General features: G+C 34.4%; 1 pseudogene; it reads left to right on the top strand.

Annotated features, from left to right (window-relative positions):
* The first annotated feature begins 64,810 nt into the window (after positions 1-64,810).
* Positions 64,811-128,512, top strand: LOC143647682 (cellular tumor antigen p53-like; annotated as a pseudogene).
* The last annotated feature ends 15,667 nt before the right edge of the window (positions 128,513-144,179 follow it).

Below are 144,179 nucleotides of genomic sequence, written 5' to 3'. Positions count from 1 at the left end.
TTGTTGAATTCTATGATAAATATATTTTTAACTTTATAAGAAACTGCCAAACTTGATTCCAAAGTAACTGTAACATTTTACATTTACCCCAGTAGCGCATACATTTCAGTTGCTATACATTTTTGTTATTGCTACTTGAATTCTTAGCAATTCTAGTGAGTATGCAGAGTTACCTCACTGTGGTCCTTCCTGACTTTTAAAAATCTACTTCATTATATCATTAAGCCAATAATTTGAGCACATATAAAATACAATTATCTTGGGATAAAAATCAAAATTCTTGGGTTAGAATATGAGACCTTCCATCATCTAGGGTTTAATTATATATTATAACCTTCTCTTTTTCTATGTGTGTTCCAGATACACCAAATTAGTGACCACATAATACAATCCAAGTCCTTCTATAAAACTGATTTTGCATGTTTCTCCTTCATAAGTACTTTTGCATCCTTTGTATTTTATATAAGGAACTATAATGCTATAATGCTATTGTTTGAAAAGGATAAATATTTAACAAATATTTACCTAACTGAAAGATTAAATTCATAATTATATTCTTATAAAGTTCTGGCAGCCTTGTAAATACATCATATAATATTCTTCAAGAGAGAACATGCTACAGGGTAAGCAGTTAACGGAAAGCCTCTTGCTGTTGCACTTTTGTCACCCACCACAGCATTCAAGGTTAAGATACAGTTCCTTAATAATTCTTGCCCAGTGATTAGACACAGCAGAGACAATAGTGACTGGACATTTCTGCCCAGCAAGGACACCCATGGTTGATACTTGCATTGAGCTCACTGCTGTATGGTGAGGGATTCTCAGAGTTGCACTGAAATCTGAAACTCTGCCTACCCAAGCTCCCTTCGTCTTCTTTCACAGGTGTCAGATCAGTATTGCAGTCTGAAGACTCTCTCTGATGTGTTTGCTTCCTCAACCCTTTTTCTTCACAAGATTTATTACTGATATATCTCCTCCATCTTGGTATTTGTTTTATTAAAGTCCCAGACTGACATAAATGCCTTTATTGATTTCTAAAGCTGAGTTCTCATAGAATTTTATATAACACTATTATATGTTTGTCCAAATTACATCTTAAATAGTTGTGTTGTTCTTTTCTATTCATTAGAATATGAAACTACATCATTAGCAGGAAAAAAACAATGTTATCAATGTTTGGTAAAAGAATTTATTTATTCATAGTTTTATGAGTTATTTCCATCCATAGATTATATGGATTATACACACACACACTTAAAAATTATGGTTAACATCACATTGAAATTTTCATTCATAGAAATTATCTGAAACAAAGGTAATTTTTATATTCCCAAAATAAAAACTATCACAAAAATTGTGATTTGAACATTCCGTTCTATTTTCTGCAATTCAGTAGTTTGCACTTAAATAACTCTCCCATCTCTTTCTTTTTGAGGCAGAGGATAAAAAACCATGGATATTTCTTTAAACCATCTGTTCTACTTTGCTAGCTGCCAGAATGCAACACACCAGAGATGAATTGGCTTTTAATAAAAGGGGATTTATTTAATTAAAAACATATAGTTCTTCAGAGGAAAGGCAATCAACTTTCAACTGAAATTCTTTCTTAAGCAGGAAGGCACAGGATGATCTCTGCTGGCCTTCTCTCCAGGCCTCTGGGTTCCAACAACTTTCCCCCGGGTGATTCCTTTCTACATCTCCAAAGGCCTAGACTGAGCTGCAAGTGCTGAGTTGAGATATGCTGAGCAACTTGGCCCATGCTACGTTGAGCTCTCTCATTTAAGCACCAGCCAATTAAATCAAACATCATTCATTGCAGCAGGCACGCCTTCTAGCTAAGTGCATATATAATCAGCAACAGATGAAAATGTGAATGCCATTGGTGCATGTCCACAGCAATAGAACTAGACACCTTCACCTGCCAAGTTGATACCTGAACTAACAACCACACCATCCAAAAAAATAGTGCAAAATGACCTCAAGAGATGTTAAAATATAGAGAAAAGCACTAGCATAGCTTACTATTATTGAGCAATTTTAGATTGTTGGTACTAACTTGGACAATAACTAGAGAAATTTAATGAAAAATTATGAATCAAACTGAGACATAGTTAGTCTAAGAACATATATACTGCAAAGTGAAAGACCTTCAATAAAGTTGTATCAATAAGATATTAGCTTGTACTAGTTGTATTTATAAGATATTAGTTCCTTCAGAGCATAATACTTTACAGACATCAAATTCTAAACTGAAATGCATATATTAAATGTTTGCTGTTTTTTTTTTATAATTTCTAAGATAGGTCTTTATGGAATTTAATTAATTCCAAATTAAAATGAAATCAATTAAATATTACAATATTCACTTCAAAAGACCACCTACCTTTGAAAATGTATAATTCATTTGCATTTAAATTTCTCAGCTTGGTAAGTGTTATTCGAATTTGGTCTCAACTGTGTATTATTTACATAATCATTACAGATGCAAAGATATCACACCACACAGTTTCTGTGTGAGTTGTTACTTTTTCTGATGATAAATGTAGGATATGTCACCACATTTTGGCTAAGAAATTCTGTGAATCTGATAATATTTTCATTTAGGAACACAATTTTTATGTGACCGTTATTTTATCAATTAGCAAAGAGAATAAAAACAAATAGAAAATCCAACACATGCATAATGAACTGACAAACTAAAAGAATATCACTATGGTTGTATTAGAAATAAAATTTACAAAAATTGAAATAATGTATTTTCAAAATAGATATGGCCTATACATATGCAAATTCTTTCTTTGTTTGATAAGCTGCTATGGAGTACTGCACAATGTGTTGGCTTAAACAACAAGCATTTATTGTTTCACTTTATCAGAGGATAGAAGTCCAAAGTCAGGGTATCCACAAGGTCATATTTTCTTTTCAAAGCCTGTAGCCTTCCAGTGCCACAGTCCTTGGGTTTCGGTGTCTTGAATCACTGCCTCCTGTCACATAGTGGCATCCCAGGTTTCCTCCCATGTGGTTATCTCTGACAATCATTTTTTTATAAGGCCTCCGGTAATGTGATTAGGGCCTGCTCAGATTCAGTTGAGCCTTACTTAAATAAGATCTTAGAAGACTGTATTCACAAGTAAGTTCACTGATAATACATATTTACATAATCATGTATATAATACATTAACTGATAATACACTTTCAAAGGGATAATAATAAATCTAGAAATTGTTTTACACCCACAGAATGCAAATTAAGAATCAGAACATGCATTTTGTTTGTGTTTATAATTCAATTTACCATATTTTTCCCTTTGTACTCCCAAAAGACATGTTCCCCCCACATGTAAAACACATTCACTCCATCCTGACATCCTGGCAGCCTTAACAAATTTCATCAACAACTCTAAGTACAAAATCTCATCAAAACCAGTAATAGGTATTTTCAACCTGCAACAAAATTCCTTTCCACCTGTTGACCTGTGAAACCTAGCAAACAAATGATCTGCTTTTAAAATAAAACAGAGAGACAGTCATAGAATAGATAACTCCATTCCAGAAGGGGGGAATTGGAAGGAAAATAGTTTTCACAGGTCCCAGGTAAGTCTGAAACCCAGCAAGGCAAACTCTACTATATCTGAAGTTCTAAGAGTCATTGTGAATGAATATTTTTTTCTCTGGGCCCTCTTACCAAGTGCTACAACAGTTTCCTCTGCCCAACTGTCAGATGTAAGCCCCACTCTCCAAACGTTGGGGTGACAGCAGCATTTATCCCAAACCCAAGGACATTGGGCCCCTCCCAAACACTTGGGTGGTGACCAGGCTATACCTGAATGCTGGCACTTAGACCCCACCTTCTCTAAGCATTGACAATGGCAGCCAAACTCTCCTCAAACATTACAAGTTGGGGGAAAGTCTACCCTCCTTCAGCACTGGAATTTAAATCCCACTTTATCCAAAGGCAAGGGCAGAAACACTTCTCTTTTGACCTAAGGAAATATCTTCAGGCCAGACCTCTGTTTCCATAGTTCTGTCCTTGAAGCTATTTTTCCTTCATTTCATCCCATTTCTGACCCTTTCAGTCCAGGCTGGCAGTGCTTTGGCACATATAAAATTCTCAAAAAATGTGTTGGTTTTTCATAAAGTTCAAGAAGGTCCAGGCATTTGAACAAAAGGATTTTCCATAGCTCCCTCCTAGGCAAATAGATTTCCAATCCTAACTTTCTCTGAGATGACTGACTAGATCCATGGGTCTGGGAATTCACCTCCCAGCAGCAAGGGAAGGTCCTGATCAAACCCTAGTCTAAGGACACATTAGTTCGATAGACTGAGAGTTTTCCAAATCATCAATTGCTGGATCTTTTGTGCTTTGTAGCTTAGTTTTCATTTCTCCTTTTCCACTTACATTTTACTATAAGCAGCAAGGAACATCAGAGTGCTTTCCTACCCTTAGCTTGAAAATCTCCTCTGCTAAATATCCAAGTTCATCACTTTAAGTTCTTTCTTCCATTCAACATCCAAACACAGTTTTAACACATTCTCTGCCACTTTATAACAAGGATCACCTTTTTTTTTTTTCAGTTTCCTATAACACTATCATCATTTACTACTAGAACTACCTTTAATGTCCATTTCTACCAAAATTCTGTTCAAGATGAATTATATTCCTCTAAGACGATAAAAACTGTCTCTACATGTCTCACTTTTTTGTAGCCCCTTATCAGAAATACTTTTAATATCCATATCTCTATCAGCAGTATCTTCAAAGCAATCTAGGTTTTTTTTTTTCTGTCAAACACCTCAAAATTCTTCCAGCATCTACACATCACCCAATTTAAAAACTGCTTCCTTATTTTGATACCTGTGCAGTAGCAGCACTCCACTTTTCATTTCCAAAACTGTTTTAGCTTGCCAAGCTGCTACAATAAATACAATACAGTGGGTTGTGTGCTGGTTTGAAACTGTTAGGTACCCCAAATAAGCCATGTTCTTTTCATCTAATTTTGTGGGGGCAGACCTATTGTTGGGTGGGACATTTTGATTAAGTTGTTTCTATGGATATGTGAGCCCACCCATTCAAGGTGGGTCTTAATCCACTTACTGGAGTCCTTTAAGAGAGAAAGAGAGATTTTGTAGAAAGCTCAGAAAAGAAAATGCCCCAGGAAATGCTAAGCTAAGAGAAGAAATCCAGAATTTTCCCTGGAGAAGCTAAGAGAGGTCCCAGAGACATTTCAAAAGAGAAACATCCCAGAGATACTAAGAGAAGATTGCAGAACACACAGAAAACGCCAGTGGAATCAGAAGCTGAAAGCAACAAACAAGGAGCAAGGACTAGCAGATGCCAGCCACACGCCTTCCCAGCAGACAGGGGTGTTCTAAATGCCAGTGGTCTTTCCTCAGAGTATCCTTTTGTTGGTGTCTCAATTTGGACATTTTCACGGCCTAGAACTGTAAATTTATAACCTAATAAATCCCCTTTGTAAAAACCGATCCATTTCTGGTATATTGCATTCCAGCAGCTTTAGCAAACCAGAACAGTTGGCTTAAAAGACATATTGTCTCACAGATTTGGAACCTGGAAATCCAAAATGACAGCATCAGAAAGGCCATTCTTTCTCCTTAAAATCTGTAGCACTTTGGCACTGGCTTGCCACAATCCTTGGGTTCCTAGGCTTGGATTTTTGCCTCTAATGACATGGCAACATCCTTGATCTCCTCTTGTACAAATTAATTAGAAGGATAAAATGTATGAAGTATAAGAATTTTTTTTATTGAAACAATATATTCTCAGAGTGACTATGGTCTACACATGTACAAATCTTTAAGCGATAAGGAAAGCAGCTAATTTTTCTCATTCTTGAGATAGGTTTTTATGCAATTAAAACAATTTTAAATTAAAATGAAATCAATTAAGTAACAAAATATTCACTTTGAAAGACCACCTACCTTTGAAAATGTATAATTCATTTGCATTTAAATTTCTCAGCTTAAAAAATGTTATTTGAATTTAGTTTCACTGTGTATTAATTACATAATAACTACAGACAGAAATATCACATCACATAGTTTCTGTGATATTTGGCATTGTTTCTGATGGTAGATGTGGGCTATGGCATCATATTTTGGCTAAGAAATTCTGTTAATCTGATAACACTTGTGAATTGTGAACATGTTTTTTATGTGACCATTATTTTATCAATTAGCAGAAAGAATAAAAACAAAATAGAAGATCCAGCTATGTCTTCAATGAACTAGAAAAGTAACTGAAAAGAGAATACACTTGTACATGTAACACAAAGAAAATTTTCAAAAGTTAAGGTAATATATTCTCAAAATGAATATGTCCAATAAATATAAAAATGCTTCATCTTAAAAAGAAAGCATGGTTTGCCCTCTTTGGAAAACATGTGATGAGTATTTTGTCTGAATAAAGAGCTTATTAATAGAAATTAGTTGAATTAATAGAAGTTAGAGGAGAATGATAAATAAGAGGAAAATAAGAATTTTGTGATATTATGTGTGGGAATAAAGGGACAGTAAAGAAAAGTAATCAGAACATACTGGGGTATCAGAGCAAAGGGGAGTTTTGTCAGAATAAAATTGGACATAATTCAAAGGGAAAATGAAAAACTTGGAGTTAAAGATATATGACCATTACCATATTTAAAATGTAAATGAATACTTGCAAATCAACAAGAAAATATACGAAATCTCTAATAAAACATAAAATGTAGGAATAAATCATCAAAAGGAAAAAAAGTAAATTCTCAAGTATACTGAATGATTAGCTTTAATAGTTGTAGAAAAAGAACAATGCTGTTGTCCGGGTTTTTGGATTTTTTTGGTCTCTGTTTTAGAACAAAGTTATCCTTGTCCTACTCCCCAGAACCTGTCAATATGTTGTACTATATGATAGTGGGAAATTAAGTTTACAGATACAATTAAAGTTTCTAATTTACTGGGATTAAAATAGGGAGATTCTTCTGAATTATTTAGATAGGCACAATGTAATCACAAGGGTCCTTATAAGTGAAAGACGGAGGCAGAAGAGTCTGAACTGGGCACTGTGAGCCTATAAGTTGGAAGGAGACATGAGGCCAGTCATGTGGACAGTTTTTAGGAGCTGTAAAATGCAAGCAAACATTCTCCACCACTTATAATTTCCAGATAGTTCTAAGTGACAGCTCTGGTGACACCTTAATTTTAGCCCACTGAGACCTGTTTTGAATTTCTAACTTCCAGAAGTATAAAACAATACATTGCTGCTGTTCTAAGCCACCAAATTTATTAAAGCCATAATAGGAAATAAATACACCAGTAACCAAATACATTAAATGAAAATATTGATCAAGTAAATTCCCACCCTACCCCACCCCCACTCATTATTGGCAAGGATAAAATCAATTATAGCCACAGAATGGACATATATGCATTGAAAAGGCTATATTCTCATATGTTACAATTGGGTGTATAAGGATTTTTAGTACAAATATTCTGGAAGAATATTTTTGATTATACATAAAAGATACAAGAATAATTTCCTCTTTTAATTATTGACACTAATTCCAGTGTAAGCCATTTTTATATAAGAAAAGAAACAAAACAGAACATTAATATTTTCACAACTAATTATTCATCTTTCAAAAACAAAATTAAGTACTAGTTTTATAAGTTAACATATTATCAAATATTGAAATACTATGCATTCATCAAGAATGCTTTTTTTAATGACTATATAGTAGCAACATAGCAGACACTAATGCCTCACTCATTCATTTGGGCTTCACCACTTTTCCACAAACAAGTAGGTGTCTCTAAAACTGGGGAGGGTCACTATCTCTGACTGTGAGTTAGGCCAGAAGCTGTAAATTAACAACATCTGGGAGCCGCCTTTAATCAGCAGCTCATTGGAGGTGGCCTATAAATACCCCAGCTCTGTTTCACCTGTGGGATAACAGAGGCGCGTGTTCTACATTCTTTCCCAGAATTTCCGCAAGGGTTTCAGAAGTAGCAGGTGGATTTATAATGTATCCTTTATTTGCTGCCTTCTTTCCTGTCTGCCTTTTCCATACCCCATCAGCACGTCCTTGACCTCCTGCCAAAACTGCTTATCACAAGGGTTTTTAAAGCACCTACATGTGGAATTATTTCAATTTGTATTGAAAATGTAAATATAAGAATAGAAAAATATCTGGGGTATACTGAGATCAAGTATAATAACATTGGTGGGTTTAGTTTGTAAAAAAAATTCCTCAGAGTAGTAGTAAAGAATTCTCTACCCAAAGGGGATTTAATGGCTAATATCTGGGCTCTCCTTGAGTGTGCTGAGGAGATGTGGCTCATCCCATAGTCAAGTGTTTCACATCAACCTCTAGGCAGAGACCCCAGTGAATCCCAGTGAACTTATTCTCAGATCTGGGAGAAGAGCTTCACCTCTTCTGATACGCAAATACATTTTATTTATTCATGTCGCACTTTTAAAATTCTATCCTATGCCCATCTCAGCAAACTAGAGTCCACCTTTTAATGGATTCTGCCATTTAGATGCTTTATGGATTATTAATAGAAAATTAGTAGCATATGAGGCCATTAAAACATTTCTTTCCTACCCTTCATAATTGGAAAGATATCTGTCATACAAACAAAACATGCATCTTTTTTTTTTTTTTTTTACTGTTTAACAATTCATATTGGCACATATAAGCATGGTTTATTTATAGGACTTGTGTGGGAAGAATTTCACTTGAAATAACATTGCCTTAGTGAGTCAGAAGAATACTTAAAATGAAGATACAGAAACACCACTTCTTCGTCCTCAGGTCCCCCAGATCTAGAGGAAGATACCAGAGCACAATGAAAAAAGTGGGAGTTTTGACTTATCGAAGTTTGTATTTTGTGGAAAGTTGACATTGTTCTTAGATCATTGAACCACCAATTTATATGGATAGAGTTCCAGCTCCTTTTATCTCGGAGAAACACGGGAATTCTATGTAGATGTCACTGGATCCTAAATCACATTTGTAGTTTGTTTTATAGTTCCCTAAAATTGTAACCAATTTCTATTGCAGAAAAATGTGATGAATATATATGTGAAAAAAATATATCTATTTTTTACCTTTTGTAAGGCTTCATTTTTCTCCTAGTTAAAAGATTAGTCCCTTGAAGCAGAAAAAATCATAAAATGACAATATTAACTGAATTACATTAATTCAGTAATTTAACAAAAAATTATTACTATGTATCAGTTATTGTTCAACAGATTGCAGATGCAATAGTACACAAAACATGTACAATTTTTTGTCCTATGGAGTTTTCTTGCTAGCATAAAATAAATATGCATCATAAAATTGAATTATTTGTTATATGGAACATTTCAAAATCTATGATTTATACTTTGGGGGTATGTATTTACTAACCAGGGAGAAGTACTTTGTAGAGCTGCAATTCTTAAATACATTGATAATATCTATAGGTATTAATTACAATAGTAAAATTTTTACAATGGTCTGGGTCATTATACAGAAGTTAGCAAGTACACTGTAATATTTGTCCTTCCTTCTCATCTTTATTCTCTTTTATAAATGATGAGTTTGTGCTATGTATATTCAATGGATTAACAGGAATGATAAATGTGTGACCTATAGTTCTTAGCTATAATAAACCATCTTTTGTTGTTGTTCTTCTTTCATAAAGTGCATTGGTTGAAAAGAATTTTGGTTATGGTATTTATGTGTGATTTCAATTGCTTCAATGAGAGAGTTGAAATAAATCTTAATCCAAGATATACCTCTGTTAGAATAACATATTTCAAACTAATTAGAACTAGGCTACATTTTGTATATGGATAAACGTAACCAAAAAAACTGGTAAGGGTTTCTATAGCAGTCATTTGTTCACTTGGGTAGGAGAGAAAAGCTGGAAATTTAAGCAGATCAAAAATCTCTAAAAGAGAAAATATAATTTTGCTGGGAAATGAAAATCACTTCCAAATATCAAGCAAAAGGTAGTAAGTATGACAGAAGAATGCTAGATGACTATAATAAGTCAAAGGCGTTTTCAACAAATATTTTTGTGGATTATTGACCAGATACATTGCTTTGTGCTAGGTCTTAGCATGAAGTAAGGGACAAAACTTTTCAAACTTGTTTTCTTTCTGTGTTACATTAGTTGAGAATACACACACACACACACGATATTACACATCATTTCATGTACACTGAAGCAAGAATAGGATATTATGAGAAAAATTAATGGAGTAAATTAGTCTGTTTAGGGCAATAAAAGAAAGTGTCCCTCGTTCGCTGGAATTTAAGCTGAGAGCTGAGACGTAAAAGAAAAGAAAAGTCCAAAGAGTGAAAAGAGCTTAGTTCATTCTGGGACAATGTATGGACTGTGTTCCTGGACCAGTAGGAGAGGATGTGTGAGGAGACAGAATAGACAGTGTTCAGATTCAGGGCCCTGTAGACCATTCTAATCATTTTGTATTTTGTCCTAGGAGCAATGAGATGTAGTCGAGAGTTTTATGCAAATGGAAGAGAAACGTTCCACTTAAATTTTAAATTGGCACTGTGTAGAACAATCAGGCAATGGGAGAACACAGTGAATGTATAAGCACAGGCAAATGACAGTTACACATAACTGATAGCAGTGGAAATGAGTAGTGATAGAAAATATATGTATGTACATACACACACATGTATATATCCATATATATGTTGTAGAATCAACACTTGATGTGGAGGATGAAGTAAATGAAAGTGTCAAAATTATTTTCATTTCCCCTTTCAAATCCCAAAGAATCTGGCAGAACTCAAAAAGTGAAATAATGATAGACTGTAGATTCAATATTGTGCACAATAGTAACTAAAATTTTGCCAGCTGCATGATTAGTAATTTTGACTGAGAATTTTAAACTACAATCAACTCCTTTACCATGTGTTACTAAGTAGTTGCACTAATAAATTATTAAATGGCACAGATTTAAGATATCTATGCAAACACACACAAGGGTCCATATAACAAATATATTTAAGGAGCTATAAAAATATCACTGCTTATTCACTGATGATAATCAGTCCTTTCAACCACAGGTAAGCAACTTTTTCTGTAAGGGACTAGTTGGGAAGTGTATTCAACTTTGTAGGTATTGGGGCAACTACTCAACTCTGCTTTTATAATGCAAAAGAAGTCATAGTCAATAATTAAAGAAATGATTGTGGGAAGATTTGGTGTAGATGTAGATTATCTTCCTCGGAAATTTTAAAATAAATGTAGGAAGGGCCAGGGGAAGAAACATTATATAGTGGGGTTCAATACGCTCTTTAATTAAAAAATAAAGGATGGAAAGAATGAGAAAAAGAAAGTATAATAATTAGATGACATGAAATGTATGGTTTTGAAATATTCCTAGTCCACTATTATAAAGTAACTTATCTGTGATGTGAGTTTTGACGATTTTGATACTGAGCTTTTTCATATTTTTCTACGGCATTAGTTATTGGTATGTGTTGTGGAATATGCTTGTCAAAATACCAAACAAATGAACAGGTATGAAAAGTTGAAATAAGATTGTTGAGTAGCTTTAACATGGCGATGTACAGAAATCTAGGGGTTGAGCTACACTGTAAATCTTTATATAGTGAAGTTAAATTAATATCAGACAGTGACCAATGTGTCTGACTGCACAATATGCCTAGCATTCAACACTAAAATCCTTCCAGTGCAAATAAGGAAAGGATCAATGTGTCTCTCAGAGACAAAAAGATAATGGAAAATCAGTTACAGACTGACTCTCAGAACAGTACAAAATGTACACTCCCAAACAAAAATATTACCTATGTTGGACATTTTTACCTATCATGGCTTTATAATGAAACTGAATCATCTGGAAACATCCAATACTTTTATTTGAGCAACTTGGTGCCTACACATAAACAATTACACATATGCATATGTGTGCATGTGAGCATACACACACACACACACACACACACACATATTTTCAGTTTGTTTTCATATGTGTGAGGGTAACTATACTTCCCCTAAAGATGTCCACATATTGCTCCTCAGAACAGGTCACTGTGTTACATTGTATAGTAAAAGGGATTTTGCAGATGTGATTAAGTTAAGGAACTTGGGATGGAGAGAATATCCTGTGGGTCCCACGCAATCATAACAGTCCCTACAAGAGGGAAATGGCAGGTTCAGAGTCAGCAGTAGGAGACGTAGTTCAATAGACTGCCACAAAGGAATTGTGATCCCAGGAACTCAGGCAGCCTCTCCAAGCTGAAAAAGACAAGTTAACAAGATTCTCCTCTGAAGATTCCAGAATTATTGCAGCCCTATGGACATCTTGATTTTAGGCTTTCAACTCCCACAATGTAAGATAATGAATTTGTGTTCTTTTAATCTATTAAATTTGAGATAATATGGTTAGCACTAATACTAAACTAATATTATGCAAATTTATCTTAGAAGTTATTTTTCTTAGGAGTGATATAAATACGTTGGCTGTGACTGTAATTTTGTGGATGATTAATTATGAAACTCATTGGTCACATAGTATCTGATATTGCTGAACTTTCAATCTGAATTCAAGTAAAGTTTTAACCCTTTAGTGATATTTTAACATGCTGCATGTATATGCTATTTTATTTTTCCCATTCATGTGTAAAACTCAGTGATATAATTCAGTTCCAATGATGCAATCTTATTTGAAATATTTAAAACATTTTAGTTGGATAAAAAGAATTCTGATTTGATATTATAAAAGCATAAGGTTATAATATGGTGATACTAGCAAAATATTTTGCTGCTTTTGACAGTTTAAGAACTTAATTTTCAGGAAAAGCACATTCCCCAATTTCACTTTTGTTTGTAATAAAATCCCAATTTCAGGAGATATTGAAAAATTAACAGGAAATAGGTGTTTTTCTCAGATTGGAACTACAACACACAGCACACTTATTTACATCAAATATTTCACAATTGTTATCTTTAAACTAAATAACCATTTCTCTGATTTCTTGTTGACATAGCTTTCATATATGCAAAATTTTCATATTTCCTTTTAAGGATGATAAATATAAGTGAAGAGACACATGTCAAAAGTTGAAAATAATCTCAGGAAGAAAATAGCATAAGGAAATTGAAATGTTTGAAAGATAGGTTATATTGGATGAACAGAAAAAAAAGAAGATAATGGTATTTTAGTCAGTTACCTTCAGTACTTCCCATCAATATTTTCTTTTTTTTTTGTTTTGTTTTGTTTTTCAGGGAACAAAACAAGCAAGAACTAAAACAACAGCAACAAAAAACAGAAAAAAACACTTAGATATAAAAAAGTATTGCAAAACAGCTTTTATATTATTAAGTTATTAGGATTTGAAATTATAGAGCATAATTGTTACAGAGGAGATTATCTGGATTGAGTTGTAAGAAGAGACAGAAGCCATGAAAAGATAAGGCAAAAGCATGAAAGTTATCTATAGAGAAGTTTAAATCAGAACTATGAAGAAAATAGCCATCTGATCAGACTATATAATTTCGGGCATGAAAACTGCATGAAGCAGTTTAATATATAAAGTGATCTACATTGATGCCTATTTTTAAGAACTTTGCTTTATTCATTTAATAAGTATTTGTTGACTGTCAAATATGTGCCAGAACTTATCTAAACACTAGGAATATAGTATTGAGTGAAATAAACTTCATCCCTGTTCTCATGCAAGTTATGTTTGATCATATGAAAAGAGTCCACAAATATGTAAACGAGTAAATATATGTGTTACTGAGCAAGGCTCACTGCCTGACAAGCACAGAATTCAATGCTAGCACATCAGAATTTTGAGAAAAGAAAAAAACTTTAAGACAAGGCCAACCAGCATGGAGACAGAAGCCACCACTCAGATCCATCTCAGAACTGTTTTAAATGCAAGCCTCAAGTTCCAGGGCTTGGAACTTATGATGCAGGGCTCACATAGTCAAGATTTAATTTTCATAGGTCTCCCTGTAATAAGTTCAAATGGGATAATCTGTTTTCCAAAAGGAGTTGAACTTAGATTTAGACCTTGCAAAGTTCCTTGATTACAGTTTCAGAAAGTTGGGATCTGAATTGCTCAGATAGAGAAGTTTAATAATTCCATGCTTTCCTTCCCTAGTCCCTCAAAGGACTTCCCAAAAACTTTTTTTTTTCATTTTATGCCCAAAACACTCTGAAATGCATGAGCATCACCTCAACCTATACAGAATACCAAGATCTCATCTCCTATTCTGTTTTCACATCAAATTAAGCTGAGTTAGGTTGTTCAAATAAACTGACCAGACATATTAAATCAGATAGTATGCCACAGAAAATTTGAATTTTGGCCAGATAAATCTCTCCTCTGTTGGTCTCACACAGAAATATACCCCAAAATAGACAATATTATCTTCCACCCTGTATTCTGATTCACCTTAGTCCTAACCAAATTTATTTCCCAAATTAAGCTCCATTTGCCTTCCAAATTAAGTCTGATCCCATCTTATCCCACCTTAAGCCTCTTCAACAGTTGCTATTTGGAGCTATCTTTTAGAATTAATCCAGCTCCTTCAGTACCTCCAGAGCTGGAGAACTTCAACTCTGAGTCTTAGGTGTCACACCAACACCCAAAGTTCCAGTGAGCTATCATGTCACACACAAAGAGGAAAAAAACTCAAAACTTAGAAATAACAACCAAAGCCCATAAACAAATGTGACTGCTACAAAAGCTTGCAATTTATGGCCTAATTTCCTTATGAGCCTTTTTCAAATGAAGTTATTTCCAGAAACAAATCATCTGACACAACTTATATCGAAGTCACCAACCACAGATCATAGCAGAAGTTTTTCCTATCTCACCTTTATCCTCTTACCAGTGTTATGTTAACTAACAGGGAAAATTTTAATTTATATTCTTGCCTTGCTTCTCTCTTGAAGTCCTTTTTTTGCTGAAGAGGAAACTCTGACCTGCAGCTGACTGCATGATCTTTTAGAGAATCTTCAGTTTAAAACAATGTAACTGACAAGGAAATGTGCTTGTTTCCATTACATGTAACATTTCTTAAAAAATAAGTAAAACCATGACCAACTTCACTACACTGTTGTCTAATACCATGCAGACCAGTATCAGGACATAACATGGATAGTGAAAACATCATCAAATATCAAGAATTATATGCAATCTCTAAATATTTATATGACTAACTTTTCACCTGGACAGGTTCAACCACCAGAAGAATAGCAAATCCCCTTAAATTTTTAAAACAGCTCCTATACAACACATAGCATATCAATGAACCTAATATTTTTAGCACCGCATTTTTAACTAAACAAGAACACATCCTTTGCAAGTTTTAAATGAAGAAATAACCTTTAGGGTTTGATTTGTGGAAGGGAAAATGTCAAAAGTTGTCAGGTTTGAACATTCAAAAAAAACAGGAAAGTGAGTCACTTTGAAATAACATTTAATTCCTTATTTAACCAGAGTGACAATAAAAGAATAAAATACTTAATATGATTATAAGAAAAAGACTCGGTTCTTTCAAAATTGAGAAGTCTTGTCTTCTAAAACAATAGAGAATAAGGTCAACATAAGCATCAATAGGAGTATTTTTCTGATATGACATAAAATCTTCGTCTTCAAGGAAGAATACTCAGATAGTTAAAAAGAGCAGACCAAGAGTCCTCCAAAAACAGACCAATAATCTGGGAAAACTTTATCATTTTTAACAGAGCTAACTAAATTTTAGTTTTTCATATTAAACACAGTTTAACATGAAAGCTCTTTAAAAAAATTATAATTGTGCTTATCGCATCTTAGTTAGTATTAACCACAACAAATAAAATTCATTTCCACAAACTGTCCACAATGTTCCATATTAATCAAGGCTTTGTGTCCTACCCATTCTTGTTTTTCATTCTGTAAAAAACAGCAAACTTACTTTAGGACAAAATTGCACTCTTTTCCTTAACAAAATACATCCTGCATACTTTATATACCTGAGATAACTTAGGTTACCAAAAAGATCTTTTAAAATGTCTTCAGACATGCTACAAAGCATAATTATTCTTAAAATGAAGTTTGTCAAAATAACTCAGTTTTTTGTAATGAAAAATTTAAATTTAAATTTTTCATTATTATAAAGATCTAATAGATATAATTCAAGCTTATGTTTAATCAGTAAACCTGCAGAAATTTAGCAAGAACATACCCAAGTAGAATGAAGTCATATGTTTATTTACTTTTTGATAACTCAGGTGACACAGTTATTTTAGGGAATGTTTTCCAGAAATATTGCTTTCCTCAGTTTACTATTCATCAGTATTCCAGTGAGATGTCTTATGAATATTTTCTGAAATAGCTTTATCAAGGCAAATACGGATACTGGTTTAAAGCCATGATTTAATTGCAGGCTTACAAAAGCAGTTAACATTTTTCCTTTCTTTTTTTCTTAGTATTTCCAATGTAGTTTGGTTCAAAATGCATCACAGAAACAGAAATAGGACCCGGATTTGTCACTACATTTTTTTTTTTTTGGTCTCATGGTTACCAGTGTTTTCCTCTGTATTTGCCTAAGAATGACCAGGAATTTTAATTATAGCCAAAACCTTTGATAGCAGTATAATAGCAGTAACTTCTGAATGCAAGAAATGTTTTGGTTTTTTTTCCCCATGGGAAGTAAAAAACACTGTTTCTATAACATTCTAAAATTATGAAATACTCAAAAAGTATACAGAATATCTGGTTCTGGAAAATATACTACAGTTGCTTAGTTTTTTCCCAAGCATTATCCAAGAACACATTTTCTGACACTGAAAGACATTTTCCTCTTATCCACTGGATCTTTTGAAATTTGGCAGTTGCATTTTATTCAATTACTCCCATCACAAGGCTATTAAAATGTTTTAATAATAGTTTTTCTACTGCTGCTACCACCACAAAGGTATTATTAGAAAAATAATTTTAAGTTGAGAAATTCTCTTCAGAACAAACATCACCTATTTTGTGACATTTATTCTGTGCCCACCATGTGTAATCTCCAAGCCCAGTAGAAAGAATTCTAAAACAAAGCCACTTCTTCCCCCATGTTTCTGTACCCAACCCTTCCCTCAAAGGCATCCCAACTAGTTTGTACCTCCTCAGAGGAACCTTAGTCAGTTCCATTATTCAGCCAAGGTTTAGGGGTCCTGGGGCAAGGATAGATGAGACAGAAAGAGGGTGGCCTGAGCTGTTGAATCTGGTTTTGAAGGTTCCAAAAGAGGGGAGTGGAATTTAAGACAGAGAAGATGGCCCTGGTATTGATTAGAGCAAGTATGCCCTCTTTCCAATTATCACATGTATTTTGCCCAAAAATGTGACACCAAAAACTGAAAAAACCTCTGCCATTAGCAGTTATATTGAAAGGGACTTTGCCTTTTTACAGGGCAAAGAGCACTGGGGGAGACGGGTAGGTGCTTCTGCCTTTGGGAATTTCCAGGCAGTTTCTTTCCAATACCCAGACTATTTACAGAAATTGTAAATAGTAGTGGCCTGCACCCTAGTGCCCAGAAGGTTTATTGAGACTTGGCTTGGGATGATTTGTTTTTTCTCAGTTTATTTATTTTTTTCCTATTCAGATTTCTGCATGACCTTTGCCATTGATAAAGGTCTAAGTCTGAAATGATAGGATTGAACTATTTGCAAAACCCACTGAATCTTCAGTAGGGTCTGTGAAATCCTACTACTATGAAAGGGGAGCTAGGCTAAGCCAGGGCACAAAGGGAACACAGGAGGAGTTCAAAGAGCACTAGAAGCTTGGTTTCCCCAATTTCTGCAACTCCAGGAGTACTCATTCATATATAAGTGTCTATTTATTTTTAAGCAATTTAATAGAGCTCTCCTAAGAATTTTTATGTGTTCATATATTATTACCATCCAGAGATAGGAAAATATACATCAAACAGATAAGGTACACTTAAAAAGCCTGTAGCTTCAATTAAAAGTTTTTTACCCATTTGCAAGACACAAAGTCACAGAAACAAAAATCTACTGGTTAAAACCATATCTTTTACCTTCTTTTTAAATTCTTATTTTGATATAAAGACATAAAAGATTGATCCTGTAGGATTCAATTCTATTTCTCTTCTCTGTCACAATATAAACACAATTGAAATACAGTCCTGTGGTTAAAAGATCCATTTTCTGGCTACTGCTCCCCAGATTCTAGTCTATACTGGGACCAGGCCATGTTTCAAAAGAAAGCCATCTTAATTTTTTCTCATTGATTCATAACTATATATAAAGTATTTATCCAAAATACATTTCAAAGGACAGTCAGATATATTATCATTTCCCATGGCTACAATTATCCAACAACAGATTTCCTGGGGCTAGATCTGCCTAGCAGGGCTCAAACCTGACTTCTAAACCTTATAAGCTTACCCAGAACCAGAACTAGTAACTGTGAGTGCTTTCCATGACAAAATTCTCATAAGTCTTGGGGTTCCTTACCAATAACAGATTCTGGGGTGGGACTCAAATCCGTAATCCTAGCAAACAAGCTTTGTCAAGAGAATAGGTGCTCATACTAAATTAGTCACCCAGAAAACATCTGTTCCCAGAACTGTTTCTTTCTTCAAAATAGGATGCATCAAAGGGCCTGGAGTGCTGGCTGGAGTGGAAGAAACACTGATCATCAAGCCTCTAGACTAAACCGATATGGATGGACACTTAGAGTTGGCGATGGAAGAGGTTTGCATCTTGCCAGGCTGCAGAAGCTTGGACAAATAAACTGAGACCAGAATATCCCTTTGTGGTCACCAAATTGTTATCAAGCAAGTGCTCATTGCCCATCATGCATGGAAGTCAATGCGATGACATTGGGATTTTGAGAAAAGATAAAGCTTTAATACAAGGTTGACTGGTATGGAGACAGAAACCACTGTGCAAATCTCTCTCCCTGTTCTGAGAATTAAGGGAAATTTTATGTGAATAGAAGTGGAGACAGCAGTGGAGAGGTCAGACTTGGTATAATTCAATTGGCCAATTACAGGGCTGTACATTTGTAGTAGCGTGGATTTTAGGCCACATCTTCCTTTTTGAAGGACCTGTTACCTTTGATGGGTTCCCGGTGTCTCCCTGTCCTTGAAATCTTTTTTCCAAGGGAGATGGCCTCTACTCCTGGTTTCTCAAAAGTTATCTAAAGGAAAAATGTCTTTTTGTCTAGGCATTCTCAACTTATATGCCCTGCAGTTAACAAGTTCAAAAGAAAAGGTTATAGAAACACAGGATATCTCCACAACCAGTTTTTCCTGCCCAAACTTTTATATGTTCCATGAAGAAAATAAAGCAGAAAAGGAGAATATAAAATGAAAAAGTGGGAGGAAGGGAATTGTTAGTTTGAAGGAGACTGCCAGGAATTTGATAAGCTTATATTTGAACAAAAAATGAAAAAAGCTCAAGATGCAGGGCATGGAAAATTATACGGAAAGAGTTCAATGAAGATAGAACCATATAGTGTACAAAGTCCATGAGGCAGGAGCATGTTCTGTGTGTTAAAAGAACTGTAGGGAATCTAGAGTGGCTAGAGTGACTACAGGAAAGGGAGCATGGAAGGATCTGAGGTCAAAGAAACAGCTGTGAGCAAGATCACAAAACCCAGCATGTCAAAGGAATAGACTGTAAGTTTGTTTTGAGTGAGATGGGATATAATTGGAAGCTTTTTGAGCAGAAATGTCATGCAGTAAAACTTGCTTGAAAGAATAGTTTTAGATATTGTGTGGCAAATAGAGTAGAAGGAAAAAGATCAGATAACGTTGCCACAATCTGATTGGGAAACAATGGTGCATAGCCTCAGCTGGTAGTGTTGGAGATGAATAGTGAGATTCAGGATGAATGGACGGAGGGAATACAAGATTTTTTATGAATATGGTACTAATGTCAAAGATGTATTTAAAGGTTTTGATCTCAATAACTAAAAAATGTAGTTACTAGGAACTAGAATGTGGAAGAATAAAAGAGAATATTTGCAGCTTGGTAGGAATATCAGTTAACAATTGATCAATTTATCTGTTAAGATGTAATATGTGAAATGCCTTTTAGATATCCAACCAGATGATAACTATGCAACTAGATATCTAAGAGGCCTTGGAAGAGTCCTGGCTATGGAGTATGTAATGCCATGAACACATTGGTGATGAGAACTCAGCTTGGGAGTAAGTATTCATTGCAAGTAGAGTACGGAGTCAGTCCTAGTGACGAAAAATTCATGGTGTACATGAGCAGGTTTTACTCCCTAGAGCCTAATAAAGCCATCTATTTTGGCCTCATTTTCCTGAAAAGATGATGTGTTGCCCAAATAAATTAAGAAAAAAAGCCACTACTTTCAACAGTGACATTTTTAAGAGGCAGAGGCAGGAATATCATTTCAGGATCAATTTTCTCACTGATAAGAGCTAATGGTCTCAAATTTTATTAATTTTTTCCCAAATGTTCTATACTGTTATTTACCTTACTTTGAAATATAACTTGCCATCTTTCACTTATTCATTTAACCCCTTACCAATAAATAATTTATTATGCACCTTCTATATATTAGACATTCTTCCTTACAAACCTCAGCAGAGCTAAGGGTGCAGACACCATATGAATGCTGATTTTTTTGAAATTGTTGATATTGACCCAACTAACATGTAGTAAGGACAAAAAGGCTGATGTATTACACTCCATACATAGCAAGCCATACAAAGCACAGGAACCAATACATACTTATGTTAAAAAACAAATATCTGCAGTGTATTAAAATATAAAAGATATTTAGAACTCTCAGGCTTGGAGGGTGTTCTAGTTTGCTAGCTGCTGGAATGCGATATACCCGAAATGGAATGGCTTTTAAAAAGGGGAATTTAATAAGTTGCTAGTTTACAGTTCTAAGGCCAAGAAAATGTCCAATTAAAACAAGTCTATAGAAATGTCCAATTAAAGGTATCCATCCAGAGTAAGAGACCTTGGTTCAAGAAGGCTGATGAAGTTCAGGGTTTCTCACTCAGCTGGAAGGGCACATGGCAAACATGGCGTCATTTGTTAGCTTACTCTCCTGGCTTCTGGTTTCATGAAGCTCCCTGGGAGGCGTTTTCCCTCTTCATCTCCAAAGGTTGCTGGCTCATGGACTCTCTGCTCCATGGTGCTGCAGTATTCTCTGCTCTCTCTGAATCTCTCATTCTCCAAAATACTTCCCCTTTTATAGGACTCCAATAAACCAATCAAGACCCACCCAAATGAGTGGAGACATGTTGTCCCTTAATCCAGTTTAACAATCACTCTTGATTAAATAACATCATCCAGAGAGATGATCTGATTACAGTTTCAAACACACAGTATTGAATAGAGATTATTCTACCTTTATGGAATGATATTTTGATTAAAACATGGCTTTTCTAGGGGGCATGCTTCCTTTCAAACCAGCACAGAGGGGATTAAATTATTTTAACTAAAACTTTGGCAAGGCAGTATTATGAAGTGAGAATTGAATAAAAATTATTTTTAAAGATAGAAAGGACATATACTATTAAAAGATAGGTTCTGATTTGGGAAAATCCTAATCATTAATTCTTTTCTCTCCTGTGGTCAGTATCTGTTTGACCACAACAAATTTAAATTTTTAATTATAATTCCAATTAAAATGTTTTCTTTTCAAACTCAAAGCCTCAGGAAGTTCAGTTAAGTAATTTGAAAATATTTCTAAGGGAAAAAAAATCATTGAGAAAGGCTAATTGTTCACAACGGTATCCAAACAATTAATCTTACAATGTCAGTTTTTAAAAATAAATTGAAGGCTTTAAAAGCTTATCTTTTCACTTACAGTATAATTTCAAATGTAATTGAGACAACTACACTGAATAAAGCACATTAGAACTCTGAAGATCATTCAAGTGGTAAATTTGAATGTTTCTGAATTTCAGTCATAGAATAAATCCATTGTAACTCTTTCATGTGGCTTAAGCAAGGAAGCGTAATAAACCTCAACCTCAATGAAATATTACCCTTTAAGGATGAAGGGGCATTCAAACATGAAACATATCTGAATAATTCAAATGCAGATAATCATTTCAGCACTGATGTCTACTTTAATAAAAATTACATGTGAGATTCAAAATAGATTTAGAAAAATTGTAATGTGATTATTATGAAATTTGATTAGGTTATTTCCTAACAATGTCTAACATTAAAATAATGTTTACTTTAGTAATAATTTCTGTATTGTTGTCAATCAGAATTATGTATACAGAACATCTGGCACCAGTAAGTAAAAATGGATATCACTTTTAACATCTAAATGTTGATTTTTTCCAAGTTTCATATATGCATAGAAAACCATAAATTAATAATAGAGATGGATATAGTAAACAAATACCAACCCATATATTCATGAAGAGTGAGACATAGAGAGAAGGATGTTTAACATTAATGCTAAGGAAGAAAAAAAACAAAAACAAAACAACTTGCCCTTAATTCTAAATTATTAGAATAAATGAATAACTTAAATATGGAAATCTAAGAATACCAGTACAAAAATGCATAACAAAATGCTCTTTAAACAGGAGTAGTTAAGTAAACATCGGTGATAATTGGTAAACTACAGCAAATTTCCAAATCTATTCTAAGGCCTGGTTTTGTAAGGCAATTAGCTAAGAATGCTTTTTCCATATTTAAACTATGGGGGGGGAATACATTTATTTTCCTTTTTATAATTGCTTCTACATAATAGCTTTGATTTTGCCTCTTGGCTTGCAAAACTGAAAGTATTTACTAACTGTTACCTTACAGTAAAAATTTTCAGATTCCTGGTTACAGTTTTCCAATATTTCTATATAACGTGACAAAATGGTTATTTATTCAGTTTTCTCCAGACAAAATAAATGGACCTTCCAACTATCCATGAAAATATTCAAAAATTTTGGAACAGCTTAACTTTGATGATTTGGGACAAAACACCATCAATTTTAGCATGCAATTTTCCTACATAAAACAGAAAATATCAGTTAATAATACTTTGGGAGCAAAATATGAATTGACCTTATAAATAGATTTTTCACATATAATCTAACATTTCCTAATATTGATTTATAAAACTGTAGGATTAAATCATTTAATTAGCTGAGTTACAGCTGTCACACGTTACAGGATCTATTCTGTTAAAGGCTGAGGGAAAATCAAGCATGTCCTAGAACTGTCAACAGCAAAAGATTCCCCCCTACAGAGTTTTTTGATTTTTAGTTTGTTTTACGTAGAAAAGTGGATACTTTGATTTTTTCTTAGGCAAGGAATCAATGAATTGAAAATTGTTCTGAACATTGTAATTAGGGGATATTAGTGTGACTCCTAGGGTATTTCAAACCACTTAGTGTCAAAAGATGCCACTCAGTAGCGTTTATAAATGTTTGTGCAAGAGATCTTTTAACACATGTACATAAACATTTTCTTTGTTCACTTATATTCTGTGCATCTTATCATTCAATTACCTAATTAATAAAGCATCTATAACATTTAGCAGATACAAACTACATACTTTACATTTTCTTAAGACATATACTTTCAATTTTCTTAAGATGCATCACTCGTTGTATAAAGCCATTCACGGTTTTTCTTGTTTGTGCTTAGCAAACTCAATCTTTTAGATGCTTCTAGGTCTTAGTTCAAACACTTGTTTTGTTCCTTGAAAATGAAGTTTCTCCTTTAATGTTAAAATTTTAAATCCTCATCTTTATTTTCATTTTAAACTTTCAAAGTGAACATACACTGTGCCTTGAATTGTGATTGGGAACGTATAACATCCCAAAGGCTATAGTTGATTGTATTCATTCTTATTTACTTTTCACCTTTGGTATTTATGGTGCTCAGAAAACATCACTGGGTCTCAGTGGAGACTATTCTATGAAAGAACACTAAACTTGTGCTGTCTTTATGGTTCTATATGTACCATAAGTACCTTTGATTTCCTTTTTCCCATTTCCCAACTTTCAACCATTTATACTTTCTCTACTTAGTAAACCTAATGCCTGTAATATCCACTTTTATGCTAGTGTATGTCATCAAGCAGCTTTTTCTGTTACCTGGTTCACCTGTTAAAGCCACTTTTCTACTCATAATAGATCACTGGAATTTAGGAGAGTTATACATTTTGTGCTATTACTAAAGAAAAAAGAAACTCAAACTTCTCAGATTAGTTTTATGCATGCTAGCAGACTGTCACTTTTATATTATACTGTCAAACATATACTAAAGTCTAAGGTATCTCTGATGCCAGGTAAAGGTTGTCAGGTCTTGCACTCAGGAGAACAAGACATGCATATAGAAAACACATATACACTCACACAATATGGAATTGTGTATGACTTCAGTTCTGAAAACAATTTTGGTATTTGGAATTTTATGTAACTTAAAAATCATTCCAATCTTTATCAGGCTTTTCATAAAGTTTTCTTCCTTTTCTCTCTGCAGCAAACAAAAGTCAAATAGAACACACAAAACAGATAATCTGCATTTGATTTCCCCTTCCATTTGTACTGTGCTTTTTTACTCTATGATGTTATAGACTATCCAGTCATTAGACTTCATTTATATGACACCATACATTTGTCAAATTAACTAAATGATTTTTTTAAATATTGAAGTCAGGTAAACTGATTATTTGACTAGAGAAATATATCAAACTATTCATTTAAATGAATCAGATAGCCTATTGTAAAGTTTTTATTTACATTATAGTCTACATATTTTAATCCTGATTTTATTCTAAGCTTTGTGAACTTTCACATAAGCATTAAAACAATTTTTATCTTTTTCTTATTTTCTGTATTTTGATAATTTTCCCTAAGCATGTCTCACCCTAGGATAGACATAAAGAGTGAAAGCATTTCAAAAGTCATATGTATCATGTATAGCTGTATATGGAGAAACTAGATGAATAAGCAATGCCTATCCTAGAAGTTATATTGTGTAAATTAGTGGAATATTGTTGAAAAGAGGAAAAGAAACTTTAATCTAGGCCCAAGGATACATTTATGAGAAAAAGGACATTAAGTAAAAGCTATAATCTGCCAATTGAGTGTTCAACATGATTAATAATAATGAATAATTTTTATTTATTTGGCAAAAAAATATATTTATTTATATCTTTTCAAGAGGTTTTCAAGCACCGATTATTTTGATGCCTTTCTGAAAAGAGTAATATAAATAAATCAATGTGAAAGAGAAGTGAAGTAAAGTAGCATGGAAAAAGCCCAACTCTTCTCACTGGGATATGAATTTTCCCTGGCAATTTTAATAAGGTAGAAACCTCCAGAAAGACTTGGACACAGGATCACATGGGTAGTAGTAGTTAATTAAAGTTTATAAGGCTAAATTCTTGTATTTTGACTCAGTTATATGTCCAGGTATAAGTGTGCTGAAAATATAGTGGGAAACACTGGATGTAAAACTTGGTTGCAGCAAGAAAAGTCTATATATAAGATTAAGAATCTGAAGGGAACTTGAGTGATTCATAGAATCTACATTCTCCCTTTTTACTTTCAAAAAAAGGAAAAATAAATGAGCCAGAAACTGAAAATGAAGAGTGAGGAAAAACAGAAGTCAACAAAAAAATATCAATGGACATTAAATAGAAAATCTCAGTGGAAAGCTTTACCTAATTGTTTGCACACACACATGAACACACATACTCTCCATACAATCCCCACAGGAAAGTTGTGAGACTTAATATTAGATTTTGCTTAATATCTATCTAGTCATACTTAGGGAAAAGTTGTATTAAATTTGTGAAATAGTACATCAAAGGAAAGGGGTTGCAAAAATGCAAAACCAAAAATATCATCAAGAGAAAATGTGGATATAGTTCACACAGATGAAAAGTATTGCTCTATAATCATCAAGCATTTTAGTTTTCTTTGAAATGTCAAGTTAGTGAGAGAAAGAGAGTGTAACAAAGAGCAGAAAGTGCTAAAAATCTTTCAGAAATCTTATTTCACTTCTCTCAGCCACTTAAGTCTGGCAAGTTAAGTAGGTTCTATTATATAAATGTATATAAGAAAGAGGAAAAGATGGTACAGTCTTGTAGAATATATCTTTGTGTTTCTGTTAAGACATCTACAGTCACTTTCAAATACAATATTTTCTAATGTTTGTTTTGCAAAATCAATATGTCACTGATCTTGTTTCCTTGGTTTCTTCTTTATAATATTTGTTTTTATATGCTTACTCTGTCCTTCAAATACTTCATTTAAATAATGCATGGCATGATTAATAAGCTCTCTTTTAAGCAACTTAATCTGAATGAAATATTAAATACACACACACACATATATATATATATATATATTAATACTGGATAAATTAGGAAATTAGGAGCTTCATTCACCATATTGTTGGCTCCAGAGGTATTGTAAGTTTTCATTTTGACTATTGTCAGGAAAGCATCTGTCACCCAGAACATGTGGTAGGAAGAAGCCTTTAGTTTTTAATCCCTATAATTTTAGAAGATGCTGAATCTTATATTTCCAGAATTACTTTATATCTAGCATATATTTAGTTAGTATTGCAGAATACATAACATAATTCTTCTGACTGATGTATGAGTAATATGAGACAAATATAGTCCCCAAGCTCAGACAATGGTGTAATACAGTGCAGCAAACAAGTATGCACAAAATGAAATAGTCATTTGATTGAAAGGGAGAAAGGAGGGAGTATGGGTGTGGAGAGAACGTAGGAATAATCAGACAAATTGATTGCAAACTGGCTATGAAGCATAAGAAAATATTCAGGTGTATGCATTTTTCCAAATTTCTTTGGCCAAATAAAGACAAAAACATTTGATGGGAAAGTATTTTTCAGTATCACTGTTTTCCTGAAATAATTTTGGAAATGATAGGAGCAAGATTTTTTTTTCTTTTCTAATTTTCTTTAAAGTCCTCTAAGGTTTGGTAAAACCATGTAAAGGCTTTGAACACTTGGGTGCATAAGGAATCATTCCCCATTATTTGAAAAAATGACATATTTAGAGAAAGCTCTAGACACTTTTCTTATAAATCAAAATCTGGGCTGTATGCTTTTGAAAGCACTTTAATTTGACAAACAAGATGCCTAAGATCTGAGTATCTTTAAATATGAACGCAAAACTATTCTGACTTTTAAATTATAGTTCAGTATTGCAAACTAGAGATAATCAGCTTAAGAAGAAAAGATGCATAGAAGTCCATTACAAAATAACAGATAACACAGAAGTAGAATATAAATATAGCATTTACAAGAACGTTCAGGTTCAATGAAAATTTGCCATAGCTACACTATCTTTCCATATATGTGTGGTGGATTGAAATGTGTACTACAGTTGGAACATGTTCCTGATTTTGGTCCACATTCTGGTGAGCATTAACTTGTAAATGAGATTCCATTCAATATGTTACTACAGTTAAGATATGACTTTACTGGATCAAGTTGGGCTTTGATCCAGATTACTGGAGTCCTTTATAGTCAGAGTGAAAATCAGACGGAGAGAGAAGCCAAGAGAGGCCACCAGGATTGCTATGTGGCAGAAAAGTCAAAGACCAAGGCTCACAGGCAGCCAGCCCCAGAATGCTACCATCTTTGGGATAAAAGCATCACCTTGCTAAGTCTGGATTTGGGACTCTGCCTAGGCTCAAAAACAAAAGCCTTTATGCTTCCATTGTTTAAGCTAATCCATCCCAGCTAGGAAACTAAAATGACATATTGTCCAGAATCTCTACAGTTTCAAAGGACTATGTGTCTTTTTATGACAATGGCTTCAGATAGAACTAGTAAGGCTATGTAAGACACACTTTTTAATTTTGTGGAGATATTCTGATTACCATCCTTTTATTGAGCTAGTGTCTTGCAATGATCATAGCAGTCTACTGTAACAAAGGGATCATTCCACATTTTACATGTCGCCAGATAATCAAGTATGTGAAAATATCACTTAGTAAGAGTAGAACGTCACTACATTTCACATATTAGCATCAAGAATTTTTGAAAAATGTTAATACAAATGGAAATTTCCAAGAATATAACTACAATCAAAAGTAGCTTATATTTGTTATTGTACTTTGCTTTACACTATTTTGCAGACTAATTTCATCAACAACAATGTTAATGAAACAGTTTGAATCATCAAAATATTTTACCTTTCTGAACTGGTAGCTGCAGAATTAGGGGCAAACCTTTTATTATTTCATCAGGTTTTCCATAACATTTTTGCATATTTACGTATTGGAGTTTATATTGTTTTACTTTCAACTACTTCTGTGTCTCCTTTATTTTATATTATGGCATTACATCAATGTAGAATTTCTTGAAAATTCTACATTTCTTGAAAACTATATAAAAACTAGCTATGACATCTTTGAATTTTACCTCAAGATAGAAAAGAGGTGCAATAAAATATATGTGAAAGAAAGGGGGTGAAATGTATTACAGGGTTGAGCATTCCTACTAATGGAAGATCAAGGGTTCTTAGCACTATTCACTTCCAAAGATGTCAAAGAATGGTAGACAGAATAAGTAAGAGTCACTTGTTACATCTGTTCACTCCACCCACCCAATTTCACAGAATAGTATGCTTAGTCCCAAACATATTGAATTCCTTGCTGACAATGACAGAAAATTAGAATGGTTATTGGACTAGAAACTATGTCTTAACAATTGAGAGTTTTCAATGACAAAAATAAATGTACCAGTCATGTAGATCAGCAACTTGTTTCACAGGTGAGAAATGGGGGTCCAGATAATCTTAAATGATGAGGTTATATATAATTTATAATCCTGTCCTTGCTTCTATAGCCAGATGTCTCATTACAGTTGGTCTCTATGAAATTGTATGCATTTTTGCTTTCTATTATGTGGTGGTAATGCCAAAAACACCAATGATTACTGTGATAAGTCAAAAGCATAATAATTGTTATTATGGTTATTAGCTTTAAAGACTTACACCAGGTTCACAAGTATATAATAAACTCTACACATTAAAAAATGGTAATGATTTTCAAATGTATGATCAAGTAAAATACATATTTCTGTGTTCTGATCAAAGAACTGAAGTATTAAATGAATAACAAACAAAATGTAAATCATGTATTCACACATAAAGAGAAAACCAGTTTTTCAAATATTATAGTTTCATTTGGATTTGATTTCTAATACTTCAATTTACCTTTCAATGCTGCTATAAAGGTTGTTATAAATTAAACCACATTATATGCCCCTGTTATTTATATCACATTGCTGAGTTAAAGCAATACTAAAAATTTTTGTTAGTGTGGAAGTGTTTTCCATATTTCTTATATTAAAAGGTGAAAGTCACTACACTTACAATTGGATATTGGTGCAGAGAGTAGTAAGATTTATGTTCTCTCAGACACATAGAAACAATGAAAAGAAAAATCTGGCTCAGTTCCAACATAGATTTCCAATTTCTTACCTGGAAAATTTACTAATTTACTTATTAGTTGTAAGGTAACTCCAAATGAAGTGATTAATGCTTCACCATCTAAAATAGACCAAATATACTAATGATGAAATTCTTTATTCTCATTGCCAGTATCAATACAGTAAGAAAAAAAGGTATTTTTTTTCTCTCATGAGAAATGCATAAAGCTAACGAAATCTTTTTGAAGTTATATAAATCAGGAAAAATGCTTATAAAATGTCAGTTTTAGTTGAATTCATTTTGAAGCAAGCATGAAGACTTTGGGAATTTAAATATTTATGAAATGAGACAACTTTTCATTTCCAAAGAATTAATCTATAAAAGTATTAAATTTAAAAACAAGTGCATTGTTTAATAGTGTGGCTTAAATAAAATGCCATTTAGTGACTCTCACTTCTAAGAAGATGGAGTGGAACAGATATATTGTTCCTTTTTCTGTATACTTTGCATGAATAAAAACCCTGAACATTATATATAAAACATAGAAAACTCTGAAGAGAAGAGAGGAGTAAACAAATGAGCTAAGGACCTTAGAACAAGAAACAACAGTGGTGAGTGGCAAATTTCCTGATTTTTTTTTTTTTTTTTTTTTTTTTTGCCTTATATATTTCAGACCTGGAGCTAAAGAAGCTAACAATGCAAACAAGCTAACGGACACAGGCAAACAAAACAAAATAAAAACATGCTCCTCCTAGCCAAAAAAAAAAAAAAAACAGATAAGAAGTCAATTAACATGGTAGGAAATTTTAGATAATAGTTATAATCACGGAAGAAGTTATGGCTACCCCCCCCCATTTTGATCCAGAAAATACCAAGTGGGAGCTTAAATATATCATTTCAAAGATGGAATGGGACATCCCAGTCTCCAACCCTGATGATGTCAGAGAAAGTCAAGTAGGAAGCTATAACTTTCAATGCTGCCAAGAAGTAATAAAAGCCCTCTTTCCAAAAATGCCTGTTAACTTGGATTTTCATCCAGCCACACAGTGGTGATGAGTCCCTACTCCCTTTACCGGCTAGAGTGGTGTTGCAAGGGGGCCTAGTGGAGAATGAGGACCTTCATCACTTCCTAGTGGTAATTAGGCCATACATCCTTACTCCATGCTATCAAAGGAAGTCACACGAGGAGTGGTAAATTTAAATTTCTTTGGCTCTTCAAGCAAATACCATGCAGTGAGTTGACTTAAAAAATGGTAATTATTAGCTCATGGTCGTAAGGCTTGGGAAAAAGTCCAAGTCAAGTCATCTTCAAGGCTATGCTTTCTTCTCAAGGGTTCGTGTTATGAGGCTGTCTGCTGACGAGCTTTGGCCCTGGGTTCCTCTGTCATATGGCGATCCTACATAATAGACTCTCCTGGCCTTTCCCTTCTCTTTCAGGTTCTGTTGAATGATAAAAAAATAAATTTTAGAACAGCAGAACGGATGGGAGAATGGAAAGAGAAAAAACACAGTAAAGAAAAGACATGTTGATAACTCTCTTGAGCTTCCAAAATTAATTTCCTAAATCACAACAATACTTGATAAGCTTTCTAAATATATTTGGAGGAAATATCTAGGACAACTGTGTTACAGATGGGAAGGATAATGGACTGTAAATTGAGGAAAGGTTCTCCTCTTTGCTCAAACTGATAAAATAGACACAGTTTTATTTTCATATGACATGATTGTCTATGTAGAAAATCTCAAAGAATCTATAGAAATACTCCTGTAGCTAATAGTTGACTCCAGAAATGATCAGAACACATAATAAAACTACAAATATCATTTGTATTTCTATATATCAGCAATGTTATGAATACAGGGGTACTGAAATAGTAATACAATATTATTCAAAAACACTGAAAAAATTAAAAAAATACATCTAACAAAACATGTGCATGACTTCTATGCTGAAAACCATAATCTATGTTAAAATAAATAATCTTATTTAGATTATTATGAAAAGACCCTCCAAATTCATGGATTGGAAGACTCAACATAGTAAAGATGTCAATTCTTCCCAAATTGATATACAGTAAACACATTTCCTATAAAAACCCAGAAAGATGTTTTGTGGGTTTTATTTTTGTTGTTTTTGAGATATAGACTCCTGTTTCTCAGTTCTATTTGAAAAGGGAAAAGGAAATAGCTAATAGATTTGAAAATTGAGAATAAAATGGAAGGGGGTGTAATCTATCTACCTGATTTCAAAACATAGTATAAAGCTACAATAATCAAGATTGTGTGATTTTGGTACAGATAGACACATAGAAAAATGGGACAGAACAGAGAACCCAGAGAATATACCCACACAAATGTGTCGAGTGGATTTTTGACATAGGTACAAAAGCAATTCAATGGAGGAAGATAGACTTTATAACAAATATTTCTGGAACAAATTAAAATCCATAGGCAAAATATGAATCTTGATATAATACTCAAACATTATTTTAAAATGACTAGAAATTGATAGTAGATTTAAATGTTAAAAAAAAAATCAGGAAATAAGAAGAGAATAATTATCCAGAAGCAGGGCTAGGCAAAGAGACTTGAAAACAGAAGCACAATCTATAAAATTAAAAAAAAAAAATCAATAAATTGAGCCCCATCGATATTAAAAATTTATTTCACATTGAATGACCTTTTTAAAAGGATGTAAAAGAAAGCTATAGAGCTGTTGGAGGTATTTGCAAAAAACATACCCATAAAGACCTATTTTCTCTAATATAGGAAGAATTCTGAAAACTTAACAGTTAAAAAAAAACTGTTCAATTAGAAAATGAGCACAACATAAAAAGGATATTTCATTGAAGAGTATACAAAGATAGGAAAGAGGCACATGAAAAGATGTTAAACCTCATTAACCATTAGAAAAATGCAAATTAAAACTGCAGCGAGATATTAATACAACACCTATTAGAGTGGCTCACATTAGAAAATAGTGTCACGACCAAATGTGGGCAACAATGTGGAGCAACTGGATGGCTCATACATTGCTGGTGAAAATATAAAATGGAACAGCCACTGTGGAAAACAGTTTGGCAGGTTTTTCAAGTCTAAACATGCAATAACATATGACCGAGCAGCTCAACTCCTGGGCATTGATCCCAGAGATATAAAAATTCACATTAGAGAAGAAGTTGTCCACAAATGTTTATGGCTGCTTTATTTGTAATAGTCCCACATTGTAAATAACCGTGATGTCCTTGAAAGGTTGACTGAGTGGTTAAACAACCCCTGGTTATGTCTATACTGTGTGCCATTATTCAGCAATACAAAGGGAAAAACCTATTTATACCTGTCAAAACCTGGATGAATCTCTACAAAATTAAGTTTAGTGATAGAGGACAATCCTGAAAGTTTCCATACAATATGATTTCATTCATATAACGCACTTGAAAGAGAAAAATTATAGAGATGGATACCGCTTTAGTAGGTTCCAGGTTTAAGGAAAGGGTGGGACTTGCAGAGAGTAAATGAGGCTACACAAGGACAAGACAGATTCTTCTGAAGAAGGAACCATTCTGTTTCTTAGTGCTAATGTCAGCATCCTGGCTGTGATAGTTTTGCAAGCTGTGACTGTTGGGGGAAATTGGGTAAAGTGCACATGGGATCTCTGTGTTATTTCTTACAACCGCATGTGAAGTACAATTATCTCAACATAAAAATGTTAATTTATAAAAATAGTACCTGGTTATTTTTAATAAAGATTCTCATTTTATGTCCCTGAAAATTTTAGTATCAGTCTCAAAATTTGATTTTGAGAAATTTTAACTTTTTCATTGTTTAAATTTTCAACTATTTTTCCTTGTGGCTATTGTTAAATATTCTATTTTTACAGTTTTCTTATTTTTTTAATTCCTTATTCCCTCTTACTGTTCTTTTTTACATAATGTTGAATCATTACCATTTTCAGATATGCAACATATACAAATATATTATAAATTATTTCCTCTTGAACATCTGAGTGTTTTGGACCTCAGAATAAATTCTATCTCTAACTCCTACGTAGGGTGTTAATAATAATAATCACAGTGGAAATCTTCACACTGGTTTTGGCTACAAACATGCATATTGTGACTCAGATGATTTCTTTTTTCCCCTAAGGAAACATTAACTAAGCAGAAATGCATTTTCTTGTAGTTGAAAACCCTTCAAATAATCCTTATATTCTGACTGCTGTTTTGAATACTATAAAAGGACAAAAAGCAGAAAATGTCACACATATGGTATCTCAATGTGGGATTCAGATTGCATATCAGATAATGTGGAGCACATGTCAATGAAAAGATTTTATTTTCTTTCTGTTGCTTGGTTTCTGAATTATGACAGATGATGCTCTAATAGGATCAGCTCAGTGTTTCATGCAGAAAGCGTAGGATCAATTTCTAGTTTTGCTTTTAATTCTTCAATAAATATCAGGAAACCCATTTATGGTATCATTGGCTGAAAAGCACAGTTTAGAATTATTTCAAGTCTGTACACGAATGTCCCCACCAATTTTATTTGCAGAAGCCAAAACTAGAGGCAACTCAAATGCCCATCAAGAAATGAAAAAAAAAAAAATTGATTTAACTGTATACCATAGTAGTATGCAGTAAAGAAAAATAATGCACTACTGATACATGCAACATGAACAAATCTCAAATTAACTTTAGGAGTAAGGGAAGTCAGACAAAAACATACATTTTGCATGATTCCATTTATGTAAATCTCTAAAAATGCAAACTAATCTATAGTGACAGAAAGTGAATCAGTAGTTGCCTGGGGTGAGGGAAGGGGAAGGTATTAGCAAGTACTAAGGGTGTGAGGAAATGTCTGTGATGGATATGTTCATTATATTGATAGTGGTGAAGGTTTAATCAAATAGGTCAAAACTTATCAAACTCTACGTTTTAAATATAATGCATTTTATTATATGTTAGTTATACCTCAATAAAGCTGATAAAAAATACTATTTAATAAATACAACATGTGTTTGTGGAAAGACCCAAGACTGACTTTTCCCAACAACTTTATGTATTAAATTCCTTTGTCTTATACAAATCATTTGCATGCATGTTAATATTTATAATCCTTTCTATAGTTTAAGATTGTTTTAACAGCTCACCAAAATATTGAAATAACATAATTTGACCCGTAAGCTCCATTAATATACCCCTTAACATAGTCAAAAAAATAAAATAATAGTGATTTTGAATGGTATTTCCTTCTAAAAGTGACTAGAAATTCTCATAGGAATTAAGTTGGAGTCTTGAGTGTGAACTTCTTAGGGGAAGCTGGCAGTTTGGAAATTCCAGTAAGAGTTGATATTGAAGTTGTGAGTTTAAAGCCAAGAGACAGGAAACTCAGAAAAGAGTAGAGGGTCTAGTCATGAGGCAGATTTTCTTCCTCTTCCTGGAAGCCTCAGTTGTTTGTACTTCAGGTCCCCAACTGACGGAATGAGAAACACCCACATTATTCAGTGTAATCTCCTTTACATGAAGTTAAACGACTGTAAATGCTGATTCCATCTACAAAATACCTGCATAGCAGCATCAAGGGCAGTGTTTGACCAACAACTGGATGCCATGACCTAGACATGTCATCCATATAAACATTCATGCAAAATGCAGTCCTAATGCCATTTTCTACGTATTCCTTTGGATTTACTACCTGGATGACTATGTCAACTGTTAATAAAGAACAGTTTTAAGTCTCTCTTTCAAATGGGTATCTTTTATTTTTCTTGTCTGACTGGACTGACAAGTACCTCCAGTAAAAGATTGCACCTAAGTGGTGAGAACAATGTTATTTTTTTACTGATGAAAAAAAAAAAGAACCTTCAAACATTCACCTTTAAATACATGGTATCTGTGTTTTGTATGTATTTTTTTAGCTTAAAGGTGTACCTTCTATCCTGGTAGTCAGTTATTTTTTTAAATAAGAATTATACAGGATTTTGCCACGTTTTTCTGCATTTTTTGGTAATTACCCGGTGTGTTTATCTTCGTGACTTTTTTTTTTAGTACAGTTATTTATACATTGATTGATGTTCAAATCTTAAGCCAGTATTGCAAACTGGTATAAACCCCTCTCGGACATTCCATCTCTTCTTTTTTGTATATTGTGGGACTTTTAAATATTGTTGGGTTAAATTTGCAAACTGTTTACAATGTTTGCATGTAACTGCATGAGGAAAATTGGTGAATAGTTTTCTTTTCTGGTATTGTATTTTCTGAATTTTGTTTATCAGGGTAATGCTGATAAAGAATGAGGTAAGCATTCCCTGGCCTTCAATTTTCTGTAATTGGTTGGGTAGAATTATTGTTTACCTTCATTAAATGCCTAGTAGAATTATACAATAAAACCATCTGACCCTGGGCTTTTCTTTGTAAGAAGATTTTTAACTCAAAATTTAATTTCTTTAATATGTATATAGTGCTATTCAGTTGATCTAATTCTCCTTGTGTTTGTAGTTTACCTCTTTCAAGGAATTTGTCTGTTTTATGCAATTGCTGATAATGAGTTGCTCATAATATTTTATTTTTTCAATACTTGCAGAATCTGCATGGATGTCAAAACTGTCAGTCCTGATACTGGTTATTTATTTCTACAATACAATGTTCCATTGTTGTTCACTATTTTTCCCTATTTTTTTTTTTCATTTTCTATTTCATTTTTTTCCTTCTGATTGTTTGCATTTTAATTTGCTTTTTTAATGTAAGATGAAAATATTTAAAACCTTCCTTATTTTCTAAAATTGGTGTTTAGTACTATGCTTTTGTCAATAATGCTGCTTCAATGGCATCATAAAAATGTTATGCTGCTTCAACTTCATTCAGTTCAAGTACCTAAATTATTTACCATTTTTTAACCAGAAGTTATTTAGAAATGTGTTATTTAGTTGAAAAATATTTGCGGATGTTTCAGAAATCATTTCCATATGTTTCTATTTTAATTGCATTTTGTTCAGAGAACAAATGTTGCTTGACTTTACTCCTTTCATATTTATGTTGTTTGACTTTAATCCATTTATATTTATAGAGCCTTGTTTTATGGTTTCTCTTGGTAAATATCCCAGGTTGATCAGAAAAAGATGCACATTTTTCTGTTGTTGGGATGTTCTATAGATGTCAGGTAGGTCAAGTTGTCTGCTTGTGTTGTAGAGATACTTATCCTTAGTGATTTTCTGTCTTCTTCTATCAATCTTTAACACAGAGCTATTAAAATTGTATACTATAATTATGGATTTTTAATTTTGTAGGTCTATCAGTTTTATCTCATGTATTTTACAACTGTATTTTTAGCTACATAATCATCTAGGATTATTGAGTTCTTTTGATGAATTTACCCCTTGATTATTTTGAAATGAAATTTTATATCCTTAATGATATTCCTTGCTCTGAAATCTACCTTGTTAGTTATTAATACAACTACTCCAGAATTTAAAAATTACATTATCTTCATATATCTTTTTCAATACCTTCAATTTTAAACAATTTGCATTTTTAATCTTAAATGGGTTTCTTAAGGAAGCTTATAGTTGGATATTGCTGCTTTTTACTATCTGACAATCTATGCTTATTAATTGGGGTATTTAGACCATTTATATTAATATGAATACTTGATATATTTACTTTTAAGTTGATCATCTCCCTAATTGGTTTCTATTTGTCCAATAGGATCTTTTCCTTTTTCTCCTTTTTTTTTTGCCTTGTTTTCCTTATAGTAACTTTATAATGACATTTGAAGTCTATTATTTTATTGGCTTATTAACTATACGTTTTGGTTTGTCAAAGCTTCTGGAATGCAATATACTAGAAATGGAATGGCTTTTATAAGGGGAAGTTATTAAATTACAAATTTACAGTTCTAAGGTCATAAAAATGTCCAAATTAAGGCACCCAGAAACAAAGATACTTTGGCTCAAGAAAGGTTTATGTCTATCACATGAGAAGCCCATTAACCGGTGTCTGCTGGTCCTTGTTCCCAGCTCCGTTGCTTTCAGCTTCTGAAGCCAGTGGTTTCCTGTGTAAGAGTCAGTGGATCTTCACTTAACTCTTCTGGGACACAACTCTGGGTTCTGTCTTGCTTAGCATCTCACGGGAAGGCACATCTGCTGGGCTCTGCAACTCCAAACATCCATGTCTATGTCTCTGCTCTGTCAGTTCTTACTCCAATCAACTGAGCTTTCTCCGAAATTTCTCTTCTTTTAAAGGACCCTAGTAAACTAATCAAGACCCACCTTGAAAAGTGGAGTCATGTCTCCATCTAATCAAAAAGCCACACCACAATTGGGCACACCACATTTCAATGGAAGTAATCTAATCAAAAGGTCACAACCAAGTTTTCCATCCAATCAAGTTTTCCACCCTAAACAATATTGAATTGTGATTAAAGGACATGGCTTTTCTGGGGTACACAACACTTTCAAATCAGCACAATGTAATTCTTAATTTTATTATTTTCATTGCTGCCTTGAGGCTTATAGCAGTGGTTATTAACCAGAGGTGATTTCTTAACTCCAGGGAATATTTGACTCGATCTTGAGACATTTTTGGTTGTCACAGCAGGGGGAAGAAATATCACTAGCATTTAAAGGGTAGAGTGAAGGATGCTGCTGCAATGTAACAGGACAGTACTCACAACAGAGATTCAGTCTAATATTGCTGAGGTTGAAAAACCTTGGTTTAGAGCATACATCTTTAACTTATCACAGTTTCCCTTGAAGTGATGTTATACCATTTCATGTACACTATATAATCTTACAGTAGTACACTTCCATTTCTCTATTATTTTGTACATTTTTCTTATACATTTTATTTATATCTGTTAAGTTGAAAACAGACTCTGAAAACCAAGGTGCAGAATAAATTTATTGAGCTAAGTGGCATGCATTGGAGAGGAACTAAAAGAAAATTACTGCTCAAAGCAAAATAGTGGGAAAATAGCTTAAATACCTATTTAGCACAAAGACAGGGTATTTGAGAATGGGTGGGGGTGAGAAGGAAGTGAGCTATATGTGTTTTCTGTGGCAAGGCTTTGGGTACCATAAATCTGCAGAAGCTGCTGAGGAGAATGTTTTGTGTTGGAATGGGTCTATCTGGTAAAGATAAGCAGACTTGCTGGTGTCAGCTTGACTTGTTTATCACAGTTCCTCTTATCCCATGGAGGCAAGGCTCTTAATTAGCACGCAAAGGGTTCTTGGTATTCAGATTGCCTAGTTGCTTTTGGTTTCTTCTTTGTAGTTTCCGGAGTAAAAATGGAAGCTTACCCAAGTTAAGATTATTAGTAAAGCTGTTAACCATTCTAACTTCATGTACTTATGTCATAAAAGTCCAGTACACTTTTAGTACTTTTGCTTGAACAATGAGTTATCTTTTAAAGATATTTACATAAGAAAAAAACTATATTATATATTTTCAATACAGTTACCATTTCTGCTGCTCCTTTTCCTTTGTTTAGGGCTAGATATATATCTGTTTTAATTTTTCTTCAAACTGAATGACTCACTGAACTTCTCCAGCAGTGTACTTCTGCTGTTTATAAATTATTTCATAAATTTATGTCCAAAACTGTCTTCATCTATCCTTCATAAATGCGTTGGTTATAATGAGACATCTAATATTATCCTTATATGTGTTCCTCTGTGTCTTGGGTGAGTCATTTTTTTTCCTAGCTTTAAGATTTTTCTCTTTATCACTACTTCTGAGCAATTTAATTATGAAGTGTTTTGATTTTGCTTTCTGCAGGTTTCTTGTCCTTTAAGTTAATAGAGCTTCTTATAGCTGTGGATTTAAATTTTTCATCATATTTAGAATATTTTCATCCATTATATATTCAAGTATTTAGTCTGCTCTCTCCCCTGTCTTTGAAGACCCCGATTATACATATATATAGGCTACTTGAAGTTCTTTCATACCTCACCAGTCTCCTTCTTTTTATTTATTTATTTACTTTTGATTTCCTTTTTCTTTCTCTACTTCACTTTGATTCGTTTCTCATGTTATTTCTTAGATTACACTAATCCTTTCCTCTACCATTTGTAGTTTGTTGTTAATTCTATCTAGTGTATTTGCATCTTGCAAATTGTAAGTTTTCATCTCTACACATTTGATCCCTGTCTATTTTTACTTCCTCCTTTTCTGTACATAACCTTTTGAACGTATAGAATACAAATACCATAATTGTTTCAATGTGGATTGTTAATTTAACAATAGTTTCATTTTTGACTTCATTAATTTGCTTCTGCCTTATGGGTCATATTTTCCTGCATCTCGGTATTCTTGGTAATATCTTATTGCATGCTAGACGTACATTTTACTTTTTAGATGTTGGGTGTCTTTTATACATATAAATATTCTTGAACTTTGTTCTTGGATGTAGTTAAGTTGATTGAAAACAGTTTGGTATTTTGGTTCTTACTTTTAAAAGTTAAGCTCGACCATAATGGAATTTAATCTAGGGATAATTATTTCCTGCTTTTATGTAAGATCCTTGTCAATATTCTTCCCAGTGTATCTGTGAATTATGAGGCCTTCATTTGTGAGTGCCAGGTGCTGCTTCCTTTAATCCTTTTGGAGATTCTCCATATCCTTGAATACTTTCCTCACATGTAAATGGTGATCAACTCTCTATTGAATACTCAAAGGGAAGCCTCTGCAGATCTCTGACACTTTCTCTTATTTATTATATCTTATTACTCTATCTGCCTTGGTTTGCTTTTCTTGCAGCTCTTTCATAACTCACTGTGGCCCCTGGGCTGTTCTTAGTTTCCTTCTCCTTGTGCCACTGCTTAAAACCAAGGCAGAAATCGACAATTGGATTCACTAATCAATAGTTACTTCCCTCATAGTGTCTGTTAAGGGAAACTGTATTTTGCTGTTTGATGTTGATTTTCTTGAAAACTGCTGAGTTATGTATTGTGTATGGGCTTTTCAAATACTTTATTTTCATTTGTTTGTTTTAGCCAGGTGAATAAAACAGTCTCCTGTTAATCCACCTTTGCTGAAAGTAGAAATCTATTTAATAGTAATTTTCTTACTTATAAGAAAAAAAGAAAATTGTAAGGAAGGAAATACAACAACAAAAAAATGTTTTTATTGGCACAGCCATATATCTTCTTATGAATTGGTGGATAAGGAACCGGGCCCCTAAGTAATATGAGAAATATTTTGACTACTATTGAAATGAAGAAAGGCAAAGGCCATAACTTGAACTAATTTGAAGAAAATACAACACTGTTATAAGACTCAATTTCTAAACTTTAAAGATAGTGTAGAGTGTCACAGGGTGAAATCCCAAACAGCACAAAGCAGTGGCTTTAGCCATCTAAGCAGCATGGTATCCTGAAGATTTGTCTTGTCATGCTGGAAGGTCAGGTACAGGGGATGACTAGAGAGGATTCCCCCTACAGAGTAGGAGAAAAACAGAGACAGAAGTGTCCTGCACACTGCAAAGGTGACTTTGTTCTCAGTGGGAGAGTAGGGTGGGCAAAGCTCTCTAGGCTGAACTTGCTGTAAGTCTATAGACAACACTGGTGCCGGGAGCAGACAGGTGAGTCTGGCTGTGGCCTGTTGTTCCCCTTCATGACCTGGTAGGTAACAGGAACTTATTGCTGACCAGAAGAAAGGACAGAAAGGCAAGGAATACCAAAAACTTACGCAGAGTTGGGAGATAATTTTCACATAAGGGAAATAAAACCATGACACAATCTAAGCAATGTCATGAAATGGGAGAAGAAAAAGGACATGAAATAGAGGGCAGCACAAAAGACACATAGGAAAAAGATTGATTATTTTTAAAATGTATCATATTGGAACCAGTTTCTCTGGGTTATTGCCTCTAAAACATGTTAAAGACAAAGGCAACCACCTTGCCTTGTTTTTGTCAGTTTTATAGTGCAGATATTTTAACTATATTACCAAGTGCTATTAGTATACAGATTAATTTTTGTGCAACCCATGTATTTCTTGAATGACATTTACTCACTTTCTTTTGAAAGGATTCTTAGGTATTGAACAATCTTTAAAATGATTCCTGATTATTTTCTTTCCCTTTACCCTGCAGATTTTAAATACATGTATGTATATGATGAAATCTATTTGAAGTATTACCAATCTCACTTTTTCATATTCCAATTATTTCCTACCTTGTTTTAAATTAGTGTGAAATGCTATTGTTTAAATACTTTTGACAATAATCTGGTTTACATACTTCTGACGATAACCTGGCTTTCTTCCTTATTCTGAACTTTGTTTTAAGATTTGATCTTGTTCATAAATCAAAGTTTAACTTTTCTGTCTGTTAAAAATCAACAACAGATCTTGCAGTGGTGCACAACCGCATCTGTGTGTCAGCCAGCCATTTTGGAAGGGTTCTTTTGGGACGACTCATTAAAGTCCTTTAACACTGCTAACCACTTGTGGTATGCTCTAAAGACACACTATGGCTGTAAGATTAATGATAGCCAGTAAGCCTACTAATGCATCTTGTAAGGCTGACACTATGTTTCATTGAGAGCACAATGCAAGCTTAGCCAGGGGTTTTCATAGTTAAGGCCACCTTCATGCAGATGTATCTTTCAGAAACCTTAAAATAAGACTTACTCTTACAAAATTATCATGAAGGCCCTTTATGAAAGAAACACGTGGTAACTGACCAGAATGGATTCCTGGTATATCAAAGATGAAAGATTTCCCAAAATTCTTAGAGTTGTTTCTGGGTAGAAAGCTTGCCAGTGAGTCAGTAGGTTGTACAACCTCCTGACTGCAAGAAGCCCACCAGCAGTGCTGTTTGAATAAACCTGTTTAAGCATCATATAGTGCCTGAGACTCATCTGTGCTGCAGACCCCACCAAAGGGGACATTTGCCATCCATAGTACTCCAAATAGGATAGCATGTCATCTCAAATTTATTTAGTTATTCATTGTCTCCCTGATACTCTGTAGGATTATTTTTTTTATTTTTGGTGCTTGAAAATTATATTCACAGATTTCCTTTATGAAGTTTATTTTCTAATACAATGTGGTATTTGGAACATGTTTCAACGAATGACTTTTATTTAGTCACTACACCTGTATGCCAATATGTCTTTGGTACATAATACACAATTTATATAGCAAGGAGAAATTTCATCTAAATATTGAATTAATGAATTCATACTTAAGAGAATGTTTATTTAGAAAAAATCACAAAATGAATCCAAGAATTCACAGTTTGGCATGTAAAATATTTATTGTGGCTTATGTTTGAAATTATTTAAATTATGTTTATATACATAATGGTTTTCAGTATAGTCTTAAATGTTTGCCCTTTGATGTTCAAAATAAAAATAAAGGATACACACTGTCCTAGTTTGCCAGAGCTGCTATGACAAATACCACACACTGGTTGTGTTGTATAAATCGATGATTATAATCATAATATTCTCTTTGTCTTTTTCTAGCTGACTGCTTCCTTCAGCTCAAACTGCTTTGGAAAGGTTTGGGTTCTCCCTAAGAGGTAAGATAGACAATTTACACTGCCAAGCTACACTTAATGCTGGCGGATCCAAATCATCATGAAACCATAATTTAAAGAAGCTAAACACTTGAGGTATTTCTACAAAGAACGATACATTAAAATTAAACCATTGGTCACAGTATTTTTAAATGACTGAATATGATTATTTTTTGTCAATTGTACTTATCCTTGCTAGTTTAAATCACTGATCAGTTCATTATGATTCTTTGAGAAATGTAGCATAATTGATTAACAAATAAAATTCATGAATGTTAAAAATGTTTCCACAATAACAATTGCAAATGTTATCCATTATATTAGATTGAACCAAGTGAAATCACCATTATTTAATTGGTTTTGATAATTGTCAAATGTAGTAATTTCATGTTGTTCAACTAAACATTTTAAAAGCACTATTTTTTCTACAAAAGGTTAAAACATGATTTACTGCAAAAAAATCAGATTTATATATATGCAAGTTATATATAAGTTCAGAAAGATTATGGAAAATAAACATTTTATTTAACATGCATTTGGAAAAAATACTCTGGCATATGTGGCATATTGAGAATATTTGGCTTTGTTACCTTGCTGCATTAAATCAGTATTATTTAAATATATGTTCAATTTTTTTTTAAACACATTTTCCAGGAAATATCTTGACACTCAATGGCGTAACTTCTCGAAGTTTCAGGCTGTCAGACAGTCACATTGGCACTGTCAGGCAAAAAGCTAATGAGTCTGAGATGGTCCTAAAATAAGGAGTAAAACATTTGGGAGGCCTGGCAGATAGCATTAAATAAATGAGAAATAATCAGCTCTAAAGCAGTTGATTAAGAAAGAGGGCAAATTATACTTGCAAATAAGATGTAGCTGGCAGGTTAACCTGAGAAGGTCTCAGTGCTATTGAAATCTCATAAATGGTGCTTTGCAAATGCTTGCTCTTAAGCTTCGATATTTTATAATTAAGTTACTTGGTGTATTGTTTCTTTTTGGGGGTGATGAGCTGCTTAAGTCGGAAAATCTTTTTAGAACTGCTAAAAAAGTTGCAGTCCATTAATTTAAACAAGTATCATTAGCCTAAAATTATATCAGCAAATATCCTTTTCGTTTTCTCTTTTACAGCCAGCACCACTTCTATCAAATTGCCTATTTTGTTGTTTAACAGTTGTGAAATAGTAGTCTGGAAAAAGAGTACAATCGGACATCCTTATTTAATGCCTCCTAAATTTCAGAGCTTTAATTGAATGGTAATAGGTTGCACTAAAGCATTTTTGTTTTGACCTTATATGTTGAGAACTTAACTGAAAGACAAAGTGATGAATATATTTGCAATCTATCTATCTATCTATCTATCTATCTACCTATGGATCACGAAAATAAAATCTCCTATTCTTATGTCTCATAAAAAAATTGTCATTAAAATCTAAAGAAAATATTTCACAAATATTTTCTTATATATAAATGTATTTCAATTTCTTTCCTATCAAAAATTTTATAGTAAGACAAATATCACAATTTGAAAATAAAAATTTCTTATAACATTGAGATATGGTATTATTTTAGGATTTCTTGTTATATGTTATGAGTAAAGTAAAGTGGAAATAACTTGTGTCAGTTCCACACCTGTAATTATCTGGAATTATGTTAATTTGACTAACTAGGATGTGGTGAATATTAATGATTAATGATAAGAAAGAAAAGATCATAAGGAGTCTAATAGAATTTACAACTGTGCTAAATTAAAAACATTTTATACCAAAATAAAGGAATTATGCCAATAAAAGAACAAATGATTGCTAACAAAAACAACAATGATGATCAAAGTTTAGAAACTTGTAGAAATTTCAAGCCACTCATATCTCTACATCACAGAAATGAAGTAATATTACAAAGTGAAGGTGTTTATTTCCATTGTCTCATTTGTTTCTCATGAGAGCCTTGTGTGGATACTGACAGAATTAGAAATCAAACCTCTAAGATAGGACACCAAACTAACATATTTACAGTTGGTGGAATTAAATGATAGTTAAGATATTCTTCTAAATTAGTAGTAGGGACCCAGTTAATAAAAGGAGACTAACATTGTTGCTATGCAATAATTTTTATATAAATAATTTGATGTTGTAGATATGACTATAATGAAAGATGCAATCCAGATATTTAACCTCTTCCCTTTCAAAGGTCAAATTCCTATTGTCTCTTTGGGAAACAAGGAGGACTCTCAGTTCTAGACAGACACTTCCTTCTGGAATTCTCATTTTCTCTTGAGTTACTACCACATCCTCACGATTCCTTTACATGCCTAAATGCCACCAGATGATTGCTTGTGTATATGCTTAACTTGAGGAAAATTATGCTAATTCACAGGACAGATAGTTACTCAAAATATTGAGGCTCACTCTTGACTATTTTTAAAATCTTAGGAAAATTTTCTGGGAAAAACTTAAGTATTTTTGTTTCCTAGCCCAAATGGAAATACTTTTTCATTATGTTATTTTTTTACTTTATCTCAACCATTGTTATAATTAATTAATAAGTGACAGCTAAGTATTTATTATATGATTTGTATTGTTGTGCAGAACCAGGAACAGGCCTGCAAGCCTCCAGGAATGTTAGATGGAAACAGAACAAACTGGGGTTGAGGCTCCAATGTTTCAGGAAGTAGGTTTTATTCATCTTTGGCCATAGGGCTCAGGCAAGTAGCCTCTGAAAGTCTGAGCCTGAACAGGAGTTGTTACAGGATTTTAAGGGAAGTGTTTGGCTACATGTGAATGTACAGAAGGGGAAGGGTCTTTACAGGATTCTTTTTTTATCCTGTCTATGTGCAGTTTTAAACATTCCTGGGGTTAGGGAGACTTCTCAAAGGGTAAATTTCCTGATAAAACAGGGGCCTACCTGCTGTGAGAGGAAATGGCTTAGCCAAACAGGGGCTGCCTGCTACATTCCCCCATTTGATGCTTGCCCATGCCAGTGGCAATAGCATCACCTATATCACATTCTTTTTGTTGCAGGTGTTGGTATGTTCCAATTTGGGTTGGGTATGGAAAACAAGGCAGTCATGCAGAGTTTAGGCCCCCGCAAAGTTGGGGGGGGTGAGAGTCTGCACCCCACCTCTGTTGGCCCCAAGTTTTCTCCTGATGGCCCCTTTGTGACTGTGCCTGTCTTAGGTTGTTCCTTCCCTGAGAAATCTTACCTGTCTTTGGCTAATCAGCCATCCTTGGAGGCCAACCAGGGTGATATGAGGTGTGCAAGGGAGGAAGGAGCAATGCCCCTGAGAGGGTCCGATCTGTTTCCTAGACAGCGTATGCCCCCTGGCCTCCATGCCCAGCACCTGCTTTGGGATTCCCTCACCTGCTGGTGGGGCCCCGGCTCTGGTCACATGTTTTGGGAAACCCAGGTTTTTTCCCTCCAGTTAGGACCCAGCTCATAGCTTTGGGCAAAAGACAAACTACATGGCACCAGCTCCCAGGAGGCTTCCACTTCAGCACAGCCAAAAGCTCCCCCCGATCTCATAGGCATTGCTCTACCAGGAGGACTGCGCTGGGAAAAGTGTTGGATTCAGTGGGGGGTAAAACTGTACATGTGTTGAAGGTCAGGTGGACTTGGCAACTGTTTGCCTTTCTAGGGGTTATGGCAATAGCCATGCCACCCTAGAGTAGGGAAAAAAGCACTACTGAACCTGGTGAAGTGGGTTTATAGCACACTGGGGGACCTTCCTTTAGGGTGCATACAGACTAATGCAGGTCTCAGAACTGCCCTGGCATGAATACTGGTTATAGTTTTCACCTTTTTCCCAACGTAGGTGGTTCTGAGGCATGCCTGGAATGCGTAATTTCCCTTGGAAGGGTTTATGGCCATGCTGAGCAGAAACAGAGGAGTGAGGCACATGGGGCTGGCTATGGGGAGAGCCACCACATGAACATACAATTAGCCTTGGGGAAGGAATGGAAACACACACTCTGGGCAGTGGCTAGGAAGGGGGAAGTTATCTGGGTAAGAGGGATCCCACCAAATTAGAATAAAGTTGGTTTTCAGGAAGAACTCCAGGAGACTTATTTCCAGGAGGTCTAAAACTGCTAAATGAAAGACAAATGCAAAGAGCAAGAAAAGGCAGTTAGTCCACAGACCTAGCAGCCCAGCATGTCCATGCATCAGTTCCTTAACCTTCAGCCGTGCATAAATCAGTCAGCTTCTGGGGTGACTGAGGCAGGGCTTGGAAGTCTCCTCAGGTTTTGGCCATGCATTGACTAGCTGCTTCCAGCTACAGCAGGGCAATGATGGTCATTTAGGTGTCAGTCGTGGGCTGGTCAGCTGATCTTGGCTGTGATGGGGAAGGGCACAGTGGCTCCCAGAGAAAAATTCGCATCAGGTGTTTAGGATCAGGGGTGCATTCCCAGGGGTCATTTGCGGTGGCCTTCTTGACCCGAGAATGGTGAATTCATGGATGATCTTTGTGACTCTGACAGCTGTGTTACCTAAACCACATGGTAAGGAAGTTGCCATTGAGGCTGGAGGGAGCCCCTTTTTATTTTTTTTCTCTTTCTCTTGTCTTTATCCACATCATGTCCCTTGGCTCAACCTCATGTAAGGGAGGGTAGATGCTAAAGAATTCAGGTACTTCTTTCAACACATTCCCTTTTAGCTCACCTTAAAACTTTTCCTAACTTTGACCATAATTTCCTTTTCCACTAAACCTTCAGCAACTTCTTACTATATTTGTTCAGGCTTTGTCTTACATGTTCCCCATTTTGTAGTAGCCATTTATTTTAGCTTAGCACAAAACTACTTTTTTTTTCCTTTTAGTAAAAACATATCCTTTATATCCTTCATACTTAAGTCATTACTTCAAATAAACACTTCACCACATGCAATTGCTATCAAAATCAAATTTGTCAGAATAATGTTAAATAATTAAAATGCTTTAGTCAATGCATATTTGAAACATCAATATACAATTTTTTAAAATAAGAATTAAAAGCATATGTCAATATTTTTAACCAGCTTCCCCAATTTAAAGGGGACCCACAACTTTGCAGTCAAAGATAATGGATTTGGCCTAATCTCTTTGTCTGGAAGAAAGAGACTAAAAAGGGGTACAGAGGTGCCAAGGAAGCTGGATGCAGAGCTTCTGCCTTGCCAGGAGTAGGAGAACTATTCACTTTATGATTATAACATGGTTTACATTTTTCTTCATACATTCTCTTTATCTCATTATTTAACAAATATTAATACTCTTTTGGTTGACCCCAGCTTCCATCAGGGCTTGGAATATGTCTCTGTGGGAAATCCTGTCACTGGTGTTGGGGAACCATTTCCCATTATAGCTTTTGGCCTTTCCTTCCCCTTTACATTCCAATCTTCCATGTCTCCCAGCTCTGTCATTTTATTTAAGACACTATTAAGTGGATTACCTGTTTCTCCTAATAATAAAGTCATTATCAACTGTTCATATGCTGGAGGTGCTTCCTTAATTATAGCATTTCTCTGTGAAGCATTGACAGGGAGGAGGTGGTATGTGCTGGCCTCTCCCAATACAATTGCTGACTTCATAATTTCCTTTTGTAATTTCTTCATAGCATCTCACAAAGTGTACCAGGGTTGATTATTCTGTGGTCACATAGTGTCAGCAGGGCATTGCTCATTGCACCTTTGTGCAGCCAATGTCAGCAAATTAGAATTTTTTCCAGCCTGCCAACTAAACTCCTGAATAGCAGTTTATATAAAGGAATAGATGCTAATTCTTACAAATTTTATGCAATCAGCATAGTCCAGCCCCAATGCTCCAGCCCTCGCATTAGCAATTCTGACCATCCAGGTACTTGATGGCTCACCAGTTGTCTCAGTAAAACACCTAAGAAAGTCAGTTATGTTTTGTTCTTTTATAGTGGTTTTGAAAGTCACCTGATTGATCTGTTTCTCTTCTTTTTGACTTTGTATTGGGCCAGCTCCTACTTTGAGGGGGCATTTACTATTTTTTTTTTTCTGACAAACTTTCTCATCTAAAATATTCCCTTTTTTTTTTTTCTTTTTTTTGTCATTTGCCTCATCCCACACATCCACTTCTAACTTATCAGGGTCCCAATTAGCAGTGGCAGTGGCTAGTACCATATGTACTTTCCCTTTGTTTACTTTACCTCATCTCTTTCTATATTTATATTGTGCCGCATGGACTGTGGCTTTCTCAGCTACTGATTGATAATTACAAATTTGATTTTCCAAAACAGGGACAGTTTTTCCTGCTATTCTGCCAATTTTTTTTTCACAATTCACTTTTTCAGATTGTTCGATATTTCTGTTCACACATTTTTTTCTATATTCCATTAACAAAGCCCATCCTCTTGTACTCACTCCAATCATTTCTTTACCTTTTTCTAATGGAATGTTTTCTAGACACAGAACAATCTGAACAGGCTTTGCCTGTTTAATGATGTTCCCCTAATCTTCACAGGGTCCTGTGCATTTTGCCCATTCCTTTGCAAGTGAGGAGTAAGGCAAATCATTCTGTCCTGGGGTTTCTTGGTTCTTTACTTTGAGCTTAGAGGAATTTCTGAAAAATGGCACTATCTCCTAATCTATGTCCAAAGCTTATGGCTCACTATTAATCTATTTCAAGTAAATTTTGAAGAGCAATTAGTGTCTTAAAAATTCCCAAATGTTTTATATCATTAGAAAGTACAAACCTGGAAGACAAAATGTTTAAATCCAAAACATTCTGCATACAAAAATGATGAGAAACTGTCAACTGTAAATTTATCAAGAACAGCCCTAATAAAGCATTACAATATTCAGAAGAACACAGTCCATATTTTCTGCACAAATTTTCTAAAGTTTCTCTTACTGACCTTCACCACTATGAAGCCATGTTGAAATATGAATTCTGCTCACAGTGCCAATTTTGTAGCATGAAAGGCAACGTGATATTTGTGGCCATTTAATTTATAGGTTTGGATTCACAGACAACAGACTTCAGTGGTACAAAAACAGATTTTATTAGAAAATAATTAAAGAAAATAATTAAAAGAATCTCCAAAAATAAAGCATATTTACATCACCAGATAAGATGACACCAACACCTGAAGAGAAGTGTTGGAGAGTTTCAGAAGCAGCATTTCAACTCTCATTAGTAAAAATCCACAGCATTCTTGGGGACAGCATTTGGAGACTCCTTAGTTAAGATCCACAGCAGAGGGTAAAATCCTGATGAGGTGCTCTTTCTCTTTCATAAGATTCTTTTCTCTCTTCTCCTAAGTTTCTCCTCTTTCTTTTTCTAACTGCTTGCTTGCAATATTTTTTTTCATCCTTTAATGATATTTTCACATAATAGTGGCCAAATTCCAATTACCTTATGTGTCAGGGCCCAATCTGGTCCTTCGGGAAGTAGCTAAGGCCCAAGAGGAGCTTCCTGGGACCTCGATATTTTTATTAAATTAAAGATAGCCCATTTTTCCAGCTAGAGTGCACATTTCAACTGTTTCTTACCCAGGTCTTGCAATTGCAACCTCAGTTGTACAGAACAGACTTTCTTATGTGATAAATTTTAAAACTCACACACGGGTGTTCTCTTATTCTGAAATGTGGAAATTTTTAATTTATAAGACAGAGTCATTAAAAGCCATAATACAAGAGAATTTCTTTTTATCCTCCCCCAAAGTGGTCCACTTTGTTTCACATGGTTTCCTAAGTTGACCAGGGGTCAGCTTGACTCCCCAGTCATCAGTTAAAGCTTTCTTAAAATTAGATATCATGTACCACAACAGTGTCTTACTGACTTCCCCTCCCATGTTGGTGGTGTCAACTATTAGGGAGAGGTCTTACAGACAAAAAATAAAGGGTTTGAACAAATTGTCACTTCATTCTATCTGGCCTGGGCCTTAGCAGGGTCACAGGAACCGCAGAGTCTGAACACACTGATGGCCTGGTTCATGACTCCTCTGGCTCAGGGCTTCCTTTCACTCACAATGATCACACACACACATTCTAACACCCCTCCTGCACTATCCTTCCCAAAACCAGACCTGAAGACTTCCATCTCCCCCGGTCCTCCAAATGGAGACCAGTACTTGGAAAGTCTCTGGGAGGTGATCAGGCTCCCCTAACCTTTTATGAGTGGGCTGAAATTGATGCAACCAGGTGCTTACCAGTCAGACTAGGCAGTACTCCCAGGACCTGATTCCAGGACCTGTCCCAGATCCATCACCATTCCGGCATTGGTGAGTTCCCCAGCCAGGGAGGTTAGGAATCTGAAAGACAGGGAAGAGCCCCATTGCTGGCACTGAATTCTGTTTGGTCTCCAGTCTAGGTGATGTCAGGCAAGGGAGGTAAGAATATCACTGACCTCTTGATCCCAGATGAGGTCCCAGAAATGTTGAGTGAAACCAAGGACAATGATGCAAGCCACCAGGAAAGCTATGCAGAAACAGAACAAACCAAGGTTGAGGCTCTGAAGTTTCAGGAAGCAGGTTTTATTCATCTATGGCCATAGAGCTCATCTGAGTAGCCTCTGAAAGTCTGAGCCCCAAACAGGGGTTGTTACAGGGTTTTAAGGGAAGTGTTTGGATACATGCTAATGTACAGAAGGGGAGGGGTCTCTACAGGGTTTTTTCTTATCATGCCTATGTGCAGTTTTAAACATTCCCAGGGCTAGGGAGACTTCTCAAAGGGGAAATGGCCTGAGTACACACTGATCTGACTGCTATGAGAGGACCATGCCCACCTACCATATGTCCCCAAAACAAGAAAACTGAATGAGTAAAACTATTAGTCATATAAAATATAAATTACTTGATGGAATTTCTTCATTATTTATGAAATCTCTGTATTCTCAAGAAGTAGGTGATAAAAACGCTAAATATATTAAATTTAAAAGTCTTATTTTTTGTCATTTTCTGTGATGGTGAATGTCTTTACCAACTGCCATTTAAAGTTTAAAAGAAATAAATATGAAATGATGGTCTTTTCCCATTTTTAGAACTTAAATGAGCCTCTTCAACTTGCTCATGTTTATTAATAATTGACCTTTAAATATATTTAATAAATTGATGTAAAGGGATATATGAAAAGAAGAAAAATCTTCGAATAAACTTAGTCACAGTTCTATATATAACTAAGTATTTCTATGTAACACAATGGAAAAAGTACATAATTTAAAGAGAAAATGTTTTTCTACATATAATAATATAATAATTCATTAAATTAAATTTATATGTAAATTAATAAGTGCTCATTTCTAAATGGGAAGATATCAAATAAGTACATAAAATTTTCAAATAAATGAGAAAAATAGATAGCAGAGTTGCCAAATTAAATATAAATCAATCAACTAAAACATTGATTTTTCCTCACTTATATGCAAGTTGTTGCAAATATTACAAACAGCAGCTGATATTATAAAATTAAGAAGGTCTGATTATTTTTCTAACAGTTCTAACAAATCAGTGTGCTCTACCTGAAATAACTTAGAAGTACTTGCAAAGACAATCACAAATAATGCTTTCTTAATAACCGTATTCAGTGGCAAAAATGCACAAATATAGAGAGCACATAGAATAAATTCCCAGTAAAGACAGAGTAATAAGTATGGCTTAATATTATTAGGGAGGAACCTTCTGGGAGCCCTGAGTTTGTAGTTGCTTTTCAAGCCTGTGAGTAGGCTTTGCAGCATAGATTCAGATAAGAAAAATTCTGAGGTAATGACGAGAACATTTTTGAAGAAAGAACATACTTCTTTTTTAAAGGGTGACACACCAAAAAAAAAAAAAAAAGGTTAAAATATACACTATATTTGGGGTATTTTAACATGGCCTAGAAGTTCCATCTAGGCAATTAAATGGTTTCTACCACTTACCACACATTTGCAAAATCAATTATAGGGAAAGATGAAATAAAATTAGAACTTCCAAATACATATCTACTAATATCAATCAACAACTTTTGCCAGAACATGATGAGTTCCAGTTTGCTAGCTGCCAGAATGCAATATACCAGAAATGGAATGGCTTTTGAAAAGAGGAATTTAATGAGTTGCTAGTTTACAACTAACTAAGTTCTAAGGCCAAGAAAATGTCCTAATTAAAACAAGGCTGTAGAAATGTCCAATCAAAGGCATCCGGGGAAAGATACCTTGGTTCAAGAAGGCCGATGGAGTTCAGGGTCTCTCACTCATCTGAGAAGGGCCATGGAGAACACAGTCACAGTTTCTCTCTCAACTGGAAGGCACACGGCAAACACAGCATCATCTGCTAGCTTTCTCTCCTGGCTTCCGGTTTCATGAAGCTCACCGGGAGGCATTTTCCTTCTTCATCTCCAAAGTACTGGCTGATGGACTCTGCTTTGTGGTGCTGCAGCATTCTCTGCTCTTTCTGAATCTCTCATTCTCCAAAATGTTTCCTCTTTTATAAGACTCCAGAAACTTCTTAAGACCCGCCCAAATGGGTGGAGGCACATTGTCACCTAATCCAGTTTAACAACCAGTCTGCATTGGGTTTCATCTCCAGGGAGATGATCCAATTACAGATTTAAACATACAGTGTTGAATAGGGATTATTCTGCCTTTATGAAATGGGATTTAGATTAAAACATGGCTTTTCTAGGGGACATACATCCTTTCAAACCAGCACATGGTGCTTTTAAACAGTACTGAGTCAAAGATTGTTGAAGCATATAGAATTTAACTATGGTGCTACTTAAAATACTAAGATAAACTGACCAAGAAGAAAGGAACAAAAGAAGTACTTCACATAATGATGTGAATTGCTCAGTGACTACTGGCAAGCAAACATTTCAGGGAGAGTTACTTACTTAGAAAAAATAGGTATTGTAAATGAGTACTGAACCTATATCCCTAGCCTTCCTTCTCTCTTTAGCTTCAATTATCTTTCCACAATCTTCAATTGGATATCTAATCAGCTCCACCAACTCATCATCTTTATTGGTTCAGTTTCTCTCTAAACTTTGCTATTTCTTCAGTTTTCCATTTCAAAATTCTGGAAACTTTATCTCCCCAGATACTCAGATGAAAAATTTTAGAGATTTAGTTTTCCCAGATAACATTCAGGGCCACTAGATAAATTTAAATTTCATATAAACAACACATAACATGCTGGTGTAAGTATGCTTCACATATTTCACCGGCCGTACTTATACTAAAAATATTATTTGGCACCCTCAGTTTTTATTTGTTAATTACTGCAATCCTAGTTAGGGTGATGCATTTGCTTCCTCTCCTTCTTTGTTGTTATATCATTGCTTATGTCTCTTTAAGCATTTTTCTGGAATCTCATTGTTCTCATCCATTCCATTGTGAAATAAACCACTTAAAGCTGTGCTTAAAGTTCTTGATTCCTTTTGTGGATTATAACAGCTCTGAACACCTGACAAAGAGTTAAAGTGCCTGACCTGATCCTATCCCTGACTACCCTACTGATCTCATTTCCTATCATGCCTCCTCCTTTGATCCAGCCAAACACTCTGTTTCTGTGCCTTAAATATATTGCATATACTTCTACCTCAGGGCTTTAAGACTTGCAATTCTTTCTGTTAGAAAAATGTTCACAGCTTATTTGTCTTTCTATCATTTAGGTTCTACCCTCTTGTAAAATGAGCTCTAATCCTACAACCTCTAAAGTCGCTATCATATTAATTTATTTCTTTTATGGTGCTTTTGTTAACTGAAATTGTCACATTTTACTTATTGGCTTACATATTCTCCTGTTTTCTTTGTTATCTTGCCAGCAAATTAGCTGCATATGATCATTTCTTTGTTAATTTCATTTCTCCCTTTATCTTTTCCTGCCTAGATAGTCACTGGTAAATATTAAATATGAAACTGATATTTATTAAATAAATGAGTGCTTTCTAAAGGAAGTAGTTTACCTAAGTTCATCTGGTGTCTTAATATCATTTGCAGCAGTAAATACACATTGATACCTGAATTTTAATTGAAATGCCACAAAGTAATATTGAAAATGTCTTATATTAGATTTTATTGGATAAAACAATAATTATGAGAGCCTTATTTAAATTGCTTAATGAATAGGTAAATTATGGGTTCTGCATTTAGACATAGTGAAATAGAAATGATAGCTTTATAGTAAAAATGTCAAAACTAACCATTTTATATAATAAACATAAATCATAATGATTTTTAGAAATATTAGATACCTTATTTTTTATATTAACAATTAGAGAAGTTATATCTCCCTTTTCAGATTCTATTGTTTTATAATAGGAGATATGAAAATATTATAATTATATCCTTATAATTTTAGAAAAGAAAAAAAATCCTGTCAAAAATAAGTGACAAGCAAAACCAAAATTAAAATTATATCACATTAATGAGTCAGATTGGTATATTTCTTGTTGCATTTTAATAAGGTAATGAGTTTTATGATCACCAAAATTTTATGAAACAATGCTTTCTTCAAAAATGAAAATAATTGACATTCTCATGTGGAAGACTTTGCAAGCCTCAATATAAGTGTGTGGATTTTAGCTGACAGCTGTAGTTCAAAGACTTGAAATATTAGGTGGAAAGGTTGAATGTTTCTATTAGCTTCCCAGCTGCTACAACAAATTCCAAACAGGAGATTGCCTTAACAACAGGAATTTATTGGTTCACAATTTCAGAGCTAGATTTGCTTCCTCCAGGGGTTGGTATCTTCTGGCTGGCTGACAAATTCTAGGGCTCCTTGGCTTTTCTATCACAGAGCAATGCACACGGCAACATTTTCTCATTTATTTTCCTATTTTTGTTGATTTCTAGCTTCTGATTACTACCCATGACTTGTTTTTCTGTGTCCATCTTCCTCTGCTTATCAGAATTTCAGCTATATTTGATTAAGGCCCATCCTCATTCAGTTTGGGGACTGTTCTAGTTTGCTGACTGCCAGAATGCAACACACCAGAGATGGATTGGCTTTCATAAAAGGGGATTTATTTTGTTAGTTCTTCAGAGGAAAGGCAGATAACTTTCATCTGAGGGTCTTTCTTATGTGGAAAGGTACAGGATGGTCTCTGCTGGCTTTTTCTCCAGGCCTCTGGGTTCCAACAACTTTTCCTGGGGTGATTTCTTTCTGCATCTCCAAAGGCCTGGGCTGAGCTGTGAGTGCTGAGATGAGATATGCTGAGCTGCTTGGGCTGTGCTATGTTGCGCTCTCTCATTAAAACACCAGCCAATTAAGTCAAATGTCATTCATTAAAGCAGGCCCGCCTCCTAGTCGACTGCAGATGTAAATCAGCAACAGATGAGGTTCACATACCATTGGCTCATGTCCACAGCAACAGAACTAAGTGCCTTCACCTGGCCAAGTTGACAACTGACTCTAACTACCACAGGTACACTATACTCCAAAAGAATTGCATGAGTTTTCTAAATTATATAGACAGAAATCAGGAGAATATGTGTGGGAATGGATATTAAAGATTTTGGATAATGGCAGAAGAAAAATAAAGTTGGAACAAGCTGAATTTATTGATATGGGTCCACTAGGCAGAGATTCTGCATTCAATGTTGTAGTTCAAGAGGTTAGAAAGGACATTAACAGTTTGTTTTGATGGGTGGCTGAAACATGGATCAAAAGGTGGCAAATATTACCTGAAGTAAAAATGCCAGAACTGCCCTGGTATAATTTAGATGAAGGGATCCAGAGGCATAGAGAGATGGGGATGTTAGAGTGGATTTACATGGAAGACCTGATCACACATCCCAGGAATGTTCGGAGGATACATCTTTCAGCATAACCCTGAGAAATAAATTAATGAGACTAGGCCCATCATTCATGAAAAGTTCTGTAGTTTTCCTTCTCTGTAGGTCAGCTATTACTGTGAGAACTTCTGTCACTGAGCTGGAATTCTTAAACACAATGGAAATTATCAGACCCCGAGTTGTCAAAAGCCATGTGGTGACAATTAATCACAATAAGAGATGAAGTTTAAGGTGAACGTTACCTGAGGACTTGCACCCTATTCCTGAGAGGTGTAGTGCATTTCTGGTTGTATGCAGGACAGTTGAGTATTGTAAGACAAAATATATCTGTTATTGTGTTCTATTTGGAAATTACACATTTCAAGGTGATGTGTATAGCTGCTAGGTTGACAAGGGATTGACTGTAGTTGTTAGGTGCTGGGTTCAACTTGGCCAAGTGATTATGTCCAGCTGTCTGGTCAGGCAAGCACTGCCTGACCATTGCTGCAAGGATATTTCATGCCTGTTTGATAAACCATAAGGCTGCTGTACTAAATCATTAGTCGGTTGATTGCATCTGTGGCTAATTACACCTGCAATTAAGTAAGGCACCCCACACACACACACTACATCAGGATAATCCAATCAGTTGAAGGCTTTTAAGGAAGAAAATAGACCTTTCCCTGCTTCTTCAGCCAGTGAGCCTCTCCTGTGAAGTTCATTCAGACCTTCCATCAGAGCTGCCAGCCTCACAGACCACCTTAAAGATTTTGGACTCTTCCATTCCCGTGGTGCATGAGACACCTTTATAAAATCTCATTTCTGCAGATCTCTTCAGTTGGTTCTCCTTCTCTAGAGAACCCTAATACATATATGCACATTCTCTCTCCTTGTTTTCTTCAAGATTTGGTTTGGTCAAATCTTGGTCAAATAAAAGGCACAATTTATTTCATATTGAGCAATGAAACACATGGTATTAGTTGGGGTTCTGTAGAGAAACAGAATCAACAGGGAACACTTGCTAATATAAAATTTATAAAAGTGTCTCACGTGACCGCAGGAATGCCGAGTCCAAAATCCGCAGGGCAGGCTGTGAAGCCAATGATTCCAATGGAGGGTCTGGACGAACTCCACAGGAGAGGTTCACCAGCAGAAACAAGAAGAGCCTGTCTCTTCTGAATCCTCTTAATCTAATCCTCAGTGATTAGATTAAGCATCACTTATTGCAGAAGACAAGCCCATTTGGCTGATTACAAATCGAATCAACTGTGGATGAAGCTGACATGATCATGATTTAATTCTATGAAATGTCTTCATCACAACAGACAAGCCAGCACTTGCCCAACCACCACTTGGCCAAGTTTACACGTGAACCTGACCATGACACCCATGTAAAGACTAGATCTGATCAGCAAATATTGCTTTGAGGAAGCTATATGCTTGGGAAGCCTTTGTGTATGTACACCAGAAATGAGTAGCTCATTTTATTTTTACACATTACACTTCAAAAAAATTATTAGTACATTTAAAACAATAACATTCTTCATGGGAAGGCATTAGCGTCATAGAAATTGGTAATCTAATGGACAAGCTCTGAGGCCAAACCAGCAGACTGGACCACAATAGTTGCAATATACTCCTTGAAAAAAAAAACTGTTTTCCGAAAAAGACAACAAGTGTAAACAACAATTCAAAAAGTAAAGATAGTTTCTGAAGAACTATCTTTAAAAAGAAATTTGAGATTCATAGAAGAACATGAATGCATATATGGAAGCTAAATATGGAGTCCAGAAACAAAATTACTAAAAATGTAAAAATAATCATGTTTCAAACATCCTTACAGTATGAGGAACTAGTTGAAGACAGTTAATTATACTGCTGGAACTATCTGTTGTTCAGCTTTTTTGCTAAAAACTAATTTCTGAATATTTTTATTGTGTATGGATTATTTAATATTGCTAAGGACATCCTATAATTTCAAATTCCCATAGAATATTTCTAAAAATATTTTTAATGGTTTAGAAATTATATGATTTGGTGAATGTTCTAGTTTGCTAGCTACTGGAATGCAATAAACCAGAATCAGAATGGCTTTTAAAAGGGGAAATTTAATAAGTTGCTAGTTTACAGTTCTCAGGCCTTGAATATATCCCAAGAAAAAGTCTAGAGCAATGTCCAATCTAAGGCATCCAGGGAAAGATACCTTATTCAAGAAGGCTGATGAAGTTCAGGGTTTCTCTCTGAAGTGGAAGGGCATGTGGCAAACACAGTCAGAATTTCTGTCTCATCTGGAAAGACACATGGTGAACACAGTCAGGATTCCTCTCTCATCTGGAAGGGCACATGGCGAACTTGGCATCATCTGCTAGCTTCTTCTCCTGGCTTCCTGTTTCATGAAACTTCCCGGGAAGCATGTTCCTTCTTCATTTCCAAAGGTTGCTGGCTGGTGGACTCTGCTTCTTGTGGCTATGTCATTCTGCTCTGCTCTCTCTCTAATCGCTTTCATTCTCCAAAATGTTTCCTCTTCTATAGGACTCCAGAAACTTAGTCAAGACCCACCCAAATGTGTGGAGACATGTCTCCTAATCCAGTTTAACCATCACTCTTGATTAAATCACATTTCCAGGGAGCTGATCTGATTTTCAAACATACAGTATTGAATAGGGATTATTCTACCTTTTTGAAATGGGATTTAGATTAAAACATGGCTTTTTTAGGGGGCATACATCCTTTCAAACCAGCACAGTGAACATGCATAGAGCCATTTAAAAAGCAATTATAATCAGTGAAGTCATATTTAGTATTTTTTCCCCTCTAGACTGATGGCAAAACTGGTGTGAATTTAGATCCTATGCACGAAATTTAATTTGTTTTGTACCATAGGAAAGACACAGAGTAACAGTATATTAGTTTACCCAAATATATGTTTTGAAGTCCTTCAATGGATTTAGTTGTCTAAATAAGCTCTTGAAGTAAAGAGATTTTTAAAAATAAACTTTAAAAATAAAGTTCCTCCTTATTTTACTTACCTTAATACAAAGAAATGTGAAATAATTTACCTGGAAATATCTAGCATTGCTTCTCTAGGTTTGTAATCAGAATCTCTTATTGAAATCACAAAACAAATGTCTACCCTCAGTATAATAGATTCACTTAATATACTCAAAGAAAATTGTGACATAAATATTAATTAAATATTGATTATTGTATATATGTGATTTGAAATAAAAATATAATATCAAATGGTCTAAGTGTCTACAATTAGGAAATGGGTAAATACATTAAAATATAGATATAAAATGGAACACTATTTTCTTATTAAAACAAAAAGCTGTTACACAAAATATTATTAAATTTTTAAAAGCCTATAAAATTGCATATATAATAATATATGTACATGTACACATAAATTATTTATGAAATTACATTTAACAATATTCAGCACTTTGATGAAATGAACACACATGCACACATTCTCACATAATCACAAGCCCGTGTACATATATATGTACAAAATTTAGGACAAAAACGTTAAACATTATGTCAAAAATTAAAGAAACTTGAAACAGATTCCAGCAACAAGACAATGTTTTCTACTTTACAATCTTTTCAGAATATATATAAAATTATTAGGTATATGAGATATGTAGAGTTACCTTTGTAAGATTAATATGGTTCTATTTTTTCTAATTTTTTCTTTAAAAGTATTTCAGGATTCCCTTTGTTTAAGTACCAGATACCATATCTTGATAACATATAAAATATTTAAAAAATTAAATAAAAACAGAAAAAAATTCTAGGAAATTTAAGAAGTGACTCATAGAATTAAAAAACAAACAAACAAAAACCTTTTGTTCAATGAGGCACAGGAAAGGGGCTACTAGTAACCTGAAAAATAGGCAAATAGGAACCTCCCATATAAATAAAGTAAATACATCATTTTCCAACCTTGTGTCTCTTAGCTCATGATCCAAATTCCCAGAATCAAGAGACTATGATTGCTCTTGTCTGAGTCTTGGGCCCATCCCTTTGCCTGAGGGGGCTGGACACCTTGATGAAAGTCTAGAGACACCTGTAGGTAGTGGAGCACGCATGTAATGGAACCTCGAGGAAAATCAGAGTGCAATTAATAACAGAATAAAAATATGCTGAGCACCCCAAATAACATATCCACCACTTGGAGGGCAAGTGTGTACAGCCACTCTGATGAATAAACACTCTGATTTCTCAGTTTCACTTAACTAGCCTATCTGCAAAGTTGAATTTCTTTGCTCTTTTAAATAAGGCTACCCTTTTTAACTTTGGAAGGTGGAATGCTTTCATTCAAGGCACAGAGAGGCAGTTCAGTTTCCCAGTAAGCAACTGACAAAATCAGAGGCCACAAAACATAGATTGAAAATTAAATGTGGGGTGCATAGGTGGCTCAATGGTAGAATGCTCACCTTCCATGCAGGAGAACTGGACCATGCACACACCCCCAAAAATTAAATGTAGACTTACACAGAAAAAGCTGGGGACATTTCCTCTGAATGGTAATAAATATTATGTAAAAATGGAGGAAATTTAGCTTTATTTGCACATTATGCCACCTTATATGCAGAAAATAAAAAATAATCTAATGAAACTTTAATGTGATTAATAAATAAATCATTAATAATTTTAAATATGGAACAAAAAATGTTTAGGTATGTGCCATTATCGGTGAGAAAATATTATGTCAGCATTAATTTCAAGATAGCAATAGACTATATAATTCAGTGTATGGCAGAATAGCAAAGGCATGTTACTTATCTTTATTCAGCTAGACTATTTACTGACACCATGTACTTAAATACATTTCACATGCATTTAATAAACATTTAAAAATCAACTTACCACAAAACTAAGGGAAACTACAATTGAAGGGAGTAAAATTTCAAGAATTAAAAGTGATAGGAAATATAAGAAAAATATTAAAATTTTGAGTTTAAAAATGGACATTTTAGTACATTAAGTAAGGCAAGAAAAACATTTGTAGTATATAAAACAAAACTGCAATAAAAAGTAAATGACACTTATGGAAATCTATAGTAATGTGGAAACATGCTGATACATTTAATGTGAGATATACCCACTTATATATCATTGCTGCAGCTATATTAAAATCAAATAAATAGTAAACTGTACACAGGTAAAAAGGAGCAGAAAGAAAACAAATGTGATGCATCTATGGATTTTTCTATTTTATTCTTGCATTCCATGGTGAATAAATATTCTGTAATACAACTTTAAAGTCACACATAAGTTATCTATTTCTTTGTAAAGCATTTTTCCTTTCACTATGAGGTCACTGTTTTAGTATTTTCAATAAAATAATTCTCAAATCATTCAACGAAGAGCTTCCTGAGGTGGAATCATTGTAAAAACATTAAACACAAATGTCAATATTTAAGTCAGTGTCCATAAATAGTGCTAAAATGATATTGATGATAAGAAACAAGTCTTCTAGTACACATATCTACAGAAATGGTCATGTACAAGATGGATTTATCCCAGACATTTGGGAAAGAACAGCTCTAAATATCAAGGTGCATAGATGTTCTAAAGTGAATTCATATTTTCTGAGAAATTATGACTCATCATTCATGCTGGTCTTTCTTGAAACTGTGAAACTTTTGACTCATATTTTTCAATCAAAAGAAATTATCATCTCAGTATTTTATAGGTAAAATTCATATTCAAGTACATGGTGAAGCCATTAGACCATGCCCAAGGGAATCAGCTAACCAATGAGCATATCTGGTGAGTAGCTATAAGTATAATAGAATAATGAGTTAAAAGATCAGAAAAACATCTTCCAACATGTATTGGCTCATAATAGTATCTCCCAGGTGATGGAAAAACAATTCAGTTAAAAGCTGAGACGATGATCCATATACCATCACAAAGCCAGAAAAATTATATGTATCATTGGCAATATATTTCCCTTGGCTTAATTAATGTTTTTATTTGAGCCCTCTAAGGACTGATTTCAATAACTCAACATATATTCAAAGGATGAGGTCCAGGTGATTTTGCTAGTTGTTTGCTTGCCACTTTGTTTTCAAGAATTCTTAAAAATATGTTAGAGAGCCATTCATATATAAAATTGTATGGGAACAGTGATTTTAACTTTATTTTAAAAAGATCAGAGATAACACAACTTTTTAGAGAGTACCCATGTTCTTGCTACTAAAAGATCTAGTTGAAGGTCATAAATTAATCATTTTTCACTTAGGTTTAAAAGTAATGTACCTTTGTAAATAGAAAGAATGAAAATATTACTAAGAACTTCACACAAAGCAATGACTTATACGGTCTTTTAAAAGTGTTGCTCCTGAGTATTAATTCATTTATTGTCTTTCACTCAGCAATCATTAAGTACTTACTATATGTCAAATCTGTATGGGACCCTCACAAGCAAAAGTTAAACAAAATGTTAGATTTTTACCCTATACACTTGAAAAAAACTTGGTCAGTCCTTTTTCAGTTAGTTCCAGACTCTTACACTTATCCATATTCATTATTCTCACATAATTTACCTTTTGATTTCTCGTTCCCAAATCCATATTTGTTATGTAAATTATTTATTTGAAAGTTTGAATAAACCCTGATTCTAAATTATACACTCTGTATTAAATAAACATGCTATAAAAGCATACCTCTATGAAGGGTGAATTATTTTGACACACCTAACAAATACTAATGGCTTACATCTACAAAGTAGTACTCATTTATTCAACCCAGTAATCCTGTTTGACGTGATATGCATGTAGATATTTTGAAGTAATCTGGTAAGCTCATAAACGGAGTCATTCTGGCTTTTGAGGACCACTGGAGTGTTATCTGCCATGGAAAGTAGACATTCATATTACTACACATCCAGAATTACCTGACTGTCCATGGCCATGAGTCCAATGTTTGGGATGCTTTAGGATTGAATTCTGCTTAGTGAATGATGGCTGACGTCCATGTTTACTTCTAACATCTGAATTGCTGGTTGCATTTGTATGCCAGACTGTGTTATGTTTTCCTGAAAATTATAGTAACTCCAAACAGGAGAAAGCTTATATTTTCAAACACCATTTTTTACAAATACATTAATTGATTTCAGTACCTCAGTGTTAAAGATATAAATAGAGACTGTACATTTTAATTACAGGAAACCATTTTTTCATTTTACCTATACACAAAGAAGAGTTTATCATTTTTATATGGCTCCTTTCTTAAATAAAAAATAATACAGATTTTTTTCTTGACTCCTCTAAATTGTTGAACTCAGTTATTTTATTTCCTATTGCCCATAAGTTATAATCTCTTTAAACATTTTGGAAAAGGACAAGAAAGGTGTATGCCAGTCCATTTGTCTCCATGATGTAGGAAGATGATACTTTTTTCCATATATACACTGAACAAGCCAGGAATAATAATAATAAAGTGGGGACGGCTATTTGGCATTACTTACATTACTGCCAATACTCGTGAGAAGCTTTATTTTCAGTAAGCCATGGAAATAAAAGAGGTGGGAAGACAATATTGATATGGCAAATTGCCCTTTATTTAAAGATGATTTTTAATATGAATATGACTTTATAATCTGTCAAATAAAGAGGGAGCACAGAGATAAAAATAAAATGTCAGAACAAAAATGTTCTTTTCTTTCCTATGAATAAATTTACACGTCAGTCAAGTATCTGTCAGTGCAATTGCTGAATGAGTGGCATGTCGTAAGTAAGTAAAAGCATAAGGACAGTAACTAACAAGAATAACTAAAAGGAGAAATGGCAAAATGACAGCCTTGATGAGTGAAGATTCTTCTCTACCCACAGAGTGTATTCAGTTAGAATAATGCTTCCAAGCAACTAAGGAAATAATGACAAACTACCAATTATCATGGAGAGAAATGTAAACAGAAGTGCTAATGCTGATGTTTGGGTCCTTCTCATGAAGAAGTCAAGAGCGTGTGTTAGGATTATTTTTCCAACCATGGACTAGTGAATCATGAACACTTCATTAATATCCATTGATATTACTATTTTTGTGACAATACTTTTCTTGTGTTAGGATGAGAGAGTACCTTAATTGACCTTTGTTAAATAAAATTTAGGAAAACAGTTTCTGAGATGGCTAATATGATGCTCATGCGGAAACAATGGGCTTCCTGGAGGTGATCATTGATGAAGAGAGTTCTTTTGTGCAGGCATATTCGGAACCCTATGATCTTGAAGTTCTCCCAACTTCATGTAATAATACAATATGTCACCCTAATTTAAGATGTGGCACGCTTTTAATACAGTGCTTAAGTTAAAAATGGCTTTTTTTTGTCCTAAGTGAAGTTCAAGGTGACAGTCTTTGTCATTCACAGGTAATATTGGATTTGAAATTTTAAAGGCTAAACACTTGATGACAGCTTTACATATAATTTCATCAAATTGAAAAGAATTTCCTCATTGTGATGCAGAATATGTACTTGTTATACTATTATTCTAGTAAATTTTCATTTAAAATATTTCTATTGATAGTTAACTCTTAGTGCTTTCCATATGCCAACTTCTGTCTAGAATCTTGCAGGATTATTATTTTTTAATCCCATTTATAGCTAGTTAATACAATGTGAAGTTAATGTTATGTTTCTTTGTTGAAATTAAAGAAACTTCAAAATATTGAAGTTTTCTTTAACTTTTGATGCTTAACTCCTCATTTCCATTCAAACATTTTGGCTTTAACTTTCAATTGCCACAAAAATTACCTGATAGCTTGAGTGATATCTTGATCCATTTGCATCCTTAGCATCCAGCACTGCACTTTGTATACAGGGTAGATACTCCAAACACTTTTGGATGAATTAATGTTATTCATTTCTTTACTTTCTCTTCAAAGCTCCTGAAATAGATATTATGCTTTTGGCTAAAAATACTAACAAAAAGTGGCTTCATCGATAAGGCTATTTCTCATTTCACATTTTAAAAAAGTCTGCAATTCCAGGATTGGGTAATTAAGCAGTTTTAAAATGTTACCTAGCACCAAGATTTTCTGTTTTTCCTCAATCTTTTTTTCCTATCATCATCAGTGTGTGGATTTTGTGCTTGTTCCCTCATGGTCACAAAAATGAAGGTAACCTATATAAGGGTCAGAATCAAACACTATAACTTTTATCTCTTTTCCAGAAGACCCCTAGCGGATGTCCACTGATGACATTTTAGGCAGAATTATGCTACTATTCATTTCAATTTTTTTTTTTTTTTTGCAGGTGTAGGTGAGTAGGGGTGAAAGGTAGAACAACCATAATACCAAACTAATCCATATCCAACCTACATTCAACTAAATCTCCTAAGGCTTTTGTTCTGATTCATTTTGTTTGATTTTATACATGATCCGCTAAACTATGCTTTCTGAGCATAGCGTAAGTAAGACACTGGGATTGGATCAGAGACAGCCAGATCCTCCTCTCTGGGGGTTGTTAGCGATTGACAAGGGTATTTTCTGTTTGACCATTATTACTGTTTCAATTCCACATTCTTATTTCTAATTTATCCATTTTTGTTTAAAATAATCAAAATTTATTACCTGGGACTTGGGAAGTTTTCTTGAAGTTCATGGCTTATGGAAAGAAGAGTTTATTTTTGTTAGTAAAGAATAAGTAAAATGGCTAAAGAAGGATGCTTCAAATGTAACAAACAGGGTCTGCTACAGAACACAACTGAATAAGCATTGAAAAATGCACCCTAGTTCCAACATTTTGACAAACTGTAAAATAACTTTTTTCTGACTGTAACTCAACTGAGATAGCATTTTGATTTAAAAGAATTCTATAAGAAAGACACTTGTAATAATTATACATTTCATCTTTAAATAAATCATCTAATTTAGAACAAAATAGAGTCTACAACATAAGCTAAATACAATGAAATCAATTACAGTATTTCCTACACAGTAATAAATGGGTATATTGAATTTTCCTATTTAACTTCATATTTTACAAATGGTTTCTTGACAACTTGACATATACACTTATTTATACCATCTAACATGCACATGTACTATATATATATATACTATATGTACTATATATATATATATACATATGTACTAAAATAGAGCACACTGGCATATTATTCCACTTTGTTATTCTGGGTTGCTAAACTATTATTTTTGAAATAATGCTTATAATTTGAAAATATTTTTATAATAGCTGATAAGAATATTTTAAAAATTGTGTACAAACTCTCTTTTTTTATGAAATGCCAATTTGAAAATTAGACAAAAAGTATTGGAGTTGCCAGTCTTTCATGACAGGAATTTATCTGCCTTAAGTGTTTGACAATATATTAACACTAAGCATGGAAAGAGTTGCATATTTTGGTTTATTTCAACAGGGAGGAAGCAGGAGATGTAAAGAATGTTTTGAGTTGTGGTCATTAGACTTTCCCTAACACACATACACTTTCCCTCAGGACAGCGTAAAGGATGCCACAAGGAATGTGAGCTTTCCCAGATATTAAACTCCCAACTCTCTTTAGAACAGCTGTATAAAAATACAAATTCACAGTAACTTATCCATAATAATTGTTGGCAACAGATCAGACATCACAAATATTTGTAGCTAGCTTGTGACACCCAGCATGGAGCATTTGCTCCTCCCACACTCGAGATATATCTGATTTTTAATGGACAAACAATCACGCAAAGTAGAAAATCTTATCACCATATTTCAGATTAGGAAAGCCAAACCCTGAGAATAATTAACAGAATAAAATTCCAAACACAGTTGCGCCTGAGGCTGGAAGCTGTTCCTTTCCTTCGTCTTTCCCTTATTCACTTTTCCCCTTCCTTCCTTCCTTCCTTCCTCCTCCCTTGTAAGTCATCACATTAAACAGATGTCCAAAGCATATATACAAATTAGACTGGACAGTAAAAGAGTGACAAATATACAAAGGTTCATAGTTCATATACATAGTTCATACATAGTATGAATACTGTACATAGTTCATATTATGTATATATACAAACTATATTATGTATATATACATAGTACATATACTATGTATATATACATAGTTCATACTATGTATTTATACATAGTATATGTTGTATATATACTATGTATATATACAAAAATATACAAAGTTCATATACATAGTTCATACTATGATGAAGTTGATGTTAGCAATTGTTTCGTGTGCTACACATTTTATAAATTTGAAAGGAAATAAAATAATAATGTATAATGTACAAAGGCTTTCAATTTGCAGTTTCACTTCCCTTTGTGTTTGCCATTAAATAATTTGCCATCAGAAAGAAATGTTTACTTTTTAAGAGATAGAAAAATATGTTACTTTACCTAATTCCTTATTTTTTAATTTATTTTTATTATTTCAGATTTATTGAAAAGTGCAGTAAAGACGCAAACCATTTTATTATATTACAAATGCATAATTTGCACACATGGTGCTTCTTTACCTCTAAATATTTCAGTGTGTATTTCCTAAAACCTAGCACATTCTTTTATTAATCACAGCACAGGCATCAATTTCCGGAAATAAAACTCAGTACAGTACTGTGATCTAATATACAGACATTATCTAGATTTCATCAATTGGCCAAATAAGTCTTTAACAGTGAGAGAGACTGCACACTCATTTATTGCAGTCAGGTGTCATATCTCCTTAGTCTTTTAATCTGGAGGTTTCTTAGTTTTTAATTATGCTTCAGGACACTGACATTTTTAATGTGTAAAGGCCACATATTTTGTACAAATCTCATATTGAGTTTATCTAATGTTTCATTGTGATTAGATTCAGATATTTCAGTTTTGGCAGAAATAATAAGAACGATATGGTGCTCTTCTGACTGCATTTATCTCACGAGGAACATGGGGTTGATTTGTTCTACTCCTGATGATGTTACCACCTGTTAAGGTGGTGTTGGTCAGGTTTCTCCATTCTAAATTAAATGTAAATATTTTTGTGCATTGTTGGTTGTGTACTGCCTGCAGCGCTTAAAATGTACAATTCCTCTTTCACCACTCCATCTAATAACTTCTTTCATTGTACTCAAAACCTATGTGAATGTAAGATGCAATAAACATATATCTAGGGATAATAGTGAGATGAAGTATGAGAGAGAGGGAAGGAAAGAGAAAAGTGAAGTATGGGAAAGATGAAGGAAAGAAACAGCGTCAACCTCAGGCAGATCTGTGTTTGAAATTTTTTTCTGCTCTTTATTCTCAGAGTTTGGCTTTCCTAATCTGAGACATGGTGATAAGATTTTTCTACCTTGCATGATGGTTTGTTGATTAAATATATCAGATAAATCAGATATATCTTAGGTGTGGAAAGATTAAGCGCTTTGTGTTGAGTGTCACAAATTAGCTATCACAAATATCTGTGAGGTCTATTCACTTATCACCGATGGTTATGATAAGTGGCTGTAGTTTTGTATTTTTATGCCGCTAGGAGAAAGAGATGGCTGCTTTATCCAAGGAGTCTGACTATGAAATTTTTCATGAAATCATATTGCTTTGCTCCAAGTAATCAGGACTCATTTATGAGTAAGCCAAGGGAATAATGAAGTATTGTGGAGTTATCTCTAAAAATGTGGTTCAATATCCAACCTAAACATCATGCATCCATAAGCTATGCTTCCTTAGATGTATATATATATATTTTTTTTTTCAGAAAAAGTAAGTAGAAACTTTATTGAATATCCATGCATAGGAGGAGCATGTGAGCACTTTCAGAAGACAATAGAGACAAGAGGCCCTTAACGTTGGGGTGACCTGCTTTTATTGTTTTGCTTCACTTCCTTCTTTCCCAGTTCCTTGTTCAGGTCCTTCCTTCTACCCTTCCTTCTCTCCAGAGTGGTGCCTGGTGGCTTGAGAGTGCATTTGAGTGGGTCGGTTGGGTCGGTTGGTTTCATCCTTCTCCATAGATGACCATTCAGGTGGGGTTTGTTTGACTACAGATGGGTCAGCTGCTGCCTGGTGTTTCCCATAAGTAAGCAGCCTCTGGGAAGAGTGTCTTTAGCTGGATATGGGCCCTCCTTACGTTGATTAAGCGTCCTTGTTCAGTGGCTCCTTCAAGGTTCTTTTCCTCTCTGCTCTCTATTCTAGCCTGCCTCACATTTCCCATCAGAGAATTCTCACTCCTTAATCTTAAAGGGTGCTGAGAGATGAGGATTTGTTTTCTGTAGCTGCTTCTGGCTTATTAGTGGGGTGTAGGCTGTGCCTGATGGGGCATAGACCTTTCTATCTTATTTAAGTTGAGAGAGGAAGAGTCCAGAGGGATGGTTGAAACATTTGAAAATTCTTGCATTAACATTGGTTGGTGTGAAAGGCATTTTTAGTTCAGAAGAAATAAATTGTCTGAGAAGTTTAAAATGCAAGGGCTGGTTAATAGCAAGGGGAGGATAGAAGAGAGTGGGCCTAGGAGAGGTGTTAGACAAGAGATACTGGATAAGAGGGAAGGGAATAACTATCCTTCAAGTCTAAGAGTGAATTTCAGCTGAGAGATTCATTCTTGCTTAACTGGGGAATAAGAAGGCTAAGAGGTATAGGAATGAGGCTTAGAAGGGGCTTGAGTGATTGGGCTGCAGCTTTGGTACCATGCCAGACTGGTTATTCCTTTGAGAGATGTTAATATTGTTTTTTTGATGGCCAGTGCAATAAATTACGTTTTAGGTAAGAGCATGGCATTTAAGAAATTCAGTATCTTTTGGTGGTGTTTACTTGGGAGAAAATTTCACTCTTTCTACACAGCTGTATTAGTATGCAGGACTAGGAAGGCACAGCTTTTTCTCTTTTCCTAGTTCTAGAGTTCACTTCTAGAGTTCTAGAGTTCAGTTTTTTTGTTTGTTTGTTGTTTTTTTTTTTGCACTTAAGTCCCATGGGCTAAGGCTTTAGCTTATTAAATTAGGAGTCTTCATTGCTTAAGAGAATAAAAGGGTTTCCCCTAGTGGGGAGGTTTAACAGTTTCACTTTTTCTTTAGTCCTTCAAGGGACTTTGCAAACACTATACAGGTTAAATTAGATAGAGTGCTATTAAAGAATTTACAGCTTTTTAATGGATACTATATGGATTGATGCTGATTTTTACAGCTGGAGAACTTTAATTTTCAGTTTTAGGTGTCACACAGATACTTAAAGTTCTAGGGAACTACTAGGTTATATAAACAGCAAAGCATCTTAGAATTTAGAAATAACAGTTGAAGCTTAGGAGTAAATGCAATTGTGCTGAGTTTACACTTTAAGTGTTAGTTTTTATAAGCAATTGAACTGAATTTACTTTTAGAAATAAAAACATTTGACAGATGTTTTATATTGGGGTCAACAACTATAAACTACAGCAGAAGTTTTGTCAGGTTTTACCTTTACATGCTTACTAGGATTAGCTTAATTATTAGGTTAGAAGATAGTTTCTCCTCTTGCCTCGCTTCTCTTTTGAAGTCCTTTTGCTGAAGTGAAGTTCTGATTTATAGCTGACCACCTATACTTTTAGAGATGGCTTACAGTAAAATGGTGTACCTGACAAGCAAATTTCATTGTTCCCATGATTTTTACTTTTTAACATTATTTGGATCAGTGTTAGGGTAGAAACAATTTCTAAATATATAAATAGCATTTCACCCATGCAAATTTAGCTAACAGAAGTGTAGAAAATATTTTTTTAATCATTGAAATATTTCTTAAACACTTCTTTAGGTAATATGTTAAACTATTTTAGCACTTTACTTTTATAAGATGAGAGAATAAATCTTTTGTAACAGTCTTCCTTTAAGAGTGAAAAGACTTGTCTTCTGAAATAAAGTTTAATAAAGTTAACATAAACATCAATAAAGACATTGTTATTATGATATGATACAAAATTTTTATCTTTTAGACAAAGTACTCAGATGCCTAAGAAAAACATTTTTATAACTTTTCATTAAGAGCAATTTAATAGAGACTAGGACAGGCAAAAGCTATTTTTATAAACTCTCTTAGCTTCTTGTAGTCAGCAGTGACTATCAACAAAACTTACTTCAATTCTCCATAACTTTCCATAGCCATTCAGGATATGTAGCTAGTAATAATTACAAAATTCACTTTTTAAAACTTTTTGTGACATTCTATATCCATTCAGTTAGCAATGATTACAACAAACAAAATTTGTTTATATTAGGAATATGTTAGTTTATAAAGTTAACATATTGCAAGTCTGCAATTTGAGGCAGTTGGAAGCTAGTAAGGTCTGCTGCTAAGGTATTTTTAAAGATGTAGGGATTATTTTGAAACCCTTGAGGCAGCACTGTCTAAGTGAGTAGGGTGGGAATCTTATTCTTAAGTCCGTGCCATTCAATAGAAAATAGGTTTTGAGAACTAGGATGAAGAGGGATACAAAAATGCATTCTTAAGATTTAGGACTGAAAACTTGCATGCAGTCAAGGGCAATTTGTGGGCTCACCTGGGATGATTTCATCCCATACAGGCATTTATTGACTTAAGAATGTTCTTTGGGATGCTACAAAATCCTGAATCTAGTAGCGGCCTTAGGGTAAGCAATGGGTAAATGCTGGCTGGGTATGGTAGTCTTAAAGCGGCCCCCATGGAGTGAAAAAGATCTTTCTAGAAAGGGTAGCACATTTAGATACTACAAGGATGTGATACTGTTCTGCCAATTTGACAAAAGAGCATCTAAGTATAATCCCTAGGTTTAGGCTTTTTATTTATCCATACCATGGCACAAATTTGTGAGGAAAATAGGCCTGACTGACAGGTCAAAACAAAATAAGTGACTCTAGTATTACTTTAAAAAGTTAATTGTCTTGACTGCCATGTCGAAGGTCACCCAGGTCTTGTGGAAATCAATGTTCTTGAGCAATGTCCAGTGAGCCACCAGACACCCCAAGCCTCTTCAGTCTTGATCAAGAGTGATCACGAAGGCCTTCTAGGAGAGCCTTGACTCTGCCTGGGACTCGATGCACTCCTGGGCCCAGTGTCCAGCTTTCCCACATGTAAAGCGAGGTCTGGGAGGGTATTGCCATCTCTGAGGACACTTGAACTTCCAGTGCCCCATTTTTCCACACTTATAACAGATTCTGAGTGGCCCTGAGATAGCTGTTTGCCATTCATGGCAAATGCTATGAACCAAGAATTTTTCCTCTTTCTCCTTACCTTTTTCTCCTCTGCAGCTCTGCTTTGGTTATTAAAAACAGAAAAAACAGTAAAGCAATGTTTTTGAGATCATAATTAGGGGGTTGTGGGCCAGAGGCCAGAGGCCAGTTTCTGAAGTTTCTTCCTTATAACAGGAGCAGACTGACCAAAAAAATAGGTTTTAAGCATCATTTACCCTTCTGGGGAGTCAGGGTTTACTTGGGTATACATTTTCTTATAACCTCCGCCAGCCTTCCCTGAAACAGAGCAGGGTTTTCCTTATCCCCCTGAGTTATGTTCTGTAACATGTTATAATTATCAGCTTGATGGTATACTTTTTCATTTTCTCTCTTAGAAAAGTTATCATATGCTCTCTGGCTTTCAAGTCTGCCTGGCAGTGCCAGTTTGGATCAGCATTTAGAACTGTTATTGCCCTTGCAGCATAGTGTGTGGGCTGCTGGAATGCAAGCTGGACTATATGGCTCTACACTGCAGTCCAAATTTGACACTTTTCCTCAAGAGGGCAACAGAGAAAACAATGACTTGAGCATCCCCTCCCCCATGTAAATTCACAGGTTAACACCAGGTTTTAAAAATTTTCCATAAATTTTGAGAGGTCCTCCTGGGCATAAAATAATTTAAAAGAGCCCTTCATGACATCAAGTCATAAAAAGCTGAACCTAAGGAATTTCTTGCCACTTTCCCCCCTTCTTCCAAATGAGACTTAACTTTAAGATAGGGTAGTAACTGACTGTTCCATTTGTAAGCCATCCTCCAGTGATATTGTGGTTAGACAGTATTGCAATAGAATATAAAGTTTTTCATTTTTAGCTATTTCCGATTTCATAATAGTAAGTCCAATGTACTATCAACTGGGATACTGGAAGCATCATCCATTTCTAAGGAAGAAAGAGAAGAGAAAAAAAAGGCAGATTTCAGTACCAGTGTCTGGCATCCTGGATCATCTGCGTGCTGTTCTGACAAGTGCTGACCCCTTGCTGCCATCATATCAAGCTCTGTATCCCCAGGAGTCCCCAGGGTCCATAAAGACTCAGAAGATGGATTGTCTGGTTCCATCCCAATGCTGCTGAATGACTCACCTGTTATCCTAGAAGTGTTTGCAGTTTTAATTTAATGCCTGACAGTATAGGAGAAAGGAAAGGATTTGCCACAAACAAAGAAACTTTAAGGAGAGAATCTTTTTGGGTATTGCCAGGATTGGGATAGAAGAAAGGAACATGTGGCAAAGCAATTAGGCTTCCCCTAAAGGACAATGTCCTGGGAAAAGCCATTACACAACAAAATCTGACTTAGTATACTTCTTAAGCAATCCTTGGGGTCTGGGTATGTACATATTATAGGACAGGGCCAGGAATGAGGCTTTCCTTGGCCTTTGTAGCACAGGTTTTGGAAAGAGAAAGGAAACTTAACACGAGTAGTTTCCCCAAGAGAAAGGCCCACCAAGGTTTCAACCACACTGGAGAGCAATAGGAAGGAGAAACTGCTGGCCAGGCCATTCCCAGTCAGGTGAGGACTGGAGAGCTGACACCACTAGTGAGCAGAGAGTAAGAGTGATTGTGTGCTCATTTTAAGACAAACAGGTGTGAGGGTCTTATTCTCTCTTACAGTTTAGCTCACTTCAATCAAGATAGCTGGGACTTTCACTTATCCTACCAACCTCACTTCTAGCTTTCGGGGGGAGACATTCCCACTGGAATGCACCTGATTCCCACAGGCCTAAATCAGAGGCGGCTCCTTAAAATGTTAAAGACCACACCTTGTTTGGTACAAGAATCCTTAGCCAAGAATTCTATATTATAAAGGATGGAAGGTTTTAGGAGGCATTGAAAGCTAGGTATAGAAGAAAGAGGGAGAGTCTCATAGAGGCAGAGGAGGGGTCCTCTGTCAAACAGGTGAAAGAGAAACAGATTCAGCAGGAATGGGCTGGCTTCTCAGAGGAGAGGAAAAAAGAAAGTGTGGGGAAATCTTAGAAAGCTGAGGAAAGAGAGAGAGAGGGCTAGAGAGAGGAAGAGAGAAACAGTGACTTTATTTGGCCCCCACTGGTCTCCTTTTTTGACAAAGGGAGAAGTCCCCAGTCAGATCCCAAAAGGCAATATCACCCACCAGCCTGAGCCTCCTTGGATCTGCATGGCATGGAGATAGGGCACCTGGGGGAGCACATCAGAATGCCTAGACTAAACCAAATGAGGAGAAAAGTGAAAACCTGTGGCCAAGCTTTCTGGTACTCACCAGTCCAGACCGTCAGAGAAGAGAAGTGCCTCCTGGCTGGCTCGCCAAAGTCTGTTGTCAGATTTTGGTTCCCAGGTTCTTGGCCATGCTGTGAGAAAGACTTCAAGGGCAAGCACAGATGGAGAAAGTAGGTAGAAAATTTATTGAGTATATATGCAGAGAAGGAGCATACGGGCACTCTTGCAAAAGGTTAGAGGCAAGAAGTTATATGTATTTTTAAAGTTGCATTTTGTAACTGGAAAAACTAACTTTAAAATCATTGCAAGATAAAATATTTATTGTAAATGGCTGAAAAGAAATAATAAAACTCTTTCATGCATGATTTAAGAATATGCCATCCGCTCTTACTACACCAAGTAATTCATGTGAAAAATTAAATTTTAAGCTTAACATATTTTATCTTCCTAACACATACAGTATCTCCATGTAGTTATATATATATATATATATATATATATATATATATATATATATATACACACACTGACTAAATCATACTCCAGTGAAAGTAAAATATACTTACCAAAGGCATAGACTTCTTTATGAATTTTGTAGGAGGAGACCAAGAGGCTTAACTAATTCTTGCCTTACAGGAAGTGTTTCAAGCATATGCATTTTTCTTAGTAGCCTTTGATCACCTATAAAATTTATATTCATGGCAGTCCAACATAGAGAAGAGTGAATAAAATGAAAACATAAAGGACAATAGCCCAGGGGAAGTATAAAGATACAATTGTATTTTAAAATCATTTTTCTACATGACAACAGTAATAATGTCCTAGTTTCAATTTCTTTTCACATTTCAGGGCCTCAAAGAACTTTGTAAAGTCAAAGAAGCCTGCTGGCCCTGTAAGTTAGTCAAGTATTATTGCCTATTTTATAGGAAGGCAAATCAACGTATGGTAAATATTCCAAAGCAAAATAACCTTTACCAGTGACAAGTATTTCAGCTATAAGTTATGTTCAAATGGCAAATGACTAGAGAAATAATACAGTCAGATTTTGGTGGAAGGAGAAATGAAGTCTCTTAGGTTGGAAGAAGGAGTGATTGATATATTTTCTTATTAGATACAATAAGAACAGAGAGGAAAATACTGGGGACACACAATAGATATTTTTTGCTAGACTATTTAAATCCATTTAGAGTGAACTTGTGACAGAGTCTATGCCACGGTGAAAAGAGGAGGGCATAGAGATACCATGATGCAGCTTAGATGGTGAAGAAAGGGAACAGATGGATACTACTTTGTGCCATATATAAAAAAATAATTTACTTAAAATTTACAAAAGAAAATACAAAAGTGATGCAAAAGTTAACAATACATTGCATGCCAGAATGAGAGTTAAGTGTCCAGAGGAAATGTAATGTTACAAGTCAGAATTTAGTTAGAATTGAATTGGTGAACTTGGGACTGAAAAACAGAAGACAGCTCAAAAAAAATAATAAAAGAAAAGAAAAGAAATGACCTTGCTAACCAAATTTATTAAATTCAAATAATTCTGCATATCAAATATAAAGTTTACTTGTACAGAAATTTCCTCAAGCCATAGTAAATGTTCTCCATAAATACAAAAGTAAATTTAAAAAATGACTGCAGTAAAAAAAAAAAGACAGAATCTAAAGTGTATGGAAAATAACAGAGATTTATGATATAAATGAACTTTGCTATATAACATATTTTAAAAGCATAAATGATGTTATATATTAAATTAAAATGTAAATGTTTTGCCAGGTACAGATGAGAAATATATTAGCAATGTAACATCCAACTGTGAACACTCAGATTTCAAAAACATAGCTGCTAATGAGATCAGAGATGGAATTTAGGCTTGGAAGATGTGAATTCTAAGAAATCACTATATTGAGTCTCTTATTTACAATGTAAGTTTTCCCTAACAAATTCTCCTCAATAGCATTTATGTAAAAATAGTTTTTAAAGATCTATATTGATCACCCAACCCACACATATGTACTGATTCCTATTTATTCAGAAGGCTGCTCTCTTCCCCAAATACGGTACTTCAACATTTTAACTTTTATTTCTTAGCATTTCATACTGTTTTATAGATGATGCTTCTTTTAAAAATTAGACAAAATTTAATTTTTATTGTTTTCCTCATAATTTTGATCTTTTATTATAAGCAGAAAATATTATAATCTCGATAAATTTATCTTAAGAAGCCAAAAGGTAAAGAGTGTCGATAAGATGAGATCATTTCAGGTTAATTGCATTATTGATTCTAATCTCAGTTACATCCCAAGAATTCAAAGCTTCCATTAAAGCTGTTACAATTCTCACTGCTGAAGTCTCCACTTCCATGGCCACTGTCTCTCATCTTAGAGTAGGCAACACCTTTTTTACATGTCATTTCTGTGACCACATTTTATAAAGTACTGATTGTGTAACCCCTTCCTCTTTCCTATTGGCAGCTGTCACCCAAGCCTCATCAAGAATTGTCCTTCAACCATTCCTGCTTGACACAGGATAGGGAACATAGTAGCTGTGCAAGGGGACAGTCTGAATATAGCCTGCTACTTTTCTCTGTGACCCCAAACTAAACCCTGTGTCAGGCAGGACCAGTGTGTTGGCTCAGTGCCTAGGTCAGATGATAAGTGTGAGCTGATTCCCTCTTTAGGGTACCTTGTCATAAAACATAACCCTTAGCAGATAGCCTGGACTATCCTTACCTTTTTGTTCTGAGCATGTATACACATTCACAGAGACTGCTTGGCTTTGTGTGGGCATTTTATTGCACTCTGCCAACCCCACTGTGGTATATGTTTATGGTTAGAAGAGAATAGGGTTCTTTACTTGCAGGAGAGAGGTGTGTGCATCCTATCTCCCTGCACTGGCTGCCAATGGAGACCTGTTGGCCCCAGGGAACCAACACCCTCTACAGAAGCTGACTTTGCTCTGTCTTTTCTGTATGTTGAAAGCCTTGTTCCATCCAGTACCTGTGTGAGTTGTGCTTTTGTTCTCAACCTTGGCATCTGCAAAAGGTTGATGTCTTGGACTCCTTTCCTGGGAGTGTTAATAGGTATCTCTTTTTCGCCCAGCAGCCATCTAATAATTGCTTCTTGAATGAGCTAATAAAGAGTGTCTGTACACTTAGGCCAGGAGCCAGGTGATCAGTAATGTCTTATCTATACCCCATTCTAGCTCTAGCATGGCTTTTGGATTGGAACAAATTATTTCGGGGGATTATTTAACCCCCGAAATAATCTTTTGAGTAGTTAAAATACATAAAATACATTGCACTTTATGGATTTGAATATAGAGAGTCTAAGAGAGTATGTGAGGACTTCCCCATTACCATTCTCACACAATGAGAAGGAATCAAATTCAGAAATGATTGCAAAACCTGTGCTTTTTTTCTTCAACAAACATTTCAACCTCGTTATTTTGACTCATTACTTTTTCTGTCTTATGTTGTTAATCTTGATTCATCTCGTTGAGTTACATTAATATCCATTTATTATAATTTCTAAGTTATAGCAATTGATTATATATTTATCATTTCCCTCTCAATTAATTTTTTCTTACTATGCTTAAACACATTTTTTTTTTATACTTTCACTATCTGGCAGGCATACTACTATGAATTTCATTACAATGCATTTTGCTAGATGGAAAATATTTAAAATACTGATGAGGGATTCATTAGAACTGAATTGCATTTAATTCTCCACTTTTATTATTATTATTAATTTATTTATTTATTTAACATGGGCAGGCACCGGGAATCAAACCCGGCTCCTCTGGCATGGCAGGCGAGCATTCTTACCTGCTGAGCCACCGTGGCCCACTCTCTACTTTTATTATTTGAGCGATTGTTGTCAATTATTGTTTGGTTGGTTGATTCTGTTCTGCTTACTGGTATTTTTGCTTTTTGCACTTGCTCCTTCTTTCATGATTGATTAACTTCCTCCATGTTTCACCACTGTCTGCCATCCAAGAAAAGCAAGCTTTTAGGTTAATCAATCTGTTTTTGAAGATTGCAATCACTGGTAGCAGGGGAAACTTACCTATTTTGGGATTCTTTTGCATACCATTTTTTAGTCAATTGTTGCTTTCTATAGGACTAAAAAGGACTAAACAACTCCCTCAAGAATTTATGATTCTTCTTGGATCCTTCTTTTACAACATGCAGTTCTTATAAAGTATGAATTGAGTATCATTAATATTTTCAAAATATTGCTCTTAGAATAGAATGCAGGCTAACTCGAATGAAAGATATTTTACAAGAATGGAGAAAAATGTAAAATACCTGCACTCACCCATACACAGAGTTATAAATTTGGTGGTAGAATTGATAATGGGTAATAAAGAATCGATTCATGAAACATTTTAAAGAAAATATCCACCAAAAACCAAGTGTCAGAAAATAAATTAGGCTTAAAGGAAATAATTGAGAGGACTCATGTTAGAATGTGTACTTACTGATAAGAAGCAACACTATCAGAAAGTGTTGAAAGAAAGAGCATTGGCTGTGTATTATTTATTTGTATTTCATCTTTGTAGAAGTATATCCCCACTCAAATTATATGCTTACCGAAATTTGTGATTATTATTATTTATGTTTTCCAAATTGATTAAAATTATGATTCAAATATTTGGACATTATATGTATATATATATATACACACATAAATATTTTAAATTTATATCCCTCAGTTTATTTAATTTTATTTTTAGTGATATAAGATAAGTATTGTGAACATAGAAAATGAGAAATGAAGATGATTAATGGTGGAAAATAGTGGTTGTGCATATCTATATATTTCAGGTGGAAATTCAAATGGTTCTTATGTGTTTTCATTTTCATAATTTTTATTTACATGATTTTCTCATTATCATGCTCTTCATTATATAGAAAAGATCATCTGAACTGTTCTATATTTTCCATTTCCTCGGGAACTGAAGAATGAATTCTCAACAATATTTTTTCATTGACTTCCATGAGGTAGAGAGAAGCTTCATGCTAAGCTCTAACATCATGTTTACAACTGTCTAGGTAGTAAAATATACATGCATATATTGTATATAATATCATATATCCTATGGACATTTGAACTTCAAAAATTTATATTTAAGCTTACCTCTTAACCATATTATTATGACTATTGATATTCCTTTTATAATCTTGAAGCTACCTTAACAATCCCAGTTCTGCAGGCTTGGCATCTTCAAATACGTATTTAAGCACAATTCTTTTAACACTCAAATCCAATCTACTTCCAAGTCTTACCTACTCCACCTTCAAACTTTCTACATTTAAACCCAAAATATAATATTGTCTCGAAATATTATATTTATTTACACATTAGTGGCCTTTCTGATTTTCTTTCCCTCTACCCATTCCGCTTAATAACACTAACAGCTGATATTTACCATGTGCTTAGCATAGTGCTAAGTGTTTATTTTGTATTCTCTCAATCTTTATAACAACTTCACAAGGGAAGTGCTGTGTTTTATCAGCTTTTAACTGTGTTTCAATGTTAAACCACTTATAAGTTAAAGAGATAAAAGACTTCCCCAATTTCACAAAACAAGCAAATATTGTTGCTAGGATTCAAACCCAGGAATCTCTCAAGTTGACACTCTCAAACAAAATGCAATATATAGTACAAAATGCTCATGTACAGTATTGCTAGATTAATAGTCTTCAAATATTTTTTGACAGGGAAAATGTTCTCCTTAAAAACAATCAGTAATATACTACTGTTTAGTGAATTAAACTGTGCTACTGAGGCACTAGATCTTGGTATTTGTCCCTCCTTTCTTGTACTGAGTCCCTTGATCACTTAAAAACATGTTTTTGCATTTCAATCTCTTTGTCTTTGCACAAGCTATTTATTTAATTTGTTTCATCAAAAATTAGTTGAAGTATCCCATGCCCAATTTCCAGTTCTGCCTCCTTCTCTTAATACCATTGTTATGTATCCTTGCCATTTATGCATGACGTGTGCTCTTTACTCACCCACCTTAATGGAATACTAGCTCTTCCAGGAAGGTAGAGCACCAGTTACCTAAATGCTCAGCATCTAAAAGAGGATCTTTCAGAGAAAAAGCAATCAATAACAATTAATTGAATCAAATCATTAAATAACTTTTTAAATTCACAATAATAGGATATAATTAATATCAATAACAAAACCAAAAGCCAGTATCTATAGAATATTCCTAATCTTGCTAGCTTTTCATCTAAATTAGCAAGTCATGAACCTTCAAGTTCTTAAAGGCAAAAATGTTATGCACTCTAATAGTATCATAATCTCTATGAAATCAAAAGGATTATTTAAATTAATAGTATTTGCTAATTAAAAAGGAAAAAATATCCAGCCTAAATTTAATTTACAATGTTCCCCTAAATACATGGCTTTTTGATATCACCCTTAACCTACTGTGATTTAACTTTAAAACAGCCACACAAATTTAATTAGGTGTTAGCTCTTATGGGATGCACTCATGTATCAGTTTTCATCTCTCATGGACAGATCTTTTGCAGTTAAATTGCAAACCACTGAAAATCAATTTTTAATGGGAATGCTCACATAATCTTAACTGCAAAAGAGCAAAAATGCAGCTATAGTACCAAGTGGCAGGTTATTACTATAACTTCAATTTTATATTATTTTGAAATAAGACTATACCAGCTATAAATAAATTAGTACTTGCCACACAAGTCACACCCATCAGAAAATTATTCCTGGGTCTGCCATTGAACCCATATGGACACTGGATGATATTGTGAGCAGCTTAGCAAGAAGGCACTGAACCAAAACAGTTGTATTGAAATGATGTTAAAGGTCTAAATGAAAAGCCAAGGAAGCAAGGAAATGTGGAGTTAAATCTGAACCTCTATCATTAACCACACTGGCTAAGCTAGAAAGTGTATTAAGTGTAATATATAAAATATATAAAATATCAGTAACATCACTGAGATAATATTTCTGCTGCATAAACATATTTATTCTTGTGCCTGTATTTCTATAAATAAAAATGAAAGATTGTCTGAAAATAGGTGTTTCACACATTTTGAATTCAGTTTTAGTCCTTCACAGTGTACTAGCTTTTTTAACAACACCACACATGCAAATGATAGAACATTTACCAGAGAATTTATTTTTTTCAAACCTTTCTGAACATCCACACATTGGATATTTTTATCTATTGACCCAATCTCTTGGAATATTACTCACTAGCATATAAGATCCATAACAGACTTTTTATTGGTTTTGTTCATTGCTGTATGCCTAGAACATAGTTTTGCTCTTGGCACATGATAATGGATTATTAATGATTATTGAATGAAAGTATATTTTCTGATATCAGTTACCATTCTTCAACAATAATGTTACATTTGAAAATTCAGTATTGGTCATATTACTCTGAGGAAAGCCTGAGCTATTTAATCTGGTTGCCACATTTCTAACTAAAATTTTAATTGCTTGAGGCGCAAGTTGAAATCCTTATATTTCTAGTATAATGTGAGTTTAATCTTTACTACCAATTATATTCCTCCCTGAGCATGAATTATTTTTGTAGCATTTATCATTGGGGAAATTAACTGTTCTATTAAAATATAATATGTACAATTATAAACTGAATATATATTTATTGATTATTTTAGTACATATTTTTGTACTTAAAATTATTTGTCTCAGAGGCGTGTGTTTTTTTTGGTAACTTTTTTCAGTAAGTAATGAAGACATGTTTTCAACCAGAAGCAGGGTCTAAATGTAAAGAAGAAACATACCAATTTGATCTTTAGAAAACAAAAACAATCTTTGAAACAACATTTTCAAGAATTTGAAGATTCACTTTTGGCAATATAACAAGTAAAAAGAAAAGCCAGTACTAAGTAAATTAGCAATATGAACCCTATTGTTCAAAATAAGGTCATTGTCCCAATTCTGAACTTTTTAATTCATTTTATTAAGTCTCTTCTTCTTTAGTCACCAGTACTCTTTTACTCACTGAAGAGTTCTACCTTGTACTTAAGTATAAATCTACACAATGAAGTGAGGTGATTCAATTTCCAGTTCACTTTTTTTCTTAGGGAAAATGAGACTTAAACTATAGTAATTAAACTACAAACTCAAGCACTGATGAGGAGTGGCAAAAATATTGTTAAACGAATGGCTACCCAGAATTATAGAATGACAATTGAGATCAATTGCTAATAGACAATCTACACATATACCTAGCTTCAGACATGAATTCACAGTGACTGCCTCTTTTTTTTTTTGCTTGAATATTGGAGAAATTGTGTGTTTACAGAACAATCATCCATAAAATACAGGATTCTCATATACAACCCTATTATTATTAGATTTCACTGGTGTGGAATATTTGTGACAACTGATGACAGCACATTTTTATCCTTGTACTCTTAACTGTAGTCCCTGGTTTAACTTAGGGTCACTATGTAATGCAGTTCCATGGGTCAAAAAATATATATTCTGTTACTGTATATAAAATCTAACATTTCTCATTTTAATCACATTCAGATATATATTTCAGTGCTGTATGTCCATAGTGCTGTGCTACCATCACCACCATCCATTACCAAAATATTTCCATCATTCCAAATAGGAACTCTGTACATCACAAGCCTTAACACCCATGATTGCTTCTTTGGGGGCTCTTTGTCCATTATGGTATAACAAACAATGGAAAAGAAAAGGCTAGATAGAATGTAGTGGCTTTTAAAAACCAAGTGAGAATTAAACAAAATAAAACAAAATATTTTTCAATCATTCACACTTATAACGCAAATTTCCTTAAGGCATTATTATTATAGTGAAAGTGTCATTGATTTACTTAGTCACTACTTTGTCTTGGAGGAAATATCGCAGTGGAATCATTTTTAACTAGCAATTGCGTTGGGAGAAGAGTATGTCCTCTAGTCTGCTGGAGTGCAGTGTGTGGGTCTACCAGAATCTGAGATGCTGGGGATAACAAGATGTGTACAAATTTAGAGAATCACATCCAACAATACAATTTTATACCTGTATAAAATATAAAATAAAGAAAGTAATCTGAATATAATTTTTTTGTCAGATAAGAGAGTCAGTGTCAAAAATCTCATTTTACCAACTGATTCTTGGACCACATTTGGTATCCCTGTGGGAATTTAAGTACTCTGAGAAGTAGATTCCAAAGCGGGATTAGAGGTACAGATTTATTGAGGAAATGCTTGTGAAGGATAAGGTAAAGGAGCAGAGGTAAGTAGGGAGAGTGATTCAAATCTGGGATCTGTGAAAGGAGAAGGGGTTGCAAGGTGGTTTGGACAAGAAGACGTTCAGTCTACAGCTCCGTTTTAACCTGTGGCCATTCAAAAATGTTACTGGAGTCCCACATCTTACAGGAATGGGCAGGCACATGGTATTCCTACTGTGCTCAATCAATGGCTGGGAATAGTTTGTTGGATAAAATGATTCATCACAAATGCACTTGCGGATCTAGAGAAGTGGTAACCAGGACTGTGGCTCAACCATGCTCCACATAGTATTATGTTCTCTTGAAGGAGATGGGCAGTATCATGGGGAATAAATTGGGAAGGACACATAAGGATTGTTGAGTTGAGGGAAATGTCCTATATCTTGATTGTTATGCTATTTACAAACCAATATAAATTTGTCAAAATGTATCACAATATATACTTAAAAGTGATTTGTCTGCAAACAATATTTAAATAGTCAAAGTTTTTTTTTAAAGATATTAAGTACTTTTTTATGACTTTTTTGACTTTTTTTTGAGTGGAAATGTATTTAGGTTTCACAATATGTTACTAATTTCTTGGCTTATTAGTGCTTTTTTTTAAATCATCTTCTTTTCTGACAATTTCCCCCTTTTTAAGGTATACACCTTAGTAGTTTACTTAGTAAAGGCCTGTGAAAAATAAGTTAATAATCTTTGTCTGAGAAAGACACCTTTGATTCCTCTGATTTTTGAATGGCTGTGAAGATGAGACTCAAATTCTAGATTTGTGGCAGTTTTTAAAATATGTTATTTTGCACTCAGTATTCCACAGTCTTCTAGCATCTATTGTTACAAGTGAGAGATCTGATAGTCTGTCGGTCTTTTTAAAGCCATTCTCACATTATTTTTTTGTTTTTGATGTTTTGCAACTTCACACTGATGAGTCTCAGTATGAAATTGTTTTTGTGTTTCCTGCTCAAATATAATGTGCTTTTAATTTGAGAATTCACGTCTTTTTACAATTCTGGAAAAGGCTTAGCTATTATTTCTATGAATATTTTCTCCTCCCCACACTAAACGTTATGCTTCTGAGACGCCTAACAGTCAGCATTATTAATTGCAAGCGAAACAAATAAACTGCTTGGTTTAAATAGAAAGTGAATCACCAATACGTTGAAGGATGAAAATCAGAAAATGAAGCAGAACTTCAGGAAAGTGAAGAAATCAGAACCTCCGACAACAGTATGCCACATGAAGAGCCTGAGAGGACACCCCTGCCACCACTGCTGAACATTGGACCCAGAAGCTTGCACAGCCAATCCTGGGAATGCTGGCTGCAGGGCACGGGGTTTACAGACATCTCCACTCTATTCTAGGACACTGGATGTTGCTGCTCCCACCTGAAAAGTTGTTTCAAAGTTCTTTCCTTACCGAAACTTTAGTCCCCCATTATTGTTCAAATTGGGTGTGTTTTGGTGGCTTAGTCTAAGGGGTATGTCCAAGTCATTCCTGAAACAAAGAAGAAGGCACTAGGTATCTGTTCTTTTCAGTGTCTGTGGTGGAATTTAGGTTCTATCTTCCTCCAATTCCCATAATGTGGACATTTCTTAATAGAAAGCAGTTTTAGATCTTCAGCTTCCTGAACAATAAAAGAGTCACAATAATTCAGCTCTTCAGACACTCTTCTGCCCCCTCCCAAAATATTCCAACCTAATATTTCTTTTCCTTGTGCAGCAAAACTATACTTTGTCTTTTCTGAAAACTTTTTCCAAAGATTCATCAGTTATTATTGATCCAAATCTCCATTTCCCCTTATGTCATGCCTTTTTATGATTCCATATCTATATACTGCAATATATGAAGTAAAATGTGACTTACCTGTGTCCAAGACTTTATAAAAATAATGGGGAAAATAGAGTAAAAGCAATATAAAATAATTTAAAATGTTGTTATATTTATAACACATCGTGGATAAAAAAATGTGTAGTTGCTATCATTGTACTTAGTACGTCATTTCTCCAGGCAACAGTGAACAGTTATGATTTTTTCCCCATCACTATGTATTACAAGTTTCCTTTGCCTTCATCCAGTATTCTAGCAGGTTAAGGTTCTCTATCCATTAAGGTAAACCAAACTCTCATTATAGAGTATTTTAGCCCCTATTGGCTGTATCTTTATAGGGTTCTATTTATAATATATCATTTCTTGAATTATATAATAAACATCTTTCACTCTAAATTTCAGAATCAATTACCCCAGATAGCCCAGTTTCACCATTTTGTTTTGTGCACCAAGTTTGATGTGGAGAATAAATGACCATATTTTGAGTTCAACTTTCATTTCAGTGGAATAATTTTCTTCAGTCATGCAAAAGCTACTTTCTTGTATCCTACAAGATCATAATCCCAGGGTACTAGGGAAATATTTTTCAATTGAATAATTAGTTGTAAAATGGAAAGGTACTGTTCTCACATCCAAACTTGGTCTTCAAGTGGAGAATTCTGGCTTGATAGAAATTTCTTGACAGAGGAGAGAAACTGTGAGCTACTGTCAGTCATTGCCCTGTGGGGCAGGAATTTAATCTAAGGCATTTTCACCCTGGTGTATCAGTGACTGTCTCTTCACTAGGACAGTAAATAATTTTTTAAATCTTCAAAATTATGCAATAGAACAGTTATTCTTCTAGGTAACAAAATCTGTCTTGTATAGGCCAGGAGCATTGCAAACTAGGTTATTATATCATAATGCATAATGTATATGAAATATTGATTACATTAATGGATTGCAAGATAGGGAAAGCAAATTCAAATCTAGAAGATTATTTATACCAAAGAAATAAAATTGCACACAACTTTAAATTTTGTTCCATCAGATTATATCACCACTAATTTTAGCTATAATCCAATGACCTCTGTTCACTTTATCTCAATTCTCAATGATTTTAACTCTTGGTTTATGTTACCCTCCCCAGTCTGATTCCCATGTTAATTCATAGAAATTTAAACATGCACACAGATGATCTATCCAAAACCTTGGCTTATCAGCCAATTTGAAAACTTTTGTTTAATGACCTCACATTATAATCTCTCCAATCCCTATCAGCCACTCAATGTCATGGTCATATGCTAGATTTAACATTACTAATATCTACTATATGCATCTATTATATGTAGGTATTATATGTATCCTACTCTCTGAAAATAATCTATTATCTCTCCAGCTCATTTCCTTTTTTTTTTTTGGCACGGGCAGGCTCTGTGAATCAAACCCAGGTTTCTGGCATGGCAGGTGGGTATTCTGCCACTGAGCCACCATTGTGCTGCCTGCTTCTTTTGTAACACAAACATCTACCTTTATTATTTTCCTCTTTAGGTTGCTATTAACAATGTTCTTATTAGTAGTTACTCTGGTAAATTGAGTCTCAGAGTAAGAAAAATAAATAAAGCACTCTCCCCACTAGTGACTAACCTGATGTTTAAAGTAACCACATTTTGGGGTGTCTTAGTTTGCAAAAGCTGCTATAACACAGTGCCACAGACTAGATGGTTTAAACAACACAAATTTATTAGATCATGATTCTCAAAGCTAGGAGTCCAAAGTCAATGTTTCAGCAGGTCTATGCTTCCTCCTAAAGGAGGTAATTCATCTATGCCTCTCCCTTGGCTTTTAGTTGGTGAAATCTATGATACCCTTTGGTTTGTAGTATAGCTCAATCTTTATGTTCATCACTTGACAGTTTCTCTCTCTCTCTCTCTCTCTCCATCTCTGTTTTACTAGTTGTATCCAAATTTCCTATGCTTGTAAGGACATGAGTCAGGGCCAACCTTTATCCATTTTGACTTTACTGTAACTAATAACATCTTCAAAGAAATAACACAAAAGTCCTAACAGGGGTCTAGAATTTAAATGTCTTTATGGGGAATACAGTTCAATCAATTAGAGGGGTTTATTTGGGTTACACTGCATAATCTAGCTTATACTGAATTAAAAATAAATTGTTTCCTAGAAGTGCAATGTTGATATAACAATATTTTAACATATGTGACTCTGGCTTAAAGGACTTGTATTGGTCAGTAAAGTTGCTAGAGAGTTTAATGATGGCTATTTATGTTAGGCAGTGGTAACATATTTGATTAAGCAATTGACTATGACAACTGGGAAGAAAGAAAATATACTTAATAGAATGTAGTGCTAGGTAAACATTTTAGAAAGTAGAATGTTAGTAATATATATTGATTATTATTGCCACAGGAAAGAAAGAGACGGCTTCAGAGAGAAATTGCCCAATACATAAATAAGCATAAAGGAGAGAAGCACAACTTTTCCCTCCCTGCTAGTCTACCTACTTCACAACTAGAAAAAATAAAATTGAAAAGTTCTGTCTGCAAAATTCAAATAAAAGTATACTCATTTCTTCCTCCCAAATATAATGAGGTATAAATAAGTACAATACATTGCAGATATTCAGAATGTACATTAATATCAATGTTGACATATGTCAAAGACATTTGATTGACATTTGATCAGAGAAAAAATTGCCACAAACAACATAGGAGACATTTTTATCACCCCTGAAAGTTTCCTTGTTCCTTTCTCAATCCTTCCCTCCATTTGCTCTCATCACTAGGCAACCACTGACCTGCTTTCTGTCACTTTAAAAACAACTGAATGGATTAAAGTGTCTCAGAGCCGAGATCAAGTTAAGGATGTAGAGCCTACTTGAATTGAAATCCCTTCAAATGGACAAAATGCCTCAGGGAAAAGAGAATAGGTATGCCCACTAAAGTATAAAAGGTTCAAGATAGCTGAAATGAAATAGAGAAAAAGACACAGAGGTTAGCAATCAAAGAAATATAGAATGTGAAATTTGTATCTTAAAATAATTTTGTGTATTTTTTTCTGGCACAGAAAACATACTGGAGTTGAATAAGTAGGATACCTGTGGATCTTTGAATTGTATAGCAAAGGAAACTAGGAACCTGGACTGTGTGTGACCTAAAATGACACCATATGCCCATGACCTTCTATGTCTAGAAAGCAGGCTGAGTAATTTGAACAGCTACCAAAGAGAGCTTGGTCTTCTTTAATTTCTTAAATGTGACCCAAGGGAATAATAGAAAGCCATAGGCTTCTCAGAGGCAGAGCCAAAGGCTTTAAAGAAAAGGTGTAGGCAAATGAAAGATCATTCTCCAGCACTAGGATTAAGAATTCTTCAAATTTGTTCTATTCAATTTGAAAATTACCTGTGGTTTAGCTAGGTAGTTTGTTGGTAAATGTTTAACAAATGTCTCGGGGGGGGGGGGGGGACCTGATTTCTTTTCCCTGGTGTAAATATTCTTAGTTTAGCCAGTTTCAATCACCAATGTGATGTCAAATGTGTCACAAGTTACCCAAATGTTTAACAGGTGGTGCTTGCAAGTAAGTACAGCATGGCTCAAAACTGACATTAGCTGTGTTTCCTAGTCTCTTCTATACGAATGGAACTGATTTTTGTGGTTATATTGTGTCTGATTCAACACTAGATTTGAGTGTATGCATGCTATGGATTGAATCATATACCCCATGTTCTTGAGTCATATTGGTTGAACCTACTTGTAAAAAGGATCTTTGAAGATGTCACTAGTTAAGGTGAGGACAAACTGAATCAGGGTGAACCTTAATCCAAGATTACTGGAGTCCTTACAAGCTGAGGAAATTTGGACATAGGAGAAAGACAGATGGACAGAAAGATGGACATGTGATGGAGGCAGAGATTGAGTTATGTTTTGCTATCAAATCATTGCCAGAACAACACAAACTTTGGAGATATCATGATTCTGACTACACCTTGATATTGGATTGCTAACCTCCAATACTGTGAGACAATAAATTCTTACTGTTTAAGCCAACAAATCTGTGTTATCTGTTATAGCAGCTCTGGCAAACTAAGACAAGGAAGGGGGCATATGTCCTCCTTTCAATTTGTAGTCTGGGGAACAAACAGAGCTGCCTCTAGTTGGAATAGAAATATCACACTACATCACACCACACAGAAATCAAAAAGGACTTTGAGATTGAGCATTAACTACTTAGAACACTTAATTTTTTCTTTTGAGAAGAGGTAGGATTATGTAAGTGGAGGGAGAGAGTGAGTCAAGTGTTTGGAGAACAGAGGAGCCCTCCCTCTGGCCTGATGTTTGAAATGTGTTTCTTTTGTAGAAAACCAGGGTGAACTAGGAGAGGCAACTCAGTCAAGAGCAGATGGTCTTTCTGTGCACATGGAGTCCAGTTACCATCTTGGATAGGGCTGGTTTGGACTTCTCTTGTGTTTACTGGCAAACTTGGGCATGTACAGGAGTCTCATGTTTGCACTCGGCACTTCTGCACTGCACCCTTTGCACACGGCATCCCATTGCTATTTGGGGCAGAACTGGGTCAAGCAGATGTTCCTGCAATTACTGACATCCTGTACTTGATTTCTAGAAGCAAGCATAACTTAAACAAGAGATTAGGTGGAATTTCCCTGAAAGCAAGCAAAACTCAAGCCCAACATTAGGTGGAAATTTCCATGAGCAACCAATTTGGTGAGTTTCCATCTGAGTTACTCAGTCATAAATACTGCTTACTTAATATTTCTGGAACCTAATCTTGCAGTCACACAGTAGGATTGAATATTCTTGCCCTTACTCATTTTACCTTTCTGATTTATCTTCCTATTAGTGGCCCCATGTTCTCCCTTCCATCCCACCACCTTCACTTCCTTATTGTCCTGGTGTCAGTTAGGCAAACTCAGTAAGACTATTGAACAGGCTAAGTGCAAGTTTCTTTCTGCTTCAACCATCTTTTCTCAGCTTTCACCTGGCTAACTACTAATCTTTTTAAAATCTTAGTTCAAATATGACCTTCTCAGTGAAGACTACTCAGATGACACAATTTAAAAATATAACTTCTCAACCCTGACACTCTGGATTCTCTTATTACATTTTTATTTTATCTTCTCTATGATATTTGCTAGCTTATAAGCACTGTCTAATTTGCTTTCTTTCTGTGTTTGCCACTTATTCTTAGCTTGCTTTCAATGAAACTGTATATTCTACAAGGGAAGGATTTTTTGGTTGTTTATTTTTTTCCATTAAATGTAGCTCAAGTCCCTAGAACCATCCTTTGCACAAATTAGGAGTTCAGTAAATTCTTACTGAATGAATGAATAAATGAATCAATCAATGAATCATATTTGTGATTTTAAATAAAAGTTCAACTGTATTGATTTCTGACTTAACATCTAGGTTGTTTCCATTTTAGGCATTTGAAGATGAGATAAATTATGAATGCAACAGTGAAGGTCTTGGTGAGGTGAAGTATCTTTTGATCAGCTGCCAAATCTCCTCCATTTATATTGTCTCAGCCATTTTGTTTATGATTCCCTTAGCAAGCACTCAGGTTTTAGGGGAAGGTGAATATTTGACATCTTCAGAACAAGTCATTCTGTTCTCATGAATATGGAGACTCTCCTCTACACTGCAGTCCTTTAATTTCATAAGGTACAAAGCTATTCTCCTTTTGTTTTAAATTTCAAACTGCTAAATTGCTACAGGTACCTTTCCCAAAAAATGTAAGGTTGAAAATTCATTGTTTATACTAGTGATATCTTTGCAGTGTTTTCTTTATCCAGTTCTTCTTTTCCCCTTCATTTGGCTGGCTCTGAGAGTATGAAATGCCTCAGAAAAAAAATTGGGGTAAAAGCACTTGAAAACTTTGGTGCCTCAAGCTGGCCTCTTTAATCATCAGACTCTAGAGTATTCTTTTGGCCATAGAAATTAAAGCAGGAACTTAATAGGATGTCTGTACATTTTAGTCCAAGGGCACAGTGATCAATTCCCTCATGCCCAGCATCCTTAAGAATTAGACAATTCGATCATTATTTTGACCTTGCTGTCTAATATGTTAACTCTGTCACTTAAATGTTCTATCACATTTCTGTCATTTAGGCATCCGGCCATTTCTATTGAAACATATTCCCTATGTCCATTGCCACATCCACCAATGTCCTTAGCAGGTAAGAAACAGCCATGATAACACTTTTTTATTTCTTAATGTCTTGGGGAAAATACAATCTTTTCAGTCTCTTAGGAGAAAAAGGTAGTGGTAGAATAGTTGGACCATATATTTTAATCACTCCAATAGTCTTCGTATTTATTTTTACCACTTCATTCTAAGGATTTTCTGATAACTCAACCTTGTTTCACCTTGTAGTCAGTCAACTAACGCAACGAGCAATTAGAATTAGCTATTCACATTGAAATATCCAATTGAGACACTAATATTTGCATCTATATTAAGGCTTCTCAAGTTCAGTAATATTGATATTTTGGGTTAAATGATTCTTTGCTGTAGGTGGCTAACCTGTGCTTTAGTAGGATATTTAGCAGCATCCAGGGTCTCTAGCTATGAGATACTAGTTGCACTTCCCCCCAGTTTTGACAATTGAAATGTCTGCAGACATTGAAAATATCTCCCTGGGTATCAACATTGCCCTCATTGAGAACTACTGTTCAAAATCAATGCACTCAGCAAAATCCAAAATGTATTTTTCCTTTTTGGCCAAGCACTGTCAGTACACATAAATACATGTATTCTCCAAAATTTTGTTGGTATAAAGTAGTCATGTATTAAAATTTCTTTGGTCATTTGTGTTTCTTCTGGCCTCACTGACTTTTGCTGTGATCTGACTCTGGTTATAGGCCAGGAGAAATAAGGGACAGTAGAAATAAAGCTTGAGATTTAGCTTTTCCTTGAAATGAAACTTCCCTATGCCAGGCTACCCAGCGTCATTAACCAAAGTAGAGACTGTCTTATTGCCTATGACAAGTCAGCAAAGGAAGGTTTATTTTTAACCTAATGACTTTTTAATATCATTGACTACATTTTTAAAAAAATTTTTAATTTTGTTCTTATTCAAATATACTTTTTCAAAAATCAGAAATTATTTTTCATAGGTTCCTATTCAGGACTCATGAATGGTATTTTATCTAAATAATTTGAAAAATTACTCTTTAAAAGTTCTATTATTGCTAATTCTTAAAGTGAAAATCTGTAGTTTTCTTTCTGGAATCACCTGACTGTATATTTTAAGTATTTTACTAGAAATTTCTTTTCAGTATAGGATGTTTACTATCTATCCAAGATCCCTGAATTCACATTTGCATTTATCAGAGTTTAGGAGTTTTACATGTCCGCAATACGTTATCATGTAAATACCTTATCTGAAGTTCCTGCATCCCTTCGATAATATGAATTTATACCCCAATCTCATGCATACTGCAGACTTGAGTCTGATTTGTCACAATGTCTCTTTACTTTCATATGGCCATGAATGGTCAACAGGTTTCTAGGATAGAGGAAGGATTTATGAATCTCATTTTGTTGATACGCCAGGCTTTTATAGTTCTCCTATTTTCACAGCATAGAATCAAGTCTTTGTTTCTTGCCTCTATGCAGCTTTTAACATCCCAAGTTCCTTTTATGTAGTTCATATGTACCTGCAATTTCTCTGATTTTAATTCCTAATCACCAATGTTAACTATGATTTTAATTGTTCTGCCTGGTTTGTTAAAGTTTTCCTTCTTATTTTGAGCTAAGCTTATTTAAAATTTATTATAAATATTTTTTATATATTTTGATGACAGGAGGAGAAGTGAAAGTTCACCCCACAAACTAGTATCTGCTATATTGAATAGAAGTCAACATCAGGCATTTTTCAATTATAATATGTATCTTATTATATTTAAAATTTTATGAGAGACCAGAAGTCAATAATTTGACTCACATCTGAGAGATGACATAGATTTAAAGCAATAATTCAAAATCTTAGACTCCTAATTCTAGTATAAGCTTGTCATCTTTTCTTTTTGGATTCTTCTTTGACTTAAAAGTTATAAAACGAAAAAATGTGGTTTCTCAGGTAGTATTCTGTAACTACAAATCAATGAAGATATATTTCTTCATTCAATAAGAGTGTATGGATCTTATCATGTATCAGGCAATATTTCTGTTAGTGGGGATATGCTGGTGAAAAAGACATAAAAATTTCACACCTTCAATAATTTTATATCCTAATATATAATTGATAAATATTTTATTATACAACATTATATTATATAACTAATACAAGGTAGAGATAGATACAGGCTATAAAAATAATAAAGTTAATGAGATAGAGAGAGGATGAAGTGGTATTTTAGGAAGAATTATCAAAGAATCCCTCTTGAGACATGGAATTTGGATAGAATCTGAATGAAAGGAGAAAACAAACATATGTTTAAGTAGAAAGAATAAGAAATTCAGAGGCCCTGACATAAGAACAAATATGACATGTAAGAGGAAGATCAAGGCCATCAGTGTGAATATGTGGATTAAAAGAGGAGTTGTATTGTAGGATAAGATACTGATGAGACATCCAGGGGCCCATGTGATAAGTCAACAATGTCATTCCAAAGATCCCTGGCACCTGTGAATATGATATGCTACATATGGAAAGCAGGAATTAATGTTGTGGATGGAGTTAAGGTTTCTAGACAGCTGACCTTGAGATGGAGATATTATCCTGGATTATCTTCATGGATCCAGTATCATTACATGGGTGAAGGTGAAGCAAGAGAGTCAGTTTTCAGTCTGAGGCAGTATGATAAAGACTTCACTAACCGTTTTTGGATTTGAAAGTGAAAAGTTACCAGGAGTCAAGGAATGTGGTCAGCCATAAGACACTGGGAAAAGCAAGCAAATAGATTCTCATCTAGAGCTTCCAGAAGGAATGCAGCTCTGTGGACACTTTAATTCTCAATCTTGTGAGACCCTTTTTGAACTTCAGTTCTTCAGAACTGTAAGATAATAAATCTATATTGTTTTAACTCATTGAGTTTGTGGATAAATTTTAATAGTACAACAGGAAACGAATATATGACATATCTTCTAGGGCCTCCTAGACCATGGATATTTTTGTGGATTTTGTTATAAATTTATAACAAGAAAATCATGTTATATGCTTTATTCATTTATAAGAGTATGCTGATTAATTGATGGAGAGTAGACTACACGAAGTTATGCATATATATAAGGATACTGTTTAGAGGATATCGCAGTGGTTTATCTTTTTTTTTTTTTTTTCAGTAGTGCTGTGGTTTAGAGGAAAGGTGATGAAAGCTTTGACAAGGATTATACCTATGGACAAGGTGATGTGTGGTCATACATAAGTTTCATTTTAAATGTAGAGCTGGATGTATTACTGATATGAAGTATTCTTCATAGATGCTGTGGTAGTTAGAGTCAGCTGTCAAGTTGACCAGGTGAAGGCACCTAGTTTTGCTGCTGTAGACATGAGCCAATGTATATGAACCTCATCTGTTGCTGATTACATCTGCAGTTGGCTAGGAGGCATGCCTGCTGCAATGAATGACATTTGACTTAATTGGCTGGTGCTTAAATAAGAGAGCTCAACGTAGCACAGCCCAAGCAGCTCAGCATACCTCACATCAGCACTCGCAGCTCAGCCCAGGCCTTTGGAGATGCAGAAAGAAATCATGCCTGGAAAGTTGTTGGAACCCAGAGGCCTGGAGAGAAGGCCAGCAGAGACCATCCTGTGTCTTCCCACGTAAGAAAGAACCTCAGTTGAAAGCTAGCTGAGTTTCCTCTGAAGGAAGGAAGTTAGCCAGGTGAAAGCTGAGAAAAGATGGTTGAAGCAGAAAGAACCTTGCACTTAGCCTGTTCAATAGTCTTACTGAGTTTGCCTAACAGACACCAGGACAATAAGGAAGTGAAGGTGGTGGGATGGGAGGGAGAACATGGGACCACTAATAGGAAGATAAATCAACAAAATAAATCCCCTTTTATTAAAAGCCAATCCATCTCTGATGTGTTTGCATTCTGGCAGCTCACAAACTAGAACAGATCCTAATATAAACTATCTGGTAGTAACAAGCAAATATGAGTGAGGAAGGACTTGGAAATTAGTGAATGCATACTATTTAAAGTCAGGGGATTCAACATGAACATTTTAGGAGAAAATGGAGAGAAATGTAGTCCAAGGACTAAGCCATGGGATTACCCTTGCTGTTCTAGTTTGCCAAAACTGCTGGAATGTGACTGTTCTAGTTTGCTAGCTGCTGGAATGCAACACACCAGAGACGGATTGGCTTTTAATAATAGGGGATTTATTTTGTTAGTTCTTCAGAGGAAAGGCAGCTAACTTTCCACTGAGGTTCTTTCTTACGTGGAAGGCACAGGATGGTCTCTGCTGCTCTTCTTTCCAGACCCCTGGGTTCCAACAACTTTCCCCGGGGTGACTTCTTTCCGCATCTCCAAAGGCCTGGGCTGAGCTGTGAGTGCTGAGATGAGGAATGCCGAGCTGCTAGGCTGTGCTACATTGCATTCTCTCATTTAAGCACCAACCAATTAAGTCAAACTTCACTCATTGCAGCAGACACGCCTCCTAGCCGACTGCAGATATAATTAACAACAGATGAGGTTCACGTACCATTGGCTTGTGTCCACAGCAACAGAACTAGGTATGCTCACCTGGCCAAGTTGACAACTGAATCTAAGTAACACAGTGACACACAAAAAAATGGACTGACTTTTTTTTTGTGGGGGGGGGGGGTCTGCTCTTCCTATTTCCACTGACTTCTGGTTTCTTTCTCCTTCCCATAGCTCCCTCTGACTCATTGTGTCCAAATTTCTTCGACTTATGAAGGACTTATTATACAAATTAAGTCTGACCCTTATTCCATTGGGCCACAACTTAATTGAAAATGTCATCTTCAAAAAGTCCTTTTTATAAATAGTTTCACACATACCAAAATGTTAATTAAGATTCAGCACACATTCTTGCTTGGAGTATTGTTTAGGTTTGCTAAAACTGATGAAATGCAATATACCAGCAATGGGTTGTCTTTTACAATGGGGATTTATTAACTTACAAGTTGGTATTTCTAAGGCCATGAAAATGCCCAAGTGAAGACATCAATAGAATGATACTTTCTCTAAAGACAGCCTGCTGGCATCCAGGACACCTCTGTCATATGGCACATGGCTGGCATCTGCTGGTCCTTATCTCCCAGGTATTGTTGCTTCCAGCCTCCAGCTTCAGGGGCTTCCTCTCTGTTTTCTGTGTGTGTCTATCAGCCTCTCCAGAGATTTTACTGTAAACATCTCTGGGGATTTTCTCTGTCTTTATCCTCTAATAAAGGATTCCAGTAAGAAGATTAAGATACATCTTGAATGAGGTGGGTCACATTTCAATTGAAATAACCTAATCAAAAGGGTCCCACCCACAATAGTCTACACCTACAGGAATGGATTAAAAGAGCACGATCTTTCTGGGGCCAATAATATCTTCAAATTACTACAGGTACATAATACAATCTACCACATAAGTAAATCCTGAAATTCAATCCAATATTTGATACAAACTCAAGAATATTGGGGGAGTCATTTAAAAATTCTGGGACACAGAAAGTATTAGACTTTAATCTTTCATGCCATTGCTAACTCTTAGTACCAACTTGCCATTCTTCCACATCCCTATAATTTAACTATTACTTCCTGTCATCCCACAAGAAAGAAAATCATTGCTTCGGTTCACAATTAATTCAACTTAACAAAGTGAATTAAATTTAATAGCATTCATAAAGTCCAGACAACATAAAAAATGGTGTTCTGCTTAGCTGAACAATTTTAAGCACCCATTTAGTTAAAAATGCTTCAGGTAGAAATAGATAGTAGAGACACTAGATGTGTTAATTAGAACTTGATTCATTTGAATAATACTTATTTCTGTTTTTAAATGTCAAGTGAATGGCAGTGTACATGAAAGAAGATATTAAAAGCCTTGTGTTTGTATGTTTATTTGACTTAAATATTTACATATCTAGAATATAAAAAGTATCTAATTTTAGAATTTCAAAATATGCTAATATAGATGGAAACAGTAGCATGCAGCATAGTTTGCACATTAATTCAAAGTCTATTTGCATTTCAAGACTGATGTATTAAACCCATACTTATATTTGCCTTTTTTTTCCCTTTTTTATTTTTGCAGCATTTTAAAAGCCACGGAGAGTAAAAGACCTGGAGTATAATCTTTGAAAGAATGATAAAAACATTCAACATTTTCTCTCTTGTGTCTGACAGAGTTATAGCTTGCATACAAGAAGAAATACATGGCTTTGGAAAAATTAAAATGACAATGTTGACCATACTATTTCTTTTTATTGCTAGCATGTTCTCAGAAAAAGTATCTGTGGGACTCATAATATTCTAAGGAAATTTCTAACCTTCTCCTTTGTTTTCTTCCATCCCCTCCAAAAGTATTTTAAATTTCTTTTCTTCATAATTTTTTTAATTTTTATTAATAAAACCAAACAATATACAAACCTGAACATTCTTAACATATGAACATTTCATACTTGGTATGCGATCAATGGCTCACAATATCATCACATAGTTGTATATTCATCACCATAATCATTTCTTAGAACATTTGCATCACTCCAGAAAAAGAAATAAAAAGAAAAAAAAGTAAAATCTCATACATACCATACCCATAATTTCTTTTTTAAGGCAATTTTATTGAGATATATTCACATGCCAAATAATCCATCCAAACTATATGTCCTAGTTTGCCAAAGCTGCCAGAATGCAACACACCAGAGATGGATTGACTTTTAATAAAAGGGGATTAATGTAGTTAAAAATTGTGTAGTTCTTCAGAGGAAAGGCAGCTAACTTTCATCTGAGGTTCTTTCTAACACAGGAAGGCATGGGGTGATCTCTGTTGGCCTTTTCTCCAGGCTTCTGGGTTCCAACAGTTTTCCCCAGGGTGCTTCCTTTCTGCATCTCCAAAGGCCTGGACTGAGCTGTGAGTACTGAGATGAGATATACTGAGCTTTTGTGCTGTGCTGTGTTGAGCTCTCTTATTTAAGCATCCAGTCAATTAAATAAAAAATCATTCATTGCAGCAGATACTCCCCCTAACTGACTGCAGATGTAATCAGCAACAGATGAGTTTCATATGCCACTGGCTCATGTCCACAGCAACATAACTATGCATCTTTACCTGGCCAAGTTGATACCTGAACCTGATTACCTATACCATAAGTGACTCACAGCATCATCATATAGTTCTGCATTCACTACCACAATCAATTTTAGAACATTTTCAATATTCCAAGAAAGAAAATTTCAATATTCCAAGAAAAAAAGTTCAACATTCCAAGAAAAAAAAAAAAACACAAATATTTCAAACACCCCTTACCCCTTATCCCCCCATTATTTATTTATTTTTGACTTTGGATTATTACTCATGTGCCCATACACTGAAAAAAAGAGTGTCAGTCACAAGGTTTTCACAATCACATGGTCATATGATAAAAGGTAATAACTATTACACAATCATATTCAACAGTCCAGTGTACTGGGTTACAGTACAAAAGTTTCAAGTATTTCCTTCTACTTATTTGAATACAGTAGAAACTAAAAAGGAATATCCATGAAGTGCATAAGAACAAAACCCCAGAATGACCTGTCAACTCTATTTCAAATCTCTCAGCCACTGAAACTTTGCTTTGTTTCACATCTTTTCCTCCTTTTGGTCAAGAAGGCAATCTCAATCCCATGATACCAGAGCAAGGCTCACCCTTGGGAGTCATGTCCTATGAAGTGGGGGAGGAATGTGAGTTCATCTGCAGAGTTGGCTTAAAGAGAGAGGCCACAACTAAGCATCAAAATAGGCTATTTTGGAGTGATTCAGTCACAAATATAATTAGAATTACATTCTCCTCTGCAGGAATAAATTTCAAAAGGTCAGGTCCCACAATTTAGGGCTTGACTCATTTTAATTGGGACTCCCCAATGCTTGTGAGAATATTAGGTATTCCCCAGGTGGGGAAGTTTGATATTTCTACATTTTTCCCCAGCCCTTCCAGGGAACTTTGCAAATGCCTTTTTATTTTCAGCCCAAAGTACTCTGGAATATATTGGAGTATTAAATTAAACTGTACAGAATAACAAGGTCTCATTCCTTATTTCAGGTTCCATGCAATTATGTTGTTTAAATTAACTGACTATATATGTTAAATTAGACAGTGTGCTACAGAAAATATACATCTTGTACATAACAAACATCTCTTCCTTTGGTCTCACACAGAAATTGAAATTTTAAACTACAGTCAATATAATCCATTAGCAGTATTCTAATTTACCTTAGTCTTAACAAAGTCCATTTCATACATATCTTTAATAAAAATTTGATCTTTTTCAGCTTCATTATCAGTTGTTGTATGGAGTAATGCTGACTTTCAGAGCTTCAGAACTCTAACTCTGAGTCTTAGGTGTCACGCAGATACTCAAAGTTCCAAGTAACTACCAAGTAATGCACAAAGAGCTTAGCATCTCAGAATTTGGATATAACAGCTAAAACTCAAGAGTAGATGTGACTGCTGTAGGAGTTTACAATCTAGAAACCTTTACAATAAGCCTTATTGAACATTCTGTTCTTCTTAATCATCAATTTTCCAGTCTCTGACCACATTCGGTCCTATGGTAACCTATGCTCATGAATTCAATTCACAGCATTTGCACATTATCATTAGTTTATATTAGTGAGAACTAGCAATAGTTGTCCTTTTGTTTCTGGCTTATTTCATTCAACATGCCCTCAAAGATCATTCATCTAATAACATGCCTCACAACTTCATTCCTTCTTGCAGCCACTCAATATTCCATTGTATGTATATATCACAGTTTGCCCTTCCATTCACCTATCCATGTACTCTTAAGCCATGTCCATCTATTGCAAATCAAGAATACTGCTGCCATACACGCCAGTGAGCAAATCTTTATTCATGTCTCTGCTTTCAGGTCTTCCAAATATATACAAATAACAGGGTTGCAGGATAGTATGGCAACCCTACACTTACCCTCTTGTGGAGCCACAACACTTCCCTACAGAGGGGCCGCACAATTTTACTTCCCTACCATCAATGACTAGCTATATCTCTCTCTCCACATCTCTTCCAGCACTTGTATCTTTCTGTTTATTTTTTAAACAGTTTTATTCACACACCATATAATCCATCCTAAGTCAACAATCAGTGGGTCTTGGTGTAATCAGTAGATATGCATTCACTATCACAGTCTATGTGAGAACATTTCCATTTCTTACACAAAGAAAGAAGAAAAGGAGAAAAATAAAAATAAATAATAATAAAATTTTAAAAGTTAAGAATAAAAATAAAAAGGAGAAACAACAAGAATCCAATACCTCTCCATTATATTTTCATATCATTGACATTTGGCATTGGTATAGTGCCTTTGTGACAATTAATGGAAGAATATTATAATATTACTGTTAACTATAAGCCCTACTTTGCATTGATTTTACTTTTTCCATGTACCATCCCATTTTCAACAGCTTGCAATGTGACATTCATTTGTTCTCCCTTGTGACAGTTAAGTTCAGGTGTCAGCTTGTCCAGGTTGTCTGTGTAGGGAAACTGGATGGTGCCCAGTTGTCTGAGTAGGGAAGCACTGGCCTAATTACTAAAAGGGTATTTCATGGCTGATTAAAAACCAGAAGGCTGGTTTATTAAATCATCAGTTAGTTGATTGCATCTGTGGCTGATTGCACAATCAACTAAGGGCATGTCTTCCTCAATGAGAGAATCCAATCATTCAAAGTTAATCTAATCACTTGAAGACTATTAAGGGAGAAGAGAGAATTTTTATCTTTATTCAGCCACACAGCCTCTCCTTGGGAGTTTGTTAAGGGCCTTCATCAGAGCTGCCAGCTTTGCGGCCAGCCCTATGGATTTTGGATTTTTCCATGCCCAAGGTTGCATGAGAAATTTTCATAAATCTCATATTTACATGTATCTCCTGTTGGTTCTGTTTCTCTAAAGAACCCTGATTAATACATGCCTCATGTAAAATTTTTCTTGTACATGCACATTTAATCCCCACCTTGTCCACTCAAGGGTTCTCTGAGTTATGCCGCCCCAGTTTTTATCCTCTATCTTTCCATCTGTGTCATATATATGCACCTAGCCTTTCTCTTTAGCCATATTCACAGTCAGCTTTGTTCATTATACTTACAATAATGACTACCATGAGATAGTATTGTCCTATACATTTCTGAAACTTTGTAATAAATCTTGCCAAACATTCTGTACTCCTTTAGCATCAAATATCCAATCTCTACTCACTTTCTATCTCCTGATAACCTGTTTTCTTAACTTTAGTTCTTAATGTTTGCTCATTATAATTGGTTCATATTAGTGAGACCATACAGTATTTGTACTTTTTTTTTTTACTAACTTCACTCCACGTAACATCCTCAAGCTTCATTCACGCTACTGCATGCATTATGATATTATTCTGTCTTACCACAGCATAATTAAAGTAGAAATAATAAAATATAGAAAGAAGAAGAATACAGAAAGATTCAGAATGGAAAGTTAGGAACAACAAAGAAGAAATATCCGTGCAATAATTTAGGAAACTTAGTTGGAAATGATGTGCATGTCTCTCAAAATTGAAAGGGCCCTCTGCATGCCTTATGAGTGCCTCTGAGTAAAGATACCATGCCAAAGCACATTGCCATAACATTTCAGAATACCATGGAGATAAAGCCAACATCCTCAAGAGGTGACTGGGGAGAGAGAACCTAACAAGAATAAGAAGGGCAGCAGTAGCAGCAACAGACACAACAAAAATAGGTGTATACAAAGGATAAGAAAGTCTTTCAATGCTTTACACTCAAAACAAAAAGGTAGAAAGATTTCTTAAAATTAGAGCTTGAAAATAGAATAAAGATATTTTCAAATATGCAACATCTCAAATATTTACCTTCCATTCCTGCATTCTGATGATGCTACTGAAGAATGTAAGACATCAAAATGGGAAAGTAAACCAATAAGGAGGAATTATGGATTGCAATGAAGAGGGGTACCAACACAGGAAAAGGGAGAGAAAGTGTGTGAATTCCCAGAATGACGGTGACGGGAGATATCAGTTTTTAATTAAGTCAAGTTAGAAACCTTCAAGACCAACTGTTTCATATAAATGATATGATAGATCATTTGATAAAATTCCTTACTCAGATATAGAGATTTTGGATTTGAAGTTTGATAACTAGATAGAAAAATTAAACCCGTGGGAAGATTGTAGGAAGATGGTAACATAAGGAATTTTAGGATTTAGTCTGTTCTTGAGAAGCTAGTAAATAGCCAGGAGTTGTCTAAAACAAATGTTTGGGACACTTTAAAGATTCACACACATCATACACTAGCCACAAACAAGTGGAAGAGTGAGACTGATAAGTCATTGCAAAGAACTGTAAGTAAATGGGTACACACTACGGAGGCTTGCGCCCTACCCACTGGCATGGCAGACTGACTTGGGCCTCGCTGCCTGGTGGAAAACAGAAACCTTCTCCAGGAGGCAATGGGAGGTGAACTTGGACATGCAACAATTATGAATTTTGATTAACAAATTCATTCTTCTGGAGCTGAGATAAATTTGCAAATCAACCAGAAGAGAAAACAGAAGTTCTGTCTCAGCTCTGCTCCCAGCAGGAAGGAAGCAGGTATGACAAAAAGACAAAAGTTTCTGGAGTTGGGTGAGTTCACTTTTCTGAAGGATGACTCTGATCCAAGAAAAGGGGCAGGCAGTGCCAGATACCACCTCCAGCTCAGAATGATTAATTCTGGGGTGCGGGGGCCACTCTGAGAATAGCTAGATATTATTCTAAGCATCCCATTAAGAGTGTAGCTGGCATGCTATATTTTCAGCCCCATCCCAGGCCTGGGAAGAAGAAGGGTTGACTGAGAGTCACAGTAAGCATTCAGGTGGAGGAGATAGTTCCCTGAAAAGTGGCTTGTTCCCAAGTAAAGGGGGAATCAGGCCCAGTGCAAATGAAAGCTATCATTTAGCGGATTTAGATCCAAGAGACTAGGATATCACCAACAGTTCCAACCTACAAAAAACAGTGCTCAGCCTTTGTCTCAATCATGAACCAGCAGGGGCAGAAGTGGGGCAGCTTGAGAGTCACTGTAACTTTTGGCCTGTCAGAGACAAGGGGCTGAAGAGCAGTTAAAATCCATGAAGAAGAGTGTGCAAGGCCAAATGCAAGCAGTGGCTGTTAATGAGAATTCAGACTCCAGGGGTTGGGAAAACAGAACAATTTCAACCCACTTTCCCTACAACCTCTGTCTCAACCATGCCCCCAGCAGGGATTGGGTCAGCTGAGAGTTAAAGGTACAGTACCACCACAGGCCTGTGGGGAGCAGAGGGCTGAAGACTGCCATCTTCTGGGCAAGACAGGAAAAGAACAGAATTAGGAGACTTCACAGGAAAGACTGGCATCCTGCTAAGTCTTATCTCCAGGAAACCTTGATACTGATCTACATCCATTTTGTGAGTTCTGGACATGTATTGTCTATGAAAAACTGACTGTGATAGTTCCTCTTAAGGGGGACCCTCCCCCCAGAGTGAGCCTTCCTAATAAAAGATGCTAAAGATGGCAAAAGGAGTGTTAGAAATATATAGAGTTAAATAAAAAACAAACAGAACAGATGAGCATCCTTGAGGAGGAAGAGAGGAGAGAAAGATTTTTTCTTGGAGTAAAACAACTGCACAAACAGGGAAATCTCAAATGCTGCTACAAATATGGAGGATAAGTCTCAGATAAATAAAAGCTGAAAAATTCTGATAAATTAAACACAGATCATGCTGAAGGTCTAGAATAAGTTGAAGCAAGTGCCAAAGAAGATTTAAAGCAGAAAGCCAAGCAATAGGAAAACCCTAGGCAAGAGAGAAAATGACATCCAGAATAAAGTAATCAGAAAAATAAGATGCCTAGACATCATTAAAAAATCAGAAGTCACACTAAAAAGCATGGCTCCTCAAACTTCAGATGATATAGAGGAATTGAAACAACTAATTAAAATATTCAAACTAATCTTCTAAATCAATTCCTGCTGAAGGAAAATGTGGCAAAATAGATGAAGGCTAAAAAGACACTTAGTTGACCATAAAGAAAAACTCAGAAGCTTCTAAAAAAAAACAGAATTTAGGGGAATGAAACACACAATAGAATAAATAAAGAATACAATAGAGAAATGAAACAGCAGATTTGAAGAGGCAGAAGAAGGATGAGTGAACTAGAGGATAAGACATCTGAAATCTTAAATACAAAAGAACAGATAAGGAATAAAGTAAAAAAAAGTTGATCACAGCTGCAGAAAATTGAATGATAGCATGAAGTTCATGAATACATGTATCATGGGTGTCCCAGAAGGAGAAGACAAGGGAAAAGAGGCAGAGAGAAAACTTAAGGAACAATAAAAATTTCCCAACTCTTATGAAATACATAAAATTACGTGTCCAAGAAATGCATCATAACCCAAAAAGAATAAATCTGAATAGACCTGCACGAAGACACTAATATTCAGACTGACAAATGTCAAAGGCAAAGAGAGAATTCTGAAAGCAGCAAGAGAAAGTGACCCATCACATACAAGGGAAGCTCCATAAGACTAAGTGAGGATTTCTCAGCAAAAAGCATGGAGGCAAGAAGGCAGTGGTACAATATATTTAAGATACTGAAAGATAAAAAGTGCCAGACAAGAGTGCTATGTTTGGCAAAATTGTTCTTCAAAAGTGAGAGAAAGTTTAAAACAGATAAGTAGCAACTGATAGAGTCTGTGAACGAAAGACCTGCTTTACAAGAAATATTAAAGGAGTGCTACAGGCTGATAAGAAAAGACAGGAAAGGGAAGTTTGGAGGATAGTATAGAAATGAGGATTGTCAATAATCGTAAATAGAAGGTACAAACGGAGAAAAAATGGAAATGAAATAACAATCTAAATTAAAAAAGGGTTGAAGAATTACTGTCTTCATAATAATAACATTGAATGCTAATGGATTAAATTCCCCAATTAAAATACATATACTGGCAGAATAGATTTTTTAAAAAAGGCAGTATGCATGTATATGCTGTCTAAAGAGACTCAATTTAGACTGAAGAACAAAAAATTGGTTGAGAGCAAAGTTAGAAAAGATATTTCATGCAAACAGCCACAAGAAAGAGGGGTATAGCTATGCCAATATCAGCTGAAATTGACTTTAAATGTAAAGAGACACTTAAGAACACTATGTATTAGTAAAAGGTGCAATCTATCAAGAAGACATAGCAATCATAAATACTTATGCACAGACCCAGGGTAGCCCAAAATACATAAAGCAAACACTAGCAGCACTCTAGATAAAAAGACACCTCTACAATAATAGTCGGGGACCTCCATACACAATTCTCATCAATAGATAGAACATACACAGAGAAGATCAATAAGAAAACAGATTTTGAATAACATGATAATAGCACGAGACTTAACACACATTACAGGACATTGCTCCTCACAACAGCAAGATATATATTCCTCCAAGTACTCATGAATCATTCTCCATGATAGACCACATGTTGCATCACAAATCAGGTCTCAATGAATTTTAAAAGATGGAAATGATACAACACGCTTTCTCAGATCGTAATCGAAGGAAGATGAAAATCAATGAAACCTGCAGAACTGGAGAATTCACAAATGCATGGAGGTTAAACAACACATTCTTAAAAACTCAATGGGTCAAAGAAGAAATTACAAGAGAAATCAGTAAATATCTCAAGGCAAATGAAAATGAGAACACAACATATCAAAACTTACGGGACGCAGCATAGGCAGTGATGAGAGGGAGATTTATTGCCCTCAACACCAAACTTGAAAAAGAATAAAGGCTAAAATAAAGGACTTAATTCCACACCTGGAAGAACTAGAGAAAGAACAGCAAACTAATCCCAAAGTGAACAGATGAAAAGAAAAACAAAGATTAGAGTAGATAAAAATGAAATTGAGGACAGAAATGAAGAAAGAATAAATAAAACCAGAAGCTGGTTCTTTGAGAAAATCAATAAAATCAGTGGAACCTTAGCTAGATTGAGAATGAAAAAAAAAAAAAAAAAGAGGATGCAAGTAAATAAAATCGGAAATGGGAGGATGGACATTACTGACCCTGCAGAAATAGAAGAGGATACTATGAGCAACTGTATGCTAACAAACTAGACAACTTAGACAAAATGAACAATTTCCTAGAAACACATGAACAGCCAATAATAACTGAGAAGAAATAGAAAGCCTCAACAAACCAATCACAAATAAAGCAATTGAACAGTCTTCAAAAAACCTTCCATGTAAGAATGGTCCAGGGCCAGATGACTTCATCTGTGAATTCTACCAATCATTCTGGGAAGAATCATCCTAGTACCAGAGCCACATGAAGATACTACAAGAAAAGAAAATCACAGACCAATCTCTCTAATGAATAGAGATGCAAAAATCCTCAAAAAAATTGCAAATTGAATCAAACAACACATCAAAAGAATCATCTGTCATGACCAAGTTAGTTTTATTCCAGGTATGCAAGGCTGGTTCAACATGCAAAAAATCTATTAATGTAATTCACCACATCAATAAACTAAAGAGGAAAAAACACATGATCAGCTTGATTTCTCAAAAGTGGCAATTGATGAAACTGATAAATGGAATATATGAAAACACACAGCTAACATCATACTTGATGGGGAAAGATTCAAACCTTTTCCTCTAAGATCTGGAGCAAGACAAAGATGCCTAGTGTCACCATTGCTATTAATATCATGCTGGAAGTTTTATTTAGAGCAATTAGGCAAGAAAAAGAAATAAAAAGAAACAAATTGGAAAAGAAGTAAAACTTTCACTATTTGCAGGTTTCATGCTCCTACATGTAGAAAGCCCCTAAAAAATCTACAACAAAGCTACCAGAATTAATAAGTGAGTTAAGCAAAACGGCAGCAGTATACAAGATCAATGCACACAAATTGGTAATGTTTCTATTCACTAGCAATGAGCAGTCTCTGAGTAGGAAATCAGGAAAAAAAAACATTTACAATAGCAACCAAAAGAATCAAATATCTAGGAGTAAGTGTAACTGGGGACATAAAGGAGCTAAACATAGAACACTGCAAAACAGTGCTAAAAGAAAACAAGAAAGACCTAAGTAGATGGAAGGACATATATATGCATGGATTGGAAGACTAAATATAGTTAAGATATCAATTCTACCAAAAATGATTTACAAATTCAGTACAATCCCAATCAAAATCCTAACAACTTATATTGCAGAAATAGAAGAAAAAATAATTAAATTTATTTGGAAGGGTAGGTTGCCAAAAATAGCTAAACACATCTTGAGAAGAAAAATGAAGTTGAAAGTTTCACTCTTCTTGACTTTAAAGCATACTATAAAGCACCAGTGGTCAAAACAGCATAGTACCGGTATAAAGGTTGATATACCAACAGATGGAAAAGATTGAGTATTCAGAAATAGATCCTTTCATCTATAGACAATTGATTTTTGTCAAGGCATCCAAGTCCATTGAACTGGAACAAAGCAGCCTCTTCAACAAATGGTGTTGGGAGAATTGTATATTCAAATGCAAAAGAATGAAAAGGGATCTCTATCTCACATCTTACACATAAATTAACTTAACATGGATCAAAGACTTAAGCATTGGAGCACAAGTTATCCAAGGATAGAAAGAGAATATAGATTGGGTAACTGATGCTTAAGATGTACAGAATATTTAATAAGGTTGATTGTAAAGGTTCAGAAATGGATAGCACAATATTGCATAATGATAGCACAATTTTGTAAATATTATGAACAAAGCTGTGTAGGAATATGGTTGAAAGAGGAAAGCTAAAGTCTTGTATGTTACTAGAAGGAAAGCTAGAGGATAAAAACTCAGATTGTATAACTTAATAAAACCTGGAGTGGATGATGATGGTGGTTAATCATACAAATATAAGAAAGCTTTTACATGAACTAGAACAAATTTATGTCACTATTACAAGGTGTTGAAAATGGAATGGCATATGGCAATTACAATTAATGCAAACTAAAGAGTTTCATTGTAATTTTCTTTCATTAATTGTAACAAAGGCAAATTACACCAAAGCTAAGTGTCATTGATACCGAGATATAAGGACGGGGTTCAGGATTTTTTTTTTCTTTTTAGAAGAAATATGAATTTCCTCATATATACATATATATATAGTGGTGGTGAATCTTAACTGTGAGCCATTGATTATACACTTAGGATGGATTGTGTGGTGCGTAATAAAACTTTTTTTTAACTAAACCATGAAAAAATAGAATTATTACTTCTATTGGTGGGAAGTATAGACGCAAGGAAAAATAAATAAAGTACATTAGATATTTCAAGTCTAACAGTATCAGCAAAGTCATATTATATACAATGGCATTTGAAAAGAATGAAATAGAAAGGTGCATAACTGTGCTGAATTATGGGTGGGAGAGGGGAGGTTTCGTGAAAGAGAGCAAATGTTCATTTTCAACAGTGGCATGTCAATAGATAAGGTCTAAAATTGAAAGCACCAATATAGTAAAATATTTAGACAGATAGATGCAAATCCAGAAAGAATTAGCTGAGAGTTGAAAGCAGTGCCTCTGGAGAAGGAGAATAAAGAGAAAGGAATGTAACTGGCTGCTATTTGTCTAGCAAGCCTTTCTTGATTCATTAAACCATTTGCATGTTTGACTTTGATAAAATAAAGACTATAAACAAATAAAAGATAAACAGTAAATAAACTTTATATTAAAAACCAAAACACCTATATAAAAAATAATACAAAAATCCTTTTAAAATCAAACTTTAATTGGCTCTTGCAAAATTTGAAAAAGATATTCCACTAATAATTAGACACTTCTGTCACAACGAAACACCAATTTGTACCTTTAAGTTATGATCTTTTTTTTTTTTTTTTTTTTTGCATGGACAGGCACCAGAAATTGAACCCAGGTCTCCAGCATGGCAGGCGAGAACTTTGCCTACTGAGCCACCATGACCCACCCCATTTTTTTTTATTTTTTTTTTTACCAAAAAAGCACTTGTGAGTATTAGGTTGCCTTTTTTATGCTTATGGGAGATAGGAAAATGTAAACAGATTTTGTGTAGATCTATTTGCCAATGAAATGTTCGTATACTTTTACCCAACAATTTCAATAAAAAGCGGAGAAAAATGATGCTGAGAGCATGTTTCTATTTATTGGCTACAGGTCGGATTTCAAAGTTGTAAGAACAGGTAAGAAGCAGGATAATGAACGAATCAAAAAAAAAAAAAAGAATATCTGTTCAGTTTTTCAAACAGTGTGTTAACTCATCAACCCATGATGGTGCTGATGTCTAGACTGTTCTGCTTCCTCCTTTTAAAGACCTGGTGATGATGTACCCTCAGTTCATATGTCACCTCCCACGTTTAAATGAACAACTCCCTTTCAGTGTGGGGGCTGCAAACATTTTGCTTTAAGCTGTATTTTTGTCAGAGCCAGTCTATTACTTGAGGAGTATGTAGAGTAAGTATACTGACTAAGGGTACGGATTCTGCAGTTTGTTGGCCTGAGTTCAAATCCTCACCCGAGTACTACTAAAAAAGTTGTAGTGATCTCAGCCAAGTTTTGGGAGTCTTTGGACTTCAATTTTCTCACCTATAAAATGAGGTTAAAAAGAAGTGGCAACCAAGACATAGTGGGTGTGAGAGTTAAGTGAGTTATGGCTTGTATCATTCTGAGACTGGAAACACTCTGTAAGTACCCTTGCTACTACTGTTGCTGCTCATACGTATTCTGCTTCCCACATTGAATCATTAATTACTCGAGGACGTTATTTATGTTTTCATTTCTTACGAACATATAATGATATCTCAAAATTCATCAGGTCACCTATATAATTGTTAGAGAGGACAGGGCTGCAAATACAAATATAATCAGGAAGTAAGCATTCTAAATATATATTAAATTGTTAGCTGTTTCCTTGGAAATAAGTCATTCTCAGATAAATGTATTATGTTTGAATGATTAGATGTACCTAATAAAAAGTTAGAGAACAATTTGGAATGGTTCCAAGTTATCATGGCAGTTAATCCTGACTTGATATAAACATAATTTTAAAAAAAATTAAACTAGAAAGCATTTAAATTTGCAAAGTTTCCTACTTGCATTTCTGAAATATCAGATAATATTCCTAATGCTTTTATGTTTTATAAGTACTTTCTAATGGATCCTCAGTTTTTTTAATTCTGCTTGTCTCAGAGGAAAACTGAGATATTTCCACAGCATAAGCCACCTTTGAAAGTAGTTTAATGCTTCAGCAGCTTTTGAATGTTTCTAAATTATTCTCCAAATTTGGCAAGACCTACTAGTCCATCTGTAAATCGATTCTTATGTGCAAATGTGCCCTGCTCACATGTGGACCATAATGTGCACACAAGTACTCAACTTAATTAGATCCTTCAGAATCTTTGGAGTTAGAAAAAGACACTGGGAAAGAATCAGAGTCAAATGAGTTTGATAATATCTGGTGTCAGTTATCTCAAACTGCTTCTGGTGTTGCTGCCACTGCCACATATGCTGCACTAAGTAAGCTAAACTGGAACTACTAAGACTAATGTCACATTAGGATGACTGGGTAATTTTATACTGATTTCTAGACCCCACACTCATAAATTCAAATTTTTCTTGGAAAGGAACCAAGACTGGATAGTATTTAAAGTTCCCAAGGTGATTCTAAATTGCACTCCAGGTTAAGACTACTGGGATGGATTCATTGACACTATTTCAGCCAACAAGCCCAATCCCTACCTTCCTCAAACAGTTTATGGTAGACAAAATTTGTAAATTGGCACTCCAAAACCATCCCACCCTAATCCTCAGAAACTGTGAATATGATGAGAAATCACTGTGGTGCTTGTGTTATGTTATGTTACGTTATGTCATGTTACGTTATGATGTTATTAGAGCACAGTTGATCTTAAGAAAAGAAAATTATCTGTGTGGATCTATCACATTAGCCCTTAATAGCAGAGAGATATACCCCAGCTGGTGATGGAAGGAAGGAGTCAGAGATTTCATACATGAGTTTGACGTGATGTGCTATATTTGGCTTTGAATTTGGAGGTACCTGTGATAAAGAATGCAAGTGGCCTCTAGAAGCTGAAACCAGCCCCCAACAGAGAATCAGTAAGGAAAGAAGCCTTTGTCCTAAAGCCACAGGTAAATCAATTTTACCAGTAACTTGAATGTACTTGGAAGTAGATTCTTCCTCAGATGCTCCGGATAAGAGCCTAGGCTAGCTAAAACCTTGACCTCAGCCTTACGAGACCCTAATCATTGAACACAGTCAAGCCCAACTGAACTTCTAACCTAGAGAACTAAAAGCTGATGAATGGTTTTCAGTCACTAAATTTTTGGTAATCTGTTACCCAGACATATAAAACTAATACAGACCTAAAAGTAACTGTTGAAATCAAATCCTTAGGCCTGGTATCATAAACAAATGATCAAAGCTTTAATTTCCAGGACAAATCTGCACTATATCCCATATTTCAAATACGAACTTTGCTCCTCCACCACTTCCCAAACCATTCTTCTCTGCCTACAGATAAAAAAAGTGTCCTCTACACTGAGAAAGTTCATCATCATTATCTCCTGAAGAAAATTCCTCTTCTTCCTCTCTTAAGTGAAATCCGATTTCCCCTAAGGACATCACTTCTTTTTTAGGCCTCCGAATGATGCTAATGTTGCTTCTAGATTAATCCATCCCTGAGGGGTGGGAAGAAGAATATAGAACCAGTAAACCTTACTATCAGGGAATCCCCAGATACTGTGTCAAACTTTAGGGGCACCCAAATCAATAGGCCATGCTCTTGATTATGAGGCTTACTCTTGTGAAGCATATGTATGTAGCAGAGAAGCTTAAACTACCTATAGGCATGCCTAAGAGTTACTTCTGGAGGACCTCTTTGATTGCTCACATGTGACCTCAGTCTCTCTAAAGTCCAGCTCTGCAAGTAAAATCATTGCCTTCCCCTCTCCAAGGGGCCAGACATCCAGAGATGAAAGTCTCCCTGGCAACATGGGAGATGACTCCCAGGGATGAGTCCATACCTGGCACTGTGGGATCAGCAATTCAATCCTGACCCAAAGGGGGAAAATAAGTGTAATTAATAAAGTATCAGTGGCATAGAGAGTTCAAATAGAGTTGAGAGGGTACTCTGGAGGTTGCTCTTACACAAGTTTCAGTTAGACCTTGCTACCTATCATAACCTGCCAACCCCCAACCAGAACCATTCCAGCCAATCCTAAAGAACACCTACGGCAATATATAAGATTCCACAGGGTTCCAGGCACTAGAATAACTTTCCAGAAACCTAAAACCTCCAGATTCGTCCCTGGTTCAGACAAGTCCTGAAACCTAGCCCAACCTCTCCAAAGCATCAGATAGCTCCATCTCCCTACCCCATATTAATGACAGATCCTTCCAATATGAAAAATTTTAGAATTGCCTTAGCCCAAACACCCCTACAGGAAGAGATGGAAAAATCAAAGGTGATGGGGGAGTTATACAGAGAAGATAGGATTTAACAAATAAATATGAATACCGAATCATTAAATTTATATCTCTTTTAGTCTCCATTATTTTAGAGCCGCTCGAAGTTAAAACCTAAAATTTTGAAATTGTAATTCATGTCAAACTCTTAAATATGTTCTACAACTTACTGTGCTGTTGAACTTTGAAATTTATAGCTTTTTTGTATATATGTTAGTTTTCACAAAAAAAGAAGGAAAAAATGTCCCTTGTGTAATAAAAAAAAAATTTAAGCCCTCTAGCCTCCTATATTCTGGAGCAGCTCGAAGGAAAAATATGAGAGGATCGTACGGTAGCCCATGACAAACTCTGGGATCTGTCCTGTAACTACTTGTTGAACAGTGCTTTGAAAACTATTGCTTTTTTATTTCTTTTCTTTATGTATATGTTATACTATATAATAAAAAGCTAAAAATGAAAGAAAATAAAAATAAAATCAATCAACAAATGCACAGCAATTTTATTTGTTTGTTTGTTCATATTTCTCTCCACCTTTAATAACTGATATCTTCTGATTTTTAGAAACTGTTTCCCTTTCAGAAAAGACATTGGTTAACTATTTGAATGTTTTCCAGCACTTCATAGATATCCCTTCCTCTGATGACTTAGCATCGCAGTTTCTTAACCCCCTGATATACAGTGACTGTTTTTCTGTCTCCACAGCATATAGGAGACTTTTTGATCCTCTGCCCTTATTTTAATCTTCAAAATCACCAATGCAAACATATCATTCTCTGGAAAAAGATCTTCATTTTCTTTATGACACATTTTCTTTTCCTCAGGATATCCAATTTACAGATCTTTTCTTTTTAATCAACACTTTCTTAATATATTTTTGCATCTACCATAAAACTCATAGCCCATCCATTCATTTACAATGTAAAATCCCATGACTTTTCATCTTCTTTGACTGGCACAAACACTAACTATGGAGAATATATAAGTTTACCTTATGCCCTGTTAGATATAATTATATTTAAGGATGTGTTGCAAACATGATCAATTCAAGATCAATAATGTAAAAGTGACCTGAACAGAGCTTGGCACTGTATTTTTATACACAGCTATATGGCTATTGTTCTCTGTACAAGTGCAATGCCCTCATCTGTAAAACAATGATTTTTAAACTTTTCCACTCTTTATAAGTATCTGGTCTTTTCCATTGAGACCTCTGTAAGAGGGGAATTCCTCTACCAAACCTAACAATCTTTCTGTATCTACATCTTTCCTGATATAAAACAGGTGGTGTCATTCCAATTCTGCTAGATTATTGCTTGAAATTCTCTATTGGATTACAGTTCTTATTGCCACTTCAAAAACTTAAATATCAGCTACTTTCTCTTGTACATTCAATGCTTCCATTTTCCCCACAGTGGGTGTATCCTATCTTAAAGAAAAAATACATCTTCCTCCTTCCAGTCTCTTTCACTTCATAGCTGAATTTCTTCTTTCATTAACTTCCCTGTGAGCTCCTCATCTGATTTTAGTCTGATTTATATGCCTACTCAATGTAAGGTTATCAATGACCTCTGTGAATTAACATTTAATGGATATTTTATACATTCTAACTTACTTGGCTTCCTAGCAATATTTGCACTGAAAATCTCTTTTCTGCTGGATTCCCTAACAAATCACTTTTTTTGTTTTGTTTTGTTTTCCTCCTACACTCTGGCTACTCTTTCTCTTTACAATCTCCTTTGTAAATACATTCTTCATTCAGTCATTAATGTGGTATTCCCTGTGAATTTGTCTTGAAATTTCTTCTTCTCAATCTAAAATTTATCTTAGGCAGACTCATATATTACCAATGCTATGTTAAATACTTCTTTTAAGATGACTCCCAAATCCGTATTTCCAGCACTGGTATCTTCTCTAAGTCTTAAACATGCCCTAAGTCAACATAAGGAAGCCACACTCATGGTATCTGATTGCAACTCTGCCCCTCAAAATGACCCTCTCCTAGAGGTCATTACTTCAGTGAAGGGTGTCTTCCAAGAGCTCATCAGTACCAAATACCTGGGACTGACAATTTAACTTCCACTATTCTTCATAGCTCATATTAAACTATTTAATTATAGTACTATTTAATTTTCCTCCTAATGATTTTAATATTTACTCACCTCCTTAAATTCATACTTTTTCTGCCATAATTTTATCTTCCATCATTTTCCTTCTTTTCAACTTATTTTTTTCCTGTGTTAGTGGAACTCCCATTTCTTGATCTAGAAATTGAATTTGATCATATGCCAATTGTTGTTAGTTCCTTTTAAATACTTTGCTCTTTGAACATTCATTGTTCTGTACTGATCAGTGGGCTGCATTATTGTGAGATATTTTAAATCTTCCATCAACTTTTTATGCAGACTAGAATGAATAACATCTCTCAAATTTTAAAATATCAATTCATTAAAACTACAAATTGAGAATCTAGTGTTTTTAAGAATTTTAATTCAACTTTATAAATAATATCATTGAAAGTATACATCTAGTGAAATAATAAAACTACTTATATTTTGCTTTATTCATACTTGATTATTCCAAGTTAAACAGATTACATCCCTTTAAATAATCCTTTTCAATGTGTAACTTGAATGTTCTCAAACAGTTTAAATTTAATTTAAATGATTAATATATTCAATTTCATTTGAAATAGTTTTGTTTCTGCAGCAGTAAGGAAAATTTTGAAACGATTAGCCATCTCTTTCAAATTTAATAAATTAAATTTTAAAAAAGTGGATTAGTTCATCTTAAACAGTTCAATACGGTCTACCAACTTAATCAAATTATGTTATACGTTTCAAATTCAAATCTCAAACTAAATATCAGTTAATCTAATTTTTCAGATCCTCTAATTCAGTGTTACTAATATGTAATTTAACAAAATTATAAAGATTTTTCTTAAATTCAATATAAAATTGCTAACACTATTGGCTTAATTGATTTCATTATCCTAGTACTTAATAAGAAAGTTCTTATATTAATGGACAGTAAAGCTACAAGAATTGCTAATCCTTTCCTCACTCTCAATTTGCTATTGTTTTTCTCTTATGATTCAGTGAGTTAAATTCTCACTTCAATGAAATGTGTAAATCCAAATAAAGTTAGCACACTTATTTGTTATATATCTTAACATTAAAAATATCAATCCAAATAGCCTTTTGTCTGGTTTCATTGTACAGCCTGATATAGAAGTTTAGCTTGGTTTTCTATTTTCTATTTATCAAGTTCCCTTAAGTACTCAGTCTTTTTTGCATTTTGTTAGTTGACATGGATTATAATTTGCTAAATTCTTTGTGGTTAGATCAGTCTTAAAGTTCGTGGAAACAGTGGCAACTCAAAAAGTAGTGAAAGCAATTTCCATTCTTGTGGGGTGGTGTTTATAAATAAAGCATAAAGCTAATCCTCTGCTAACTAATAGAGGAAGATTCCAGTTGTACTAATTCTCTCCCAACTATGTTTTCAAGTATCGGGAGAGCTTTAGATTATATCACATCACTCCCTCCAGAAAAGTACCGATCAGCTTTCTATCACTGCACACTAGTCTAGCTTGTATTTTCTAGAATTGTATAAATACAAAAAAATAGTGTATGTATATATATATATATATACACACACTTGTCTGGCCTCTTTCATTAACAAAGATCTTTAGATTCTTCCATGTTCTAGCTTATATCAATAGTTCAGTACATTTTATGGATGATAATCATGGATTCTTTAGGGGTACACATTTTGTTTATCAAATAATTTGATGAAGCATGTCTGAGTTGTTTCCAGATTTTGACTGTTAAGCCACTATGTACATTTATGTATATGTCTTTGTATAAACAAATGCTTTCATTACCATTGGGTAAACACCTAGGAGTGGGCTGCCTGCATCAATTGACAGATGAATGTATACGTTTTAAGACAGTATTAATTTTCCAAAGAGTTTGAACCCTATTACTTTTTTACCAGGCATGGATGAGAGTTCCAATTTTTCCATATCATTGCTAATAGACATGTACACTCTTTTCAAATTTTAGTGGTTCTAATTTATCTGTAGTGGCATCATATTATCAATTAATTATGCACTTCCCTAATGACTATGGATATTCAGCTTCTGTTTCCATGTTTATTCGCCATCTGTAATCTTCTTTGGTGAAATGACTGTTCAAATTTTCTAAGCCATATTATTATTGGGTTACTTACATAATATTAAATTCAGAGTATATATTCTGGATCGAAGTCCTTCAGCATATAAGTGTTTTTCAAGTATTTTCTCCTACTATGTGTCTTGCTGTTTCACAATTTTAACAATGTCTTTAAAAAGCAAATATTTTCAATTTCATGAGACCTTATTTAATAATTTATCCTTTATGATTATGCTTTTATTGTTATATCTAAGAAATCTCTGCATAAGCCAAGGTCACAAAGGGGTTCTACTCTGTTTCCTTCTGGAGGTTTAACTGTTTTAGTCTTAAATCCAAATTCAAGTTTGTGACATTCTGAGCTAATTTCTGTGTATGTTGTAAGGTATGGACCCAAGTTTATATTTTTTTCATATGGATATCCAGTTCCCACATGATTTGTTGAAGACTGTCACTTTACCACTTAACTGACTTTGCACCTTGTTCTAGTTTGCTAGTTTACAGTTCTAAGGCTGAAAAAATTTCCCAATTAAAACAAGTTCATAGAAATATCCAATCTAAGGCATTCAGGAGAGACACCTTGGTTCAAGAAGGCCAATGAAGTTCAGGGTTTCTCTCTCAAGTGGAAAGGGCACATGGCAAACACAGTCAGAGTTTTTCTCTCATCTGGAAAGGCACATGGTGAACACGGTCAGGGTTTCTCTCTCAGCTGGAAGGGCACATGATGAACACGGCATCATCTGCTAGCTTCTTCTCTTGGTTTCCTGTTTCATGAAGCTCCCCAGGAGGCGTTTTCCTTTTTCACCTCCAAAGGTTGCTGGCTCATGGACTCTTTGCTTTGTGGTGTTGCAGCATTCTCTGCTCTCTCCAAATCTACAATCTCCAAAATGTTTCCTCTTTAATAGGGTTTCAGAAACTAATCAAGACCCACCTAAATGGGTGGAGACATCTCATCACCTAATCCAGTTTAACAACCACTCTCAATTACATCACATCTCCAGGGAGATGATCTAATTACAGTTTCGAACATACAAATTTGAATAGGGATTAGAAGAAATGGCTGCCTTTACAAAATGGGATTAGAATTAAAACATGGCTTTTCTACGGGACACACATTCTTTCAAACCAGCACATACCCTTTAGCATATATGAGTTTTCCATATGTGTGGTTTTATCTCTGAATTCTATAATCTGTTCCATTTTTCTATTGGGTTAGCTTTATAGTGATACCACACTCTATTGACTACTGTAGCTTTATGGTGCATCTTGAAACTATGTAGCTAGTCCTTCATATTTGTTCTTCTATTTCAAAGTTGTTTAGACTTTTAAATTTCCTTATACACTTAAATATGCTTGTCAATTTCTGAAGATGTGCCTACTGAGATTTTAGATAGTTTTGCACTGAATCTGTTTGTGAATTTTGCGAGATTAAATATTTTAAATATAATGAGGCTTCCGACTCTTGACCATATATCTTACTCCATTTATCTTTTTACATTTCTCTCAGTAATGTTTTAATATTTAAAATGTACAAAGTTTTACTATATTTGCATATTTTTCTTTGTATTCCTAAGTTTTGATGCTATTGCAGATTGGATTTTTAAGTTTAATTTTCCAGTTTTTGGTGAGAATATTTAGAAATGCAACTGATTTTTGTATATTGATTTTGTATCAAGGACCCTTTACTATAGTGGCTTTTTTTGTGGATACCATTGGATTCTCTACATAGTTATTCATATCATCTATGCATGAGGACAATTTATTTCTTCTTTTCTAATGTGGATCTCTTTTACTTATTTTAATCTGTCATTACACTTTCTAGAACCTCTAGCATAATTTAAATATAAATTAGCAAAGTGGATATGCTAGTGATGTTCCTGGTATAAGGAAGGATGTATTCTGTTTTTTACCATTAAATGTAATGTTAGCTATAGGTTTTTCATATATTCCCTTCATAAGGCTGAGGAATGTACTTCCATCTTAGTTTGCAGAAAGTTTTTATTAGAGTCAGAAGTTGAATTTTAAATATTTTTTTTCTGTATCTATTGTGGTGCTTTTTATTGTCAACATGGTGAATTGCATTGATTACTTTTTTGATAAAATACTTTACATTTTTTGGATAAACTCTACTGAGTCATGATGTATTAACCATTTTATACATTGATGGACTTGCTCTGTCCATTTTAAAACTATTTTTAAAAGATTTTTTGAAATTCTGTTCATGAAAAACATCTACTTACAGTTTTCTTTTCTTACACTGTTTCTCTCTGGGTTTGGCATCACGCTAATGCTGACTTCCTCAAACCAATCAGGAAGTATTCACTTGACTTCAAGTTTCTGGACAAGGTTTTGTAGAATTGTTATTTGTTTTCTTCAAAAATTTTTGGTAGATTTCAAGAGCAAAACCATACGGACATAAAGTTTTCTTTGTGAGAATATTTTTGCCTACACTTTCAAGCTATTTAATGGATAAATGACTATTCAGGTGAAATGTTTGTTCTTAAATAAGATTTGGTAGTTTGCGCCTTTTAAAGGAATTTATCCACTTCATCTAAATTGGTGAATTTATTGGCATTTATACTATATTGTTCATAATATACACTTATTATCCTTTTTATATCTGTGGAATTGGTCATGACACAAACTGCCTTATTTATGATAATATGACATAGTGATTTTTCTCTTTTTTTTCATTCAGTCTGCCTAGAGATCTATAAATTTTATTTATGTATTTTATTCTGGGTTTAAAAAAATCACTTTTATTCATGTGAAATTTTGAATTGTATAATTTAGTTAAAAAATATTCGAGCATTTCCTTAACATCTTTTTATTATTGATTTCTAATTTAATTTCATTGTTTTCAAAGAGCATTCTTTATATGATTTGACTGATTTTAAATTTAATGCAATTGTTTTCTGGATCAAAATATGGTCTAATTCAGTTAATGTCTCATGCACATTTATTTGTAAAGACTGTGTCCTCTCCTATTCTTGGCTGTAACTTTCTATAAATGTCAGGTCAATTTGAGCAGTAGCATTGTTCAAACTTTCACATCTTCTGTAGTCTTTTTGGTTTATTCTCTATTTGTTATATTAATAGAGAAAAATATTGAAACCCCCAGCTGTAATTTTGGATTTCTGTATTTCTCCTTGCCATTTTATGTTTTTTTTGCTTCATGTATATTGAAGCTCTTATTAGATTCATAGATATTTAGAAATGTTGTTATTGTTACATCCACTTGATGAGTTGACCGCCTTATATTATTAAATGACCTTATTTAACTCTGGTAAAATCCTTTGCTCTGAAACCCACTATTTCTGTTATAATCATTTTAACTTTTTTGATTAGTGTCACTATGATATATGACTCCAACCCTTTTGTTTTCAACTTATTTGTATCTTTCTTTGGACAGCATGTAGCTACACCTTGGTTTTTGAACATTTCAAATCTGTCAGTCTCTGAGATATAATTGAATATTTAGAACTTTTGTATTTAATTTTATTATTCATATGGTTAGATTTGCTTCTATCATTTTGTCTTTGTTTTCCATTTGCCCCATCTGTTCTTTCCTTTTTCTCTTTTTTTTGGCATGGGCAGGCACCAGGAATCAAATCCAGCCATCTGTTCTTTTTATCCCTATCCATATTTTCTGCCTTATTTAACATTAAGTGCATTATTTATAGTTCAGTTTTATACCACAATTTTGGCTTATTAGCTATTCCTTTTATTTTAGTGGTTACTTTAGCGTTTACAGCATACAATATTGACTCATCTTAGTGTACCTTCATGTGGTATTTCAACACCCCTCATCTTGTATAATAAACTTATAACAGTATAATTCTATTTCTACCCTCCTGACCTCTGTGGTGTTTTATCCATTAAAATGTTTTATCCATTTATCCTATCCTATCTTATAGGCCCCCACGTATATTGTTAGTAATTGCATTTAAACTATTATCTTTAAATGAGATTTAAATGGCAAAACAAAAATCTTATAGCTTTTCCTGGGCAGTTAACATTGCCAATGCTTTCCATTCCTTGTATTGATGCTGATTTCCCTCTGTTATCATATTTCTTCTGTTTAACAGGCTTCATTCATATTTCTCCAGGCATGAGTTTTGAATGCTTTGTTTTCTTTTGTTTTGCTTTAGTTATTAGATGTCTGAAAAAATATTATTTTACTTTATTTTTGAAAAATATTTTTGCTGGGTTAACAATTCTAGGTTGACTTTTTATTTTCTTTCAGGATTTAAATTTGTCCATCCATACTCATTATGTTTTTATTTTTTTCCAGTGTGAAATCTGCTGTTATTCTTATCTTTCTTCCTCTTAACAAAATATCTGTTTTTTTCTCTCTGTGCTTATAAGATTTATCTTGTCACTGTTATGATCTTCTCTATGATAGTTTTCTTCATGAATCTACTGCTTTGAGTTCATTGAGATTCTTGCTCTGTGGGTTTGTGATTTTCCTCAAATTTAGAAATCTAGCCATTATTTCTTCATTTTCATTTTATTTCTTAACTTTTTTCTCCTTCATGAATTTCAATTATACATATACTATAGACTATAGACCACTTGCCCTACATCTCACTTGTACTTTATCTGTTTCATTTCTCTTTTGTTTCTGTTTTTCAGTTTGGATAATTTCTATAGTTACATCTTTAAGAACCTTAATATTTTCTTTATCAATATCTAATCATTTGTAATCCCATTTGGGAAGCTAAATTTGGGTCTTTTCTACCTTTCATGTATCTAATTAACCTTTTGAATATATATATATGTGTGCTTATTTGAACATTTATATATATATATATATATATATATATATATATTTGAGCATATATATTTATATATCAAGCTATAACTGTTTTAATTTTTTTGTTTGCTAATTATAAAACCATTGTCAATTTGGGATTTGAGATAGTGGAGTTTTGCCTCAGATGTTTTTGTATTCCTCTATAAAAATTTTCAGCATTATTCCTGGGCAAGTACATTTCTTGGAAATGTTTGAAGTTCTCAGGTATTGCCTTTCAGATATTTTAGACAGAATGGGAGCAGTGCTCTTTCTTGGCCTACTTATTCCTCACTACTGAGGCAAACCCTTTCTGTGTACTCTGCCCCATGCCAGGGTGATCTTGAGATTTTCCAATTTGACTGGTGGAAACAGGAAATATTCCCAACCTCATGTCAATGTAGGTGATTTAACCCTCTTTGCTTATCTCTAGAGTTCTATTTCTATGCAATTTTCCCTTCTCCAGTATTGTATTTGATGTCCTGCCTTGGTCTCTCAGGAACTTTATCTCAGTCTTCTCAAAACAGGGAGTGAACCTGCCAGATTCCATATGGATTATTGCTTTCTGTACCACAGTCGAAATCTTTCTTTAGGTAGTAACCAGGGATAACTAGAGAACTCATATGTCCCATATCTCAAGATCATTCAACTACAAACTTATCACTTGTCTTTCAAACTCTTTTTTTTCAAATATTTTGCTTGTATGTTTGTTAGTTTTGGTAGTTTCAGGCAGAGGTTGAATATGGTCTCTATTTCTCCATTTTGGGGCTACTAAAATGGAAGCATTATTTTCTATGTCTTTATCTCTCCTACCAGTTAATTCAGCCATTTATAATGTTCCTCTTAATGAATTTACATTAAAAATCTTAACATACCTCAGATAATCATAATCATGTTTACAGAAGAAGAAATTTCAAAGGCTCATAATGAAAATATATCAAGAATGCCAGTGTTTAAATAATTCTTTGTTTAAATAAATACTCTGGTAAATACATTTGAGTGATCCAAGTGATTTCTCTTGAATATGAGTTTCATTTAGTGTATATGATAATTTAGAAATTATTAAATTACTTCTTAATAGAATTATAGAAAATTTTAAGAAGTTTCAGTGAAGAAGAAGAAAAATATTTAAGCTAATAAAGCATAATGGAAACAATAGCTCAATATTGATTTCCTATACCCATACTTGTTAACCTAAAATCTCACAGTTCACATAACTTACATTTTCAAAAGCTATATTAATCATGGGAAACTGTTAAGTAATACAACAGTGACATTTTGCCCTAAATCATTGATTCTTATAGTAGAAAGCGAAGCCAATTTTGTTCAACATCTCACTCAATGTATTAATGTTTGTTTCTGTATTTCTGATGTATGACTAGCCAGCTTTTGCTTAAATACTTGTAATAGCTTGTAACTCGTATTTCACAAGATAGGTCATTCCAATACTGGATAACTCCTTATAATGAACAGAAATTTGTCTGATTAAAATTTCTGCCTACTGATCTTAAATTTGTCACCCAAAACTGCAGTAAAACCCTTCCCCTTCTACTTAACTGAATCTTCTAATATTCTAAATGATCACCACTGAAATAAACTGTACACAATATGGGCTGCATATTATACAACAATAAGAAAAGCGATTTTAATTTTAAGTGTTTTAATGATGCTTTACTGATGGCAAACATTGTCTATTTTTTATTGTTGAATGGTAAACTACTTAGTGGTGAAATGTCATTTTTTCTGATATTTAGTTCAAATCAGCTGGGAAATAAAGATAAAGGAAATGTGGTGGCTAAGTCTTGTTTTTTGTCATAAACACCTTTATAAGTTTATTTCTATTCTTTGAATAGGAATTCCATTTTTTTTTTTTGCATAGGCAGGTACCAGGAATCGAACCCAGGTCTCCAGCATGGCAGGCTAGAATTCTATCACTGAGCCACCATCACACTGCCCAATTCCATTTTTTTCTTTTAAGAATAACAATTTTTTTTAATTAAAAAAACACTAATGAAATATACTAAAGGAGTCATAATTCAGTGGTTTATCTTCAGGAATAAATAGCACATACTATATTTTAATCAACATAGCAATTTCTTTCCAGGAAGTATCACATGGTTATAATCTGAATTATGCACCATGTTACATGAACCCCAAATTTTCTGCTTTCAATATGTACACAAAGAGAGAGGGTGAGAGGGTACCATAGTATAAGGGCAAAGAAGGAAGCTGTAGGAATCAGTCCATCCATCAGAACATCTATTAAGCACTCAGGAATGGTCTGAATCAACTATTTCAAAAGTCCAGAGTCCAGTAGAACACTGTGCAACAGCCAACTAAGAGCAGGAGAAAGAGGCTGGTAAATCGCCGCAGATATCAGTGATTTTTACTGTCTGCATGGTGGCAGTCATTACCTATCCTATAATCTCATGGCAGGCAACAATAAGGTACTGGCATAAATTTTCAGTAGGAATGGCACATATTCCAGGGGTATATAATCCAAGAGCTGATAACTGCTTTTCATCAGCTACTTCATATTGCTGGCATCCCTGCTCTGAAGGCCGTTTTTCCAACTGACCTTAGACAAAGGCGGCAGAGGACAATTAAAGACAGTACCCTTTCTCAGGGTTGTGGAATACAGCTGAAGGGCTGCATTTGTTGGGTAAATGCCGAGACAAGAAAAGGCAACTCCGGGCAGCCTCAGAAGATTTTCATGGAACCCTTCCTGTCTTCCTGTCTGCCTGATCACTTCCCCAGGGCAATTTGGAACTGTCTGGGACTCACTTTGGGAGTTTCTGGTCTCGTTTTGGTTAGAAATACTGACTTGAGAAACTCATTTCCAGGATGCCCCTATCCACTAAGAATTTGTCCTCCAAGCAGAAGCAGCTTGAGACAGGAAAGAAGAATATGAAACAATTGAGTTTGGTGGCCTGCTGGGGAATAACTGTGAGAGTGAAAGGGTCTGTTATCTGGGGATTAGAAAAGGAATTCAAATTCCTGTAAAGGGGGAAAATCCCAAGGCCACTAGTAAGCACAAGCTCAGGTCAAGACACAGACCCAGAAAAGACAGGGAGGACCTTGTACTTTCTACTTGCCTTGGGCTGACCTGTATAGGAGGGACGGACACTGAAGAAGAGCATCAGTTAATGCAAGGCCAGTTTGGAAAGACTGTGAAAAGTGTTTTTTGCCTTGGTTTGCTTGATTTTGTTAGCTCCTGATCTTAAAGACAATTTCATCATATCACTGGCTGTACAGAAACTCAAGAAACAGACATCACAGAGAATCAATCCTAGAGTTAATATTTGAAAATTTAAAAAGCACAGTATGCACAGTATGCACCAACCAAAAAATGCAAGACAAATAAAGAAATAAACAATTGCTAAAAAATGTGAGCAACCCAAATGTCCATCAGTTGATGAGTGGGTAAACAAAATATGGTATATACATACAATGGAATGTTATTCACCCATAAAAAGGAATGAAGTTCTGATACATGTGACAACTTTGATAATCCTTGAAGATATCATGTTGAGTGACATTAGACACAAAAGGACAGATATTTTATCATCTCACTGATATCATATACTTAGAATGAGTAAGCTCATGGAATCAGAATCTTGAATATAGATCATCTGGGGACATGGTGGGATTAGGGAATTAGGAGTTAAGGTTTAAATTATACAGCATCTATTTGGGCTCCTGAAAATGTTGGTAATGGATTGTGGTGATGGTAGCACAACATTGTGAATGTAATTAACAACACTGAATTATATGTTGGAATGTTCTTAAAAGGGGTAATTTTAGGTTTTATGTGTCACCAGAATTTTTTTCTTTACAAAGAGAGGGATGAATAGATGGCATCTTCTATGACTCTCTAGTCCAATTTCCATGTGCACTGTTTCCAGGAATAGCAAAGTATTCTTGTTGCAATACAAGAAGGTATTTTTCTGTGCTAAGAACTATTTTTGAGTTCAGTTTAAGTACAAAGTAACCATGAGTTCATCATTAGACTATAACACCAATATAGAAAATGATTCATAATAAAGAATACATATTTTAAATAGTGACCTTCAAAACCCTCCCCCACGTACTGTCTAGATTTCTTTTCTTCCTTTCCTGAGTAAAATGAAGCTTTACTATGCTGTTTTATCTACAATTTTACTTTACTTTTAAATTGTTGTTTACCATATATGAAGCTTATTTCACTGTTTAATTTATATACATCTCAATCTGTGATATCATTTGTATATCAAAGTTGGAATGGTACTCATCATAATTTTGCCAATTAAAATAAATGTTTTCTTTTGTTTACCATTTTTCAGCTTTTCATTTAACATCAGGGACTTTAAGAACAAATTAAAATTTTAAGGGTGGTATCATTGCAAATGTGAAATCTAGGTATTGAGTATTATGAGGATCTGTCATTCCTTTTCCTTTATTCGTGCATTTTAAATCTCTCAAAATACTTTTTAAAATATATTGTCATTTCTTTTCTAGTCTCCCTAATATGAATCTATTACTTCTTGCCTTTTTATTAGCACATAGATTAATTTTATTGTTATTGTTATTACTATTATGAAGGGGAAATTTTTGTATAATGGCTTCTGACAGTTTATTGCTAGTAAAAGCAAACCTATTTAATTCATCCTTATTTTGTATACAGCAATTTTTTGTTTGTTTTTTAAACGTCATAGTTAATTCCTTCTAAATTATTAATCTGATTATGTAAAACATTCTGTAACTTTTCAACGACAGCAAAGTTTGACATTGTTAAAACCCGAGCATTAAAAAAAAAAAATGTCTAGAGCCAGCATCCTGGTCTCAGGTAGACGCTGGGCTCCTGGGCACCTGGCGTCTGGGCTCAGAGCGTCCTTCCCCTTGCAGTCCACCCCGGAAGACGTCAGCTGGTTGAAAAAGCACGGTTGAGCCTGTCCGAACACCAGCGGCTCCTGCACCAGCCACTCCCATGCCAGCCTCCCCCGACCTCTGTCATCCTCTGACCCTTCCCAAAAGTAATACCTTCGCGACTATGCTTTCCGTCTGGGCTTCCTGCGTCCTGGAACAACCAAATCTGTCACCTGCACGTGCTTACCTGCCCTCAGCAAGCTGTTTTGCCAGGAGACGAAGACCTGCCCAGTGCGACCGTGAGATACCTTCTTACCCCTGCGCGGCGCCAGCGTCAGCGCCTTGGTCATTTACAAGAAGTTAGAGCACAGAACCGAGGTTGTCACGCACTGGCCCCATCACGAGCACTACCCAAACTACAGCAATGGGCTGGCCGCCCCTCTGCACTTTTTGACAGTGTGGCGATGCCCTAGGTGATGTCTGAGGTCTGCTCTGACTGCACCACCGTCCACTACAACTTCGTGTGTAATAGCTCAGGCATGGAGGGTCATGCACCATCATCACCCCTCAGTGATGATGGGACCAAGCAGCTTTGAGGTGCGTGTTTGTGCCTATCCTAGGAGAGACTTTGGCAGAGAGGAAGAAAATTTCCACAAAAAGGTGGAGCCTTTCCCTGAGCCACCCTCTGAGACCACAAACACTGCTTACCACCATCAGCCCTTCTCCCTTGCCAAGGAAGTCACTGAATGGAGACTATTTCACCCTTCATAGCATAGAGCGTGAACGATTGCAGATGTTCTGAGAGCTGAATGAAGCCTTGGAGCTGAAGGATGCCCAGGCTGGGAAGGAGCCGGAGGAAGCAGACTCACTGTCGCCACCTGAAGTCTAAGAAGGGGAAATCTCCAGTTTCCCTTGGCCTGCAGCTCCATTAAAGAAGTTGTCCTGCACTGAGGTTTTGAGAGGCTTGAGAGGATCTGTGACCTTTTTGCTTATCTTTTTTTATGGGTTTTACTCCAAGGACGGTTTAGGAGAGGTGGGGAAATGTTCTTGCTCATAAGAGTCAGACTTAGAACTGGGTTGAAAGTCCAGATCTCCACTGCACCAGCCAGAGAAGCTGTGTCAAGTGGTTCAATTTCTTCTAACTTCAACATCTATGGCTGTAAAACGTTGACAATATTACCTGCTTCATGGGATTTGTTGTGAAAATTAATGAAATGATGTCTGTCTTGCCTGGAAACCGCCTTTTCTCACATGGCATCTGTGATTTGGCCCAGTTGTGGAAGTGGGCTGCCTGTCCCCAGTGGCTGATGTTTGATAGCTTTCATGATGAGGCAGCTGGTCAAGGGGAGGGAGTTTCCAAGTCCCTTCTCTGATAGCCTAGTCAAATCTTGTGTAATTTCTTGGGAAACGTCAGCGCCTAAAGGGAAATCTCACCCTTCCTTCTTTACAGGTACCCTTCTCCTTTTCCCTTTTGATACTTTAACATTGGTTTGTTATTTACAATAAAAGTTGCTACGACCAAAAAAATAGTTATTCAATAATAAGAATATTAAAATGAAAACGGGAAGAAAGTCATGATAACAGCTCAGAAGAGAAAGGCTCACCTGCCAAGCGCAAAGAGCATCAAAAACATCTTAGAATGTTACTAAAAAAAGTATAATCTTTTTTGTCCCTTAAGTTACAATTCTTTCTCCATTTAAATCCTAAAGGCACCAGAATCAGCCCAGAAATTGGGAAAAGTACAAAGTGTGAAAACAGAAAAAGCAACCATGTCCCCTTATCTATAACTTACCTGGAGCAGTCTAAATTGGCATAGAAGAAAAACTTTAGCTTGGATTGAAAATTGAGGTTTTAACTACTTACTGGGAAGATATGCTACTAATAAATTCATATTTTCCAATAAAATATATTCTCTGAATATGTAATAATATAAAATATAAATAACTAATACCTTTAAGCCTAAAAGAAATAAATAGTTTTAAATTACTCGAGAGTAATCAGAAGTCATGCCACCTGTCCTGGTTTTACCCAGAAGAACACGCAGAGTGGCCATTGAATAAGCAGTGGGGAAAAACATGTTATTTTCTGTAAATACCCTTGAGACTCATATTTTCAAAACACTTATGTTTTTTTATCTCTTTTAACCAGGCATTCAACCCCAAAAGATGAGCATAACTATTTGCCTTTAATATCTGATGAAAGTTAGACTCAGAATAATTAAATATTTTGAGGATACACAACTGATAAGAGCCATAGCAAAGATCGTGATCCAGGTGTCATGTCTTTAAATTCATTGAATATTTCCACTATCCTATGCAACATATATCTTTGGGCATTTTGTTTAATATATACTTTGAATTTGAAATTCCTTCTATTACTATGAGAAAGGTTGAAATGTACAAGTGCAGAAGAAGGCAATAAATAGGCACAAATATAACTTCGAAATGCTTTCTACCAAGTATTAAGAAACCTAGAGAAGTAGATAAAAGGTTGATATGTCCTTCTGTCTGTCTATCTATCTATCACATCTATTATCTGACTGTCCATCTATCACCTTCCCTGTTCCAGAAATGATTTAAGTAAATTAATTGACAGTATTCCATTAAATATTTCTGCAAATTAGAAAAAAATATTATAGTGATTAACTTTCATAGTAAGAAAAACATGAGCTATCTTACAAAATTTGACAGAAATAATTAATCCAGTTCCTCAAAATGACATTGCTTTGTGGGGAGAGGGTGTACTAATCTTCTATTTAACCAATTTTGTTTTCAAATTGCTCATCCTTATCAACATTCAGTATTTTGTGCATTACTGTAGCTTTGTCAAAATTGCATGCATCCTTGTACAGAATTTAATTCAAAACAGGGAAAATATTCCTTCTATAATGTATTTTCCCTACATTATGTGTCCAGTTGACTTATAAAGACAAGTCATCAGAGAAGATGGAGAACTACAATGCAGTAACCATCATAGATATTAGTGGATTCAGTTTTCAGAGTTATTGAAAGGTTTCAGATTGGTTTCCTTCTGGTGATTTCAAATTTGGTGATATCTGCATCAAGTAAGAATTCCATTTGCCTGAATAAGTAAGCAAAGCAGCCTCTGGGATTGTGGAGCAAGTTATTGCATTGTGTGTGGTGGGAACCAAGGTTCAGGCAGAACAGATTTTTCAAACAAATGTATTACACAGCTCATAGGGTTCAAACAAGCAGTGGAGGAGATTCATCTATCATCACCCATCTCCTGGAGAGGCCACCTGCTCTGATCAGGGTTGGTGGATCATAGGTCCACATGCCTCTCTTCAAGTTAGAGTTGAAATATGACTGTAGTGTTCACTAGTGGGTCTTTATACCCCAGGAGTGGAGGTCTGCCACTAAGCAAAAAAGTCTGTATCAAGCAAACTTTGTGCAGAGTTCCTGCCTTGGTAAGTATCTGGGGCTGCTGTTTTTCAGTTTGGTATTCAAGGGATGTCAGGCCATCCCATCAGATGTAATGTTTCTCCCAGGTTGTACAAAGGATCCATATTGAAATATCTGCAGGCAGAGAAAATAAGGGGGTAGGGGAGGGCTGGGATATGGCTGTTGGGCATTTTTATGACTTTCCAAGCAGGGATGCAAATATCCCAGTGAAACTCCATCCCAGTCTTCATTACAGAAGCATCAAGTTAGCATATGTTATAAATCTCATAGAATGGGATGTGTGGTGTAAAAAAAATGTTTTTCTTCATCTGGATGGGAGTTAAATGAGTGTTTGATTTATAAATACATAAAGGACATATATATATATATATTAACTGTAGATTTTTTTTTACATATTTTTAAGTATGATGTGATATTTCACAACTAAGATATTTTTCAAAAATTTGAAAAAGAGCCACAAGGATATTGGAAAATACAATAATGCACCTAACAAAGCAAATAGAGGGGGATGTGGTAGAAAACAGTGACAAAAATAAAATGATGAATTCAGAAAAAGAAATTAAAAGAATGCTATTCCAACATAATAGCGTCATGCTCTCTCTACCACTTAACTAAGATCTAGTGAGCACATTCGAAGATTATTGTGTAAGTTACAGATTTGTGGGTGCAAGAAATGTTATATAAAAAGGGCCAAATCATATTAGCTGAAGTTCAAAATGTGTAACATTGCTCTCTGTACATAAAACTTTAAATACTTTCAAAATATGGGGGAATGCAAGATGGTCGCTAACATTTGGGAAAACTTTTGGAAAGAGGCAATACATTACTTCAAAGGGCTTGCGTTAAGAGCCACTGAAGGGATCCTGTGGTGAGTGTTAACAGCAAGTGAAAAGCAAAGGTTTTGCAGACCTGGCCGCCAGTGATCTGAGAGATAGCTGCAAGGCAAGAAGAAGAACCTGACACCCAAAGGATATTTAAATAATTGATGATACTTGTTAGAGAATTGGTTAGCCTTATTTGATCTGATAAAGAAAAAGATATTAAAGAATAAAAGCAATCTATTTGGGCATTTATAAATTTACTGAAATATTCTAAACCAATTTTTGATACACTGAAGGTTTAGAGTATTAAAGTGAACAAATAAATATATTTTGCTTTGATTCCTTATCAGGAAATTCATTAAGAGATGCGAGGGAAAATAATATGGTAATCATGATGGTTAGGTATGAAAAGACATATCTCTCAATTCTAAGGTGCGCTTTCAGATCCTCCAATTTTGCATTTTATATCAAAATTGTTTTCTTCCACTACTTAACTTGGAAACTTTTAAAAGCCTAATGTTGATATTCAGCAATACTTACTCTGACAACCTTGATGAACCTGAACTCATTATCCTAAAACATCATCTTCATTACTCAATATAGTGTCATTGTTAAAATTACGGGTTTCCCCGTGATAGTTGGAGACCTTGAGAAGTTATTTAACCTTTCTAAGCTTCCTGTCTGCATGTAAATTTGGGATAACTATGTAGCCTACTAGTTCAGCTGGTTATGAAAAATTAATAGAATGATGCATGTGAATATACTTATCTCAGTCCCTGTAACTAAATAAATTTGTTGCAGTATTTATTTACACCAGCTGCTATACTCATTATCATTATGCAATTGTGCGCATTCAGATAGATTTTGTTTAATGTTATTTATGTGATGATATAATGAATAGTTTTTCCATGAATTGGGGTGGAGAATAATTCATAATCTTGTCACTTTTTTCTGACCCTTTTTAAATAATTAACAATCTGTAAGAGTTTAGAGTTATAATTCACTTTGTTTTATGTGGAGATTATATGCTATTGCGGTTTTGTGAAATTTGGTGAAAACACTTTGAAGAACATCTGTGATTACTCTATGTCACTTACAAACATTATGGTCATTGAAACCAAATAATTTAGAGATGGTACAAAATTGATTTTCATTTAACACTCAATATTGTAAAACATTCTATATGCTAAAAGCATTCAAAATTGATTGCTATGGTGAAACCAAGGTTTTGTTTTTTTTTAAGTACAGACTATAAAAAAAAATGTGGTATGCCCAAACAGACATTACCACAGATATTTTTAGATAATGTACCAAAAATATCTGTGGGTAATGTTTGTAGATAGATAGATAGATTCATGGTTTTCTTTCTTTCTTTAAAGCAATATTGTATCAATATTGATTCTTAATTCTTAATATTCTTAATATTCTAAATCTGTTCCTTATTAAAGTAAATGTATCTTACTTTTACTTGAAATTTTCTTTATACTGTTTCATGCACAAATTGTATATCTCTATTTATTCATATTCTTGGAAAATGAGAGAATAATTTCTCCTACAATTAAGATAAAATTCAAATACAAGTTTGAGAAAACTCAAAAGTGTGAATGTAGCAGTATGGCACTCCATGGAGTGAAGGACCCAGGTTATTTTTATGTGATTGCTTCACCACATGTAGCTTTTATTGCTAAAGTCCCATCACAATCCAAAATGGCTGCTCCGTCTCCTTTGATGCCCTTTGCCTTCCAGTCAGCAGAAGGGAAGACTGTAAAGGAAAAAGGCACACACTCTTTTTAAAGACAATTCCTTAAAATTGTGCACACCGCTTCCAGCTCCATTGGCTAGAATTTAATCACTGCTTTTGCTGCAAATAACATGGAAAATAAAGATGTTTTACTAATCAAAACTGATCCCAGATAAAATAAGAGATTAAAATACTGTGGAAAAAAGTGGATATTGAGAGAATCCTGCTGTTTCTGCCATAGATGCTCATTGACCTTAGAGTTTACCATGGCCACAAAACTCTAAAGCTGATTGATGGCTAGTCTTTCCTGACAAACTGGCCAGGTTATGGTACCTAGTTATTGAATCAAACACTAATCTAGGGACTGATGTGAAGAAGTGCTTAATATCTACAATCTTTTATTTTAAGCAATGATCATCCTTGATAATGTGTGTGGGGTCTTACCCTATCAAGTGAAGACTTTAACAGAAAAACAAACAAACAAACAAAAAACCCCTGAAATTTCCTAAACACCGTGGTATCAATTCCTGAGTTTTCAGCCTGCAACATACCCCACAGATTTAATACTTGATAGCCCTCCTAATCATGTGAGACAATTGCTTAAAATAAATCTCTTAATGTTTGTGTGTGCACATTATTGACTCTGTTTTTCTTGAGACACTGATATACTGACCCAACTGTGAAAAATTTGTGAGTAAAGAATTTCTCAATAGATTTACAGTGATTATAAAAGGGCATTAAACCCATGTACTTATTAACTTCCTCTAAATCTTCTTGAATGAAAATAGTAACAAAATGGGTTGACATACAAAGTAAGAAGAAAATATTTTCTCTTTTTCTGTTAAGGGATTATGAGGAATTCTCATAGGTAATTAATAACATACCCTTGAGAATCTAAAAAATGAATTATACTCTCTCCCACATTCTCTTTTTCTCACAGCATATTGGCAACCCATAACTAATATTTTTTTTTTTTAAAGGAAAGACAGAGAGAAGGAAGGAAGGATAGAAGGAAGGAAGGAAGGAAGAAAGGGAAACATTTTTAAACATTTTCTTGTTTTATTGTATTCTGTTTCTCCGTTTTTTTTTTTTTTTTTTTTTTAAAGGAAAGACAGAGAGAAGGAAGGAAGGATAGAAGGAAGGAAGGAAGGAAGAAAGGGAAACATCTTTTAAACATTTTCTTGTTTTATTGTATTCTGTTTCTCCGTTTTTGTTACATGGGCTGGGGCCGGGAATCGAACCGAGGTCCTCCGGCATAGCAGGCAAGCACTTTGCCCGCTGAGCCACCGCGGCCCGCCCCATAACTAATATTTTGGCTTAGTTTTTTCTAGGCATATTGTGCATTAATTTTATCTTTATAGTTTGTGTTATAATTGCCTGTAAAATGTGTATCCTACTTTTTATTTTTTGGCTGGATGTTCATAATAAGCACTTTCACATTTTAATGGAACTCCTTCCAAAACAAAATTTATGGATTGAACATACCCCATAATATTCTTATCCATTTCTCTAATTTTGTGTCTTTGGGTTATTTCTAAATGATTTATGATAATAAATAAGATGATATAAGTCTGCTGTACATAAATTGTCTAGATTTAATATTATCTCAACATAATTTTAAAGAAAATAAGTAACTTTAAATTTCTCTGCTTGGGACCATTCTGTATTGATGGGGTCTGCATTTTATAGAGGTAGGTCTGTATTTATATTTTAAGTGATTTGTATAGACATAGTCAACCCTGAATCACAATTTGATATTAAAAATAGTAATTTGTAGTTCTTCATTTATTTAGAGACATTTTTTCACAAAATTATCCATATTTTGTATTGTAAGAGTGAACTTGAGTAGTTACACCAAAGATTTGGTCCTTGGTGTAATTACTTTTTTAGTAGTTCTACCAGTTGTTAAAACTAACAATAGAAAACAAAAGAAGAAAATGAAAAGAAATCTTCCACTAATTTTCTTCAGCTAAGAGAATTCCACAGTAATGTATATAGAAAATTTTAGAGTGTAATAGTTTCACAATTCCTTAATCTAAGAAAAACTCAAACAAAATGATATTCATTGAAATTAAACAAATTATGTAATTTGTTTCATAATTTTCACATATTTTAATGATATGTGGTCTTTTTTTTTTTTTTTTTTGGCATAGGCAGGTACCGGGACTTGAACCCAGGTCACTGGCATGGCAGGCAAGAATTCTGCTGTTGAGCCATTGTCGCATCACCCAATATGTGCTAATGTTAAAGGTCTTATGAGCACAATGTCATTTTACACGTGAAGTTTTCAGTTTTGCTAATACGATGAATTAATAATGTCTGTAAAACACCTCAACATTTTTTCATCAGAGCAAAGGTTCTGATCCTTGTATGCAAGGATCTTTGAACGTATAGCTATATGCAAATAAAATGGATAAAGAATAACCGAATACGGTATAATAGTCATGGTAAAATTATGTGCCTTTTCTCATAAAGAATCTTATTTTTAATACTATAAAATTGATTTTTACAAAAACAATTTTAGACAAGTTATTTTCAATTATACAATTAATTTTATAATGCTAGCATAATATTTAATCTTAAAAAAATTTATTTGTCTAATTTAGATTGCCATAAGTTGCCTTTCAATGCAAAACATTTTCAATCATTTTGGATATTATTATTTTCTGTTCCTATCAGATTCCACATAATTCTTTAACATTTAATTTCATAGTATTGTTTTTCATTGCCTATTACTTATGGTAATATAACTTGCAATAATACTTGTAAACAAAGCTATATGGCATTCCATTCATATGTAAGAAATACATTGCAAGGTATATTGAAAAATAGTCATTGTAAGATATAACGGCTAACAAAAGTATAAAACAGAATACACAATCTAATTATGGATAAATTTCTTAAGTTAAACACATGCACAATGATCAAAAGTAAAGCAAGAGATAGTAAAACCAATATGGTGCTGAATGCCTTAATTTTTCAAAGTTAGTAACAATAATAATAATGGTTATCATATTATTGAATATTTATTTCAGACAGTAACAGAGCTAATTTTATCTCATTTCTTTCTGAAACAATTTAAATGGAAGAAGCTCTTGCAATGAAATAAGATAAATCTCTGGCTGTTGAGAGACCCTACGTCCCCATTCCTCCACCTTCCCACCCTCCCGATAAGGTAGCAGTAATGGTCAATTTACCACTGTTCAAATTTTCACCATCAGTCAAAATGAGTCCTTAAATGTGATAGTAAATCTGTCCTGTGGACAGATTTATAGATATCTGAGTTCACCTAGACTGAGATAACTAATGTGAAAACTAATAAAGTAATATATGATAACAAAATATGACTATTTAGATGACAGATAATTTTACTTAAATTTTCTCTATCTACAAGCAAATCTAAATGAGAAGTAAAATTAAAATTGTAAAGTTTCTTGTTGAACTTAGGAGTTGGTTTCATGTTCTTTATAACCTTTGATGCAGAGTCCTAATAAAAATATACCTGTCAGATTGGCGTGAATGTATTATTTTCTGTAAGGCATATTGAAAACAAACTGCCAATGTATTCCCCATAACTCTTTTTCTGTTTCCATTTCTGTTCTATCCCTTAGAGAAAACACCTTTCTTTCTTCAGGAATGCTTACATATTTAATGGTTGGCCTAAAGACTTTTCCTTATTTTAAGGTGATCTCTGATTCACTATAATGTTATAATCAGCAAAAGGCAACACTATAAGTTTAAGAAAATTACCCCAAAAAAGTGGTAGTGATTCTGACACAGATCTGAAGAAAACCCAAAATGGTACTTTGCATTTTCTGTAAATAAATGCTCTCTTATCTGTCTTAATTGCTCTCATAAGTGTTACATCACTCTCTTTCAATCAAATGTAAATTTCCATCAATTTCAGTGACAAGTAAGATCCAATTTCTTTTATTTTAATTCTTAAGAATTCTTAATAATTTTCTTTTGAGGTCCTTTCTCACATAGACTCATTCTGAAGTGTGTAAAAATCCTACAAGTGTACTAAATCCAGGCATTTAGATTTCAGGCGTGAAGGTAGTTAAAGTTTGGCTAACTCACCGCTGTTGATTTTATTTGTTTGTTTTTGTTTCTTATATTTTGTTTTGTTTTTACTGTTATACAGGGTCAGTACTGAAGCCCAGTCTGCTGCAGTCGAATGAACAGGTGTCATTTCTGAAGCAATGCTGGAGCAGGCTTCCCTACCCCAGCAGTGGCCCCATCTGTTATGCAAACTGAATACTAAACATTTATTCAAATAACATGTGTCCAAACACCTGGATTCTGAGGTGATTCAGCCACAGCCACAGACTGCTAGAACCAATCTTCTCCAACAAATATCATTTATTGCTGCTTTGCCGCTGGACTGTATCCTTTCTTTCCATAAAGAAATTTTACTTTGGAACCTTAATTGATCCGCAGGCTTTCTTCTAATCTATACTAAGCTTCCTGGTACTGCCTAATTTGGGGTCGTAACAGAAAATTGGATATTTGGTGTTCATTTTTCCTATATTTGAACATTCGCTTACCATACAATCCAGAAATTCCACTCTCTGGTTAACCAGAGAAATGAAAATAAATGTCTGAACAAAAATTTGGGCAGAAACACTTATAAAGCAGCTTTATTCTTATCCTAAAAACAGAACCAACCCAAATTCCCATAGGGAGAACTTTTTAAAAGGGAGGGATGGGATGGGTACTCTTTAACAATAAAAAGCAATATAATGATGCATACAAAACACATGAATTCATCTCAAAAATATTTTCCTGAACAAAATAGATCATGCTATGAAATTTTACTTGTGTGAAATTCCAGAGCAAGAAAAGTTCATCTCTATTGAAAAAAACCAGAACAGTTTTTGCATGAGCTGAAGAAAAAGGGATAGGGGATTTCCTGCAGAAAATGTTTTTCCTCACAGGAGGACATTTTGAGGATGTTGAAAATGATCTATCTTAATACTGAAGTGGTTACCTGGGTATATAGATTTGTAAGAATACACTAAATTATACCCTTAAAAAGGATATAATTGATTTTATTTATACTTCAATAAAATAGTTTAAAACAATTAATACACTGAATAAATAAATACTGGTTAAAAATAGTTAATTTGGACATTCATTGAATGAAAGTGAAAATAAAATCAAAATTAGTAAGCTTTTAAATAGCTTGCATAAATGTTCTCTTCTAGGTATTTAATGTTTTAAGGAGTTTTTCCTTGATTTTTGAATATTTCTCTATACCTTATTTTCTATGTTGACTATTATTGAGGCTTCAGAGTTAGTAATTCACTTAACATTAAGCTGTGCAGTTGAAACACACTTATACTGCCCATTACATTTGTATTATTTCTCTGCTGTATCATCAGAACAAAAGAAACTTCAAAAAAAATTCACTTTCACATTTGAAGGTTAAATCTAAACAATTCATTTTATACATTAATTGATCTTTGCTCACTATGAATATTTTCCAGTATGAGTTCTGTGGTAGAAATGATATCCTCTACAAATTTCAATTTATTTATCCATAATTCATTTTACTTCTAAATATATGGCAATTGTGACCAAACTAAACCCTTCACAATTTAATTTTAAAAATAAACATTTTCTCTTGCCTGTTCTATTTTCTAGGAAGATTAGTTCATAAAACCCTCAGAAAATAAAAAGACAATGAATTACATCCTAGTATATTTCAAAGAAGTAATTTAAAGACATCAAAGTATTTCCAAGAATATGTAGCCTAAAGAAAATGTGGGAGTATTAATGTTTTATTTTTTGTATAAACTTTCCTGTAACATTAAATTTTATTTCTTATCTAATTTTATATTTTCTATAGTAAAACTAAATAAATTATCACAAAAAGAAACAAATCTGACATCTCCCATTTAGAAGAAAAACTAATTTGACGTAAAGGTTATTGAAATTGTATATATACATAATAGTATAATACTTTTTCATTTTGATTCAAGCAAGGATCAAAGATAATCAGTGTTTTGCAAATAAATAAAATATACCTGTAGAATTTTACCAGTTTAATATAACTAGAAGTTATTTCTTTAAGTTAAAGTATTACGTGACATTGAATTGGAATATTCTCAGGCAAATATTCAAATCTCAAAGCTAATTTAGGTTAATTGAGGTAAACATAGCTTTTAAGTATGCCACACTTTAAAAGGATTATCATTTCTTTATTATTCTTAAAATAAGAGCAAATGGCAAAGTACTTCTTTCCAAAAAGATATTTAACTTTAGTGAACACTAAATATTTATGTAAAAGTAACACATTACACATATGCAAATCAACATAATTAAGAAAAAGAAAACCAAGTTCCTTTCTTAATTTAAATATTTCTCTTTCTATATCATATATATTAATTTTCTAAGCACATCTTATTTTAATGGTGCATATTCAATGTGTGTTTATATTATCACATATCTTTAATTTATGGAATAAATATCAATTGGGAGATTTATATACTCCTATCATATTAGTTCAACAGAACTTTTAATGAAATCACTCATCTCATCAAATTATACAAATTTATCCAGAGATTTATAGCTGGCTGAAAATAAATCTAAATAAATATTCAATAAGATAAAATAATTCCTAATTCAAAATTAGATTTATGCTGATATGTGCAAAATTGTTTTGACTCAAAGGTTTAGTTTCCATTTATACAGCAATATTCTTCATCTTATTTTTTTAATAAGTAAGAAATACATCTATATTTTGCTCAACTCTATACATAAACTTTTTGAAAGCAATTATTTGCAGTTAGGAAAATAATTAAAATTCAGTGGTTAGAGAGCAAATGCACTTGCAAAAAAAAATAAATTAAAAATAGGGCTTAAGGAGTCAAACTAAGATTTTTTTATTTAGAAAATCATTCTTAAGTCCAATTTTACAATTTTATATCACTAGTTTTAAGGTTAATAGGTGTGTTGGCTTGAAACTATGTGTACCCCAAAGACATGGTCTTAAATCTAATCCATTCCTGTCAGTGTAGACCCATTGTAAATTGTACCTTTGAAGGAAGCTATTTTGGTTAAGGTGACCCTCATTCAGGATGGTCTTAATCCTTTTACTGGAGTCCTTTATAAATGGGATGAATACAGAGAGAGAGAGAAACAACAACAACAACAACAAAATACAGAAGCACAAAGTTGAAATCAAGGGAACCCAGAAGAGAAGGGAGAGACGAGCAGACACTGCCATGTGCCTTGTCATGTGGCATGCAAACCAAAGATTGCAACAGCCAATTTTCAGGAAGAAATGCTGCCTTGAAGATGTCCAGATTTAGACATCTGTAAGTTAATAAATATCCTTTATTTAGGCAAACACAATTCATGGTATCTGCTTTAAGCAGCCTAGGAAACTAAAGTAATGGGAAATGATATATATTTTCCTATTTACTATTGAAAATAAATGAGATTAGGATTTAAGGTTTTCTTTTCTTCCAATCTTTATTTCCAGGTTTGGATCACTTTTACTTCTCCCATATGCATTGGCATTGTCCTTATTTTGAGAATTTTATTTATAGGAACATGTCATTTTGCTTGCCTTCTGGAGGCAAGTGTATTTCTAACACGTCATGTCTTCTAGAAGGAGAAATATCTAGAATGTCTTCCCTGCCTGAGTCTGCAATCTGACACCCTCTCGTAGGGAAGTGATCAGACTACACTACGTTTGATAAATGTGGCTAGACTTCCAGCAGGAGATATTCTAAATCCTAGTACACCTGCAGGATTGGTGATCTTCAGTCGTATGAGGCTAGGAAGCTCATAAGAAAGAAACAAAAGCATACTTTAAGCAGAGAATATAATATCAAGAGTTTTTAAGATACAATAGAAGGGCGATTATAATGATGGAAAAAGAACTGTAAAGGATATCGTAGGGCTGAAAGAGAGTAATGAAAGAAAGACAGACTTAGATGGGGCTTCAGATCTCCTTGAAGAAGGTGTGGTTGCCTCCTTCATAAAGCACTTCATTGAGTTGCCTAAGGGAGAAATGTTTCATAGTCACTGGAAAAACAGCAAAAACCTTCTGGGGCACGTTGAGCCGAAACTGGTGGGTAGTTTACAGAGAGAGTCAGGTAATATTGTGGGCTAGAGCCCATGGTGTCTGCATTTGGCTGCAGGGTGGTAAATCTCCAGGGTGGCAAAACAAGCTGATGCTGGTGGATAATACGCAGAGCAGGTAGGGGCACTGCTATAACCAAAACTCGATGCTCGTGAGGTCTCATTCTGCATGAATGTGAAAGCTTATATCAGGGCATGTGCTGGCTGCTGTGCAGGATGAAGATCAGACCGTTATCTTGTTAGCTGACCAGCCCATGAACCGTGCAGGATCCCTAAAACGCAAGCATGTATTGCTGAGAAGAGGATGTAGGGAGAGGTGATTTGATCTCCTTCCCCTTCTCAATATGAACGTGTATATAAATATACACACACATTTTCGTGCCTATGTGGTTTTTTTTTTCTTTATCTTTCCCCCATTTAAATAAATAACAACCGTTGAGCATTCTTTCTGATGAGAGGACTATAGCAGAAATTCCTGGATCATTTTACAGAATTTTGAGCCTAGAGATAAGGTTGCATTAAGCATCAAGAACTTTATCACTCAAAGACTGAATTTGAAAGGAAGAGATAACATTTCAGATGGAATGGCTGTGTGGGACTTAGGCATACAGGGTTCCCATTTTTGCAAATGTTATGATATCCAAATGTTGCAGGGAGGCAGAAAATTGCCAGGCTATGTGGGAAACTTAGACATTTAGGTTGTTGGTAGAAACTTTGATAGACTAGATATCAGAGTTCCTTACAACGTCTCATGCTATTTATTAAACTTCAAGTATTCTTTTGTGGCCATTATGTGGAGAGTGAAATAGTCTCAATAATAACCAAGATATATTTTGCCAAAATTTGATAGAAATGGATTTGAGAGATTGAAACTGACTTAAAAGAAATTACGTTATATTTTTACACATCTGAATTTGTAACTGAGTTTTGTGTATGTCATATATTTATAGAAGTCTATTCTGTGATCCAAGTTAAGAGGCTGTAATTCCTAAGACTTTTAAAAGCATATTTATCCATCCATGCCCTGAGCTTCTTTTCTTAAGCACACTACAAAAACTGTGGATAAATATCTAAGTAATAGAAGGTTCTCAAGGTGATTATAATATAGAAGTGAAATATTAAGTCAGAATATTTGAAGAATATATTACATAAATACACATATGTGCATGTGTAAGAACACATGTCCATTCAGTCAATGATACAGATCATTTATTTTTCACAATGAAAACAGTGGCTAGGATAGCATCTGGTATCAGGTCCCCATAAAGGAACCCCATATTTCAAGAGACCATGAAACTTTATAGGGATGCTACGCATATGCCCATCTTCATTTCCACAACAGAGAGAGAGAGCATATTTTTTTCAGAAGGGCAGAGGGAAGCTGTCTCTCTGTTTGTTACCATGTAATGTAAGCAAATGCTTTCAAAGAAAGTCTGGAAATAACTTTTCTTTGGTACCATGAAATATTTTGGGGAGGTACATGTCTAAATCTCTTTAGGGGGATACATTATCTTTACCTTCCAAGACTATTTGCTACTGGAACATGCCATATGTTTGGAATGCCCGGGCCAGTGAGAAATGTGAAAAACCCATGAAGAATAGTCTCCGAATGGAAGATCAACAGACAACGCATGTAAGAAAGGCAATCGTGGAGATATGCACAAAGTTACAGCTCTTAGATCATTTGTATATGGATAGTTAATGGGATGGTGCAAAAGTTCAGGGTTTTAGCCAGATAATTTAGAGAAATATTACATTCTAGACATTGAAAGAGCAAGGGTAGAGTCATAAGAGCTGTGATTAGAGATGTAGATATGCACGAATTATAGCAGGCTATTGAAAGCCTTAGAAAGAATTTTGAACTTACTACATAAAAAAGGAGGGCATTCATTAAATCATCTTAAGTGAGAGGATGACTTGAACAAATATGAGTTTATAAAAGATTTCTTCAGTTGTAAAATGAAAAAAAAAAAAGATTAGTGTTTTATATAAAATGACATGAAAGGAGCAGGTAAACCCATTTAGGAAACTATTGGAGTAGTCTAGATAAAACTAGTGATCCCTTGGACAAGGCTGATGACAATGGAATGGAATGATTTTGCCCTAACTCAGGCACTGAAATTATGCAAAAGCTAATAATCATATTCCCCCAAGTATTTGTTAAGACTTCCATCTTAACAATATTATATTTTCCCATGTGATGGCCACAGTATATATAAAAACAAAACTTCAACCACAGCACTCAAATATATTGTGGAAAGTGTATGGAGGGAAGTATAAGCAGAATATATAAAAACATGTAAGAAAAACCAAACTAATTGTTTTCTCAAGGTGCAAATACCAACTCTTCTGTAATTGTGCGAGTTCACTCTGGACCCAGAAGCCACTTATATGGCTTATGCGTCATAACGGAATGCAAATTAGGAAGTGAGGAAAGAATGAAGAGCTGGGGGTATCTGGTTTAAGTAAAGTCTGTCCAGTTTGAAGCAGAGGATCAGTGAAACTTTGGTGAACAAGCAAG

This window comes from Tamandua tetradactyla, chromosome 10 (assembly GCF_023851605.1).
Source record: "Tamandua tetradactyla isolate mTamTet1 chromosome 10, mTamTet1.pri, whole genome shotgun sequence".
NCBI classification, from domain to species: Eukaryota; Metazoa; Chordata; class Mammalia; order Pilosa; family Myrmecophagidae; genus Tamandua; species Tamandua tetradactyla.
Note: the sequence above shows the minus strand (reverse complement) of the source record. Positions and strands in the feature narration are given on the sequence as shown.